General features: G+C 48.5%; 30 protein-coding genes across 30 annotated transcripts; 14 read left to right on the plus strand and 16 right to left on the minus strand.

The window, feature by feature from the left end:
- Positions 1-1,108: 1,108 nt before the first annotated feature.
- GYP5 (GTPase-activating protein) lies at positions 1,109-4,087 on the minus strand (the record flags this gene model as incomplete). Its single annotated transcript, XM_031151400.1, has 5 exons — positions 1,109-1,171; positions 1,230-2,171; positions 2,218-3,476; positions 3,538-3,883; positions 3,998-4,087. 5 exons carry the CDS (start codon positions 4,085-4,087, stop codon positions 1,109-1,111), a joined length of 2,700 nt encoding a protein of 899 aa, XP_031003931.1.
- Positions 4,088-6,813: 2,726 nt separating this feature from the next.
- Positions 6,814-19,648, plus strand: B11B22.010 (E3 ubiquitin-protein ligase TOM1-like; the record flags this gene model as incomplete). Its single annotated transcript, XM_031151401.1, has 8 exons — positions 6,814-6,861; positions 6,913-10,909; positions 10,956-14,213; positions 14,261-14,845; positions 14,912-14,977; positions 15,025-19,107; positions 19,157-19,501; positions 19,554-19,648. 8 exons carry the CDS (start codon positions 6,814-6,816, stop codon positions 19,646-19,648), a joined length of 12,477 nt encoding a protein of 4,158 aa, XP_031003932.1.
- A 753-nt stretch (positions 19,649-20,401) lies between these two features.
- LHYA1_G006464 (Ribose-phosphate pyrophosphokinase) lies at positions 20,402-21,767 on the plus strand (the record flags this gene model as incomplete). Its single annotated transcript, XM_031151402.1, has 4 exons — positions 20,402-20,472; positions 20,585-20,676; positions 20,819-21,191; positions 21,344-21,767. 4 exons carry the CDS (start codon positions 20,402-20,404, stop codon positions 21,765-21,767), a joined length of 960 nt encoding a protein of 319 aa, XP_031003927.1.
- A 635-nt stretch (positions 21,768-22,402) lies between these two features.
- On the minus strand, positions 22,403-23,470 carry rps602 (40S ribosomal protein; the record flags this gene model as incomplete). Its single annotated transcript, XM_031151403.1, has 5 exons — positions 22,403-22,498; positions 22,549-22,716; positions 22,806-23,169; positions 23,235-23,305; positions 23,462-23,470. 5 exons carry the CDS (start codon positions 23,468-23,470, stop codon positions 22,403-22,405), a joined length of 708 nt encoding a protein of 235 aa, XP_031003928.1.
- Positions 23,471-23,726: 256 nt separating this feature from the next.
- yjlB_0 (Uncharacterized protein) lies at positions 23,727-25,010 on the plus strand (the record flags this gene model as incomplete). The annotated part of the gene is made up of 3 exons (XM_031151404.1): positions 23,727-24,200; positions 24,292-24,771; positions 24,849-25,010. The coding sequence occupies 3 exons, from the start codon at positions 23,727-23,729 to the stop codon at positions 25,008-25,010; spliced, it is 1,116 nt and encodes a 371-aa protein (XP_031003929.1).
- Positions 25,011-28,392: 3,382 nt separating this feature from the next.
- LHYA1_G006467 (uncharacterized protein) lies at positions 28,393-29,634 on the minus strand (the record flags this gene model as incomplete). Its single annotated transcript, XM_031151405.1, has 2 exons — positions 28,393-29,030; positions 29,154-29,634. The coding sequence occupies 2 exons, from the start codon at positions 29,632-29,634 to the stop codon at positions 28,393-28,395; spliced, it is 1,119 nt and encodes a 372-aa protein (XP_031003930.1).
- Positions 29,635-30,017: 383 nt separating this feature from the next.
- Positions 30,018-31,815, minus strand: LHYA1_G006468 (uncharacterized protein; the record flags this gene model as incomplete). Its single annotated transcript, XM_031151406.1, has 2 exons — positions 30,018-30,023; positions 30,199-31,815. 2 exons carry the CDS (start codon positions 31,813-31,815, stop codon positions 30,018-30,020), a joined length of 1,623 nt encoding a protein of 540 aa, XP_031003918.1.
- Positions 31,816-33,675: 1,860 nt separating this feature from the next.
- Positions 33,676-34,351, plus strand: RPS8B (40S ribosomal protein; the record flags this gene model as incomplete). The annotated part of the gene is made up of 2 exons (XM_031151407.1): positions 33,676-33,739; positions 33,804-34,351. The coding sequence occupies 2 exons, from the start codon at positions 33,676-33,678 to the stop codon at positions 34,349-34,351; spliced, it is 612 nt and encodes a 203-aa protein (XP_031003919.1).
- A 401-nt stretch (positions 34,352-34,752) lies between these two features.
- Positions 34,753-35,566, plus strand: LHYA1_G006470 (uncharacterized protein; the record flags this gene model as incomplete). The annotated part of the gene is made up of 2 exons (XM_031151408.1): positions 34,753-35,338; positions 35,364-35,566. The coding sequence occupies 2 exons, from the start codon at positions 34,753-34,755 to the stop codon at positions 35,564-35,566; spliced, it is 789 nt and encodes a 262-aa protein (XP_031003923.1).
- A 3,150-nt stretch (positions 35,567-38,716) lies between these two features.
- On the minus strand, positions 38,717-40,747 carry mns1B_2 (putative mannosyl-oligosaccharide alpha-1,2-mannosidase; the record flags this gene model as incomplete). The annotated part of the gene is made up of 2 exons (XM_031151409.1): positions 38,717-40,621; positions 40,712-40,747. 2 exons carry the CDS (start codon positions 40,745-40,747, stop codon positions 38,717-38,719), a joined length of 1,941 nt encoding a protein of 646 aa, XP_031003937.1.
- Positions 40,748-42,096: 1,349 nt separating this feature from the next.
- On the plus strand, positions 42,097-44,494 carry sed1_1 (Tripeptidyl-peptidase sed1; the record flags this gene model as incomplete). The annotated part of the gene is made up of 8 exons (XM_031151410.1): positions 42,097-42,356; positions 42,409-42,565; positions 42,640-42,937; positions 42,998-43,118; positions 43,168-43,379; positions 43,431-44,236; positions 44,293-44,399; positions 44,449-44,494. 8 exons carry the CDS (start codon positions 42,097-42,099, stop codon positions 44,492-44,494), a joined length of 2,007 nt encoding a protein of 668 aa, XP_031003935.1.
- Positions 44,495-45,553: 1,059 nt separating this feature from the next.
- Positions 45,554-47,457, plus strand: LHYA1_G006473 (FAD-linked oxidoreductase; the record flags this gene model as incomplete). The annotated part of the gene is made up of 4 exons (XM_031151411.1): positions 45,554-45,823; positions 45,873-46,231; positions 46,282-46,534; positions 46,591-47,457. The coding sequence occupies 4 exons, from the start codon at positions 45,554-45,556 to the stop codon at positions 47,455-47,457; spliced, it is 1,749 nt and encodes a 582-aa protein (XP_031003922.1).
- A 3,298-nt stretch (positions 47,458-50,755) lies between these two features.
- Positions 50,756-52,568, plus strand: LHYA1_G006474 (uncharacterized protein; the record flags this gene model as incomplete). Its single annotated transcript, XM_031151412.1, has 2 exons — positions 50,756-51,149; positions 51,256-52,568. 2 exons carry the CDS (start codon positions 50,756-50,758, stop codon positions 52,566-52,568), a joined length of 1,707 nt encoding a protein of 568 aa, XP_031003926.1.
- Positions 52,569-56,588: 4,020 nt separating this feature from the next.
- On the plus strand, positions 56,589-57,368 carry resA (Thiol-disulfide oxidoreductase ResA; the record flags this gene model as incomplete). The annotated part of the gene is made up of 2 exons (XM_031151413.1): positions 56,589-57,226; positions 57,305-57,368. The coding sequence occupies 2 exons, from the start codon at positions 56,589-56,591 to the stop codon at positions 57,366-57,368; spliced, it is 702 nt and encodes a 233-aa protein (XP_031003936.1).
- Positions 57,369-57,424: 56 nt separating this feature from the next.
- apf7_1 (Cytochrome P450 monooxygenase) lies at positions 57,425-58,905 on the minus strand (the record flags this gene model as incomplete). The annotated part of the gene is given in 3 exon segments (XM_031151414.1): positions 57,425-58,369; positions 58,438-58,596; positions 58,609-58,905. 3 exon segments carry the CDS (start codon positions 58,903-58,905, stop codon positions 57,425-57,427), a joined length of 1,401 nt encoding a protein of 466 aa, XP_031003925.1.
- A 4,285-nt stretch (positions 58,906-63,190) lies between these two features.
- Positions 63,191-63,493, plus strand: LHYA1_G006477 (uncharacterized protein; the record flags this gene model as incomplete). The annotated part of the gene is made up of 1 exon (XM_031151415.1): positions 63,191-63,493. The coding sequence occupies one exon, from the start codon at positions 63,191-63,193 to the stop codon at positions 63,491-63,493; it is 303 nt and encodes a 100-aa protein (XP_031003924.1).
- A 136-nt stretch (positions 63,494-63,629) lies between these two features.
- Positions 63,630-66,911, minus strand: vam6 (Vacuolar morphogenesis protein; the record flags this gene model as incomplete). The annotated part of the gene is made up of 4 exons (XM_031151416.1): positions 63,630-64,209; positions 64,258-64,366; positions 64,417-66,753; positions 66,830-66,911. The coding sequence occupies 4 exons, from the start codon at positions 66,909-66,911 to the stop codon at positions 63,630-63,632; spliced, it is 3,108 nt and encodes a 1,035-aa protein (XP_031003921.1).
- A 5,150-nt stretch (positions 66,912-72,061) lies between these two features.
- Positions 72,062-74,490, plus strand: ptaB (Transcriptional activator; the record flags this gene model as incomplete). Its single annotated transcript, XM_031151417.1, has 5 exons — positions 72,062-72,380; positions 72,496-72,770; positions 72,847-73,620; positions 73,666-73,980; positions 74,029-74,490. The coding sequence occupies 5 exons, from the start codon at positions 72,062-72,064 to the stop codon at positions 74,488-74,490; spliced, it is 2,145 nt and encodes a 714-aa protein (XP_031003920.1).
- Positions 74,491-77,488: 2,998 nt separating this feature from the next.
- LHYA1_G006480 (uncharacterized protein) lies at positions 77,489-78,934 on the minus strand (the record flags this gene model as incomplete). Its single annotated transcript, XM_031151418.1, has 1 exon — positions 77,489-78,934. The coding sequence occupies one exon, from the start codon at positions 78,932-78,934 to the stop codon at positions 77,489-77,491; it is 1,446 nt and encodes a 481-aa protein (XP_031003917.1).
- A 7,360-nt stretch (positions 78,935-86,294) lies between these two features.
- LHYA1_G006481 (Protein SnodProt1) lies at positions 86,295-86,708 on the plus strand (the record flags this gene model as incomplete). Its single annotated transcript, XM_031151419.1, has 1 exon — positions 86,295-86,708. The coding sequence occupies one exon, from the start codon at positions 86,295-86,297 to the stop codon at positions 86,706-86,708; it is 414 nt and encodes a 137-aa protein (XP_031003942.1).
- Positions 86,709-87,733: 1,025 nt separating this feature from the next.
- gstB (Glutathione S-transferase) lies at positions 87,734-88,623 on the minus strand (the record flags this gene model as incomplete). The annotated part of the gene is made up of 2 exons (XM_031151420.1): positions 87,734-88,421; positions 88,574-88,623. The coding sequence occupies 2 exons, from the start codon at positions 88,621-88,623 to the stop codon at positions 87,734-87,736; spliced, it is 738 nt and encodes a 245-aa protein (XP_031003940.1).
- A 1,027-nt stretch (positions 88,624-89,650) lies between these two features.
- Positions 89,651-90,801, plus strand: LHYA1_G006483 (uncharacterized protein; the record flags this gene model as incomplete). The annotated part of the gene is made up of 2 exons (XM_031151421.1): positions 89,651-89,911; positions 90,097-90,801. The coding sequence occupies 2 exons, from the start codon at positions 89,651-89,653 to the stop codon at positions 90,799-90,801; spliced, it is 966 nt and encodes a 321-aa protein (XP_031003941.1).
- Positions 90,802-91,148: 347 nt separating this feature from the next.
- On the minus strand, positions 91,149-93,014 carry LHYA1_G006484 (uncharacterized protein; the record flags this gene model as incomplete). Its single annotated transcript, XM_031151422.1, has 1 exon — positions 91,149-93,014. The coding sequence occupies one exon, from the start codon at positions 93,012-93,014 to the stop codon at positions 91,149-91,151; it is 1,866 nt and encodes a 621-aa protein (XP_031003945.1).
- Positions 93,015-93,895: 881 nt separating this feature from the next.
- Positions 93,896-94,382, minus strand: LHYA1_G006485 (uncharacterized protein; the record flags this gene model as incomplete). Its single annotated transcript, XM_031151423.1, has 2 exons — positions 93,896-94,010; positions 94,123-94,382. 2 exons carry the CDS (start codon positions 94,380-94,382, stop codon positions 93,896-93,898), a joined length of 375 nt encoding a protein of 124 aa, XP_031003946.1.
- A 193-nt stretch (positions 94,383-94,575) lies between these two features.
- On the minus strand, positions 94,576-95,024 carry LHYA1_G006486 (uncharacterized protein; the record flags this gene model as incomplete). The annotated part of the gene is made up of 2 exons (XM_031151424.1): positions 94,576-94,827; positions 94,950-95,024. 2 exons carry the CDS (start codon positions 95,022-95,024, stop codon positions 94,576-94,578), a joined length of 327 nt encoding a protein of 108 aa, XP_031003943.1.
- Positions 95,025-96,291: 1,267 nt separating this feature from the next.
- On the minus strand, positions 96,292-97,665 carry LHYA1_G006487 (uncharacterized protein; the record flags this gene model as incomplete). Its single annotated transcript, XM_031151425.1, has 1 exon — positions 96,292-97,665. One exon carries the CDS (start codon positions 97,663-97,665, stop codon positions 96,292-96,294), a length of 1,374 nt encoding a protein of 457 aa, XP_031003944.1.
- A 690-nt stretch (positions 97,666-98,355) lies between these two features.
- Positions 98,356-99,702, minus strand: LHYA1_G006488 (uncharacterized protein; the record flags this gene model as incomplete). Its single annotated transcript, XM_031151426.1, has 3 exons — positions 98,356-99,036; positions 99,098-99,597; positions 99,663-99,702. 3 exons carry the CDS (start codon positions 99,700-99,702, stop codon positions 98,356-98,358), a joined length of 1,221 nt encoding a protein of 406 aa, XP_031003938.1.
- An 848-nt stretch (positions 99,703-100,550) lies between these two features.
- LHYA1_G006489 (uncharacterized protein) lies at positions 100,551-101,926 on the minus strand (the record flags this gene model as incomplete). The annotated part of the gene is made up of 2 exons (XM_031151427.1): positions 100,551-101,786; positions 101,846-101,926. 2 exons carry the CDS (start codon positions 101,924-101,926, stop codon positions 100,551-100,553), a joined length of 1,317 nt encoding a protein of 438 aa, XP_031003939.1.
- Positions 101,927-105,722: 3,796 nt separating this feature from the next.
- On the plus strand, positions 105,723-107,233 carry Znf569 (Zinc finger protein; the record flags this gene model as incomplete). The annotated part of the gene is made up of 3 exons (XM_031151428.1): positions 105,723-105,829; positions 105,887-106,153; positions 106,207-107,233. 3 exons carry the CDS (start codon positions 105,723-105,725, stop codon positions 107,231-107,233), a joined length of 1,401 nt encoding a protein of 466 aa, XP_031003934.1.
- Positions 107,234-107,666: 433 nt separating this feature from the next.
- On the minus strand, positions 107,667-108,320 carry LHYA1_G006491 (uncharacterized protein; the record flags this gene model as incomplete). The annotated part of the gene is made up of 1 exon (XM_031151429.1): positions 107,667-108,320. A coding segment is annotated over one exon (654 nt), but the record flags the coding sequence as incomplete, so codon positions are not given.

Raw genomic sequence — 108,320 nt, forward strand, 5'->3', positions numbered from 1 at the left:
CGTTACACACCCCCCCCTTCCTCGTACCCCCCACCCAGCAAATGATCCTCAATTGGATTCGAATACGAGATATACATGTAGTGACCCGCGCCCGCGCCCGTCCCTCAGCCGCATGCACGCATGCATGTACGAAGAACAGGAATAACCCAATACGACCTGACACGACATACATAGTAGGGTCACGTACCTCTGTACCACGTATGACGCAACGCAACGCATCATATAAACATGAGGGACTTTAAACATTTCTGAAGTTGAACCACTGAGAGGGATTTTGGATTGTGAGTTTGTGAGGGAGCTTGAAATGTAATGTAGTGTGATGTAAGGTGTTTGAGGTTGGGTAGGTGGATGGCTGGATGGCTGGATGGCTGGAGATTGTGGGTGAGATTGTGAGGAAGGGAGGGAGACTTTAGAAAGGAATATCAAATACTCCTGATGTAAATGCTACCTTAGATGTAAACTTATGCTTATATGCAAATGTAAATGCAAGGCAAGGCAAGATAAGACAGTCAAAGATAAAGGTCATAAACAGACCTATAACCATTCCATTGCATTGTATTCCTTTAATTACAATCCCAATGCCAATCAATGCCATTCCAAATCCATACTCCATTCATATTCATATTCTTCTTTTTCTTTCTCTCTTCTCTACCACTAAACACTATGTATATACAAATCTCCCTTTTATCCCCTTCCTTTCCACCCCTCCTTTCTTTCACCTCCCCCCCTTCCCCCCTTCACCTTCTTCTCTCTTCTCCCCTCGCATATCTTCCCATTGACAAGCCCCTGTCTAATCATACATAAAATACATTAACCCTTCTACCTTTCATCCCGCCCTGCCATGCCATGCATCAATATCAACGAAAGAGGGAAAAAAAGAGAGCACAAGGAAGGAAAGAAAGATAAAAGGAAATTTGGGATATCATAGGTGCAAGCAAGCAAGCAAGGAAGCGGGGCTTTAATCTCTGTCTCTGTGGGAATACGCTGCGTTTCTATTTATGCCAAAAGGAGTAATGGATTGATGGATCCGGTGGTGTTGTACAAATGGGAGGTGGCAGGTGCAAGTAGAGGACGTATGGATGGAGATGGTGTGCGAATGATGTATTTATTAATCAAGGGCTTTGCGGAGATCGGTCCATTTGCGCGTAAGCGCTTCGTGGGATTCTTGGATCTATTCGTTGTTAATATTTTGATTCCGAATTTGATTCTGGAAAGGGGATTGAACATACTTCAGCATACATCATCTTGGTCTCCACCAGCGTCTTCTCCATCTCACTCATATCCTCCTCCAACCTCGTATTCTCCTCATGCACCTCCTGATTCCGCTTCATCAACCTATCCATTTCGCTCTTCAGCCGCGCTTCAACCTCCTCTGGCTGTTTCTCTACCACGTCATGCAGCTCCGCCACCTGCCCTTTCAATCCTTCATTCTCGTCTTTCAGTTCTTCGTTTTCCACTTTCGTGCGCACGAGTTCCGTGGCGAGTGCAGCATGTTCGGTGTCATGTGACTCTACACGTTCTTCAAGTCGTCGGACTTTAAGGGATAGAGAGTGATTTGACGATTTTAGACCATCGAGTTCGGCCTCTCGGTCTTTCTCCGAACGCGTCTTTTCTTCCCATTCAAGTGTATAGGTTTTGATAGTTTCAGGTGTGATTTTTATGGCGCATGCGTCTTGGATCAGGTGATCTGCGCGATAGACTTCTTTGTCGATACTTGCGCCTGAATTTCCAAAGAAGCCAGATTCCAGGATGGAACCGGAAGAAGGATCCTTGTCGATATAGACGTCGAAGAGTTTGTCTTTTAAGAAAGTAGTTAGGGCGCCCATGTCGTTCATGCCGAGGAGGGTTGCGGCATTCTTTTGCATAAGGACAATGCCGAATTTAAGAATTGCTTCTAGGCCTTCGCTGAGGATGAGGTCGTAGATTCGTAGAACGAGTTGGAGGGGGAAGCGGTAGGCGAATAGGGTAAGAAACCATTGCGTGGCGTATAAGTGTGGTGTCACTTGACGACGGTGGAGATGACAATACAGAGCAGGTTCGAAATCCTCTAATAAACGCTCGAACTGATAAAGATGCATATGCAATCCAGGCATATCATTAATGAACAAGTCCCGTAGGTGATATTGGTTCATCATGCGAACTAGAAGGCAGAAAGCTTCTTCTTCGGGCATCTAAAAATCATTAGTGACTGCGTTTAAACCAATAAAACCTGCTTACGTTGAATAATAAGGGCATGACAAGAAAGTTCATTCCTTGTGCATACCCCACCCCCTCATCAAATAGTGCATATGCTTTACACACCCCAAAGAGACCCTCTTGCATGCCGGCACTGGCAGCGAATTTTGAATAACTCGTCCGTGCTCCCAGATCCCTTCGAATAGCTTTCTCGAGCTTATTCAACGAAACCGCATCCTCTTTCGCCTTTGCCTTCTTCTCAGCTAGCGCAGCAGCATGAGCTCTTGCCAATACTTCGGGATCTTTTGGTGGTGAGGGTGACCGCAGTCCATTTGTCGTTGGGGTAGATTGATCTGAGTGTATTGAAGAAGCTGAAGACCTGGCTTCTTCTTTCTCTTTCTCTTTGCTACTAAGGGATGTAGCTCCACTAGATCCGCTCATTCTGTCTTTATCCTTGTCTGTCCCACGTGTGACAAGGTCTCTGTAAACACTCTCTAGCTCCTCGTTCTTGCTTTGTGCTAGAACCTGCCATACCACCCCTCGAATAGCATTTGGAATACCAGTTGCAATAGCCCGATTGAGCTCTTCAGCACTCGTTCTTGCAACTGCTGCCGGACCCTCGTATACAACCGATTGCCACAAGTCCCAATCCACGGGAGCCGAGGGATCACCCATTGCAGAAGGCCCTGCAGAAACTCCAGATGCTGTACCAGGAGCCAATGCAGGGTTGACGGACGCTGGGTTCGGACTCGAGGGGTTTGGTGATACTGGCGGATATGATAATTCTTTATCTTCTGCTGTCGGACTAGCTATTCCAAATCCAAGGTTTGTACTTTGTCTTATCAGTCCCGTCAGTGCCCCTCCAGACTTGTCATCTTCGGGCAACTCGGCGATACCGGCTTCTTCTCGCATCCGCAGAAGTTTGAACCGGTCCTTTAAACTGTTTCTTATGGGCCTGCTGCCATTTGTGCTATCTGATTCGTTGCCCTCTTCTAACTTGCTCAGCATCAGCTCAGAGTTGCTTCCCATTGTATTAACCGTGGCTATCGAGGAAGCAGTATTTCTTCTTTCGTTCTTTGGTGAGGGAAGAGGTTGTGGGACATGTTCTTTCGACGTTGTATTTCGAGAGAGCCAGGAAAATGGGCTTGTTAATTTTCGTGGTGGAGCTGCTTGAGCTGCTGAATGTGGTGCGGTGGCAGGTGGGTGTGGAGGAGGTGACCATGGTACTGCTGGTAATTTCCCAGAGAGGCCTTGGAAGGATGACTTTTTGAGATTGAGAGCTGGCTTTGATTCTTCTACGGCTATATGGAAAGTCTTTAGTTGAGCTGCCTGACATGGATTGTTTATAGTTCGAATACGTACGCTTCGGCTCAGCTTCTTCTAAAGGCTTCTCTTGTTCTAAAATAGTCCCTTCTTCATCCAGATTGACATTATCGAGAGATGTAGTTGAGAGACGGTGGGAGGTCAAAAGGGGAGAATTGGGTGGGGGGACTTCGGGCTTGTGAGCATTTTCGTCATGATTCGTATCGCCGTTTGTTTTCACTTCTGGGGCGGAGGGACTAGAAGGGAGGTCGGTCTTTGTTTCTTGTGCGCTGTTCTCGCTCTTATCTGAAGACGATCTGCGTTTGGTGAGAGATCGGGTCCTGACGAGGGTGGCAGCTTGAGCAGATTCGATGGCTGCCGTGTCATTCGCATCCTCGAATTCGTCCTACCAAGAAGAATTTAGGATTAGTGAAGCTCTCGGTGGTACTGAAATGCAGGGCAGGTCGGGTTCCCTGGAGACAAACCACTCGAAGGATTGCATAGATAGAGAGAAACGTACATCTTCACGGTCCGAGACGTCGGCCAGGGCATTCTTGATATCCTTCGCAGAGACATGCTCTGCAGCCTCTTCATGCTCCTGGTCGGACATGGTGTGGGGTTTCCTCTTCTAATTTGGGGGTGGTGGAATGCAATGCGGCTGGGAAGAGAGGTGGTCGATATCTTCAAGATGCCATCAAAGGGGAGACGCGGGTACCCGCAGGAACAGATGCAGTGGTGAGGATGGGATGCTCTTGTTATGGAGTGCGGTGGGAGCTGTACTATATTACTATCGAAGAGTCGAAGATGGAATTGAGTGACGTTGTTTGGTTGGTGGTTGTACTGGTACCTGAAAAGCAGTAAATTGTTGGTGTACGGAGTAGGTAGGATTTATTTCGTTTGACCACCAGGGGTAGGGGTAACGCGTGCTGGGCTGAGACAAGGCAAAAGTAAGGCAAGACAAGGTGAGTGCAAGGAAGGCCTGGAGGGATTTAAAATTTGATATGAATGCAGATGCAAACATGACATTTATGTAGATGATTTTCGGCGCTGTTATTCATGGGGATTGTGAGTCGGTGACTGTTGTGGTAATCGAGATACAATAATCTATCTCACAGATTCCGAGTAACATCACCTTGGCTGACCTTACTGCAGTTATTGTTGCCAGATAGTCGTCAATCACATGCACGTAAATTCCTCCGCAGCAGCCAATGAGGATGGATCAATCTATTCGGTACAGCTCTAGTAGTGGCTAATAAGGATGCTCCGGTCAGAGATCCGAGTGAAGAGGAAAAAGGGGCAGGGGCAGGGGAAGGGGAATTACTTAGCTATTATTTAGTCGCTTCGAAGCTTCAAAGCTCGAGCGCGCCGTCGCCGTTGTGAAAAGGAAGGCGGAAGCCACACAAACGCATTGGACCAATCAAATGGATCGAGCCGGGTAGTCCGTTCTTGAAACGGAACCATCGCTGTTCCCAAAAAAGAAAAAAAAAAAAAACTAAAAAATGGCATGGAGAGATCCCGTGACCGTGTCCGAGGTGGAAAGTCGTGCACGTTCTTGGTAAAGGCTGAGGGTGTCGAATGTACAAATTACCGGTATGATTGATGGTAAGCTGGTAAGCTTAGGTTGAATGATTAATCTAGTGCTATCTATATCTGCTATGGGTATCAACCTAGAATGGTAAGTTGGGGTCACTTACGGGAAGTTGAGGAACTTGGAGTTCAAGTCATCAAGATCGCAGTCTTTATCATTTTATTAATATATTTTCTAATACCCAGATGACTTGCAGTAGGAAAGTTATTAAAGCCCTCTTCTTGATTAAATAGCATTCTTCTGTGGCTGTTACAGAGTATTTCTCTTGGAAGTTATAGACGATCTTCGTGGTGGAACCCGCCAAGGCTGATGCACGCAGCCTTCCCACGAGGCTGTGTCTTGCTTATCAAACGTACCAAAGGTAGAAAATGACGTTTATAGAGTCTGGACTAAATCAGTATTTATGGGTTATACATTTCGATAGAAAGAGGCATAGAAGAATATAGACATCCCTATAGGAAAGAACAAGCATTAATTAAGAAGTAAGAAACAGACATCTTCTTTCCAAATCCCCTGCAGTCATGTTTCTTCGAATGACGGAAATGTAATGCGAAGATCGTTCTTTAATGGTAACACACACGAACCGAGTCTGTATCCAATGCTCCCATGCCATGCTAAGTGACAATATTTTTGATTCCAAGGCAATATAGTTTGGCATACTTATCAAAGATACATCAGTCAATTAGTTGCTCAGTGGACGAGTGAGAAAAGCCGAAGCCGAACATGCAGACGCATGGAGCGACGGTATGCTGCAGATTTCATTTCAGTCAGAAGTAAGCAGAAAGAGCCTATATGATATGAAGAAAGAAAGAGACGGAATAGGAAGTGATATTCGCCTTTCTAGTACGTTCAAGCTTCGTTCCGTTTACCAAGCATAAGCTTCTGCGCATAAGACCTGGATTTGCGTAAAAAGAAACATTTTGGAGCAAAGAAAATCAATCCCCTCTATTGCAATGGAGAACTGCAGCTTGAGAATACACATGTAATGTTTACATTCTGATACAAAGTAAACTGCAACCATCAAAGCGGAACTTGTCTTTCCTACACGCATACCATTCATTATTAAATATCCCTATGCTCGATGAATATACTCGACGTTGCCAGCTCACATTCACGGTTTTGCCGTGACGTTGCGCAGAACTAGCGCGCAAGAGCTTCTCAAGCTCGGACGCCTTGCCAGTTCCACTTGGAAATAATTCGCGATTCCCTCAATTCTGTTTCTCCTCAACCAAACCCACCACATTCATCAACCTCACCTCACAAAAACACCCCATTTTTGTCTTTTCTTGACAGCTGGCACTGCACACCAGCTATCGCACGGAATCACAATATCCTCCCTTCCACTCTCTCCCCTTGGACCGAGATCACAGAGGCGCCTGCACCGTTCCTCCACACCCTCGCCCATTCACCAAACCATCCCGCCACATCTTCCCTCCAAACGGCGACCGCACGCGATATTTGCACTTCCCGACGCTCCTTCATCGACAGTACAACGTGCAGTATCACCTGCGAGCTGATAAGCAGCGCCTCGGACATCTTCCGATCTGCACATCCTGTAGCCCTATCTGCATTTGACCAGCCCTGCCCCGGCAACACCAACTTGGTTCATTCCACCATCGACCCGGACTGTCTCTTCGTGGACACTCCGTAATTGATTAGCCAAGCTGTCGCCAGCTACCTCCAGTGTGCTGGTAGTGGAGGGGGTTGAAACCTAGGATTCTGCGGGTTCGCCGCTTCCCGCCGTCACGATGGTTCGCATCACTAGACCTGTGCTTGAAAAGCACAAGGAGACAATGGTGAGTCATATATAAATCTGCCGCCGCGAATATGCTAACACATGTGTGCAGTCGCTATGGATCGATGAGTTCCGCAGCACGGCGTGTGCAACTTCTCTACCCCTCCTCCCCCAATTTCTCGCAACCTTCCCCACAAGATGGCCGTTCCCTCACGCTGATCTGTATCACTGGGTATCTCTATTGAATAGATTCGATGTCATCCTCGAGAGATTCTGCAAGACGTACAAGTTAGATGAAGGACCCCAGACAATGGATTTCACTTGCCAGATACTTGCAACTAATACCGATGGGTCGGAAGAAAGCAACGATGAGGATCTCAGGAATCTTGGCTATGGAAAAGATGGAGACAGACAGTTGGTAGAGTCGATTCTTGCTTTCTCACAAATTCTCCTGCAAAATTGTAGCAATCGCAGTATCTACGCAAGCAGCCCGCATCTAAACAGCCTTCTGAACTCCACGTCCCTTTCTATCCTCGAAAGCACCCTTCACGTCGCCTTAGAACTGGCGCTGAGATATAGTACTGCTTTGAAACGAGGGGCCGTTCGACATACTAGCAAGGATCTTCTGAAGAACCACTACAATATCGACATGGACAGAGTACTCCAACTAGCTCTCCCATTTACAAAGACGATCGTTGCTCCTGCCGAATCCACCCATGGCACCACACCTGTGACACCCAATGCCAAAGGCAAGGAAAAGGCACACTTCAGTACCCCTGCTCAGAAAGCTGTATCATGCACAGTATCTGCTACGGACTTAGTCTCCTTCGTCAAAGGAGGGAGCGGTGTTACCAGCAGCCCAAAAGGCCCTGGCAATGGAACATCCGCTGTCTCTATAGCTTCCGAAATTAGCTGGGAACAATGGGGAGACGTAAAGGTTACATATTATCCAAAGCCCGCTCCAGACTCAGATCTACCACCTGTCAAACCACGAAGTGATGCTACGAATCCAAGGCTCCCGAGTTTTGGCGTCGGTACACCTACACCAACCAGACGTTCCAATTTGGGTCCCAATTCTCGTAACAACAGACAAAGCAGCTCTGACGGATCTCCCACTCCTATAGCGCGCTCGTCTACCTTCCCCACGGATGATACTCCCCAGCCAAGTTGTAAAGCTGTCGAGATATCTTCTTCGATGCTTGCATCCACTAGCCTGCACAAGCTTCTAGGTGAAAACGTATCTGGCATGCCGCAAGATAAGCAGTATGAACTTTTGTCTAAGTTGCGAATAGCATCTGCCTTGACTACATCCTTAGAGACTCGAAGACAAATTCTATCCGTTCGCCTTTTAGCAATCACCAACCTCGCATATGTTCATTCTGAGACAACCTTTATTGACAGCGTCTTGAAGCAGGACAGTGACGAACCTCGTCGATTACAGCTTGTGTACCAGCTAGCAGAATTGGTCCACCCACCCCCAGAAGGCGATGTTGCAGTTCCACTGTCACTGCAAACTTTGGCGTTGTCTGCACTTACTTCGATATTAGAACATCCCAGCAAGTACAATGATGTCTGTGCTGCACTAAATACCAATGTTAACCATGGCGTCCTCCTCTACGTTGTCAGAAAGGCTGTTGCGGGAATGGGCTGCAACGATGATTCTGACAACAAGTTGACGGAGGAGGATCGATGGCGTAATGCCTTGTTTTACCTGCTGGGTACCGCTGGTCTCTCCAATAACCCACGCACCTCAGGCGACTTGGTTACAGCTGGCCTTATTCCAATCTTCGTTGAAGTCTTGACTTTGCGGACCAACACCGCTGAGCGTTATCAAATAGAGGTCTTGAAAATTCTCGATACCATCATGTACAGCGCTCGAGACGCATTTCAGACTCTGGTCAGTGCGGACGGCCTTGACGCTGTCTCTGATTTGATCGTCTTTGAGGTCAAGACCGCCGCGGAAAATGCAGCAACTGGCAAGGGAACACCGCCAGAGCTTCACTCGCTCGCTGTTGACTACGATATCCCATTCTACAAGCAGCAGACCCTACGAATCCTCTTTAAGTTCATTCATCATATGATGTCTACAGCGGGCGGCTATGGTGGAAATTTTGACCGTCTCCTGCGAAATTTGATTGACTCGTCTCAGCTCCTGGGAAGCCTTCGTCAGATTATTGGAAACTCCCATTGCTTTGGATCTATCGTTTGGACCAACGCAGTCAGCATTCTCAACGACTTTATCAATAATGAGCCAACGAGTTTTGCTGTCATCGCTGAGGCAGGTCTAAGTAAGGGCTTCCTCGAGGCTATTACAGGGACCGAGATAGTCATGCCATCAGAGACGAAGAAACATCAAGTGGAGGCCGAAGAGACGGTACAACCGTCTGCAGAGCAGAGTTCTCCAGCAGCCGGATCCGACGACGATGATGATGACGACGACGACGAGAGCAGTGACGATGAAGCTCCTACACCACAACGGCCCTCATCAGAAAAGCTCCAGGCTCCACGCCAAGGACCGCTTGCCAAGGGAGTTATGCCGACACCCGACACCATCAGTATTGTACCTCAAGCTTTCGGCGCTATATGTCTCAACAATGCCGGCATGAAGATGTTTCAGCATTCCCGTGCCCTCGAGACCTTCTTTGAGGTATTCGAAAGCCGAGACCATGTCAAGTGCATGATCACCAACCCCGAGTTACCCAATACTCTCGGTGCCACCTTTGATGAACTGGCTCGCCATCACCCCCCTCTAAAGACTGCTATCCTCAATGCCGTTATTGAAATGGTAGCAAGAGTTGGGTACCTCTGCAAGATGGATGCCGAGAACAAGAAGATCGGTACCAAGCTATTTGCCATAGATTCTTCTGGCAGGGTGGCCATTGCTGATGCTAATTTGGTCCCCGCTGTGAATTTGGGCAAGGGTAAAGGAAAGGTCATTGATGATGGCGGCGATGTAGAGATGCAGGATGCTGGCCAAGAACTAGTTGACGTCGCAACAGAGGAGTTGTCATCGGAAAATACCACCCCGAATGCTTCCAATACCCCCTACATTTCCGCAGTCTCGACCTTCCTAAACGCCATATTAGCGAATTCGTCGATACGCTCTGAATTCTGCTCGAGAGGAGGTATTGAGTATGTTCTTGATCTCGCAAATTCGCCATGCCTTTACACGGGGTTTGCCGATAGTCATGCAAGCAAGAATCTCCAGAGTGTGATCGGCGTATTGGCAGAGCACAAACCTCATCTCACGATTCCTTCCTTGCTGAGAAGAGTCCAATCAGCTGCAGATGTTCTTGCTCCTTTCGCCGGCCATACAGATTCTGAAGCGTTCTTCGCACCATTCGTAAATGCTGAATTGAGCCAGACTGCGGACGCTGAGTTTATCTCAAAGGGCACGACCTACGCTAAGGCTTTCGTCAATCTCCACTCTCTGCTTAGAATCCTGCACGCATGCTTCCAAACTGCATCGCATTTCAGTCATCATAGAACTACTAGCACTAGCTTCATCCAAATCAATGTTGGAGATTACTATGTGCACTTAGTTCGCAGCCTTGGGCCTTTACTGGGAGCTTGCATTCAGGAGGATATCATTCTTAAAAACATAGTACCTGCTCACTGGAAGAATCCCGAGGCTTTACTAATCAAGGATCCTGGCTTTGGCGAGCCTACTTCGGAGAACATCTTAGGCACCGAACTGCCATCACCTGCCCCCGAACCAGCAGAGCTTGATACATCCGAAACTTCTCTCTCCACCAATCCGATCAACGGAGACTCGTCAGAACTCGTCGTGAACGATGTTCCGAAGTCTGTTGATGAGGAAAAGGTGCCCGCGAAGTCGGAGCAGAAAAACCCATTCTTCCAGAACTATCGGACAATTAACAGCATGTTGAAGACTAGGAGTATTTCAACATTCTTCCAAACACTTGGCAAAGCTTTAGTCACCAAACGAAACCCCGATGCTTTCCAGAAGCAGAGCCATATGGCTATTGCGGATGCGCTGGCCGAGACCATGCTACTTCAGTTGAGCCGATCGGACAATTCGCCATCTATTGAGAATTTCAAGTATTGGATTAGAATCCTTGCTGTATTGAAAGAGATGCTGGTAGATAGTAAGTACAACGTTTACGGGTTCTGTGCATTGCTAACTATTGTTAGCATCTCGCCACGCCGAGCGACCAACTCAGACTATTACCCTTGTCCTTCAAGCTTTTAAAGAACGTGAAGGCTTTGAATCAGTCAATCAAATTCTTGAGACCTTTACTGCGGAGATTCAATCACGTCCACCTGTCAAGCCTAATAGCCAGGATAAGGAAAGCGTATTGGGGTTCTCCAGAATGGGAACAGGCGATATTCTCTCATTGTATAGCCAGCTTGTGACTGGCAAGAATGTCACCGAGGCTCAGCAAACTGTTGCCATAGCCACCCGAAATGAGCGAGACCGTACTCGTGTCGATAACTTCTCACCTCCCCAATTTCTAGTCGAGTTACGAATGGCGGTTTTACCAGTGACTCGCCGTCTTTGGCAGTCATCGGAGTTTATTGAGAGAGCTCCAGACTCGACATGCGAAAGACTCATTGAAGTGATTCGAATCATCGCTGGCGCGGACAGTGAAGCAAACGCATTGAGACGCTCTGACAAGATTGTCCCACCCTCTAAAGTCCCTCCTAAGACCTTCAAGAGCTCAGACGACCACTTATCTGCTTTGGTAGAGGGACACACTTATGACCGTGAACTCGCAATCGAGGCTCTGTACCGTTGTAATAATAACCTTACATCTGCATCGGAATATTGCCGCGAAATTGTTCAGGGCGAGGGCAGACGAAACCCCGTTCCCGAAGGCGACATTGCCCCTAACCCCGACCCCACCGAAGCATCCAGGCCTCGTACCGGAGGCTCTACTGGAACAAACACTCCAGATAGCCTATACCAAGCTTCGGCGGCTGATTCACGTGCCAATATCCCAACCATCGTCGACTCCTTGAATCAAATTGTCACACCGTCCGGCAATGATGAGCCAGCCGCGCCTCAAAACTTTGATAACTTGCTGAATCAATTTTCTCAAAATACAGAGGTCGCATCACGACCAGGCTCATCAGCGGCACCGGCTCCTAAGGAATCACTTCCAGCAGTCGAAGAATCCAAAACAAAACAAGTCACGGTAGATGACTTGAACGAGGAACGCGAGGCTCTCCGAGAGGACTTGATTGATAAATGTCTCGACGTTATTAATGCCCACGGCGAGGTGACCTTCGAGGTTGCTGACCTAATAAAGACTGTGATCAACAAGTCAGGTGATCCTCCTGGGCAACGAAGGAATGTTGGCACCACTCTTGTTATAGCACTGATGTCGTTTGCTGGCGAGGAAGATCTTCAAGCAGTTGGGAAAAAAATTGCCGCTTACGCCAATCTACTAGCTCTCATGCTTCAGGATAAATTATTTTATACCGAGACTCTTGGAGACCTGAAGGAAAACCTCTCGACATTGCTGAGCTTCATTAGGTTTTCGAATAATCACACATCGGAAGATGAGTCGCCTTGGATTCCCCAAATTTTGCTTGTTATTGAGATGCTGCTTTGCGAAGATGCTCGCCCTCGCAAGACGAGATGGATAACGCCAAGCAGTGAAGATGAAACCATTGAAGGGCCAGTGCTGGAGACAGCTGAACCTTCCGTGCCCGAAGCTGAACGTACAGAACTCTTTGACAAGATCTTGGATATCCTTCCAAGAATTGGCAAGGACGAGGGGCTTGCGCTTGCTGTGCTCCGAGTTCTGGTTATTCTAACCCGTTCGCGGCCCGTGGCTCAAGCTCTGAGTGACAAGAAGAATATTCAGCGTCTGTTTGTCATGGCAAAGCAGTTGGCGGGTGTTGGTTCCTCTCGTATCCAAGGCCCATTGATGCTCATTCTGCGGCACTGTATCGAAGACGATGAAACAATCAAGCAGATTATGCGAGCGGAAATCAAGGCTTGGTTTGAGGGTCCGCGTCAGCAGCGGACCGTCATTACTTCAGTATACCTACAAAACCTTTGCAATTCGGCAGTTCGGCAACCAGAACTATTCGTGGAGGTGACAAACGAGATGGTCAAGTACAATCGCTGGGCGTATACACCCCCAGGCGAAACTCCTAGTCGTCACATGTCTTTGGTCTTGAAGGAGACACCTGTCACAGAACTTTCGAATGGAGCTTCTGATGATCCAGTCTCGCCAACAGTTCACGCTACGGAAGATCTCACTATTCAAGATGTCAAAACATCTACAGAAGGAGATAGTGAGATGCCAGACGTCGCAAAGCCTGCTGCTACTGAGAGCAAACTCCCTGTTGTCGCTCACCCAGATGGAATCATTCATTACCTACTTTGTGAGCTCATTACTTATAAAGATGTCTCAGATGGTCCTGCAATTCCTGCGCCTACGATTCCAACCATCACAGCCGATAAGTCTAATGCTGGCCCAAGCAGTGTTGATACACCAATGATTGGATCTTCTACTCCAGAAGGAGTTTCCCAAGAAACCAAGGACGCCAAACAGACCCCCAAGCAAGAATTCAAGTCCGAAGAACATCCAATGTATATTCACAGATGTTTCATTCTCCAATGTTTGACCGAACTTCTTGCGTCTTACAATTCGACCAAGGTTGAATTCATCAATTGGCATAAACACAAACCAGTCAAGGCCATGACCCCATCCAAGCCTCGCTCAACGGCCGTCAACTACCTTTTATACGACCTCCTTCCGATTGGTACCTTGGAACATCCAGAGACAATCGATTTGCGCAAGCAGCTTGTGACATCAGGCTGGGCAGACTCGGTATTGTGTGCACTCGTTAGTAAAACTGGTGAGCGGCCTGTCGATATGAAGCGGGAACAGTATGACAGCGATGACGAGCCAGATCTGCTACATGTTCGTAAATATGTTCTTGAGAACATCTTGAGAGCATTCGGACAAGCAAGCGCCTCAACCGAACCTCTTGATGTCAAGTACGCTCGCATGCTTGCGCTATCCGACCTCATGTCTCATATAATGAGTGGCAAGGAGAACGCACCACCTGCGGAAGTCAATCTTGCCAATGTTTCTCAGAAGCAACTTCGGCGGATCATGTACGAAAAGGGGTTTATGACGGCATTGACACAATCAATCGCTGAGATCGATTTGAACTTCCCCGGCGCCAGACGTGCTGTCAAATACATCCTGCGACCTCTCAAGACCCTGTCTTCTACTGCTCTCAGCCTCAGTGAACTCGGTCTCATCTCTACCGCTCCTGACAATAATGACGCAGACGAGATCGAATCCGCTAGCTCGGCGTCTGAGATAGAGGATGACCGCGAGGAGACTCCAGATCTGTTTCGTAACTCTACCCTGGGCATGTTTGAGCCTGGTAGAGAAGGCGACTCGTCTGATGATTCCGAAGATGGTATGTTATGAAGTTTTTACTCCTTCCTTTTAGCTAACTTTACTTAGATGACGAAGAGATGTACGAGGGCGAATATGATGATGAAATGGAGTATGAGGAAGACATCGGCGGCGGTGAAGACAACATCAGCGACGAGGACGAGGAAGTCGAAGGCATGGGTCCGATGGAAGGCCTCTCCGGCGATCATGGCCTCGACGTCGAGGTCATTATGGAAGATGACGATGGCGAAGACGACGATGAAGGTGAATCAAATAGCGATGATGATTCTGGTGATTCCGGGTCTGATTTAGAAGATGACGATGCTCGCGTTGAAATCATTGATGAGGCTGGAAACGTCCAAGAGCTAGGCGAAGATGATATGGAGGACTGGGAGAGCGACGATCAGGATGATGATGGCGAAGAGGAAGACTATGAAGGTCAAGCTGCTGATGAAGAAGAACAGGAGCTCCATGAGATGAACGCAATGGACATGGCCAGCGGTCAACTCGGCCACCTTGTTCGTGCCCTTGGAGGCGAAGATGCCGAAGACATGATCGAGCAGATGGAGCAGCAGATGGAGGCCGATGGCATCGATCCAGGGGATGACGAGGATCGCATTGCCGGCGAATATATTGAAGAAGATGATAACGACGGTAAGTGTTAATTCCATAATCGTTCCTAGCCTAGCAGCTTGGCTCAGACAGACTAACTATTGCAAGTCGACGACGAGGATGACGATGATGAGGCGGATGAAGACGATATATTATTCCAGGGAAACTATCCTTGTAAGTTTGCAGTCCTTGCTCCCTGGTGCTCTCTGACAATATATCAGTGGATGGCCCAGGACGGGGTCCGTTTGGGTGGGAGGGTGAAGTTGAGCCTGCTATGGGTGGTCTTCGCCGACACCCTCGTCCTGGAGGCTTCCCCCCATTTCCATTCTTTCCTGGTGGCCGTGACCCGCTAGGTGGTGAGTTACCCGAACATTCGCGACCGCCAATTCTTGCCAGCCCTGCTATGCGGCTTGAACTAGCAAATGCGAACATCACAAGGCTCACATTGCGACTACGGGAATTGGCGGGAGAGATCAGTGCTAATGCTCTTTCAGTACCCTCATACGGCAGATCGCATAGACCAGGTGCTCCAGCTCGCTCTGGCAATGATGGTGTCAACCCTTTACTCCAACGAAACAGCTCTGCACCTATGAGAGGAGACATTGGCTCCAGTGGTCGCCACACATTAGGCAGTTTCATTCAAGGTATCGGAGGACCCAATGAAATATTGGATATCGGAATCAGCGGTCGTCCTTTTGGTGAGGCCGAACGAGCACTTTTTCAAGAAGCAATAAGATCCTTACCAGTCATTCCAGGTACTATCGCACGCAACGGGCAAGCCCTCCAATTTCATATCACGACCGGGCCTGGCCATGAACTACCACGAGACATACAGGCCATGTTCGGTATGCGACCTAGCCCACGATACGACGGTCGTCACGCTACGGACCCTGGAAATTCGGCTTTCTTCACACCTCTCTCTACGAAGGTTAGATGGGACGAGGAAGCCAAGCTGCTATTCGGTCCCACCGTTGCTGAGAAGGCTGCAGATCTCTACAATGCCATCCAAGCTGTCTTAGTTCCTCCTGCCATTGAAGCCGACAAGGCCATCAAGGCCGCGGAAGCTGAAGAAAAGCGTAAGTCAGAAGAGGAAGCTAAGAAGAAGGCTGAAGAGGAGAGGATTGTTCGTGAAGCAAAGGAGGCTGAGGAAAAGGCCGAGAGAGAAAAGAAGGAGGCCGAGGAACGGGAGACCGCCGAGAGAGCTGCTGCTGAAGCACTTGCTGCGCGAGGCCCCGAGTCAGAGCAGGAGGCTAATTCAGTTCAAGAGGCTGCTGAGGCAATGGAGGGCGTAGAGACCGAAAATGCCGAGACTACCCCAGAAGGTCAAGGCACACAGGGCGAGGAGACCCCAGCAGCAGATCGTCCGCGAGTTACGACTGTCATTCGCGGTAACCCTTACGACATCACAGATCTTGGGATTGATCCCGAATTCCTTGCCGAGCTACCAGAAGAGATTCGGGAGGAAGTCATCATGTCGGCTGTTAGCGAGCGACGTTCAGCAGCTGCAGCAACTGGCGCTCAACCATCGGATATCGAACAAGAGTTTTTAGATGCCTTGCCCGCTGATATCAGAGAGGAGATCATGGCACAAGAACGACAAGACCGCCGTCGCCGTGAGCGAGAGGAGCGTAATCGCCAAGCCACCGTTGCCAATGGTGGAGCTCCCAGTGCTGGTGAGATGGATGCTGCAAGCATTCTAGCTACGTTACCTCCGGCATTGCGTCAACAAGTTTTGATGGAGCAAGACGAGGACATGCTTGCCTTACTTCCTGCAGATATTGCTGATCAAGCACGTGCTGCCCAGAGAGATCATCCTGCTCATCAAGGAAGAGTTCCAGGTGGATTTGCTCGACGTGCAGCTCCTCCTGTTGCCGGTCAAGACGCCAATGCCGAACGACAACCTCGACGAGTGGTGGTGCAGATGCTTGACAAGCCAGGAATCGCTACCCTCTTACGTCTGATGTTCATTTTCCAACAAGGCAGTCTACGAAATACTCTGAACACGGTTCTCCAAAACATCTCACACAATCGACACAACCGGAATGAGGTACTCGGCACGATTCTTCATATCCTCCAGGATGGTAGCTTTGATATGTCTGCGGTTGAACGAAGCTTTACTCAGCTTTCATTGAGAGCAAAGCAACCGTCATTGAAGGAAAAGGACCCCAAGACCCCCACACCACTCAAGCGAACCCTCACTGGTCCCAGCACCACGAGTTCAGTCACTCCGACCAATTTTGAGGCATCTCCGCTGATGGTGGTTCAACAATGTCTGTTATCTCTGGTTTTCCTCACGAGTGCCAACCCTCATATTCCAGCATTCTTCCTTACCGAACACGAGCCTACTGGTGGTCTTAAGCGCAGCTTGAGCCGCAAGGGCAAGGGAAAGGAGAACAAGGCCTCGAGATATCCTCTTAATTCATTGTTGACATTACTCGATCGCGAGTTGATAATGGAGAGCTCTTCTGTTATGGAGTCATTGTCAACACTACTTAACATGACAACTACCCCACTTCAGGCTTTACAACGAAGACAGAAAGAGGCGGCTGGAGAGGGCAAGAAGGAGGAGACAGCAGAGGCAGTTCCCACAGCTGCTGATACGGCGGTGTCTGTCACTACACCGGAGCCTACGACAAGCGATGAGCAACATTATGATGCACAGTCAGATCCGACAATGGACAGACTTCTCGCTGAAGCCGAGTCATCTCCAACACTGCCTCCTGATGAAGGCGCTGAGCCATCGACTTCTACGGAAACCCCAGCTGCTCCGTCAGAATCAACTTCTAAGGAAGCCGCAAAGGAGCCCGAGAAGAAGCTACAACGCCAAATGGTCCCTCCAGTCGTCCCAGAACATAATCTGCAATTGGTGATCAACATCTTTGTTGCTCGTGAATGCAGTTCAAAAACATTCAGAGAGACTCTGTCAACAATCAAGAACCTTTCTGCCATTCCAGACGCTAAGGCCGTCTTTGGACGAGAACTCATCTCAAAGGCTCAAGGACTTGGAGAGATCATCCTTGTCGATCTTCAAGATCTTCTTCCACAAATCGAGAAGGCCACAACAGGCACTGAGATCCAGGGTGTAGCACTCGCCAAGTTTTCACCAGGTGGCTCAGATCAAAACAAGTTGCTTCGCGTCCTTACCGCACTTGACCATCTTTTCGACCCCAAGCGTGACAGGAAGGATGCATCTGAGGTTGATAGTGAAGGTGAATCATCTCAATTGAGTGAGAAGCAGGACCTCTTGTCTTCTCTCTACGAGAATTCTACCTTTGGACCGATGTGGGAGAAGCTCAGCGAGTGTTTACGTGCTATTCGACAACGTGAGCATATGCTCAATGTTGCCACTATCCTTCTTCCGCTCATTGAAGCATTAATGGTGGTTTGCAAAAACACCACACTTAAGGAGAAGAGCTCACAGACTAGCAAGGAGATGTTGTTGACCAGTCCCCCACCAGAATCGCGAATGGAGAGCTTGTTCTTTACTTTCACCGAGGAGCACCGGAAAATTCTCAACGACCTCGTACGGCATACACCGAAGCTCATGTCGGGTACTTTCTCTCTCTTAGTCAAGAACCCCAAGGTTCTCGAGTTTGACAACAAGCGCAACTACTTCACTCGTAGCATTCATGCCAAGGCCCCCAACGGTCGTCAATCACATCCTCCGCTTCAGCTGTCTGTTCGCCGAGACCAGGTCTTCCATGATTCCTTCAAGTCTCTCTACTTTCAAACCGGCGATCAGATGAAGTACGGCAAGTTAAGTATTCGATTCCACGGTGAAGAGGGTGTTGATGCAGGTGGTGTTACTCGCGAATGGTTCCAAGTGCTTTCGAGACAAATGTTTGACCCAGGATACGCTCTGTTCATTCCTGTGTCATCTGACCGAACCACATTTCACCCCAATCAGCTGAGTAGCATCAACGAGGAGCATCTCATGTTCTTCAAGTTCATCGGTCGCATCATTGGCAAGGCTCTTTACGAGGGTCGTGTCTTGGACTGCCATTTCAGTCGTGCTGTGTACAAGCGCATTTTGGGCAAACCTGTCTCAGTGAAGGATATGGAGTCTCTTGATCCTGAATACTACAAGTCTCTTGTCTGGATGCTTGAGAATGATATCACTGACATCATCACGGAGACCTTCTCTGTTGACAACGACAAGTTTGGTGTTGTTGAGACCATTGACTTTATAGAAAATGGCCGCAACATTCCTGTCACTGAGGAGAATAAGCACGAGTACATTCGCTTGATGGTGGAGTGGAAGCTCACTGGTTCTGTTAAAGAGCAGTTGGACGAGTTCTTGAAGGGTAAGTTGATTTTGCTATCATCCTGTATCCTCTACTAATTTCTTTCAAGGTTTCCATGATATCATCCCCGCTGAGCTCATCGCAATCTTCAACGAGCAAGAATTGGAGCTGTTGATCTCCGGATTACCCGAAATCGAAGTTGACGACTGGAAGAGTAACACTGAATACCACAACTACTCAGCATCCTCTCCGCAGATCCAATGGTTCTGGCGAGCCGTTCGTTCATATGATAAGGAAGAGCGTGCCAAGCTGCTGCAGTTCGTTACAGGAACTAGCAAGGTACCGCTGAACGGTTTCAGGGAGTTGGAGGGTATGAATGGCTTCAGTCGATTCAACATCCATCGTGATTATGGTAGTAAGGAAAGGCTGCCAAGTTCGCATACATGCTTTAACCGTAAGTTTCCCTCGCCGTCTCCTGTCATCACATACTAACATTCATTCTGCAGAACTTGATCTTCCTGAATATGAAAGCTACGAGTCACTCCGCTCGCATGTCCTCACGGCCATCACCGCGGGAAGCGAGTACTTTGGTTTCGCATAGACAAGTATCAGATTTCAACATTTCACAACACCCTTTTCATCATAACGAACATCATGCATTGGCAGGCCTTGATAAGCATTTTCGAACGGCGTCCTATTGATACAAAGTTTTTACTTCTCGACATGTATTTGCGATCAGATTAACTGGTTGGGTGTTCCTTCATTCATTCAATTCAGGTGTGCATAAGTGCGTTGCTTCTTGGGGGTTTCATCGAGGAAGTGCAGGTCCTTTGTTGATTCTTCTGAATGCTAATAGGCTGGGGAATGGAAGGAACGGGATGCGATGGAGGAATGGATGTTTGTAAAAAATAGATAATAATGCCATCATAAATTGATGCATTGGCAATATCGAGGAGATGGCAAGACTAATTGCTTCTAAATTAAAAGTATTTATTGTATGCTGGACTTTGGTGAAGGTGAGCGAGCGAGCGAGCGAAGTCAGACAATGTAACCTTACTCGATCGGACAGCTGACTAACCAAGCAACCCCACACCCGCTTTTGGCATAGCGTCTCAAAAACCGTAGTGCCACCCCGCTAAAACTTTTTATGGCAGCGGACTCGAGTATCATTTAAACCGACAGCCTACACTTTTCCCACCTCACCTCACACCACCATATCTCATAAGTGCTAGTTGTACCTATATTCTGCCTATTCCACGATATCTTCTTCTTCTGCCCGCCACAAAGGGAAAGAAAGTCGGGATAAAGGAAAAGAGAGGAGAGAAGGAAGGAAGGAAGGAATACAGACGGAGTAATGGCGACGAATTCGATCAAGTTGCTTACGGGCAATAGCCATCCGCAGTTGGCGAAGCAGGTTGCTGCGAGGTGGGTTCTTTTTTTCTTCTTTTTCTATGGTATTTTGGGGCGTGTGGATGTGGAGGGTTGGGAAAAGAGGGAAGGGGAATGGAAGGAAGCATAGCTGATACAAGAATTACAGGTTGGGCATTGATCTCGCGAAGACGATGAGTCTGAATTATTCGAATAAAGAGACTAGCGTTACGGTCGGAGAGAGTGTCAGGGATGAAGATGGTATGTTGGCATTCCCTTTCAATTGCTCTATATCCCATCCCATTCCACGCCCCAATTCCTCCACGTCACAAAAGGAAAGGAAAGGAAAGGAAGCAAGAAGAAAAGGAAGAAGAAAAAGAAAGAAGCTAACAGCTTCCCCCAGTATTCATCCTCCAATCCACGGCCCCGGGCGACATAAACGACGGGCTCATGGAACTCCTAATCATGATAAACGCCTGCAAAACCGCCTCGGCACGCCGCATCACAGCCGTACTCCCGAACTTCCCCTACGCGCGCCAGGACAAGAAAGACAAATCGCGTGCTCCGATTTCCGCGAAGCTGATTGCCAATATGCTGCAGATCGCGGGGACGAACCATGTTATCACGATGGATCTGCATGCGAGTCAGATCCAGGGCTTCTTTAATGTGCCGGTAGATAATCTGTATGCGGAACCTAGTACGCTGAGATGGATTAGGGAGAATCTGAATGTGGCGGACTGTGTGATTGTTAGTCCGGATGCTGGGGGTGCGAAACGGTTAGTCTTTTTGCTGTTTGTGGATCGGTTTCTTGGTTTTTATTATCACGCCTTTTCTTTTCGTTTTCTTCTGGTTGCATATGTTCATGTGGAAATGGAAGTGAAGGAGTAAGAATCCACCAACCAAGAAACTCACTAACACCCCCTCCCAGCGCAACATCAATAGCAGACCGCCTGGACCTCCCTTTCGCGCTCATCCACAAAGAGCGCGCGCGCCCCAACGAAGTATCGCGCATGGTGCTCGTCGGCTCCGTATCCTCGCGGGTCGCGATCCTCGTAGACGACATGGCCGACACATGCGGCACTTTGGTCAAAGCTGCCGAGACGTTGCTGTCGCACGGCGCGAAGGAAGTGGTTGCCATTGTCACGCACGGGATTTTGAGCGGGAATGCGATCGAGACGCTGAATAAGAGTGGACTGAGCAGGGTTGTGGTTACGAATACGGTGCCACTGGGCGAGAAAGCGGAGAGTTGTAAGTTGTTAAGGGTTATGGATATTAGTGCGACGTTGGCGGAGGCGATTAGGAGGACGCATAATGGGGAGAGTGTGAGTTTCCTTTTTACGAATGCGCCTTAGCTAGGTTGTAGGTGGGAGCTGAGGGGGTTGGTAAGAAAGGGGGGCGAGGTGGGGGGAAAGAAAAGGAGAGAGAGAAAGCGAGGGCGTTTGGTGTACATTGCGGGGCGGTAAATATTTCGCGGTTCAGCTATCGTACTTAGGTACACACATGCAAAAAAGCAGTATTTGATAGATAGCAATTAGTCTGGAAAGAAAATGCTCATATAGTAGCACTTGATTTTCACATCTGGATATAGCTCTGCTTAACGTACCAAGGTTGTATTGCGGAGGGAAATTACAATGCCGAATCATAGCGCAGATGAATAGAAGTCTTCACCTCACATCAAACCAGATCGTCACGCCAGGTTACCCGATAGATAGCATGAGACTTTCAATCCTAAAGTCACATACAACACAAAGGGCAATTCGAGTGAGGGCTTATAGGTTGGTCAATTCAATTTTACTTTTCTTTCTTCGTGGATAGACGCCTAGCTAGGTAACATGGGCATCAAAAAAGTGCAGACCTTGGGAGAAGCAGAAGCGAGATCTGGTTTATCCCATCCCATAACCCCTTTATTTCATGATGGTATGCTTATGCTTATGCCGGAAAAATCAAACCTACATCAGACCGAAAGCCAAAAGCCCAGGTCGAGTATCTACTTGCGCATGGATGAAGCACGACGCTTGCGGGCATCGGCCTTGTGGGCCTTGGTCTCGGAGACACGCTTGGCGAGGATGGCGGCGTATTCGTTCTGTAGAAATTTTAGAGTTGAATTAATATGGTAGGGAAGGTAGGACATACGGCAGCATCCTTGGTCTTCTCAGCGTTACGACGCTTGAGGGCGATACGGTGACGCTTGTGTTGCAGACGCTGGGGAGTAACCAGACGCTGAATCTTAGGGGCCTTGGTGTATGGCTTCTTGCCCTCACCCTTTGGCTGGACCTCGCGACGGATAACGAACTTGCGGACCTAAATTTTGACAGCACTTCGTCAGCAAAGTACTCATCTCACACTCTGCGCAAAGCGCAGGCGATGAGGATATACGGGTTGGTACGTACATCGTCATCCTTGGTGAGGCCGAAGAACTTTCGGATCTTGGTGGCCCGCTTGGGACCAAGACGCTTGGGGTGCACGACGTCTGTCAAGCCGGGAATGTCGGCGTCGCCTTGCTTGGCGATGCTGAGAGCCAGCACGGACAGATCCATGGCGACGATGCAGCCACGGACAGACTTGCGCTTGCGCTCACCAGTGCGGCGGGGGCGGTAGCAGGAGTGGCCGTCGGAGAGCAGGAGACGGACACGCGTAGGGTGCATGACTCCTTGCTTCATGGGGAAACCTTGCTTGTCGTTGCCGCCGGTGATTCTGAAGATGTAGCCCTTGAACTCGTCGCCAACGCTGTCTCCTGGGACTTCGGCGCCCATTCTGTAGAATATATCAGCCCTGCCTCATCGTATGGCTTTTGCGACGAAGCGCGTAGCGTAGCGTACCTCTTGTCCATGAAGATGCGCAATTTCTTCTCATCTTCGATCTCTACCAGCTTCTGGCTGCCATTGGCAGGCTGGGGATTGTTAGTTTATTATTCATTCGTGAGGTTCGGAATGGAGTCGAATCGAGTGGAGAAGGAGAGGGAGCTTACGAAGGAGATGTTCTATGCGAATATGTTAGCTATTATCTCGATTGTAATGGCAGGTTGTATTGTATTAGGAGTACTTACCAACTTCATGGTTGCGTTGTTGTCGTTGTCGTAGGTTGTTCAATCCGATTTCGTGTAAATTTCAAATGTGGGAATTTTTACCTGGTCGTGCACGCTAACGATTTAAGGTTACCGAGCACATGACCAGGACCAAGTATAATCTCGGTCATGTGATTAATTTACCTTCACATGGATCTGATTGAGAAATAATCTTCACAAAAGGCAGTTTTTCATCGTTTTAAATAAGTGTCCTTTAAATTTGCAAACTTGTAAAGATCCTTTCACGATGAGTTCAGTCCCTTTGCACGCGTCGCCTTTAGTCTCCCTTCTTCCCGAAAACTCATCTCGAAATACTCTCCCTCAACTGCTCCAAACCCCCTCCGGCCTGGCACTGCTGGAACTCCAAGGAACAATCAATCTTCCCGATCAACCTGAAGAATCTACGGAATCTCAATTGCCAGGATGCCAGCAAACGCCTATCGGGCGTCTCGTATTCCCAGATTACGATCCTAAAGACGCGTCGAACACAGCATGGATGAAGCGCGTCTATCTCTACGTGGGAAAGCATCAAAGGCTCACGGGAGAAGTCAAGAAGCTTCCGAAAGCCATTGCGGTTATCAGGAAGCGTATAGACGGGTCGGGCCAGCAGATGGATCTAGACATGGAGGAGGGACAGCAGAGCGATGAGTTAGAGATTGTGGAGATTATCAAGCACAAGATTCTGTTTTCCACTCGACCGGAACCAGTCGGGACTTGGGCTGTAGGAGATTCTATTTGAGCCTCCCACATTACAGTTGAGGCTCTTCCAATAGGTATGGTCGTGGTGATGGTGGTGGCGGTTAGATCGACAGTGGGGGTGTACCCCCTTACCCCTCCATGCCTTCTTCACACCTCACTTCTCCTCCCCAGCAAACACGATAAAGCCAAAGATGCCCATCTCACCACCCGAACAACACCATGTCCCCCATCCCACCCCCCACGTCCCCAACTCTCCCCTTCCCGTACTAATCTACCGCTCCGCCATCCCCCTCCCAGCCAGCCCCGCGCTAGTATGCTCAACGATCGAGCCGCACCACTGGCTTAAAGGCGGGATATTCAAGCACTACCCCACGCATCATTTCCATTCCGTCACGCATGAATGTTATGCTGTGTTTAAAGGGCATTCGAAACTATTGCTTGGGCAAGGACCGTTAGATGTAGATGGTGATAAGGGTGAGGATGGGCTGGTTGTGGAAGTAGCGGAAGGCGATGCTATTGTGCTACCGGCTGGAGTGGCGCACTGTTCTTTGGAGAGTTCGAAGGATTATGAGTATGTGGGATTGTATCCTGAGGTGTGTTACTTACTCACTTGCCTGTTGCCTTGTTGGGCCTGAATGGAGGGGATCTGATCTGATCCTGAAAATAATAGGGCAGTCCGCATTGGGACAACAACTTCTGTAGAGCGGGCAAAGAAGAAACGATGCAGAAGGCGCGGAACGCCAGGACTGTTCCGGTGCCGGATAGTGATCCTGTGTTTGGGGTTGGGGGGCCGTTGGTGGGGATTTGGGAGGGAGCTTTGGAAAGTAGGTAATGGGATGGTAGAATCTCGGATTCGGTTTCGAAGCAGCCTTTTTTAATACTTTGCGATGTATCGACACATACATCTCCCCTTGTTACCTCTCTACATCCCTCATTTACGTTCCTTACAATAATCATCTGCTGCACGAACAAACACATGGTACCTGTATGTCACAACCATCAATCACTCCACACTACTCAATGGGTCTCTCCTAATTTATTCATTGATGCATCGACGTATTATATCATTTCTTCATTTCATCCTCTGCCACCTGATTGAATCTACAGTCATAGTTTCTCCAGCACCAAATACTGCACCCCATCCCTCCGTCCATATCCTACCTCGCGCCAGGTCATCTACCTGCTGCTCTAGGATAGCCATCTCATGTCCATGCCTTGCCATATCACGACCCAGTCTTGCCGTGTTCTGTGCCATGTCCTGCTCTAGAGCTGCCAGCTGCTGCCAGATGAGGGCTATAGTATCGGGCTTGGAAGGAGAGTGTGGGGGTGAAGGGGTATGTAATGGGTCTTGGTCTTGGTTCTATAAATTAGCTAAGTGTTAGCAGATATATCTTCATATATAAAAGCTTAGAGCTTGGAGTTGGGGTGTTATGGTGTGGTGTAGAGTTCCCTTGATAGGAGCAGCAGTGGTTTGCGTTTTGGGGTCCATGCCTTTGGGATTTTCGATTGTTTGTAGGGTGCCTGACTCTGAGGTTAGAGATCTGAGTAGTCATGTGTTGTATTTGGATATGATTTTCGAGGTATCTGCAGTCTCCGAAACTAGAAGAGAACATAATAACGCCTTATCTACAATTCAATTGAATGAATTTTCTTCCATATGGTGTGTATTTCATCCTACCATTCACTGACCAGTCGCACGTGTCATGTGTCGTCGTTGTATGTGTCGCTGACTAACGCTAGAGACATTTGGAGTATTGTATATTGAATCCCAACCTACTTCTTTCCAAATTTCAACCTGCAATTTTGACATCAGCATCAGTGTCTCCCAAAGCTTCGAGTACGACGCCACTCCGTACTACCAATCGCAAACCCAGAACAATTCTGGTAGATACTCAAGGCTTTCCACCGTCTATTGCTATCGTTCTCATACATCTCGAGACGCTGCTCGTGGGTCCTGCACCACCACCTTCAATTCACCCCCGGCTTTGCCTTTGCTCTTCAGAGTCGTTTCTATTGCCCTCTTCATCATGAGTATGCCGGTTTCTCGTCGTTCTAGCCGCAGAAAAGCCCCAAAAGCAGAGCTGAAACCAGAGTTGGCGGTTCCACTGGTTCCAGAAAAGCCAAAATTTGGAGAGATGTTGAGCTCGGAGCTGTGGACTATCATATTTGAAAGCTTGGTAGGTCCTTTCTCTCCCTACTATCCTGTCTCGAATATCCCGCTTTCCGCCTTGGGTGTTTGAAGCTCGCCTCTTCGATTAATAACATGACGCACCTTTGTTATCTTGAAAGCTTCGCTAATCCCATATGCTTTGTATAGAAGAGCGACTTGTCGTTGGGTAAAGGTATACGCCTAGTATCTCAGCGATTTCATGCCCTTACTACGCCACTTCTTTATCGAGACTACCCTCAGCTTTCGAGTCAACTCATAACTAGTCGGCCAGGCCCTATCGCTTCACGGGTAGTTGCTCATATTAAAGCACACACGAGGGTTATCTCGATTATTCAGCCATTGAACTGGTATCGAGTTGTGAAATTCCTTTCTGAATGCAATCAACTTCAACGATTGAAATTGAAGTACGTAAAGCAGCGTTGTGTTGAGTCTGTCTTACTTCTCATTTCATGCTTCTGACATATCATTTTAGAATGGATCTGATATCTCCAGGCGACCCCCTACCTACTGCGGTACAAGTTGCCCTCCGTCAAACATGGCACAATGTTCGGCTACACTTTTCTACCCAATACGCTGATCTCCAAACCATGAAGAAAACCCTTGCAGTGTTGGAGTCAATACCGCCTATGAACCTCGCGTCGCTCGTATTCCATAAATACCCACTGGATTCGCGGATTACTGCTAAGCTCAATGCTCTATTGGTCTCATCAAAGAATCTCGAGGAGCTTTGTATGCGTCCTGGGTGGCATTTCTCCGCTATCCACGGACGAATGCCTCCGATAAAGCTTCTGATCCTACAGCAGGAGAAGTCATCGACACCTGACCATGAGTGGCCATACACATCCGAACAAGTTGTTGAGATTTGGGATTTCTCGCAATTACATGACCTACGATTGATGAGTTTTGAAGCTCGATCTTTTGCCAAAACTGTTCTACCAAAATCATTAGTTTCTCTTCGAAAGCTCTCTATCAGACTGAGAGTTCCAACCCAGGCAGCTGATATCCAAACGGCGAAGGACATCTCAAAGTTCATACAAGACATTCCTCACCTAGAAACACTCGAATTCACAGATATTCTCCAAACTTATATAGGAGATTCCCTGAAGCACCAGAAAAGCTTGCGACACCTGAAACTGTCTAGTGGAGGTAACTTTGATTCGTGGATTGGCCCCGAGGGACTTCGAAAGATTCAAAGCTCATGTCCTCTTCTGGAGAGCTTGTTTCTTTGTTTACATTTTCTACGTGAAGAAACAGCTAATGAGGTAAGCCCCGACGATATTGTATTAAAACAATGCAATTACTCATGCAACTTGGTTAGGATTATTTGCCCAACTTATGCGAAACGTTCTCCTCATTTAGGAACCTCCGGGGCCTCGTTCTCATGTGCACAGCAGATCACGCGGAAAGTCTTTGGGAACAGAAATTTGGAAGCAACCTCAAGGATGCGATGTGCTTGCGAAAAGAAGGGTGGCGATTTGAAGATATAAAAATCTCCGTGGGAACAGCAACTATGGTCATCTATTCTCTAGCTCTGTCACCTACCTCCGGACCAATTCTGGTTTATCAAGTCGCAGAGGCACTGGCCTGACCATATCCACGTAAACAGAGTACATCCTGGAACCATATATCTCACACCAATTCTACCTCCCTGCAATATTACCCATCCATTTAACAAATAAACACTTCCACACAAGACACATCCCGAACCCGAACTTCACTAACATTTCACTTCAATTTACTTTATTTCAACACCACGGATTTCCCTCCCTTGGGGTTAAAACATCGCCGCTCACCGACCACATAAACTTCCGGCAGCTATCATCCAGATATATCTCTTGTTGCATAAGAGCTCGACTTGACTTTACTTCCTCTGCTCTAACTGAAATGGAGTGTTTAGCTCACCAAGTAGATAGGTACCATAGTAGGATTGATATGGAATATAGTAATAGTAAAGTATGTTTAGTCATAAAATTCCTTCGCGTCTACTTTACAGACTACTCACCCATACATCACCAGATTCCATCCTTTCATCCAAACCCATAACCTACGGCATCAAAAGCACCTGTTTCCCCCACCCCCTCTCCCTCCTCGCCATCTCCATCCCCTCCTCCACACCCTCCAACCCAAACCGCCCCACCGTCCTCATCCCCGACTCCCGCTCCCCCAGCTTCAGGTTCCCCTTCTCCACCATCTTGATAAGCCTCCCCACCATCTCCCGACTATACATCAGCCATCCCTGGATCCTCAAGCTCCGCATCATCAACCCCAGATAATCAATCTCCACACTCCCATAAATGCCCCCCGCGAAACAAGCCCGCCCAAAGGGTCGCAGCGCGGCCATGACGGCGGCGATGTGTGTGGATTTGGCGGCGGCGGCGGGTGAGAAGTCGAGGAATGCGTCGGCGCCTTTGCCTTTGTTGCGGGACGCGGCGATCATGGCTCGGGTGTCGGTTTCTTTATCCCCTGCTAGGATTATTGTTTCAATGCGTCCGGTGTGAGCGAATGTTTTCTTTAGGGCTGAGAGTGTGGCTTCATTGCGACCGCATGCTACGACTGTAGCGCCCATTGCGAGGGCTGTCGTGACAGCACCGCCTCCGAAACGACCGGTGGCTGGGGCGATGATGATAGTTTCTCCTGGCAGGAGATTAATTTCCGCAAGGCCGCCAAACGGGGTTAGATAAGCTGGGTATTCTGATCAGTTTGCAATCCCTCCCATCATATTTCATTTACGTTTCCGTTTCTGTTTTTTCCTTTTCCTTTTCTTATCTTGAAGTGGTACTTGACGTGGTATCATAAAGTACATACCGGGAATTGCACATAAATCCTCAACACTATACCCCATCTCCCCACACAGCAGCCCCTCATCAAGCACAAAGCAATTCTCCAGCGGAAACCTCGCGTACTCGGCAAACGAGCCATTCCTCCACTCGCCCTGCATGAGTTTCATAGCCTGGGCATCCCCGCCATGCATGCCCATCAGGATGCCCACATCCGGATCATCGCGCGCGCGGACCGTGATGTCGCAGAACACCAACTGGCCCTCACTCAGCACCGTGGCGTCGCTGCCGACGGCGTGCACGCGACCGATGGTGTTGGCGCCGGGGACGAGCGGCAGGGAGTGTGCGTAGGGCGCTGTGCCGTCGAGGACGGAGGTGAGGTAGGAGAGGATGTAGGTGCTGAGGACTTTTACGACCACGGACCCCGGGACGGCGGCGGGGATGGGTATCGTGCGGAGGGAGAGGGGGGATGTTTTTGAGGTTAGGAGGAGGGCGCGTTGTGTGGACATTGTTGTGGGGTTGCTCGATCACTTACTTGTTGTCAATACTATAAGTGTTGGTATGGTGATAATTGCAACCCGGTGTTTAGAAAAAGGGGAATGCCATTTCTTTATGTATCTCAACAACGTACATAATTTGTAATACAAGTAATATTGATATGGGGACGGACTCCGACGGAGTGAAAGTCAGGCATTCCGATGAGCAAAAGTCGGAGACGGGAATTCCGTTCAAGAGTTAAAGGCTCGTACTACTGGAAAGTTGGTCATCAGGGGTACTAATGGCGATCTATTTTATCGTTCACTGGCTGCTTATACGACAGACGCATCGGAATTAATATCGTTCGGTGACAAACTTTCGAGGTACCACTAGTACTCCGTGCGAATCTTAGTGTCTAGCCCTAAAGGAGTGGCTGTTATAACCAACCCAGAGGATTTTGAAACAGGAAATTCAATAGAACGAGTTGCACTTGCAATCCAACAGGACGTATTTTGATGCATATCGAGGTAATTACAGATATTTTTAAAGACAAGATGATGCATGTATAACTTCTTGCTGATTGTATATCCCTATACCTCCTGACTCTTCGGAGTGACCAGTGAAGAAACATGCAGCTTCTCCCTCGACTTGCTGAACAATCTTTCAGAAGCAACCAACAGCCCACTAGGCTTCCCCTCCTGTTTCTCTCTCTCTGTTTCTCCCTCTGCGCTCTTCCTCTCCCCCCCCTTAACCTTCGCGCCCTTGAAAATCGCATCCCTCATCTTAATATTCGCCACGTGCACAACGCTTTGCATATGCCTCAGACTCGGGATCCCAGGCGGGAACACTAGATACAGCTTTGAACTCTGCGCCTCGTCGGGATGGAATTTATCATGGAAGTCTTTCTTCCCTGCTACATGCAGGCCCTGGAATATCATCTTGTGCACTTTCCGCGATATGCTCTTCAGGGACTTCGGCATGCCGTGGATCTCGCCCAAGTCGTTGAGAGGCTCGTAGCCGAGACTCAGGTAGGAGATCTTGGCGGTGTTGAGAAGGGCCATGGCGCCGTAGAGGAGGAGCTCGCTGATGCCTCTTGGGGCACCCGGGGAGGCCACATAGGGGTCGAGGTGGTAGCCTTTGTTGGAGCCGAGGATGCGCAGCGCGGCAAAGCCGTTGGGGACCCCGTTGCGGTCTTTGGTGTAGATGTATGTCATGAGTTCTGGCATGGCGAAGGGATTGTAGACGGTGATGTATGCTTGTGGGAGCTTGGAGTCATTGCGATGGTCGCGCCATTCTTCGTAAACGTTTACGAGCTGTTGTTGAAGCGCGGCGTTTTTGCCCAGGAGAGGCGTGTAGACTTTGAGGGTAAGGCCTTCTTTCTTGGGATCGAGGAGATTGCGGCTTGTTCGTGTTATGGACTTGCCAGCGTTGCCGTGGAGAACGGGATTGTTCATGGGGTTCAGGACTCGTTCCGTGGCGAAGCACATTGTAGTCCATTTCTGCGTTCTGATGTATTCGACAAATGTCTCGCCGGCTCCCATGAATGCAATTCCTAGACCTGCTTTCTTCCGGAACTTTTCAAACTCGGTGAGGATTTTGGGGAAGAGACTTGGTGGACAAAGTGGATCTCCTCCCACGACTGCAATCTTATTCTTCGCTTTGTAGTAGAGAGCGGCCGTTCGGTCTTTCGTGATGTAGAATGTGTAACTCGGGTCGAGGACCCCCATGTGTGAGACTCTTCCATAACGTCCAATGAGTTCTTGAAGGGAAGCAAGAGCGGTGAAGTCGTTTAGATCAAAGATCTCTCGAATTGTCGTTTTGGGGTGGTGCTGGACGACATCGGAAGAAGTTGACGTATCAGCCGAACCGCTGTCGTTGGTTAACAAAGATGGTATTCGAGAGAGAACAGTAAGTTCTTGTTCAATTGAGGCATCCGTTGAATCTGTAATGGGGTTGGTGATGTTGGGTGATGGCAATTTGACGAATGTAACTCTGTCAATCAAGTTCAACGACTCTTTCAGAGAGTATGGGTCTTGCACCAGGCCATTTGCAAGGTCACTGCCGAGTTGCTCCGAGAAGCTTAGCTTGATTTCTGCAGGCGGTTTGGGTGCGGACGAGCGAGAAGCTTTCTTGGTTGCATCCTTCTTTGCTTTCTTTGCTTTATTGTTGAGTTTGACCTGCGTAGGGTCTTGAATACATGGTGGATCCGCCATTATGACTGTTGCTTAAGAATGTGGATGTAGCGACGATACGAGGATATGGCTCGGTGAACTTGGGTGGGTGGTTGACCTTGCAAACGGATCGACGAGATTAGACTGGGGTGAACTATCAGATAGAAAACAAAAGGACAGTTCCCTTGAGTTCTCTGGTCTCTTTAAGAAATCCTCAGTCGAGAATGGATCGATGATTCAGAGCGACCCTAAGAACACCCTTCTGAATATGAATCTTACCCCTGTGAATCATGAATTAAAGGTCCCGCTTCATGAATCGTCCCTTATGCTCTGAATCCGAAGCCGAATAAAGTTGATCTATCTGTTCATCGAAGAGTGATGCTGAACGAGGTTCCGATCTGAGTGTGTTTAAGGAAAACGAGATATAGAGAAGAATGGGGACCCAAGGGAATGATTAACATTAGAGTATCTTGAATGAGATGAAGATTTAAAGGCTACCACAGACTTCTCATGAAACGAGAGTCATACAAGAAGAGGCTTGTAAATTTGCACTGCCGGATCTTGTGACAAGGTAATCGACAGCACTGCGGATTGTGGATTGACCTATCACATCGGCTTCTGCCTTTAGAAGACTACATTTACTCACCAGATACGGCACAACTACATGCCCGAATCACACCTTCGAGTACTTTAAGCTTCATTGCTAAGCTTTACCCGCAATCCATGAAGGGCCCTTACAGGTGCAGCTAATGTGGGGGGAGGAAGAATGGATAAGTGCTTACTCGCTTTTTCTGAAAGATGACAGTTGATGATTGAGTAACATAGAACAAGTATTACCCCCGTTATTGTCAGGCTTAAAAAGGACGAGAAGGACGGCTTGCGTGGTCGTGGCGGCTGAGTGCAGGCAGCAATACGAAGCTATACCGAAATTGCCGAAATCACCGGATTCTCTCCTGTAGAAATGTTGGATAGGCTAACCTAAACACACGAATCGAGCTTTGTTATGGCAAGAATCAATTGTTATCTTTAAAGCTTGCACCAGCTTCTGAGTAAGCCTTAATAATGCGGGGGAAAATAAGGTGGTGGTGGATACCCAAGCCTCAATGAGAATTACCCTTTTAGGCCGAAAATAAAGATTTCCTGTCATCTTCACATCCCCTTAATTGCAGAGTGCCTATGAAAAGGTCATGGCATGCATATCTAAGAGAGGGCTGAGGATTGTGCTGGGGTACAGGAAAGGCCTAGATAGGGAATAATTCGTAACTGTTGATCGATTGTAGGTTTCACTCCATGGCTTATTTTTTCCATGTCAATGCCCAAGGTGACAAGAGCTAAGGTGGTGAAGACGAAGTACAGAAATAATGGCGCATGCACGTGATGTACCGGTGGATCTATGCACGTGCACATGATCCAAAGCCTCGCCTCGCTTATTCAGAATTAGCGTGGGTCAACTTCCCACATACTAGAATTTCGATCTCGGAAACTTTTTCACGACGCCCAACGACAACTCTCAACGACAACCACAACGATTGCACTGGTGACCTTCTAAATCATCAGGTCAGTACGAACATTTCTACCTCGCCCTTGCATCCATCGTCATCATCGATCAATCGCATCGTCAATCGGCAACCAGAATAGAGAATTGGGGGTGTTAAATAGCAGACGTTGGAAACCTCGATTTGGGTCGCATGCAGCATCTCAGCAATCCCATTTTGCTGCAGGATCCGCGAATGCTCATCTATCGAATCCATCTTCTCTGCTACGATATACTCTGCTGTGCGCCTATATTCTGGTTGCTGGAAAGATCTTGCGGTTGTTCGAGGCTGACGGCTGGCCTACAATCCCTTCACCCACCTTTACAGTCCCTTGCTAACGTCTATTCATCAACCAGAAACCGCAATCATGGGTATCAGCCGTGATTCTAGACACAAGCGCTCCGCCTCTGGTGCCAAGCGAGCATATTACCGTGCGTAGTAAAAAGCCCATATGTCTCTGACATGTGTTCCAACCTGAAAACTAAAAATTTGCAGGGAAGAAGCGCGCTTTTGAAGCCGGACGACAAGAGTCCAACACCCGTATCGGAACCAAGAGAATCCATCTAGTCCGAACCCGTGGTGGCAACCGCAAATTCCGTGCCCTCCGTCTCGAGGCCGGTAACTTCTCATGGGCCTCTGAGGGTATCGCCCGCAAGGTCCGTGTGATCGTCGTCGCTTTCCATCCTTCCAACAACGAGTTGGTCCGAACCAACTCTCTCACCAAATCCGCCGTCGTTCAAGTCGATGCCGCTCCTTTCCGTCAATGGTACGAGGCACACTACGGCCAGAACCTCGGTCGCAGGCGCCAACAAAAAGCTGGACAAGAGCATGCCGAGCCCGAGAAGAAGAGCAAGGGTGTAGAGACCAAGCAGGAGCTCCGGTTCAAGGCCCAAGGAAAGGTTGAGCCCGCTTTGGAGAAGCAGTTCGAGGCTGGTCGTCTTTACGCTGTTATTTCATCCCGTCCAGGACAGAGCGGACGTGTTGACGGTTACATTTTGGAGGGAGAGGAGTTGGCTTTCTACCAGAGACAATTGCGCAAGTAGAGAAAACTCTTGCTGGGCTTTGGTATTGGCGTGTACTTCTGTGGATTTCATGGCATGGAGTTGGCATTTGCAATTACTTCCTAGAATGAACTCTGAAGAATGCATCTGAACAATTGAAAAGCAATACCAAAATACTTTGCATGACTTTATAAAGATTTATGATTCGTTGGTTGATCTGGGACCTTTTGATTGCCAAGCTTTCGACCAAAACCCCGCATCACATGCACCCCTCCAACACTGCTTCTATTCCCCGCAACCGCGCGAACCCATACTTTGATAAATCCTAACAATAAATCACGCAAAGACCATTTCCACTACATATAGAAACACAATCACTTGTTATTCAACAAAGCATCAACCATAACCCACATCTAAACCTCTCATCACAACCACAGCCCACCATGTCCGCCCCAGTATCCACAACCTCAGGGCCCTCCAACATCCCCCCTTTCCAACCACCCATACGCTCTCACCCCCCTCCCCCATCATCCAAATCCAATACAAAATCAAGTCAAAAATCCAACCCCCCATCCACCACATCCTCCTCCACCTCTGCGCTCCCCCACTCCCCCGAAACGCAACGCCAAATAGCAGAAGCGCGCATCGCGCTCGAAGCATCCATGACCAATATCGGCTCCAGCCTCGACACGTCCCTAAAGTCCCGCGCTCAAACTCTTCACTCCAACTCCGCAGCGCTAGCGAAGCAGGAAAAGGATCTGCTGAAGGAGACTGCGCGGTTGAAGAAGGAGACGGAGCGCTTGGGGAAGGTTGCGGGGGAGGGGGCGCGCAAGGTTAAGGAGTTAGGCAATGTGCAAAATTGGGCGGAGGTGTTGGAGAGGGATTTCTTGGTGTTGGGGGAGACGATTCGGTTGGCTAACGGGGGGAGAGATGAGTGGAGTGGAAGTGAGAGCGGGAGTGAGGGGAGTTGGGAGACGGAGAGTGAGGTGGGTGATATTTTGACGAAGGGGGTGGATGGGGAGGGGGGATGTGGATATGGATGGAGCGGCTGAAGCTACGACGAGGAAGCTTGATGATGACGCTGGGAAAGAGATGGATGATAAAGGCAAGGGGAAAGAGGGCGCTGCTCTTGAGACACAGGTTCAGAGGACGGAGCAGCAGCTTGAGTTTGGTGGCGGGTCTTCTACAGCTACCGTTGGGTCTGGGTCGGACCCTTCCTCCACTTCTGTGCATACGGAGAACTCGACGGCTAGTTGATTGGTATGTGGTTTGCCATAGCAGAGCAGACGTGCCAACTTCTACTTCGATTCAAAGGTGATTAAAAGACTTTGGTTAAGGTCCGTCGACTCGGCGGTCTACCATTATCCGAGTCCTCCGTTTTCTCCTCATCGTCGAAGGCACAGCCACCGGACTCAAACATTCAATCTCCATGTTCTTTATGGCTGTATTTCGACATTCATATATATGTTACAAGGTCGAGCAGCCCGACCGAGCATGGTCATGCTTAGGAATCACCACTAAGTTGGTTGTTACCTCTGGGGAAAACAACCATTTTCTCACTTTCGCACCTTTTGTTCAGCTGGGTCAAAAAGTAGTCCAAAACTTCAACCTCGACTTCTCTCATACGACTCATGAACTCAAAAGCCGTATTAATACCCGAGACCTCCGACAGCCCAGCCGCTTCACTAACAATCCCACATCTCCGGACGAGTATCAAGCAATATCTTGGTACCATAATTTATAGAACTTCAAAATTAGCTTGAGACAACAATCACAAGAAAAACATACTCAAACTTATCTTCAATATGTCACCACTAGACATCCAAGTTGGAAGTGTGGAGCAGCCTCATCCCACTTCATCTCTTACAAACACAACATGATCTGTACGTCCTTAATTGTCAAGACTTTTCCCCGCCAAAGGAAACATTTCAGTTCCAGACAACAATGCTAATGAATCAATCAGGAGCCAAACTAAAATTCACCCTCCGGCTTTCATCCCTCTAATTTCTCTTCTCGAATGCGCTATGTCGTCCTTCCGCCCCATTGGCGACAGCGGCCACGGTAACCGCAGCACCGTAATCTTCATTAAAGGAATCGATTTTCAGGCTAAAGAGTCAAACCAAACGAACCCCTAATTAGTAAATCTTGACATCAGAATTACAACCCTAAATCCAAATTACCAAACGGAACCCAAAAAACTAGCGTTATACCTTACGATATCCCACACTTCAAGAATTTTATTTCATTTCATTTCCTTATCCAAAGGACAAATTAAACACTCCAACAGACCCGGGCCAAAACCCAGCCGCAAATCATAAAACATGTCATATGTACTACTTGAAATCACCCGTATCTCAGGCTGGGATATCGGCACCCAGTTATTCGACATAATAAAGGAACCCCTCCATCCAGCCTCAACCACCACTGCACAAACCGTAGCCCAAAACATCCACACCTTATATTCCACGTATCAAAGCCTGAAAAAGAAGGCAGAGGAAGAGGTAACCAGATCCTTTCTGACCGAGTTCTGGGAACTAGTGTTTAAACTCGCATCGCACCTTCCGTCCACCGGCCCACAGCAAGAAACTCTCGTTGCGCTGGTGAAGGCCCTGCGAGATATATCGCCGGCGTGGAGGAACTGGGCTGGGTATAGTGGGATTGGGAATAGGAAGATAGAAGGTTAGTATATATATGACTCTCATATCACACACCGCTTTACAACTTGCGAGTACAAATCATGTCTGGAATTAATTAATCTAATAAGTAATCATAGAGCACGCGTGGGGAACTCGACAATGTATAAACACCTCAGCATTCATAGCCCGTTTAACGCGCGACGCATGCGTAGCGGACACCGATATGGACTGGTCGTACTGGGCGCTGATGGCCTTCCGGAGGGACCTCGAAGACACACAACGCAAGCTAGATAATCATACCATGAACCATTTCCGTTCCAGCCAGCACGTAGCACCGGTCTGGATCTCCATCGCAGGAAAACAGTTATACAAAAAAGTAGTGGAGGAAGACGGGGATTCTGTGCCTAGAGGAGATATGCGTGAGCCGCCACTGAGAGGTTTCACGGTGGAGAATTGGGGGTTTTGGAAAAGGGCGTTGGGGGAGGTTGGGGTGTGTGAGGGCGTGGGTTGGGAGATGAGGAGGAGTGCGAGGGAGGCGGGGGAGATGATGGAGGGGATTGAGGAGGAGTATCGGAGGGTTCTTGGGCGGTATTTGGTTGAACGGGCGTTTGATGGGTTGGGGGTTAGGTTTAAGTTTAATGGGCTGTAACGTAGGATAATCAGATCATCCCTTCTGGTACGCTAGCGCTCTTGAGTCAGAAGTAGGTACCGAGTGCTGGAAAGATTGGAAAACACAATTGAAGATGTATCAATGGATGACAAGTTATAGATTAGCTGTTTTGTTGGAAATGGTCGAGTGGCAGTGGGAATACAACAGAGTCATATATCAAATCTACTAACTAGAACGTCTGCATATCTTGCAAAGTCTAGTTTATCTACAAAACCCGTCCACCCAACCACTAATTCCTTCCGGCAGTGACTTCTTCCGGATATAGTGAATATTGATGAAAGAGGAGGTTGATGGTGGTTTTATTTGTTTGATGTCCAGTAGTGCGCGGTATAGATTGACCTAGGATTTCAAGACATCTTTGATGAGCTATAAAGAAAACCAGAATCTTCCCTATGGCTGTCTTTTATCTGAAACCTACTACCTCCAGCAAAATTTCTTTCCTACTATACCGCTGCTATAAAAATCAACGGTTGTAGTTCCGGTGGACTTCACTAGCAAATGATTAGGTTCTTAGCATCACGTATTAAATAAGTGTGCACTTAATCTATTAAGGTTCCTGGATCCTACTGTGTTGGACAGTCGAGAAGACTGTGAATAGCATAGTTAAAATCAATCTGGGTGCCTTATCCAGTATTGCCCTTATAACACATCGATTTTTGTTATTGGATCCAATGATTTGGACGGATCAAGGCGAGGTGAGAAGTAGACTCTAAGATTTAAACGACCGAGTAGCTTATCACAGCGCCTGCTTCCAGGGGACATTCCATAGAGCTTCTGAATGTCACGTGGTTAGTCTCGCTAAAGCCCCCTTTGCTTTGTCTTTCTAATTGAAAATTCGGAAGAGATACTACAAGTCCGATTGTCATCCCATCTCGGGCGCATGTAGCGAGGTCTAAGATACATCATAGGGTTAATTTAATTCAAACGTCAAGCCCATGGAGTCCTTTTCTCGATACTGTACCCATTCTATGATTAACAAAGTCGCATCTACGCCGCAGAACGAAATTCCAGAGACGGTCAGGGACACATGATGGGTTTCAGTAGGAACAAGGATTTTCAAGACTCATGTTTATTGGTGATTGATTATCCTGCTATCAGACCCTAAGGAGTGCACTGTACGCGTACCGGATGAGACTCGGTATTGAAGACCCATTGCCCCAGATCAATGGTGCTAGGGTCCGCAAACGTCAGATACTGATACTTCAGCACCTCGGCGAAAAAGAAGCTATCAAGACTGTCACTCTGACTTCCGCCAAAAGGCATGTCGACGTTGTTGACGGTTGCGAACGCCACGCTGTTCCGCGCCGTCTCGTTGATGGAGAGGAACATGTCCCACGCATATTCAGCCCATCGGGGATCTCCGGTAATACGGTAGGCGTACCACCAACTCTCCACTGATTCCGGGAATGACGCATATACCTCGTCTCCACTGACGATGAACTCGCCGTTTGCGGTTCCTTGCCGCCGGTAACCGCTATCGATGTCGACCGCTGCGTCAGGCGGGAAAGTATTGCTCGTGCTATCGAACCAACCCCAGTATAGTGGGCCGAGCCCTGTAACAGTTGTGTTGTACGTTTGGTGGCATCCATCGGCGGCGGCGATGCCCAGGTCGCAGAGAGAGTCTATGCCCAAGACTTTGCACCCCAGCAAGAAGTTACCACCGGCGAAACAGGCATAGTCGTCCATCGTATAAGTCAACGTGCCGTTGTCGTCCAACCCACTAATGAACGTCAGGTCTTCAAACCCATAGGGATGCAACGCAATATGTTCGACGGTACTATTGGTGGCGCTGAGCCAGAAATCGGCGTACCCTTGGGTAATATTGTCAGCCTTATAGTGGTATATCTTGATCAGATACTCGAGGAATGAGTCCACCTCGGAGTGCCAGCCGCCGGCAAAGTTAAGCATCCCGCCTCCGGTGGTATCGAATTGGGTGCCGACTAGACCGGGGTATACGGGCGCGGGAGAAGGATGGGTGAGGTATTGTTCTCCAGTGTCAACAAGCGAGCGATACGTTGTGTTACCCGTCAGCGCGGCCAGGCGGTACCATTCGATCAGAAACGAGCCGGCAGAGGCCGTGTTGGTCGAATTATAGGTTTTGCCATCGGGGGCTGTATAGCTACCTTCCACGGGGGTGTTGGTGCTAAAGTCAACGTTGACAGCTGACATACCACTGGGCGTCAAAAAAGCATATGCAAGTTTGTCCGCCAAGATCTTCGCTTGCGTTAGGAGAGCCTCGATCTGATCCGCGGGGTAATCGTTATAAACTTGCCCACTCTTAAGAAGGTCGTAAGCTGACAGCAGGCCGCCCAGGTAGCGGATAGTAGTGTCGAAGACTTCAACATTGCCGTCTGGAGTTGTAGTGAAGTCAATGGATTGGATCCATTCAAGCATCTTGGAGACGACATCCGTCAGCTCCATGATGATGGCCGTGTCGATTCCATCTACGATTGTGACACCCCAGCCATACCAGTCATTGGTTCCTTTTTTCGATAGTGGTTGCAGCTCATCGTAGCCCGAGGCATACTCGACATAGGCATTCCAGGCATATCGGTATGCATTCTTAACAGCACCGGCACGGGTCGCGTTGCCTCCTGTGCCTGACGGGAATGCATACTGTATCGATTTGCATGCCGGCAAAGTCGCATTGCTTGTGGGAGTGGCGGAGGTGGATGATGTCGTCGCGTTAGTTCCATTCAAATACCCTGATAACGACAACGATATCGAAGTGCTTGCGATGGTAACTGGTGCTGTAGTAATAAGTGTGCTCTGAGTGCTACTGAGAGTTGTATTGGTTTCCCCTTCGCCTACTGGAACGATAGTTGGCCGCGTTGCGAAGGCTTGCACTGAAAGAAGTGACAACAAGGATAGGAAACGGAAGAGAGACTTTGTAATCATAATTGCAATAGTTCTCAAAGTCGTTTGAAGAGTGGGTAGAAACACAAATGGGGGTTTGTGAAAGAAAGTCTTGGCATATTTATATGAGATGGAGGGTTTCTTACTATCCTAATCACACAGCAATCACTTGATTGCGAAGATTAGACTTTCGGTACTTTCAGGGCTACACATAGACCCTGGACCAAAGTGGCAATGTACCTTGCGCAACCCCTCTTTCGTGCTTCCGAAAGTCATTTTTGATCGAAAGACACCACCTGCTTTCTCGCTTGAGATGATCGCCCCTGTAGAGTGTACAGAAGAACACACGCGACGCGCGCACGCGTACTGCAGTCACATGCAGGAACTCTCAGGCTTGAGTGAAAAAGGAAGGAAGATAGTGATAAGATTTCCCCGCGTGGTCACGTGGCACATTGCAGTCAAATCACAGGCTTCGAAGGTATAACCAGGAACAAGTCCAAAGCATTGGTTTTCAGATTCAGTTCTGAAGTTTCTGACTCCAGGATGAAGGAGAAGGAAGGGGGAGGGGGTTGAAATAAAGATTTCGGCTTGAGCTTAAGTATAGTGCGCTAAGCCTATTTTGACAAGCGCGTTTCCCCCTTGGGGTATGAAGGTCTCGCGGGCCGCAGCCGCGTCTTCCTTTCCTCTCTCAATTCTCAAGAAACCTTTCTCGCCATCCTCCGTATATATAATGAATCATCGATAATGCATATGTTCCAGAACGATACTTCGTACCTGGTACGATGGAACAACGGATCGATGCTTCTGCGGAAGTACCCGCGTATGATTTTGCACTTGCCCGTAGGACTTGTGGAGCGAGCACAAGGACTCCTGACACCTCTTGAAAGCTTATGCCACCTGCAGTCCTTGATGGGCCCTTTCACAACAACAAGAACTTCCTGCCGTAACTACTACGAGTAGTACAGCCGTATGATGAGAAGAGTTGAGAAACCCTTGATCAAGCTAGCGGCCACGAAAGGGCTGCTGGTTGCCGAATCAAGTTCAGTCAGTCACAGCTCGGGCCCATTAGAAAGCCATTTCATTTGAGCCAGAGCCAGTCCGGAAGCACGGCATTATATGCCTATCTGACGACGGCTCGCCCCTCGCCTGGTGGTTGGTGGAGATGAGGGGTACTCAACAGCGCATAGTAAATTTACTGTACTACTTCGTGGTTGCACGACGCCAAAGGTACCCCGCTCCCGTGGAAATCTGGGAGATAAGCATACGATCAGGCATGTTGAGGATAGGACCTGGGAAGTGTCCACCAGGTCCCAAGAAACTCTTGAATTCACAAGGCGATCTTAGCTCAATGTGGCAGGTGTGCAAGGGTTACTTATATGCAAATATCCCTGACTGCTGCAGGTACAGATTACTAGTGCTATGATGGCCAACCCACTTTCCTAAACAAGCTTGTCTTCCTTCCTGTTCCTTGCGAGGGTCAAGAAACTCACTGCGAGAAGACGGATATCAACCTTTTCATTCGTAGTCTGTGCTGATGCTGATGCGGATCATATGTCTAGGCACAATATGTTAGCAAAGTACTTGTACAATGATGCCCCGCACTTCCTTTCAGTTCTTCAAGCATCATGTTGCTCAATACTCTCGTGGCAAGTTTGGCCAGTGGCCTCGTGCTCGGTGCCTTTGCCGGTCCTCTGTCCCATGATTATGCTGGAGCAAAGACAAAGCGTGTAGTTCCTTCTTCGCACAGCCTTCACGAGCGTCACTTGCCTCACTGGGAGTCGCAATGGACGAAGAGGTCCAAGGTGCCCGATACTCAGATCTTGCCTATGCGCATTGGCCTGAAGCAGTCCAACCTTGAAGAAGGTCATGACAAACTCATGGATCTGTAAGCATGAAAAGAGCTTCGACGCAGAATACGCTGCTAACTCTCAGTACAGCTCGACTCCGGGATCTTCCAATTACGGAAATCATATGACTGCGGAAGAAGTTGTTGACTTCTTCGCTCCACAACAGTCTACTACCGATGCCGTCACTGAATGGCTTGTTTCATCCGGAATCAGCCCTGACCGCTTTGCGCTATCTGTAAATAAACAGGTATTTCTCCTCTTCGAAGTTGCTATGATATTTATCTCATTTCATTCCATGATTGCTGACTTCTTGGGACTTAGTGGATCCAATTCGATGCAACAGCCGCCGAAGTCGAAGAGCTACTCTTTGCCGAGTACTACGTCTGGGATCACCTATCTGGGAGTCATGATATTTCAAGCGAAGGATATCATCTTCCTACCCATATCCGGGAGCACATTGACTATGTGACTCCCGGTACCAGACTCCGGCCCAGAAACGTCAAGAATAAACGGGCTGCGAATTTCAACAAACCGCAACCGATGATTACAAAGCTTCCTGGGTTTCCGTTCCCCAATTCCAGTACCTGTGATACATATGTTACGGCTGAATGCACGAGAGGTATGTTCTTCCTACCTTGTGCTCGAGTATTTATCTTGATCTAAATGTTGTGCACGTTAGTCCAGTACGGCATTCCAAATGCCACCACTGCTGCTCCTGGGAACGAGCTCGGGATTTATGAGAGTCTTGACGTTCACTATAGTAGGAAGGACCTCGACATTTTCTACAGCACTCTCTACCCGTAAGGAAATTCACATTATTTACTTGGGCTCTTTTTAACAGTTTTTAAGTAATATACCTAACGGCACCTATCCCGAGGAGCGTCTGATTGATGGGGCTATCGGAGCAACTGAAGACACAACCGAATATGTGCCCACTGATCTAGAGGCTCCCTTGGATTTTGACTCTTCATCGCCACTCATCTATCCCCAGGGACTTGTGCTATTTCAAGAAGACGATGAATATTATGAGTCAACAGGAGCCTTCAATGGTTTCTGGAACAGTGAGTATAATTTAGTAATTCATGACATTTAATCTGTGCTAACTGTCCTAGCGTTCCTTGATGCTATAGACGGAAGTTACTGCACCTATAGCGCATTCGGTGAGACCGGTGACTGTACCGCTGAGGAGTGTTTTGATCCTTCATATCCCGACCCCAACCCAGGTGGCTACACAGGTCAATTACAATGCGGCGTCTATAAGCCCACAAACGTTATTTCAATATCATACGGAGCAGGCGAGTACGGGTGGCCTGACTATTATATGAAACGACAATGCAACGAATGGATGAAGCTGGCTCTGCAAGGCACGACTATTGTTATGTCTTCCGGCGATGCTGGTGTCGGGGGCGCTACATGTCTCGGTGATTCTGGCAAGATCTTCGAAGTCGACTTCGCATCCTCGTGCCCATATGTCCTCTCTGTCGGCAGTACGGAGTGGGATAGTTTCGATAATACAACTACTCCAACACCAGGTAAAAAGCTGAATGAGGTTGCGACCAAGCGTTTCCCGAGCGGAGGTGGCTTCTCCAACGTTTTCGGTGTCCCAGACTACCAACGCGATGCCGTTTCTGCGTACTTTGATCAGGTTGAGTCTACCCTAGGTTTCGACGGATACCATCATTTTGTTACAGACGGAAATTTTAGCAGTGTTACGGGCGGTGTGTATCATCATGGAGGACGTGCCTACCCTGATGTAGGGGCTGTGGGTGATCGTCAGGTTGTGTATAACAATGGGTCATGGTGGCTCGTGGGTGGAACTTCGTTGTCTGCGCCTGTGTTCGGTGCGGTCTTGACTCTTGCCAACGAAGCTCGCATTGCGGCTGGCAAGAGCACTGTAGGATTCATACATCCTGTACTCGTAAAGTTCCTCGACTGCTCTAGTACTAGACTGAATGCTGACTTTGAGACCTGCAGTATCAACACCCCGAGGCTTTTAACGATATCACAGTCGGTAGTAACCCTGGATGCGGCTCGACTGGTTTCCCTGCTGCCAAGGGCTGGGATCCGGTTACAGGACTTGGGTAAGCGTTTCTCGATTTCCAGTGCTTGGAGTATGCTGACCTTTTGTAGTACCCCAAACTTTCCGGTTCTGCTGAAAGTTTTGATGGGATTGTAGCATTGAAAGATAGCCAATAGATGAGAAATCCTTCCACTGTGGTAGATGGACTATACGCTTTTCAGCGTAGTCTTCATATGCAGCCAAGTCTGGACCCCGAAAAGCCATGGTCCCATGTATTGTTCGTTTTCGGGAAACACATACAGTGACATACTGCTATGCATATTTCAAGGCGTGTTCTAGGTTGGTCACTGCCATGTTTGGAAGGTTGTACGCGTCTTTGGTATTCTATTGTCTCAATCAAACACCATTTAATATGTCAATCATCATTCATATCAGAAGCACTGAAGGAATCCAAACGTTTTCAATTTGGTACATATCAAGTACCTTGGTGTGACGTCGTCTAGTAACGATTCAGTAGGTTAATAATTCATTAGCCTGAAAATACCTCTTTCAGCTCCTCAACGACTCAAATTCTGTGGGCTTAGCTATCCGCGCCTTGCAGACTTCTTTCATATGCAAAAATACATGAGATCAACCTCTAGTGTCAATATTCTCCGTATTGCATGGATGCATGTCCAGATAAGAAATCAGCCAGTCACAAGCGGGCTACATATTACCTTGGCAGGATCCCGGATTAACCCCCGTTCCTTTCCGAAGAGAATTACATTATCCGGGCCTTCAATTTCTCAAATAGGTCAAAGACTTCAACACACCATTGGCCTGTCTCCTTTGCTGCCTTCCACAATAAACTTTTAGATCTATGGGATCGGCACTGTACATAATACCCGAGCTGCTTGCCTTCCACGATCGGAACTTTTGGGCAAACGAAAAACGCCGACTGCCGGTAGTTTGCAGAAGTGCTGAATATAAGCATTCGTTTTCAAGCATAGAGCGCACGATTTCCTTTATCCGCTCACTTATATGCATGCCGAGCTAGGCAAGTGCTTTCAATCCTGTGCGTTGCATACGCACTCTCTATAAGTTTAATATCGTGGCAGCCCACTAATCGTACTGTCTCGTTTTCTGAGTCTCGGGTGGCTAAGTATATATAAGTTGATAATTCTGTGTATAACTTCTCTTTGGTATGCCAGCATTATACATAACTCTCTTCTCAATATGATTTCCCATGGTCAGCTCTTTTCCGGTCTGCTCTTTGCTTTTTCTCTCGTCACTCGTTCCCAAGCTGCAACACCTACAGCAGCACAATGGGCTGCCTTGAACCAAACAGTTAGTGGGCGATTGTTCGCCGGTGTCCCTCTAGCGCAGTCATGCTACAGCTCGTACAATGGTACTGCAACAACACCTGATGCCGCGGCGTGCAGTGCGGTACAGTCGAATTACACAGCAAATGCCTATATTTCAGACCACTACGGCGGGTTCATGAATGTAATTACAGGCTTCGATATTACTCTTTCAACAGCACTAACATATACAGACTAACTGGGGCACATGTCAAAGGACAGGCGAAGGATGTCCCCTCGATTGGAACTCGCCGTCTGATCCTACGGTTTACGCTCCTGGACAGACGTGCTACCAAGGAAGCGTGTCGCCTTTCTATATCGAAGTCCAGGAGGTCTCGGATATCCAAGCCGGGCTCACGTTTGCCAACGAAACCGGTGTGCCTTTGAGTGTCAAGAACACTGGACATGATTATACGGGCCGAAGTTCCGCACCTGGTTCCCTTGCATTGTGGACCCATAACGTGCAGCCCGAGATGACTTACACTCAGGGCTTCATTCCTGATGGGTGCAGTGGGCCGGTTGGTGACGGGGTGACCATGGGTGCTGGACAGCAGTTTGCGGGCCTTTACCAATTCGCTGATGATAACAATATTACTGTTGTAGGCGGTGCCTCTGGATCTGTGGGCCAGCTGGGGGTTGGATTACGGGTGGTGGACACAGTGCTGTGACGAATGTGTTTGGATTGGGAGTTGACAATGTCCTGCAAATCCGGACAGTTCTGCCCAACGGAACCTATGTCACTGCGAACGAGTGCCAGAATCAGGATCTGTGGTTTGCGCTCAGAGGGGGTGGTGGAAGTACGTTCGGTGTCAACTTTGAGATGACAACACGTGCGCATCCCAAGATAACACTTCAGGTACGAGGTTCTCTCATGTTTTCAAAAGTCATGCTTGCTAACGGTTTCCCGCTCAGATTGCGTATATCAGCTACTACTCTCCCGACCCAAACTCCAGCGCAGATCTCTTGTCCCTAATGATTCAAAGCGCTACCCAATGGGCTGCAGAAGGCTGGGGCGGCTACCTCTCACCCGGCGCATATTCCAAACAATACCACAGTCTCATCCTCATGACACCCCTCCTCACCAACGCCCAAGCCGTCGCCGCCATGACGCCGCTCTTCGACTTAGCTTACACGAGCGGGAATACCGTCTACAGCTACGGTATCGACGAAGTCGAAGGCTACAACGAAATGTACAAAGTATACCTAGAGCCCGGCGGCGAGAAGCTAGGTCTGGGAACCGCGCTGGGCAGCCGTCTGATTCCCGAATCGCAGTTCGCAACGCCAGCGAACCAAACCGCACTGCTGGACGCGTTGCTGGAGGTGCAGAATATGGTTACGTATCCCACGCGCAGCAACGATACCCTGCTATTATCATACGGCGTGCCATTCCAGATCCTCGTCACAACACCGAGCAACTACCCGACGACGGCTGCCAACGACACCTCGGCCGTGCATCCAGCGTGGCGCGAGGCCGTCTGGCACATGGTGTTGAACGTGCCGTTCTCCAACAGCGCGAGCGCGGCCGACATCAAGACGGCGTTCCAGATCGCGACGGACACGACGGACGTACTGCGGGCCCTGATTCCGGACGGCGGCGCGTACTTGAACGAGGCGGATACGTTTGAGAAGGATCCGGTGGGTACGTTTTGGGGCGAGGCGAAGTATGAGAGGCTGCTCAGTATTAAGAAGGAGCTTGATCCGGGGAATCTGCTGACGTGCTTTGGGTGTATTGGGTGGGAGGCGACGGATGAGAGGTATGGGTGTTATCCTGATATGTGATGCGAGTAATGGTGTAGTGTTTGTGGGGGGGAAGGTGTGTGGATGAGTGCATAGTAATATATACTAAATGGCATGATGTAAACTAATTTGGTATTGAATATATTTATATTAGCCGCGTAACAGGCAGCAATTATAATATATCCATCTATGCAGAGCAAAGTGCCACATATCCAGGACATTCAAATCATCATCAACAAGCTAGGATCGCCACAACAAGTATCGGTGTCAAGCAATAAATCTCACTCCCCCGCATCCGGATCATCAAGCACCAACTCCAACGCCTCCATCTTCCTCTCCCACACCCTATGCTTCTCCCTAACCTCATCCCGTCCCTCCTTCGCCACCCTCTCCCTCCCAAGCACCTCCTTCAACTGCTCGATCTCCTTCTGCAACTGGCTCGTCCGATCCAAGAACCCCGCAATACGCTCGTATCCCAAATTCTGCGCCTGGTTCCCATCCACGAATTCCTTGGAAATGGCAGTCACTTCGTTGGTGTGGCTAAAGAGCAGCTGTCTGGCTGTGTCGGCGCGGGTGCGGGCGGCGTCGAGCACTCTCTGCGCGGTGGTGACAGATTTTTCAGATTCTTTGTGTTTGCGCAGGAGGTCGTTGATGCGAGTGCGGCAGGTGGCGATGGAGCTTTTATCGTTGGGTGTGGGTGGTGGGAGTGGGAGTGGTGTTTGGTCGATGGCGGAGAGGGGATCACCGAAGCGGATGGGCGTTTTTATACGTACCTGTCGCTGGGATTTGCGGGTATGGGGCGTGTTGTCGTTGAGGTTCAGGTGGGAGAGCATTGAGGTTGGGGTGTATGCTTCTCTGAACTTCTTTGATGGGCTTGGGGTCGTGGGGGTGGTATCTCGAGATCGCTTTGAAGAATATTGTTCTGTGGGATGTGAGAGATGGTAAATGGTCAATAACTGTGTCAAAGCTTACTAGATATTTCGGGCTCCCTCTGACCTCCGACCTCGCGATTTTCCCTGGATGAATAGACCATAGCTTGGCAAATGCTGTACCGCATATAGTTGAGGTGGTAGTCGTTCCAGTTGTCGAATCCCTTCTGGCTCTTGTAGATCTCCATGTAGGCCTTCAGCCGGGCCGGTGCGGAATCGGTGTTCATATCGTCCACCAGCAGCCTCGTCAATCCTCCAGCTTCCAGAGCGATCCAGTCGCGGACGGTATAGCTGAGTTCTTCTATAGTAAGAACATCTACCTCACCCATGTTAAAGAAAGTGGAGCATTTGCCAGCTGTCAACTTGTAAATATCCATTTCCGCGTGAACTCTTTTGAAGTCACAGTTATCTCGTGTGTATTTTTCGAAAACGGCTTTTTGGAGGTTGCCTCTGTGGCCTTTGGCTACCGGATCTGCGTATTTGGAAGCTATTGCAATCTGTTCATCGGTAGTGATCTTTCCAAAGAGGGCAGTCATACATTCCAATTCGGCATTGAAAGCCTCTAAAGTCCAGGTAGGAGAATCTACCACTGTTTGTAGCACATTCTCGTTAGGTACCTGAGCTGATATAGATAGTCGGTCCTCTTGGGGCCCTAAATCATTGTAAGTGAATGGAATATTGATCTGAGTTTTAGGTAGGTGCATACCTGGATTAAACACTGGTCTTCCCTTTGCCCGGAAAAACTCTTCATAGACTCTGACGACACGGAACCTAGCATTGTTGATGTGATACTCCGTCCATTCACCAAAACCTTCGGTCTCCCGATATGCCTCCAAATAAGCCTTCAATCGCTCGGCGAGAGAACCACCACTCTGCTTCACCTTCTGGCACCATTCATGAGATTCCAAGCGCCACAGCGCACCCTCTGCAGCCAAGAATACCCACCGTTCTCCTAGGAGACATAGCTCATCAAAACCTCTGTCGGTAGGATCCCATCCAGGAACGATGAAAGCGGTCGGTTCACCAATGATTCGGTAGAATGAAAGCTCATCCCAGATTCGAAAGAACCGCTTCTTGCTCTGGTTGATGTGCGACATCCATGCCTTGTCTTTCACCTCACTCGCGTCATCACATTGAATATGGTCGAGCCAATGGGAGGCTTTGATTATTTGATCGGGTGTCTCGACATCTCCAACCAGATCAATGAGCTCGCGCTTTCTGGTCTGCACTGCTGTGTCTTTGGGAGGCATTGTTGCGAAGACGGGCTTGTGAGGAAGATAGACTTTCACTTTCACAATAAGTGTGAAATACACGAGGTTGCGGTATAGATCGAAAATGTGTGAATGCGAAACAATTCAAAATTGACATTGCGTTGAAATTGAAGTAAATAAAACAATGTGACTCGACTTAAGGGGGCGGTAAGCGAGGTCAACTCAATTGGTGCGTGTTGGTACAAAGATCTCTTCTCTCCGCCTTTCACTCAAAGATAATATAGTGAGCAGTGAGAAACTACCACCTATCTTCCACCAATATGTATCCATCATTCCTACTCCCTAAAGAAGGTAGTTTCAAGATTGCTTGCGCAGAGCTGATATATTCCTACTTCAGATTAAGTTCTGCCAGATAACGAGAATGTATAAACTTACGACTTTGGTTTCTTAATTGCCGATCTTCCCCTTTTCCTTTTACAATCATCGCATAGATTCTCGTTAGCTGGTTTGTCCTCCTTGTTTTCTTCCTCAAATGTGTTGGGATATATGTCACGTGCATCACGTGACCATTAATCCGATGACTAAGCAGTGATGAAGCTTTTTACCTCATCGTTGCAACCTCAGCTAGAACCTCTTCTACACCTAGAAATGCAACCACGAACCGACATCTAGGCCAGCACCTGTGCACACCTTGTGATACCAACATGAAGTAAAGAAGCTTTTGTGATTTGAGTTTTGTGTACGAATAAAAGGAAAGAGCTTGTCACGCGAGCATACGAGTAGCACGTGGGGAGATACTTTGCCGAAGAGAGAATAACTTCCACAGCAGCGATGCATCAATACTCGTAGAGAACAGCACAGCGTTCTGGAATAGTGCTGAGTATTCGAGTAAGACAAAAGCAAGCTAGTTGAAGGGTAAATGCATGCAGTTGAGGAAAAGACTTATATTGATTGTTATAACCAGAGTGCTGACAGCGAGTCAAGCTCTTTGTTAAGCTTTAACGGGTAAGTAGCCGCAGCTTCCCCACCCCACTACTAAATCGTAAATCGGATCATGGTGGGTGGGTGCAGAAAGTCAAACTCATTTTTGATAACAAAACCGGCAACAACCCCCCTTTTACTCGAGTATATAAATTAAATCAAATCAAATCCCTACCCCCATGTCACGCCCGCAATATTGAACCTCCATGATCATGCGACATGCCTCAAGCTCTTCCCGCTGCCAAACCCGGCAACGCAGGCGGCTCTCCAATCGGCACAGCAAGTAGAGGATCATGCCATGAACTGATGCAGAACGCCCAAGCAGGCCACCCGCAAGATGCGGAGCCAATGTCAGTGATGAGTAACGGTGAAGGGCAGCCGGCCCTGGACGCACCTGCTCTCAATTTGGCATTGCCGGAGGAACATCATGCGCTGCAACATCAACAGCAACGGCAACAGCGCAGCGATTCTTCAACACTGTCTGCTAATATCATATCTCGAAATGCTGCATCCGACGACGATCGCGGGGTTCGTGCGACATTGACGGCAACTAAATCAGACCTTTTGGACGACGCCGCAGTGGTGGAACATAGTAGTTATAATCACGGTCAAGGTACGAGATCTACGCTGTGCTTGTGCTATCTGCGGGAACTTCACATTTCGTAGTTCCAACCTTTCGAGCTTGTTTAGACCACCACAGCTGATGAAGCTTGCTATAGCACCACCTCCACAAGGGGAATCCATCGTACCACGTACCTCTCGTGACGCTTCACCCCCAAACGTCTCGACAACATCCTTAAAAGAATATTCGATTCCTGCTCAAGATCATCCTCAGCCCATACCTTCCACTACCTCCCAAACAATACCCTCCCGCCGCAAAGTGAGCGGCAGAACGACAGCCGCGAAGAATATTTCGCATGAGGGCAAGATGCATTTCGGTGGCAATTCTGGGCCCGGGAGTGTCGCATATCGTCGCAGGGCCATGGCAAATACAAGCGCGATTACAATCTACGAGGCGGATCTAGCCAGTGAAGACCGAGCGAAGCAGAAGGAGGCAATAAGGAAATACTTGGGAGAGGTAGTCAAGGAGGACTGGGAATGGGAGTGGCCGCCACCAATCTCTGCGCAGAATAGCACAACAGAATCAGAATTACATCACTCAGAGCTCGAGAACCCAGTTGGACTAGAATGGAGGGAGAGGGACGAGTGGCTCAGCGGTGGGAGCGACAGCGAGCCAGAAGCTACCATGCCAGGTCTCAAGTCTTCCAAATCTCCCAAGAGTCCCAAATCCCCAGGAAGTCCAAAAAGCCCCTTCCGCTTCGACAACCCAGATGATGTAGGAGACTCGATCCGGAAAATGGGGCAAGAGCGCAAGCGCAGACGCAAGAAGCGCCTTAGAGAGGAAATGGAGGCGAACGATGGCATGCGATGCTTCACCGAGCGACGAGATGCATGGACTGGAGCTCGACATGTTCCTGCCATAACCCATACCCTACCGGTCCCGAAACGACAGTCTCAATCTAGTGGTGACGGCAGTTCGACAGCAGTGGATCTTGAAGAAACCGATGATGATTACGAGGACGACGATACGGAAATCCCCATCGCTCCACCAATACTACCACCTACGAACGACATGCGCAAGAGCATCACGCCCGACGCCTACAATACCATTTATGACAAAGTCATACTTCAATCGCTTACACCCAGCTGCCCTATGAACCTAAAAGATGTCACTCGAAGCTGTGTCCAAGGCTGGAAGCGGGACGGAGAGTGGCCCCCTAAGAGCGTGCCCGAATCCCCGGGAACCCGACGAAGACGTATGAGCGTCGCCGACCTATTCAGTTCCGGCAAGCGGCAAACCACGCCGAAGCAGCCAGCGAAAGAGAATGAGAATGAAGGGGATAAGAAAGAGGAAAAGACGCATACCGCTGGCCCATTCAAGAAGTTTAAACACAAGATCATGACGATGAGACGCGGTAGTACGGCGGATAAGGATGGTAATGGGGAAGGTGGAGCGGCGCCAGCGGCTTGAGAAAAAATCTGGTACGGATGGTTATTTTTTGAGTAATTGGATTTTGCATGGAGTTTAGTGGATAGTGGAAATGTTGAGTACGCTCATCATTGGCGTTGGTTTGGATGAGCGGAGCTGCTTTATATGCAGCCGGGAAGAGAATACAACAGACACTAATACGGAGTAATGAAAAGTCAATAACGAATTTGGCAACAGCGGCAGATCAGTAGCGAAAAGCCCATAGTTCAATACCACTCCCTTTCTGCATATTTATGTTTTTGCTCGGACCTGGACAGCGAAGTTCCCTATTCTATTCTCCCTCCTACTAAACCCCAGGCATAAAATACGATTCTATACGAACCCCCACTCCTCGCCCACCCTTTCAACCCTTCTTTATATGCCGCCCAAGACTTCCCCTTGCTAAAGAATTTTACTCTTCATTACTTTGTTGTTGTCCTCATCTTACTTCCCATTTCCCAACCAATAGTCTAGAATCTAAAATCCTTCTGAAAAGCTACCCAAGGTAAGCAGCCCTTTGGAGGGTGGATGTCACGTGTACTATACGAAACGAAAACGCTGTATGTGACTGAATGGAGACATGCGGGAAAGGAAAGACTAAGTAAGGAGTAGTACCGATCTAGGTAAGCATTTAGCACAACTGTAGTACTATGCTGTATATCTATAATCTACCTCGGGTAGTTACAAAATTATCATCATTAAGCAAAATTTGAGAGGCGTGAGTGATGTTTCTGTTTCAACTACTCGTATCTATAAATACCTATGTACAAGGAATAGCTAGCTAACTAACACCTCCTACCTATACGGAATATCCAAAAGCATCTGACGCTTCGTTCCAGTCATAACTCCTATCCACGTCGAAAACAGAAGTCCAATCAACGCCTAATTCCGTATCGGGGTAAAAGCACCCCGCCATTGTCTCCTGACCAAAAGGCATATACGTGTTCGCGCTAAACTCCACCATGTTTGAAAACTGCGGTTGCTGTGGGATGTTTTCGACGTCGAGGGTTGTTTGAAGATCACTGCCGCCGCTGCTGATGCTTGAAGGAATCAGTGGGTAGGGAATCGAATTCGGATTTGCAATTTCAACACCAATGTCAAGATTCATATTCATCTTCATCTTCCCAATAGTAACTTTCCCAAAATACGGAATCACAGCCTCGTAGCCCTCAGGACCGGCATACGTGCCACGGTGCGCCGTCGATAGATACTCGAGCAGCTGGGCCGCCTGTCCCGCAACCGTGCATTCCATCAGCGACGTCTTGTCCCGGAGACTACGCGTGACGGCCCCAACCAGCCCCCAGTCCTGCCCCTCTTGGTAGATGCACGAGGGCGACGACGGCGAGGGCACGTGTAGTAGTAGGTCTAGCACTATGACGGCTGCGCTTCCGAAGACTTGGAAGTCGAGGAGGTCGCACATGATTACGTCGGGGCTGGTCAGCGTGCGGAGTCGGTGGTACGCTCGCACTATTTCGCGGCTCGCTGAGAGTACGGAGAGGCGGCCTTGCTCGTACCGCGGATCCGGGTCCTGATTCAAATCCGGATTTAGAGAGGAGGGGGTCTTGAGCATGTATGGCAGGTGCAGGAACTTGAGGAGTTGGTAGTAGGTCGCTTTGACTACTTGGCGGGTGTAGAATTCATGGAAGGGCAGGTTGGGAGTACATGCGGCATCATCCCACCATTCCGACGGAATCGCCGCTTTGCACTGCGTCAACTCCTGCTCAATCTGCTCCGTAATGCTGTAGTCGACGACTGGCACATGGCTCTGGTTGCGGTCGCTGATATGGCCGGCTGCTATGGCGAGGTCGTGTGCTATTTTTGCAGGCAGCGTATGTGGACTCGGGGAAACGGATTCTCGCCGTGTGCGGATATTCGCGTCGGGGATACCGTTGGGGAAGCCTAGGATTAGCGATAGCTGGCGGTCATTCTGCCATATATGCTCCCATGCTCGCTGCTGCCGCTCGCTGGTGGGCTTGTCGAGACGGTGGAGGCCGAGTTGCATCGCGATGTTCATGGCGTGGCGGACGCACAACCATGCTTTTCGGGGCTTGCCCATGTTGATGTAGAGCTTTGCTCTTAATGCTAAACATTCTAGGCCTTCTACTGAGCCTCCAGATTCCTCGTCGAGGGAGAGGAGGGTGTCGGCGCCGCTCATGTAGGAGTCTATGAGACTGTTCTGTGATGTAGGGAGCGGTCGTTGGCGTAGGAAGTCTGTTGAAAGTTGCTGAATGCAAAGAGTGAGCCATAGTACTGCTTTGGTGGTTCTTGTGGGGACTCCTGATTTTAATGCATCGAAGATGAAGTTTTCTGCAGAAGCTACGTCTGTAATTGGTAGGAGTCCTCCTTTGCACGTTACCAGTTCGCTTGGTGGTATTGGCCAGATGTTCCAGTACTTTTGTGTAGTCTTCAAGATAGCTGTTAAATCTTCATTCCGAGGCAACAGTCCCGTTAAAACGTCTACGCAGGCCTTCATTCGCTGTTCAACATATCGCCCCAAGGGCCGTCCATTAGCTTGCGCCGTATCATTCGTCTGAATAAACATAGCATCTTTGAACAAGGCGATCAAAGGGGCGTCTTCAAAAGCCTCGTTCTGCTCCGACGAGTCCTCCATGATATCCGACTCTGATATTCTCAGCGAAGTTCTCCGATTAGTCGATCTAACCTCCTCCCTCGTTTCCGGGCTTGAAGTGTCCCGAAGGCGCTTGAGGGCTTCTCGGGTGCTCGTCCTAAAGTCGGCCATACTTGCAGACTCGATATCGAGATCAATGGCTTTGCAAATATGGCTGACCATACCCTCCAACTCGTCCAATCTCTGCTGAACATTAACAGCCCCCTCATTATCCGTGCTCTGATCCGAGCCTTGGGCGCGTCGGCCAGGCTGTTGAGGCGCACAGTGAGCATCATGAGTGATGCATTCTTTGCAAACACGTTGGTTTTCACCAAATATGCACCGGACTTTACGTCGTCTGCATTCAGCGCAGCTCTTGGTGCCTATTCTCATGCGCTTCGACGGGCGGCCGCAGCTCGTTTCACTCTTGTGCGTTTGCATTGCAACGGGTAACTTTTATACCCTAATTAGGTCAGCCAGTCCTATTAACCGCATTCTGTATTCAAAAGATGTCGTTTGGGTAATCAATCACTTGAGGGCGGTTAGCGGATATAGCGTGATGCGATGTGGAAAGGTGTTTTACGCAAACTGAGGTCGTTGGTTTTGAGGTGAGATCCATCATCCCACTTAGACGAGCGCCCCTGAATGGCTACTTCTGTAAGCGACAGGGGCACTTGACTCAAACACAAGGAAAGTCAGCTAGCTTATTTCTAACAAGCCCGTTTTCTTATAAATCAAGCTTATTACCAATAAAACCTGCAACACAATGCTTACTCTTTTCCACACAGGAGTGCTGTTTGTTGAAAGCTCCAATCAAACTCAGGAGAAACATTAGCGAGCAGCTTTATAAGCGAGAATAGAATAGATAGGCTATTGCGTGCAATGCTCCCCGACCACTCCCCCTCTAATATTCCCTATCTAGAAATTATAGCTTCACTCAGCACGTTGTACTGTTCCTTTGACAAGAATCAGACAGGGGAAAAACCATCATGACTCATCTCTTTGCATTGCATTCCCTCGGACGAGTTCGGACGAATCCGCTCCAGTTCAAGCGACTTGAAAATCCAACACGCTCCTGCCGTACGGGTACATCCCTACATCCCTACATCCCTTAGATCCCGTTACTGAACCTCAACCCCTTTTCAGAGTCCGACGATCTCACCTGGGTTAGGGAAGAAATGATTCCAAAGCAGTTCCTGTGATAATTCATATAAGTAGCCAAGATGTCTTCACAGGATATGATATCAGCAAACCTGAAGTGAGATTCCTTGCCTCCTATCCATCTCTGTTACTATCTCAAGTTACATATCCAACTCAGTCATCTCATCCTCTACTCCCAGCCTATATAGCTTAACAACCTCACCTCCAACCTTCAATCTCGCATTTAAATAACCACCCAAAACAACCCAGCAACCATGTCTCTCGCAGCCCAACTCGACGCCGTGACTGCCAACTTCAAAAATGCCCCCGCCTCAGTCACCGGCCCAATCATCAAAGCCAAATCCGACTTCGTCTCGACCTTCGACCCCTCCAAAGCCATCCGACCCGGCTCCACCCTCCCCCCCTTCACCCTGACCGACGCCTCAGGAACCGCCATCTCTAGCAGCACTCTCCTATCCAAAGGGCCCCTGCTCATCAGCTTCTACCGCGGATCCTGGTGTCCATACTGCAACCTGGCGCTGCGGGCCCTCCAAAAACACCTCCCGGCCCTCCAGGCCAAAGACTGCACGCTGGTGGCCATCTCGCCCGAGCTGCCGGACACGTCGCTGTCGACGGTCGAGAAGAACGAGCTGCAGTTCCCCGTGCTGAGCGATGTGGGGAACAGGCTTGCGAGGCAGCTGGGTATTGTGTTTGAGCAGCCGGATGAGCTGAGGGCTATTTTTGACGACTTTGGACATGATTTGAAGGGGAGGAATGGGGATGATTCGTTTGTGGTGCCTGTTCCGACTGTGCTGTTGGTGGGCAAGGATGGGGTGGTGAGGAATGTGCATGTGGAGGCTGATTATACGAAGAGGTTGGAGCCGGAGGTTGCAGCGGCTTGGATTGATGCTTTGTAGGTGGGTATTTGGTTCAGGGATTGGGGGTGTTGTGTGGTGTGGTGTGAATGTTGAACAGTGTCGTTGCTTGATAGTTTTGAATATATAGAGGAAGCTTTACATATGTATGCATCTGTTCTCCTGCAAAAGTTCGAGTGAAAGGGTATTACTGTCTTCCATAGAAATCGTAATGCAAGCTCTGCATCCTTTGCACATTAAATATCCCTCCGTTTAAACTGCAACATCGGGCCATCCTTCACAGCAACATACGCATCCCTAAGCTGAAAATTCCGTTTACTCCTCCTCCCCCATCCAAGCTCCTCCGACCCAGCACCTACAGAATCACCCGCAGGAATCCTGACATCCATACGATACAAAAGCCTCCCAACAGTAACGAGCAACTCCTGCATCGCCAGGTTCCGACCCACACAATTCCCAGCGCCAATAGAGAATGGATGAAACGCCGTCTGGGCTCTCGAGACATCCTCAGCTGTAACCCCGCTCTCCGCATCCACAATCCAGCGCTCGGGACGGTAGACCCACGGGTCTCCAAAGATCTCATCATGATGCATTAGTGACCAGCCGCTCGTCCCGACTTGCACGCCTGCTGGGATGAACGTGCCGTCGAGGTTAAGACCCCCGGGAAGTACTTCGCGGGACAGCTCGGGCAGGACTGGAGAAGCGACGCGTAGGGACTCATCGATACATGCGCGAAGATACTGGCACGATGCAAGCTTAGGCCCGCCTACGATCTCATCTGCATCACCAAATTCCTCCCGCACTTCACGTGTGAGTTTCTTGTAGACGCGGGGATTATGCGCAAGATAGAAGAAGATGGTACACATTGCAGTAGACGTCGTATCAGTACCGGCGATTATAAGGAGTGTGGCTTCGGAAAATAATTGCATGGGCGTATAAGCCGGCCCACCAGTCTCAGGGTCTCGAGCTTGGAAGAGATAGTGAAACATATCTTTCCGGGGTTCTTGTCCTTGGATTCTTTCCTTCTGAAACCTTTGTTCTTGCTCGGTTCGCTCTGCGACACTTGCTTGTACAAAGTCTGCGAATCTCCTGGTTTCGGGTGTCTTCATACGTTCGAGAAGACTGTCTAGGCCTCTGGGTTTCATCCACACCCAGAAGTTTACAATTGGCGACTTCGTTATCTTAATCAGAATTAGCACCGGTATATTCTAAATGATCATGGGTAATGAATGCAGTTGGGGCGGCGTACCGGGTACATGAACATAGCATAAGAGGCAATGCTGTGTGGAATCGCTTTCAAGGTGTTGGGTCCGGGCTCTTTGCTTTCAAAAGATCTTCCGAAAGCCAAGTCACCTAGTATGTCAAATACTAGGAAGTCGGTCAAGTGAGCTGCGTTCTTGGGCTCTGTCTATTCGCCGACTTTCACTTTGTCAAGCAGCAAGTCACACCAGCGGTCGACATGTTTGATGACAAACGTCTCGGCAGAGCGAACTGCACTGTCGGAGAAAACAGCATTAAGGACTTTTCGCTTCTTAGCATGGGCAGCTTTGTCGATAGTATTGAGCGTGCTTCTCGCCTCCTTGTTGTGGGGGATAACGTCGTAGAATTTTCCCTTCTTGACGTTAGACCTGGTGCCATATATGCTGTTGTGTCCAGATGGTGAGTTTATGATGAGTCCATTGGGGTGGAAGCGAAAAACATCACCTAGAGGAACCATAATCAGCTCGGTCAAACCTCACCTCAAAACTTGGAAGAGGAATTGGAATACGGACCATAGATTTGGTGGCATTGCCATATCCAGATGTGACGCGTCCCTTTCAGAGCATAGTAGAAAGACGGAAAAGCCGATATCTTCGCAAAGAAAGGACCTGGATACTTTGCGAGAGGGCTGAAGTGGAGACTATAGATTGCCGAACCGACGAACTTTCAAGCCAAGTCAGTTAAAGACCATCAGGTAGGTATGCAACAAAAGCTTAGATGGCGCGTACATAGAATATCACAATCGCCAGAAGGGAGAGGATCCAGTGGCTTGCGCTCTCCTGTGGTAGTACTCCTAATACTGCCATCGAGATCTTCTAATACTTCTGGCCCTTTTAGCCTTGGTTCTGATATGGGCAAGTGCGTTGGAGATTCTGCTTAAACGGTCTTGGTCTATATGAATATAGAGTTTGGGATGAAAGAAAGGAAACATTACCCCACCTTAAAGCGGAGGTCGAAGGTCAGTGTTTGTCGGTTGAAGGTCCGGATGAATGTGTATCCAGAATGTATGAATGGCTGGGTAAATAAGGGAGGTCACACCATCACATTATATGACTTGCAGATTCCTTCATGCAAGTATGGGGTCGTGCCTCCCTATGATAGCACTAATAATATAGAGAACATAAAGTCGTAGATAGACTTTTGGGAAGCTGGCTTGAACTTTACATTCCATTCTCTTCTCAATACTCTTTGCGGTGAAACTTCACTGCCTACATAGGTATTTATTGGCCTTGGCGAACATAGGCCCGTATAGTACGGTACGAGTGTAAAGGAGGAATGAAGTGAAACAAGACAACCATTAAGCAAGAGGAAAGATATGAGGGACCTCCTCGATCGTAAAGTCGTTTTGAATTTGTTATTGTTACATATCCATCCATCCATCCATCCATCCATCCATCCATCCATCCATCCATCCATCCATCCATCCGTGCAGCCAAATCATACACATATAGCTCAGCTCATCCAGACCCGACCCAACCCCAAATATCCAGTCATAGGTGTACGCCAATCATTCAACCCGCTAGCCTGCCTGTTTCATAACCACACCGCCTTGCTTTGCTAGATCCAAACGCCATGTAATGTAATGTTGAAAGAAAAAAAAAAAGATGACTCCAACCAAGGCGCTCAATGATCAAGCTACGATACCCTCTTTCAGCCCACCACCACCCAACGTGACCCTCGCCCCTACCAAGCCCCTCCTATCCCGTCCCATCCGTCCCCTCCCAAGCCAATTCAACTTCAAGCCCCTGGTCAACTCCTCCATTTTCCGCTGACTACTCTCATTACCACCTCCGCCAACCCCCACACTAGCAAGCACGCTCATGCACTGTAGCATGCGGCCCACCGTCTCCGTAAGCTGCTTGCTGCTATCCTCGACCTTCTGCTCGCGCTGCCCGCGGTTGAGCGGGTGCGTGGACGAAGGTGTGAATGGGCGTTGAGGCGGGGGGATGCCCATACCAGATGAGGGTTCGCTGTTATATGATACGTTTGAGATGGCACGACTGCGGTTTCCGCTGCCATCGCCGGAGGAGCCGCCGCCGAGGAGCGTGGTGGTTTGGGAGCCGTAAGAAGCGTGGGATGGATCGAGGGACATGGCTGTCGAGGGGCGGCCGCCAGAGAAGGAGTCGGGGGATGTGGAGAGGATGTCTGTGGGGGGTATGGCGAGGGAGATGGAGTCGAGGGAGAGGCGGGAGAATATGGTTTTGAGCGTGTCGAAGCGGGGAAGGATAACGGTATCGCGGTAGGCGGTTAGGACTATGCGCCGTACTTCTAGGGCTTGCGAGGCGGGAATGTTACCGTTTGAGGAGGATGGGAGAGCGCCCCAGAAATCTCGCGCTGTTTCGGGTGACATGAAGGGGCCGTGGCCGCTGAATTCAAGATCGAGGGGTAGAAACACTGCTTGCATGTATGGCAAAACGGATGTAAATGTGAAGAGCCACATTTCAACTAAATGTGGTATGAGGCGTTCATCAGGCGTCCTTTTTAGGGTTTGATCCAGTGAGCTGAATCCCGTAGCCAGTAAATCTCGTAGATCCTCAATAATTACAATCGGCGCTCGTTTTTGTATACACCTCTGAAGATGAATTCTAAACTGTTAGTACCATATATTCAACCCTAGAATCTCAACTTACGTGACAAGACGATTAAAATCCTCCACCGGCAACCTTAGATCTTCTCCCTCAAATATAATTAAAAGCTTAGCTTTCAAAAATGGCCACGCATCATCGGGTCCCATATTGTTGAGACCATAAGTTTTCAACTCTGCAGCTTCGCCGCCGTAGATGCTACTGGGATAACTAGCAGCGCTGAAAGGAGTAGCGCCAGCTGAACCCATACTTGACGGAGCGGGCCATTCACTGTTCTGATACGATAACTCGCTCTCTCTTAACGCATCGGATTTCTCCTCCTTTTTCTTCTCCCTTAAAGCTCTTCCACCATGCCTCAAATCCAACCCACTCATACTCTTCGCAAAACTCGTACTCGTTGGTCCAGGGCTCGGTGGTAGATTGAAATTATATAAACTACTCGGGGCACTTGGATCCGCTGGTCTCGAATTGCTGGCCGCCGAAGACAGAGGTAAATGGTGATCATCCTTACTACTCAACTTATGCTTCTGCCTCGAGAGAAAATGATGTTTATGTTTCTCCTTGTCTTTTGAAGATTCCTTTTCACTACCCTGACTCGAATCAACGCGCGGATGGTGGCTGAGGAGGAATTCGCCAGGCTATACATGCTCGCGGCGCTGGACATTGACATGCTATCTGCCAAACTGTTGGTACTGGGATTATTGCGCTGGAGCGACGCCATGGTATATTGGGCCATCTTGCTTGGACTCGGCAGGGCTCCCACGCGCGCCTCTCTATCCTTACTAACGTTTATCTTCCCTGGCCGAGAAAATAATTTGACTTTGCTCTTCTCCGTCTTTATGGGTTTTTCCGGTTGCATTCTTTGCTGCTCGAATTCTGGGGTGTGCCCGGGTGAGGGGCTCGGTGACTTTGGAAATACGACGTTTGCTGCGGCTTGCGCTGCGCTCTGGTTCCCTCCTGCCAATAACCCATTGCGATACACCTGCCCCCCTAAATTGCTCTCCCTTGGTACAGAAGCTTCTGTGAGACTCAGTAATGGGGGACTCGTAGGGCCGTTGCTCGGCCGTCTGTTCCCAGAACTATGCGACGCCGTCTCAACATTCGACGGCACAGTCTGTGACCTCTGCCTATTATGCGACTGATGCTGCATCGCCGCCTGCGCAGCAATCTGGCTCGCGCTTAATCCCGTATTCAAGTTCGCCATACTGCCCAGATTTGAAGTTGCAGCTGTGGGTAGGTAGGGTTCGAAAGAGCCTTGAGTGTGCGAATTGTTCCTCCTGTGTCCGCCACGGTGGTCGCTGGATAAAGGGAACTTGGGTGCAGTGGTAGTCAGCGGCGATCCATTCCGCAGTGGCAGATCACCGCGGGGTGTCGGGCGAGAGAAGTTCTGGAGACTGCCGGTGCTGGAGTTTGCTTGAGGGATGGCGTATAGAGGGCGTGGAGGTGCGGGCAAGTTTATATTCTGTTGTACACGCTGTTTCGAGACGGAGACAGCGGGGAGGTTTGAATCTTCCGATGATGAGGACGAGTGGTGGACTTTGCGGAGGGGAGGGCGTTGGCTGGGCGTGCTTGTGGTTGTGGTCGATACAGAGAGAGGTACGACAGACGAGAAACTCCCCGGAGCTCGATACCCTGTCGCTGGTAGTGGTGGTAATTGTGACATGATCGTCTGTGGGTGATTGTGAAATAAATGTGAACTGTATGGTATAGTATGCATAAAACCCTGATGTTTCACATACTCCGTAGCTCCCTCTAATTGCTGTCCACTGTACTGTATAGTGGTGGGTGGGGGTGGGTTTGATGTGTTTTGCGCAATACAATGCAAGGCAAGGCAATGCAAAAGTGAAGATATACTCAAAGCCAACTGCTCGACAGGCGTGCAATAAAACAGGGCATCCTAGAGTCAGGTATGCTCTTGGGGGGCGTTGATAGTGTATTTGTATCAGATGCTGCTGCGAACCAGGCCCTGACGTATTGTACCGCACCTACCATGTACCCTTTAGACTAGCCATCCAGCCAAGCCCCTCAAACTGAAATCCTTCCTCTCCTCCAAATAAATCCTTTACACCCCCACCACCGCAAACAATAACAAACCATTCATCCCACCAACAAATACAACCAACAAACCCCCAATTTATTCCAACACTACATCCCACAATGACCGAATCAACACCCACCTTAAAAACAACATACGCATCCCCCACCAACCCCCCCTTCACCCTCACGCAACCCCTCCCCCCACATCCACGCCTCTCCAACCGCTCCAACCCCTCCGCCAAAACCGCCTACCTATCCGCACTGCGCAAAGCAACCTCGCAGATGCAGGAGGATATTAACAAGGAGCTTACGATGCGGATGGAGGAAGATAACGCTGTGGATATGGCATCCAAGGCAAAGGGCGGGGTAGATGAGGCTAAGGAGGAGGATAATTATGGGGAGGAGGTTCCTGAGGAGGATTGAAATGGAATCAATTAAGATGGATTGGATTGGGTTGGGTTGAATATTGTTATGATATGCTATGTTATGCTGGTATATACAGTACAACTGCCCACGCCACGCCTCAGCTCTACTACTACGCGGTAAAATCACTCACTCATCAACGCCTCGGCGCCGACCGCAGCGCCTCCATCCCGCTACCCGCTGAGCGCCCAGTCACTCTATTCAAACACCCATAATGCACAACCTCGTTATCAGGCAACACAGCAACAACACTACCTCCTAGCCGTTTATGGCACACACCGCAGACCCGTTCTTCCTGCACCAAGACACGCCGGTTCCGACCCCCTTTCCCGCCTGGCACGCCGTCTCCGAGAAGAAGTGCAGCTTGTGAGCTCACCACTTCGCTCTTGCGCATGCCAGCTACGATTCGCGCTTCGTTGACAATGGAGTTTGCGGCTCGGATGCGGCCGCGGAAATAGGATTCGAGTTCTGCTACAGGGAGCGTGGTGGGAATGAGGTTTAGGGTTGAGGAAGCTGGGAGACGAGAACCGTGTTTTGAGAGGAGGTCGAGAGCTGGTGGCCAATTGGGAGTATGTGGTTTCGGTGGTGTGAGATAAAGGGCTAGTAGGGTGTGATATATTGAGGGTATGTCGTCGTCTATTCCTGAAGTTGATGGCCTGCGGGATTGGGCGACAAGGGGGTCTGTTGAGGACTGGACGTGGACATGGTTGCAGTATCTGGAAGAGATATTAGAATGGGGACAATACTAAGAGGGAATGACATACTCTTCTGCCTTCTCAAAATCCTGGATCTTGAAAACGTATATTTCCAATGCCTGTTTATGTTGTCCCATATTACTCAATACCACAGCTTGAGCTTCGTAAAATTTGGGGTCTGTATGCTAGTTAGCTTGTAACATTTCCAGAGTCATCCAGACTACTTACCATCCCTGGGTACACTTCCAAAAGCTCTCGAAAGAGAATATTCCTTGCTCGTTCGAAGAAAATCAAGCAGCCTCTGCATCAAATCTTTCCAGCTCTCCGAATCTGTATCCTGGCGAGCCTTGAGATCTTTCAAATATGCGCTAACCAACTGATTATGAAAGTCTGGCGTCGTATCATTGAGTTCGTTTATCACGTGTTCGAGATACTTCACGGCAAGATCAACATCTATGCCTTCGAGGAATTCCACAACCCTATCTCTTGGTAGAGTCTCGGCATTCTCGGTATCTGCTAGGAACACCTCCATGCCAAGGTCCGGATCGGCTCGCAATGGCCATTCTGCAAACTCAAGAACAAGGTCAATCATCTCCGGTGGCAAGTTTTGCAAATATCCAACCGTTCTTTGGGGACCATGTAGTGTCGGTGCGTTTTCGTCTTCCTCTTCAGCGGTTCCAAACTTTTTGAGTAATTCCAGTGCCTGACGATGGAGCTTCTTGCCGTGGAAGAAATCAACTAGATCGTTGTACCTCCCCTTTTCTAATAACTTCTCGTTGACCACATCAGGGTCGCAAAAGTTTGGAATTCGGAAGAATGGTCCTGCTAAGGAGGCCCGGGCAAGCATATATGATCGGAAGAGAGTGGTATCGATCAGCTTTGCTGTCTCTCGTAGCTTTTGCTCTCGATCCTGTTCGGCTCCCGATGCAGGCTTAACAAGCAGTGACTCGAAGGCGGCTTCAGATGATCCGTTCTGTCCGTTCTGTTTCAATGGGACCAATTTGCCTGTATCAGCATCCAAATATCTCTTCATTCTATTCCGAGCATCAACAAGAAACGAGATGAGTTCTAGAACAGCTGCATTGAGGTCTTTCCCTTCTAACTTCGCGTCCTCAGCATCGAGCTTTATGAATGAGCGGATAGATGACGCATCTGAAGTATCCTTGTTGTGGCCCTTGAGTAATTTGCTGACGCCAGCCGGCTTCGGAGACCCAACGATGTCTTGCTTCACATCTCCAGTCTTAGCATTGTCTCCATTGGTGGTTTCTTCTCCTTCCCCACTGTCGCTATCTGGGTCATTTGGTTTGTCTTCAATGGTAGTAAGATCTCCGGCAATGATTCGAGGGTATAATCTAATAACTCTCTCTGGTGGAGCTTGCACATCATCTGCAAGGAATATATCAATGGCGTCTCGGTACTTGCGCTGATCAAACAGTACCTGTGCTTTCTGTATTTTGATTTCTCGAAGTCTTTCCTCCTTGTTCCGCAATAATGCATCTTCTAGCATGTTGAGTAAGCTGATAGCTTCATCATAACGTTCCTTCTCAACCAACTCATCAACTTGCGAATCGTAGTTTGTAGCGCCCATTCGCCAGATGCACCGGTCACTGGCGACATGGAAGCCCTTCCCGGCATGCGCCAAGCTGACTGTTGGTGGAGGGAAGTGCAGCTGGCTAGCGTTTGGTAACAGAATGGTCTGTAAGAGGGACAATGTCTCTGGGTTCCTAACCTCCAATGCACCTTTCGAAGGTGACTGCAATGCCAGAATATATGGATACGAGTATCCTATCGCATCTGGCGCTAGCTGCCACGGAATCTGCCTCTTATTTTCTGGCTTGCCGTCAGAGGTAATGAATAGTGAGTTGATGTCCTTGGTAAGAAGCATTTCACCATCGGCCAGTTTTGTAGCCAAAGGTTTTGGCATATATCCTCCAAGACCCATGTATCCCATAGTAGCAGAACCCGCGCCACCAAATCGACCTGTTGGGGCACCCAATGCCCCTCCGATGGCTCCTGGTCCAACAATTTCCTGCACTTCTTGGCTCAGAACATCAACTATCACATATCCAGAGTTCATGCCACATATAATTTGGGTCGCAGATGCCCAGGTAAGCGTCCGTATAGGTTCCGCCAGGGAGATTTCCACCATATCCTGCGAGAGCTCCGATTCATGCCACGACCATAGTAGGAGCCTCCTCTTGACTGCTACTGCTAATCTCGATATGATTTCTGGAATTCCCGTCGCAGGATCCTTCACAATATTCGACGTGACAGCAAAAGTTGAAGCTCCTTTTGTCTTGCTCAGCTGCTCTTGCAATGTGTAGGACTGTAGGTCGTGTATTGAAACATAGTAGTTGGACAAAGATATCAAGATATTGGCTTCCTTAATAATCGCAAGCTGCTCGATAGTTCTCGTAGAGAACTTCTCGACTTCGCGAAGCAGGTCGACAGGCTTGGGGGCGTTTGGGGAGCTTGGTCGAGAGGGAGACTTGTCATCTGTTTTCGGGGCTCCATTTTGCCTCTCCTCCTCGGGGAGCTCGTTGACACGGTATACTCGCAGACTTCCTGTATTTAAGCCCACTAATATCCTGTCACCTGTAAATCATCAGCTTCGTTCCAACTCCTCTGAGGTGCAACCGACCATATGCAAGTATCGACTCAATTTTGGACTTGTCCCGCTGCCTGAGCTCAACAATGGGTCGAGCTGTAAAGGCGGAGAGCATGGCGATTATGTGCCAGCTTCGGCTGTAGCTACACCAGGTCTTCGGCGGGGTTTCATTGAAGCTATGCAGCCATTTTATGAAGAGTCGGGAGCCTGTGAGGCGTGTTTTGTGCCTCGGCGCATACTGTACTACTTACTGTTGTACTAAATAGAGTAGGTAGACAGGGAGAAGAAGCTCGGGCGTTCGCAAAGGATGACGATGGGCTTGGCGAGATTCCAACCGCAGTCGTGTGAGCCGCATGCTTCAACTCAACAACACCACACCTCACCCCCAGAACAAATTCTCCTCCTTCCTGACTCCTGTATCTCTATAGGAATCCTTGAGGTTCACAGCCAAGCAAAATATACGTCTTTACAAATGCTTACATTACACGTTGGCAATGTCAATGTCTCATAGTAGGCCAGGACTTGCGGATTTCCCATCTGACTTTTACGACTCTGAGCTGTTTAATATCATTGCAATGCAGCTAGAAGAATGTATATCCTCCGGATCCGACAGCTCGATTCCCGCCGTCGCTGCTCCCAAGCCTGCCCCAACGTTTGTAAGTTGTAGAGCATATATTATTATTTTGATACCTGTCGAGCATTCCATCAGTCATTTGAAAGCTCACATCACTTTTTTAGCTTGGCCCTTATCGCTTGCGCCCTGCCGGCGTAGTGGGTGCCTTTGCTGCTGCCAGCCCTGCTGCAAAGGGGGAAGAAGAAGAAAAGGGTCCTATTATTGCTGCTAGCCGTGCTGTTGAGGAAGAGGAAAAGCATATTGTTGCTCCGGGCTCTGCCCCCGAAGAGGAAGATGAGGAAGATGAACTTATTGCTGCTGTTACCCCTACTGCTAAGGGCGAAAAAGAGAAACCTGTTATTCCTCTGGGCCCCTGTGGTCCCCAACGCTTCGCTCGCCCTGTGGTGGAGGAGGATTACGATCATGATGATAGTAGAATCCCCGCCTCCTCCCGCAAGAGGAAGAAGCCCCCAGTCGGTTCCCCTGCTGTGCCTGACCCCTCTCACAGGAGGAAGAAGCTTTTGGACCGTCGCCGTGTTGTCCCCAACCCTTCCCCAAGGAAGAAAAAGCCTCTGGACCGTCGCCGTGTTGTCCCCTCCCCCTCCCACAAGAGGGAGAAACCTCTAGACCGTCGCCCTGCTGTCCCTGGCGCCCGCCGCAAGACCCCCTGTTTGGGCTGCATCCGCAGTCTTCTTGTCGGCAAGGCAACGGCGCCCTGCCGCGAAACCACCCGCCCAGATGGGAACCGGTGTTTCCTTTGCGACGCTGGTCACAAGTGTCAGGAACCCCCTCTAGCGTTGAGGATTCCTGGGCGTCGTCTTCAGACGGCGTTCTTCGCCAAGGATAAGAAGGTAAATTTTATCTATGCGGACATTCAAGTATAGCTAATAGAGCTTCTAGTGGATAAAGTTGTGGCGGGTGACGTGCCGGACTTTACTCTCCGAGTACGATTCGGGTCGACCGGACTCGGATCCTTGTGATGAAGATGAGTATAAGGAATCGGATTCGCGTCGACCAGATCCTTGTTATGAGGGTGGCAATGGGGAGTCGGATCGGCCAGAACCGGATCATTGCAATGAGGATATGAATGAGATATCGGAATCGGAGTCTCGGTTTTCTCTGGACGAGCTTGGTCTCTAGAGGTGAAGCGAATCGCATCTCCTAAATCACCACCACCTACAGGGACCTGCACTTATAACGAGAGCAGTTACACAACAGACTCACCCGCTTGCTACGCGAGTAGCAGTTGTACCCAACATTAAAAACACACCTGCATTTATAGGTAACGAAAATGACTGTACAAAAGGATCGCCAGTTTGTTGCGCAAACACGTCTTGTAAATAACACGGCCAGGCATTTATTAACTCTAATTATAAAAATTTCTAGACTTGGCTACCATATATTGCAAGGTTAACATAGCCCTAGTTGCTAAAAATATATCCTCTTCACATCTCACTCGCTCTAATTCTCTAAAATCCCATCTACAAATAGGTTCCTAAGTATTGTATAGGTGTAGCTGATCCAAGTTGTAGGAGTATCTCCATCGCGATACCCTGGGTACCTTGGGTAGTTTCCGCTCATTTCTACTACTACATCTTCTCTACCCCGCTTGGCACCCTCTTTACGATCGTTATCGGTGATTTTCCATGAGCGGATGAACCATGAGTACAGTGCTGCGGCGATGAACATAAAGCCCGTGAATACTTGGGCGTCGAGGTAGATGTTCCCGTGAGATCGCCGAAGCATGAGGCCGATGGGCTCGGCGACGGTTTGTAGGCAGATGATATTAGTACGATCCTATCTAGGGTAAGTCTTCCTAGGTTAGTCTTGCAATGCACAGAACACGCATACCCAGCCATAGCCTCCATTAGGAGGTACGTCTTCCACTCCAACAGCATTTGCAAGTCTAGTACTTTCGCTGTGTGGCAGATTCTTTTTCTGAGCTGGGACAACTTGATCGGGGTCGGGTTCCCGCCATATATGATCAGAGATACGATGTAGAAGTTCAATGGAGCTTCCTTGAGCCATTGCCTTGTGAAGAGAAGGGGAATGTTGGGAAGAGGAGATGGAAGATTGACTTATGGTAACAGGTATGAACTCCGTGTAGCATGGTTATATATACCTAGCTATAGAGTGATATGCCCGCATGCGGGAAATCGAAGTATGAACAGGGGTAGAGTGAGGTGTCGAAAGGCCGACTACCGGAGACAAATCATCGAAGCTCGTGAAAAATGAGACTGTAAAGTTTGTCGACAAGCCCAAATGCTGTAGAGATATTAGAGGTATAATAGAGATCGAGCTGTTATTGGAAATTGTACTGCGGAAAAGTTTCGGAAGATGCAGCAGATGGGTTCACAGGGTTGGATTCGAGGCAGATCAAAATATTCAAGTGAATTGCAAACTATATATCCTATCTCTAACCCACCTTGTTCCCATAGAGAATTGTCTTGGGGCCGGTACCCAGTAATTTTGATTGGAGTCTCTTCTGTACCTGCCTTTGAATCCATCGAGTTAGCAAAGAACAACTCGATATGATATGTAATTGAATTGAGAAATCAAAAAGCTTAAGTCAGACATCCAAGGAAGAACTTTGCCCCTCATCTGTCCCTGTTTAGGTTCTAAGTAAGGCGGGACTCGAGTGAAAACTGCGAATGTGGTATGTGTTTCATCATAAAAGCTAGGGGGAGAAACGAGAGAGAAAAAAGTGCTGACTGACCTTTGTGGGGTAGGTGCGAAGGATCCTGCATGTCAGCTTAGATCTCGGTGTGTAGTAGTGGTAGGAAGGTAGATCCTCCCCCGCTGATGCTGTACATCAGATGGGTTCCACCTTGCTAGCTGATAGATGCCGAGGGATAACTAGGATCGCGACCGTACGGTGGGTGGGGATGCTAAGAAAACTTTTTTCGAGTCAGCAACGCGTCGACACTGGGTGACAGATACGAATGTGATAAGAGATGATTCTCAGACAACGGTACTGGCAAGTAGCAGGCAGACCACGTATGGAAAGCCCGGACAGCATAAACTTCATCATTGGCGATTAAGTTGGGAAAAGAAGTATTTTGTGAAATTGTCATCATTGAAGATGGTGGGAGAAAAGAAGGAAAGGACAGAGCTGGGGACGTACCATAGTTAGTCGCAAACACATGGAGCTGACGAAGACAGCTCCTGACGGTATTGTTGTATTGGTTGGAAGAAAAAGATGTTGGTGGAAGTGGTTGAGAAGAGGGAGCTCCGAGAACAAAAATATTTCTTTTGAAGTGGGTTTGAAGCTAGCGGCCGTATTCTTTTAACCATCTTGGTACTAGCCTCTTTGAGGAGACGATGATCACATGACGCTGGCACAATCATCAGTATTGCGACTGTGAGTTCAATTAAAGCCTTCCAGAATTGCCTATGGAGTTGAATCTTATTATTAGATTATATGATATCAATAGATAATGCTTCTTGGTTGTTGTTTACCTTGCAACGGTTTTGAGGTTCCAGCTGGAACTAGAGAGACCGAGTGGTTCCTAAGATAGCTGGTACACGCACATAAGACATTTGGTAGCGATGCATATCAATCGAGATAGCAAATTCATCGGTAGTAATCTTGACTGTCATTTTCATTATATGTATATATATGTATATTAACCAGCAGCTGAAATCCCAAATCAGAAGGTGAACTGATTGCATGCTATAATCACCTGATATTGAAAGGCCACCGCTGCCTTAATTGATGCCTGAGAATAGCTTTCCCCATTTTTTCCGCCAAAAAGCTTTGGGCCCCAGCCTACCCAAGCAAGCCCATTCATCCCATCGCAGACTGCAGTAAGGAACGAGGGAGTGGATGTCTAGTCCAAAGGTTGTTCAAACAACAACGTCCACCACCACCACAACCTAATCACCGTTATGCTCCCAACATCTTTCTCCCTTTGAGCTCCCTCCTCATCACTCTCCTCGCCATCCTCTCTTTCTCACTCACTCGCTGCAGCATCCATTGCGTGCGAACTGCTCTCAACCCGGCTTCTGCGCTTGCTCCCCTTTCCCCTTCATGTTGCATCAGCGCCCGATATCGTGACCAGGGCTCACCTCGAATTCACTCTCCCGCGCCGCAAGGGTCAAAGTGCTTCGGACGAGAAAAGACAACGACCACGACATATCGCATTGAAACATTCGCATGCGGTACACCAGATCTTACTTCCAAATCACTCGTTGCCTAGCCTATTGATTACATATTTACCCGCTCCGTCCGGTCTTTGCGACAACGGCTTTCTACAGTATTTCGGCGGACCTGAACCTACTCGTACCACCCGCCTTCTCTCTTTCTGCGACAACTTCGACAAGGTGCACAAACGATTTCGCGAGGACCAAGTACAACAGCGCTCCAAGTCGAGACGAAGACCTCTACGGAAAGCTTGATTTAGCCTATTATTTGTCGCAAAAATATAACAAGTTCCAGCTCGGGATAGCTGTCTACCAGCCAGAAGAGCGGCAATAACAAATTTATTCCTTACAAACGCGATTATACAAAGAAGTAGAGACCACAACACACGGCATCTACTAGGTAGCGGGGCGGAGGAGGACTACGCGACCTTTGGTGATCCGAGGCACATGTGTGATATACGTTTGGATTGTGCTCGGTTTCCACTTGGTGGACACTCAATCTTAGCAACATGATGACAAGCTTAGGAGGCCAGGCCTATTCGCATCCAGGTGGAATTCCTCACCCAGGTGCTCAAGGCCACCCAATGCAGGCAGGCATGTCAGTACCGCACAGTCAAGGTCAGGGCCAACCAGGAATGCCGCAGCATATGCAAATGGGAGTATCTGGTCCAGGAGGTCCTCAGGTCAGTCAGGCTGGAGTTATGATGGGTGGTGGGATGCCGCCTGGAGCTGGTGGGCCGAGCCAACATGCCTTGCAACACCTCAACCCTCAGCAACAATTGATGCAACAGCAACAGCAGCAGCAGCAGCAGCAACAGGCAGCAATGTGTAAGTACAAGAGTTTTCATTTTCAGCCTCGGGGCCGAGACATGCGGCTTATTACAGCCCGACATACGTCCGACTTTTTGGGTGGCCCGCATGCTGACGGATTATCTAATTATAGTCGGAAACCCTCAATTCCAACTACAACAACAGCAACAACAACATATTATGCAACAACAGCGCGCGCGTCAGGCCATGATACAGCAGTCTTACAGTGGGGGTGGGATGCCGATGAACATGCAAAATGGCATGGGCCAGATGACTCCGGCGCAATTCCAAGCGATGCGATCTGGACCCATGGCGCGGCCTGTCAATTTGCCCCAACATCTTCAACAACAGCAGCAACAAGCTCAACTTGGCTTGGAACAGCAGCAAGCAGCGCAAGCTCAACAACAAGTGAGTCTCCTAATCCATCTGTTGCCCCTCCCAGCCTCTACTCAATTCTGATCTGGACTCTGGCTAATACGTACAGCACCAGCAGCAGCAACACATCCTCGCGCAACAAATGGCAATACAAAATGCTCAACAACACGGAGGAAATAATAATCCAGGGCAACAGAACCAGATGACCCAACAGCAGATGCATAATATGCAGCAAGCGCAAATAGCAGCAGCTCAGCAACAGCAGCAACAACAACAAGGGCAAGCTGCCAGTGCTAGTCAGCCAAGTCAGCCTATACAAGCACAATCCCAACCTCAAACGCAACAAGCACAACCCAATGCACAAGGCCAACCACAGCAGGGCCAGCCACAGCCTCAACCCCAAGGAATGAATCCTCAACAACAAGCAGCTGCAGCTGCTATGATGCAGCAAAGACAACAGCAAGGCGAGAAGCTAAGAGGGCAATGTCTTATGAGACTAATGCAATTTGCGGATCATCTAAGCAGCTTTGGCGCGTCCTCAAAACCTTTACAATCATATATGACCAACGGCACCCAGAAAATGGCAGCACAGGGAAATAAGCAAAGGGACGATTTGTTCTATTGGTCAGGTTTCGTGGATAGATTTTTCTCCCCAAAAGGGGTATTACGGCATTCTCTTTGGTTTACGGATGATGGTGCCAACAAGCAGTACGAGATTACTTACCCAGCCTTAGCGAGATACTTCTTTACCCATTTTGAGAGCGGGGTCAAGACCATGCAGTTGATTATGGAAAAGGGCACAGAAAAGGATTTACCTCATAGTGGACATTACATTGAAAGCCAAAAGTCAAGTTTTGTATACTGGTTTGACACTGGCGCACAAGTAAGCTTCAAAGTCCTCTCCCAGAAATATACTAATGTTGCCTAGTTGATTGCAAATGGAACGCTTCGCGCCCATTTTGATGCAGAACAGAAGATTGAACTTCTTGAATTTGTTACAAATAGTCATGAAGAATACTTGCCACGAAGTCGGCTGATCGAAGCGGCAAGGCCTGTGCATGATTGGGCCAAAGAGTGGCATAAAGTCAATGCCCCACCAGAAGGGAAGCAATCACCGGAAATGAACAAGAAAAAGGCCAAGGCTATGAAATCACCGCCTGCACCGCCCCCTGATATCGACCTTCCTCAATCTAAAGTCATTGCCAGATCGGGGATTCCACCTGCAGTATTTCGGTTCCTCGAGGTATGTTCTCCCTCCAAGAACCTTGTTTTACTGTCTAACGTGACATAGCTTGCCGAAGTAATAGTGCAAATGAATCCCCTTTTTAATTACTCCCATCAGCACCCTCAACTGGCACCGTACCCAGCTCTGGAACAGTACATGACGACAGTTTCTATCAACGGCAATAACCCTGGGGTTCAAGGACAGAATCCTTCCGGGCCAAGAACACCGGGTATGTCGAATTTCCCTATGGGGGCTTCACCTGCGGCAGCTCATCTCCAACTTCCAGGTTCTCCTCATGTTGGTGGAAGTCCTGCCCAGGCTCCTGGTATGCAGCTACAACACAGCCAGCACGGCACCAGCTCTAGTGGACCGAGTGCAAATACGAGCCCAAACGTTACCAATAAACGTAGGAGACCGAGTGCGGTCAAGGCAGAGGAGGAGAATCAGGTCAATGGAACCCAAGCAAAGCCAGGGGTGAAGCCGAGCCCGCGGATAACCAAGAGGCAGAAGCCAAACAATACGTCATGATTCTTTTGATCTAATGCCAGTTTCGTATATCTTGCATTCGGCCTTGATGAGGCCCAAACCTCGCTTCCGAATTGGACAGAATGGCTCTACATCTCAACTTGGATATCCATTCCATTCCAGCATCCGATGACTACTAGGCGATAATGATGTCCTATTACATCTCACGGCCTAGTACAAACTCATCTCAGGGTGGCGCGGCACATCGCATCGCATCACATACCACAACGGTCTCCGGCGCAATTATTTGGACCCACCCGACTAATTGATTGTTTTTAATCTTGTATCATATCTAACTTAACCTTCGGGCCTTGCATTTGGCTTTACTTGGAATACGGCGTTTTGGATGGTGGGGTTGTTACATCTGATTTTTACCTTATATAACGTCTGGTCTGCTATACCCGGTTTCGAGGGATGGTCGAATAACAGGAGTTGGGTTTTACGGTGGTGATGCAGGGAGGGGTTAGTGGTGGCGTGGTTGTAGTAGGAGTAGGGGGGTGGAGTAGGAGGTGGAGTGAATGAAAAGTTTTAAATCAGATGAATGATTATGTATCTTTGTATGTGCTGAGCTGAGGTGAGGTGTGTGGATATTGTAGATCGGAGGTAGTGCTCATAAGCATACATAAAACTCGTCAGCTACTATTCAAGTGTGGAGAGAGGTCTTGGATGTCTGGAGGTTGGAATACATTCGCTCCGTGGCTTCGTCGCTCGTCTGCTGCATGCAGATATCGAATTGCTCAAGACCATAGAGTAGGTGCTTTGCAATCTTGCCGAGTGGGCGGGACAGGTGCAAAAAGAAAAGATTGAGAAGCTTCTCAGTAACTGGACTTTCTTGACGTTACTGTAGTACAGTAATACCGAGGAAGGACTAATCCGGAAGTTGTACTGTACTGTACTGTGCTGTGCTGTTGTTGCATGTGATGGAGTAGATGATAGCTAGATAGAGGGGTTGATAAGAAAGGGGTAAGGAGTAAGAAGGAAGGGGGAAGGGATAAGTCTTGAGAGAAAAGGGGATTACCACAGTTCGGAAGTAGGAATCTCGATAAACTATGTCTGCCACAAGGCTGACTAGTTGACTGGTTGCGCTGTTCGGGTGTGCCTGATACTTGTAGTAATTGGAAACCAGCTGGCTGGCTGGGGGTGTTGTTGTAGATGCGGAAGGAAGCACAAGGACATATTGAAGGTGTGGTTTGCGTAGTGAGAATCTAAGGAGAGACTGCTCCTTTTATTATAAACCTTGGTGATATTGTGGCCTTGTCTTGTGTCTGTTAATAACCTGTGAATACATATTAAGAGCATGATCTCTTTCATTCGACTCGTGAACGGCAACGGCAACGGCAAATTTCGGTCACTTCTTTATGAATGGAGGTTCTGGTTGAATAGGAAAAAATATTTCTGAAGTCTTCGAGCCTTCTCGAGCCCCATCCACCGGACCAACCGTTGAGTTTTTCCAAGACGTTGGTTGATCCGAGACAAGTTTCGATAGGATGTGGTGTTACCTAAAGCTCAACGACGTGCTCCAAAGACACAACTCATACTGCTCGCCGACTTGGACCAAAACTGCACGCGCACAACTCTAGAAGCGCACACTGGCACTAGGAAGTATCTTGAAGTCCGTAACACGAGAATACTCGCACAAGCCTTGCGATGTGTATCCATTGTCTAATCTGATCTGTTAGGCAACCTTGCGAGAAACGAACGGGGCTGAAATAAGCGGTTGTGAAGCATTGTCCGAACGAACGGCTTGCAAGGCTGATGGAAAACTCGGGACTTGTGAGATACTTCAGCACTTGCCATGACGCTTCATAAATCAAATCCGAATTCGAAAACAAATTCAACTTTGGTTTGAGCGAGCACCTTTGGGGATTGTGGTAAACCGAAACCCAAGAAGTGGAGCATTTTTGCTCTGGCGGAGTTACTTATTCCTTGCAATTATATTAACCTCACCGTCTTCACGGGATTCCTTCTCATCTAGACTTGTCTACTTTGGGGGTTGATCTTGGGAAAGATCTCCGGCTTGGCTACTTCAAAGAATCATGCCAGGTACTCGGTTCCTCGATACGAAGAAGAGAGAGAAAGAGAAATACAGTAGTTGAAAGTCATCGGGAGAAAATTCTCGTCCGCAATCCCGGACATGTCTTGGCGTGAGGATCAACGAGTGGCTGTGACTGCTGCCGTTGAGTACTTAAAGGACCTCCTAGCGAAATAACCCTTTTCCAGCTCAAAATAGCATCTCACGTCTAGGTGGAGATTGTCCTTGGCTACCCTAAGGATTATGCACAGTCCCGGTGAGCCGCAAGACTCCAGACTATACATAGCCCAGGTGCCACTTATTGTATATCACATTGACAGACCAGAACTTTCACCGCTTGGTATCGAAAGTACAGTACAACTGGCATGATCGATTGCTGTCCAGCCCGAGAGACCTCCGTGATCAACATTGGCCCTATGTTTGAGGAGAACTTCGACTATTGTGGAGAAACCCTCCAAACTTGCAATGATAAGGGGAGTCCAGCTTTTGACAGCTTCATATCTATCGAGGAGAGGCTTGTAAGGCAAAAGAAGATTGACAAAGGATTCGTTGCCAGATCGAGCCGCGAGGTACAAGGGCGTATGCCCTAATGCGTCGCAGCAGTTGATATCAATCCGTACCCAAGAGAGGTAAGGGCTTCTATAGAATTTGACCTGACGGCGAACAACAACAGTTCACCGGCGGCTGTGCTGAAGCGTGAAAAGATAGTCTTATTATGATTGCCATAATCGTGGCCAAAGAATTTGATCAGTAGTCGTGTAACTTCCAGGTAACCTCCGAGGACGCTCAGTTGCAACGGCTTCGTGACTGCATGTCTTGTAGTAATATGACCGATCTGTTATCTCCTGCTCCAGACAAGTAGCACTATGGAAGGAGAACTAGTAGGTGCTTTTAAAGAAATAGGTACTATATCTTCTAAGTAAACTAAAGCAGATCTCCTTAGAAAATCACAAGAGTACGCCCATAGAGTCACCTATCCCAGTCAAGACCCCCAGAATACTCATACGCCTGCAAATGCACAACTACACCTTCTCTACTACCCTCCGCAACGATCTTGTTGCACTGTTGCTTGTAGACGTTATCCGCCTCCGGTTTACAGGCGATATGTACCTCTTGGAGATTAGGCAGCTGGGACCTACGTACCGCACAAAAATGACGGAACAAGGCATTAAGAGCTCCGTCATGAGGACCCATTCCCTCGGATTTCAACGACAGATGCGTGACTGAAGGGGGTATCAAGTCACGTACGAACGGATCTAGTGAGCCGTTGAAGAAATATTGCAACGAGGTAGCAATATTACCTGTGACACCCGCGGCATTGATGTTGCATTCAACAAGTTTCAGAGGAAACTCGAACTTCTTTAGCTTCTGGAAACCACGGGTCGATGCCTTGCCGGGAAGGATAGAGCCGCGCAATTCAAGGATGTTGATCGAAAGTTCGATAAGATGGCTCCCAGCTTCGCGCGCTACTGCGTTGATAAATTTGCAGATATCCCAGTCTGGAGGAAGATAGTCATGCTGTGTGCTATGCGAGTATCTTAATGTCTTCAAGCGTGGTGTATGCTTGAGGAAGTCGGTTATGCCTGCGTCGTCAATACAACAACCACCTAGATGAGCTGCTTCAAGTGTGTCTGCGATATGAGGCGAACCTCTAAATGCGAGACTTCTAGGGTTTTCTCCGACTGCTAAGCTGCCAGGACCGCTAAACGACTTCAAATGCGGTAGAGCGAGGAAGGGGCTCGCCCAACTCAAGCCCCAATTTTCAGTCTCGGATCTCGATAATGATCCAAGGAAACTTGTGACTGACCGAAGACCGGAAGACAGAAAGCAAGATTGCCGAGCCTCCTTGGCAAGGACATCGAGCAGCTGATTCGTCGCGGCATTCGGCTTCCATGACCTTGGTATGGTGAGGTTCTCGGTGTCACTGAGCAGCGTTAGGAGAAAGGCACTGCCGTGCTGCGAATAACGCATCTCTCTGACATCCTCTGCGAACGTAGAATAGTACACCCTCCAGTCTAGCCGGGCTCGCTGGAGATACGTAGAGTTGGCAAACAGTTGAACAATGACTCCTCCGTCCTCAATGCTTGGGACCGACTTTGGTGGTTCACCACGGACACGTAGATGCGAAAGGCACCTGCTGTCCCCCACAAGGTTTGCGATGCGAATGTACCGCGCAACGATGGGATCAGCGGCGATGAGGTTGATGAGGTCGGAAGCTGCAACCAGGCTGTCGCGCGCGTGGGCGTAGTAGGCAAAATCTCGGAAGCGGGAGCGCAGCTCGTTGTGGCGCTTGATGAATGGTGTACATCGCGCATAGATTCTCTTGCAGGTCGTTGCTAAGTTCTCGAAGCTCTGTGGTAGAGAGTATTCAACAATAATGTCAAGAAGCTCGTGTGGGAGGTTCGAGAGAGCCATAGTAAACTGGTTGGTCTCTAGTCAACGTTGTTGTTGATGGTGTTGTTTAGTTGTTTGACGAGTACTCGAGTAGCTGATGGACAGATCACATGACGCAAATTGTGCTGCTTTCTTCTTAATACTCGTACTTGTCCCTTTCTGGAATGTTGGAGGTAAGGCTCAACCTTATGCCAAGAACTCGCCCCCAGCTGACGTTATCTTCAGCTGTTTCGAAGGATCCGAGTGCTTCGCAGTCGTAGGGCGACCAGTAGGAAAAGCGCCTCGTATACTAAGCCACGAGGAATCTCACTTGTGTCAGATAGGAATTCATGCCTCGAAGATTTACGGCAGATTAAGACTTGAGCCGTTCAGCTCCCCATATATATTTTGCTAGGGATTTAGTTTCTAAAGTAGCGCAATAAAGAGATTTATCCCATACTATCCCCCTTAATAAATGTTAATGATCCTTCGCCCCATCGCGTAAATAGGGGAATTTAGTAAATGATATCACTACGTCTAGGGCCTAGTGGGATCTTACGAAGTACAAGGACTTTATAAGTACCCTTTACGGGCCACTGCAAGGGTTCTAGCCATTCAGTTCCATAGGCCTCTACGTATTATGGGGGACTTTACGTGATTTAACATTTATTAAGGGGGGGGGGGGATAGTCGACGCTTATATAAGCAGCTTACAACAATCTGGTGAATTACTATGTAGGCTCTAGCTCACGCGAGCACGATAGCTTCTATCAAGCTGACCTAACACTGCCTTCACAACTGTGCCTCTTCTCTGGGTTCGATGTTGTCTCAGTCCAACACTCTTTACATTCCTCTTAAGCAATCCTTCCTTCCTGTCTTACGTTTAAATATTACCAAATAAGTATCCCCTCCACCCTTTGTATGCCGCCAAGACTCTTTCTCACCATAAACACAGGGGTCTGGTGGGAGAGGAAAATTCTTGGCGGCATACAAAGAGTGGAAGAATAGCCAATGCAGCCTTCTACTTCTCGTGCCTCGTATTGAGTGCTGGTAGATCCCTATTCTCCATTTTACCTAGATGACACACTTTTTCCATGGCCACGCCTACATTCAGCAGACATCACAATGCAGAAGACTCTGATTCGTTGCAGCCAACATACTAATCTGATTCATTTTACTTACTTATACAGGAAAGGAAAGGAATAGGATTTGCGTAGGTCGTTGCCAACAACAACAAAACCTGACCGTGCTGACACTCGATATCAGTACATAAACACTCGATCGTGTGTCGTGCCGCACAGGTCAGGTCTAAAAAAAGGAACCAGGCTGTAATGTGCATTCCTTTTGGAATACTTTGGGAATACCCCAGCACCTTGCTGTCGAGTGTTAGCACATTAATACACTTGATCATTTGTCGTGCCACACAGGTCATGTCTAAAAAAAGCTACGAGGCTGTAATGTACAGCCCTTTAGACATCTATGGGGCATACTCCACCAAATTGCTGAGCCATGAGCAGCACGGTGGTTAATCCTAATCAACGCTCTCACGAAATTGCAAGATGGGAAGAGCTTCCCTGGTTAACCACCTTAAGGAGGGTATATATATCTACTGCATGTTCCGCTTCTTGTTTGATCAAAAACCAAATCAAGTCTATTCTCTCTTCTCCAACCGTAAACACTTTTTGCTATTCGATGAGCAGAGATGCCTAGCATGCATTCCGTACTTTTTCTTTCTCTTTTGCTTACCGCAAAGGCGGCTGTATTACCGTCGATAACTCCACGCGCATATCCCCCTAGTTGCGACGAAGCGTATGAGGACATTGCACTGGTAGAGTTCAACGATGGACCTACTACTTCTGGAGACGCGGGCATCGGAGCAGAGTTTGAAACTCTCGTCATCCAATTCTCAAACGATAAATGCAGCCTCGAAGATACCTTTTCAGCAAAACGCAAGGTGGTTCAGGGCCGTTCTGGGACGAACTTTGTGCTTTCAGTAGACACTTCTGTTGAACAGGGCGCTGGGAAACTCAGCGCGGAGTACGTCTTGGATGGCAGGAACATTAAAGTCGGCGATGGGAGTGCTGCAGCCGCTGGCAAAGCAGCTTTTGATGACTTGGTAAGTACTTCGCTGAATGGCCTCCAACCTTGACACAATTAACGTTTGCAGGCGAGTTGGACGCCTTGGAGTGAAAATCCGAGCAATCAGGTTATCATTAAGGACTACCAGGAATGCTCAGATCCTTGGACCGTCAGGGGCCTGGGTACAAACACGAACAAAGACAAAATTTGGTGGGCTCCTCAAATCACTGCATCGATGCCTCTAGAAGCGCTATACTCCTTGATGAAAGAGAATGTAAAAGACGTAACGGACGGCCGGAACATCCTCAATGGCGACACTGGTATCTCTAGAGGCCAAAACACCCAGCTAGTCACTAAAGATTATTTCCAGGATCTCTCACTAAAAGTCGATGTCGGGAAGATCAATGATGCAGTGCTTGGATTCTGTACTCTGGTCTTATCTTACGCAAAGGCTGCGAACAAGCCGATAAATCCGGACGATCCAAATTCTCAGGAGATGAGTCCTAAGTCGTGGATTCCGTTCATGCCACGAACGGAATTCGTCACAATTTACCGCGCAGTCAAGTCATTCTTTCCTGCTGACGACGAGCTGTTCGATATCTTTAACACACTCGCATGCTACAAAACAGCCTTCACAAATAATAACTTTCAAGTCAGGTACGTAGGTGGCATGACTTTGCAGCTCACTTGCCCAGCTAATAGCATACAGTATCGACGGGGATTACTGTACTGGGACAGTCAAGAACCCAGTAACTACTGACAAATTCGGAGATCTGCAATACAAGTATATCGGCGCATATCCCAAAGAAGGCATTCCTACCACCCTGAGTATCAAGGAATGGATTCAGGACATCGACAAAGGCAGTCCAAGCCCAGATTTATTAACCACTTTCGATAAACAGTACGATGGATCCATCGGTGGCCTTGGAACTCAGGTCGAGAAGATGTTCAATCTGGACCGCACAGCGCCTTTATTTGAATTTCGAGACCTCATACCTCAGAATACCGTGGACTTCGAAAAGTTCATGGGCGACGTAGACTCATCTATTCAGACACTGCACAAGAACTTCGCCGCTCGGATTATGAAGAAAGTGAAACGCGACGCCACCGCTTGCCCGGTCAGTATCACTGCCAGTCCAACTACGCCGCCCCAAACGACTTCAGCTCCAGCAATGCCGTCTTGCTCTTTGCAGAACGAAGATCCTGATCAAGGTATCAATGCACGAGGTTGCGTTTGCGGCTCTACAACTCTGCCGTTGTTGACGAACTCCCACGCGACCGACGAGTCCCAGTCCTGTTCATACACCGCAATGCCAACAAGTAATATAGCCAACCCTATTACCATCGAGTCACAGGTCTACACTGCCAATTGCTACAAATGTACCCTCGTCGGCGGCGTCGCTGACACCCCCTCATGCGCAACAACTCCAGTTAGCGGATGTACACCTACCACTCCCCCCACCCCGACTGCCACTATCTTTCTCTCTAACAACTCCGTCCCTATCGGCGATGAGAACAATAAGAATGGCGGTGCCGATCTCCGCTCAGACCTCTTTAAGAAGCTTAAGGCTCTCTGCCCGGACAGCTCAGATACATGCGACTCAAAAACGCCTGGAGAATTAGACAGTATTGAGACAGTCGTCGGCAGCGAGCCGTCCGAAGAGACTCTCAAGTTTACCATTCAGGACAGCCACTACGACAGCACGAAGGAGCGGGATCAGATGATCGCCGCGGCGGTCGCATCGTGGCAGCAAGCTGTCTCCAAGTCGTGCAAGGAGGTCGAGTACGAAGATACCGAAGATCCTACTGCATCTGGATGCGGGACGGGTATCGTGAAGCGTGGAATTGTCGAGCGTGCTTTGATGACTAGAGAGGAGCGGAAGTTGAATCCTAGATACGCGCTTCCGGAGCCACTTTGCGATGGTTGTAGTCCACCGGCGCGGCGGAGTGTCATTATAAGGCCACGGTTTGTGCAGGGCCTGATCATATTAGTGAGTTTGCACGTCCCCAGTCTTCATTTGACCATCTCTGACATAGCATTCAGATCCCATCTTGGGCAACAGCCGCAATGGTCCGTACGCCAACCACATGAACATCCAACTCTCATATGAGATTGGCCATGGTACCTCCGCATTTAATGAATTTATCTGCGAATTAATTGTCGACGGTCTCACTGCGTTGGCTATGGCAGTCGCGCCAGAACTTGCGGGTGCCGAGGTCTGGGAGGACGTTGAGCTGCAAGCGGTATGCGCAGACTTAGCGGAGCAGATTGGGTCGCGTGATTTAAACATCACGGAGAATGCTCTGCTAATTGGTTAATAGTGAGGATGTGTGCTGCATATTTTCTTCTGTCTTCTCTGTGGCATTAGTATATTTAGGACTTCAGTAGAGTTAACCTTCTTGTTTCTATTTCCTTTCTCATTTCCCTGAAAGCGTTTCAGATACTCCATATATGACCGCGGTGTTGATCCATTCTAATTCGCGAGGTACCTACTGTACATACTGTATATACTCCTCCCAAGGCAGTTAAGATACCAGCCTTGGGCATGACTAAATGAAAAAGCTCCGTACTATAACTCGAATCTCACTCGATAGATATCTGCTCGAAGCCAAGCAGAAAGAAGAATACAATCTCCCTATCACATTGAAATGAAATTGGCCATACTTGTAGGTCTGTTTGTATAGAGTAAGTAAGCACCTATGGTATAAGTAACAATAATATTATTCCCTCCCGTCAGTCCCACTGCAACACTTATCCCACTTTTAGCATCTGAATGCATGAGCCTAAATACCAAAGTTCTAACGAGTCCTAGTATTGTTAGGGCCGGAAGCCGATACTCTGGATCTGCATGCTCGCCTACTCACTCTGCTGATGACGGCACGGCGCTAATGAATCAGGGAGGCAGAAGAGAGTGGCCTCTGTGGAATTCCTAGTTATATGGAGGTGGAGGTGGAGGTGGAGGTGGAGGTATAAGCGTAGTGAGCGCTATTAGTATCGCGGCTGGATATATTGAATTGGGATCAAATACTCTACTAACTCCACTCCTGTACACATAATCAGGTTTTTCCGAAGAAGCTAAAAGGCTAAAACGAAATGTGAGTAGCAAGCAGAAGCAGAGGGTGCTCCCCACGAGATGTATAAGACTGGGAAAGGCGAATTACTGTATGCTTAAATCAAACTTTAGTTCTTTCTCTCTCTTTTTCTCAGGCTACTTTACGCATTACTGCTCGATTTTGCCTGCATAATTATGTACTACTATTGGAATATATCAAAGTCTTAAGTAGTCACTTGAAAATGCGGTGCAACTAAAACGAGGACGAGTAAAACTCGGGTTCGTTCTTTCCTTCTTCTTTCCTTGGAGTCTTTAACGTAGTAGTGAGTGAATCCACCTGAACACTCGTATAGTTGTACTTTCTGTTGAGATCAATATATATAACCAACCCTACCTTACAAATCGAACAAGCAAGCAAGAATGCTAACGCTTGGAACACTGATTAAAACAACTTTTCTAGATAGATGTACTACCTCATACTCCAAGAATGCAGCTCCTCTGCTATTCCGCTCTGGGCTGCTAGCCTTTGGGTCTAGTCACGATATGGACGCTATCTGTTCGCTCACTGCAGTTACCTTTATCGATGAGCTTAAGAACTTGAAGCTGCTAGCCTACGCTGGCTTCGTAGACTTCAAATCGTGTGGATGGCCTTCTTTGCAAATGCTGGGGAGACTCATTGTCCGAACCCATTGCGTGTTTGCACCAGGGTCTCTTCGTGAAGCAGCACATCGAGAGAAAATTTCGAAGAAGGCAGCCGGCTTGCCTTTCACTTCGTGGAGCTATGGCCAATCTCAGCGGATAAGTTGTCACTAGGTGACTGTGAGACACAGGCTGTTGACGTCTACTTAACGCTAGAAAAAGTAAAGACGGAGTGGGCACGTAGACGAGAAAACGAAGAGCTCGAGAGCTATATTAACCAGGTGCAAGCGGGCCTCAACTCACGCAATGGATCATCAGGCACCCTTAAGCTGTCGGAGTGGACAGATGAGAAGCCAGATTTTATTCGCGCGAAGCACCCGCAAATTACTCTCGGTCGCGATCTGGTGGGAAATGGACGCGAAGGAGTTCTCGGTCGAATTTATAGAACTTGGAAATATTCTCGACAAGTTTGCAAACTCTGCGGATATCTTGCCCCAGCAGTATGGCGGTGATACTCTCCAAAGCCTGTTCGCCCTGAAGGATATGGACCAGCTATCGCAAAAGGATCTATAACTTCCTGTCCCGGCCTTTGAAGATGTCACTCGCGCTACGGCGCCAGCTCGTACTCGTATCATGATAGCATATCACCTGGAATGAATTTGCGCCGCCCTTGTTGCCATTAATCGTCGGTTGGAATGGCTCCAGCTCGGTTTGGTATGGCCCGGTACAGCTCTAGCATCCATGGTTGGTCTTTTGAGGTCTACTTTATCCTCCAACTTGGAGACCGGGATGAGGGAAGCTCTCATAGCATATGGACTGGCGGTCACAGCCCTGCAGCGGCTGGAACCTTACTTCTGCCGGACAAGCGAGCACTCGGCGTGGAGTTGCGGAACCCCGGACACGAGGTTTGGTCACCGCTCGAGGTGTCTGCGTGGTTATTGCTAGAGATTAATCTAATAGCGACTGCCTGATCCGCGCCGAGCAAGTAGATGTTACGCAGGTAAGTCTTCACCTCAAGTCGGAAATCCCCTGTTTTTAGTAGTAACCTATCCAGAGACTGCCGGAACCTACCCCGGCTGCCGCTTTCGCTTTTTAGCCGAGCCGACTTTAATCAATTCTCTTTTCAAATAACAACTATTCTTACTTTTCGTAGTATCAAACAAATGCTTTCCTATTAGAATTTCTTTTCAGGGAGTTTACCAGCGTTATCACACTAAGACACGTATCTTCGAGAAACAGACAGCACAATTTAATATGCTATGCTATGCTTTTTTCGTCTATTTCTCGTACCCTTTCCCCAACATCGCGTTGCCAAGAGTCCAAGGCTGACTTAGCGTCACGTTGCCAACAAAGCGTCTCGTGTTTATGTTTCTATCATCCACAATGTGGGGAGATCTCGTACCTGCAAGTGCCCGTGACTGCCGTTGACGAAAATAGATGGCACGTTGGGGATACGAGCTCACGTGCCTTTGCAAAACAATGTATATATACTGACTTGAGGTTTCTCTTAATTTCTCTTCTCAGAACATCAATCAGAACATCAACAAGCTTCACATCAATCAAACCACCTTCAGAACTCCAACAATACTTTTGAAATCATCTCTTCAGTCAGATATCAATCTTCCCACCAGAATGCAATTCCCAACCTTCACCACCGTCTTCACCCTGCTTGCAACCGCCTCTGCAATCACCGTCTCCTACGACACAGGCTACGATGACGGTTCCCGATCCCTCACCGATGTCTCCTGCAGCGATGGTACCAACGGCCTGATCACCAAGGGCTACAGCACCCAATCCAGCCTTCCCACCTTTCCTCTCATCGGTGGTGCCTCGACCATCGCCGGCTGGAACGATGCCAACTGCGGCACCTGCTACACGCTGACTTACAACGGCGTCAGCATCAACGTCCTGGCTATCGATCACGCGGCCGAGGGTTTCAATATTGCGCAGGCGGCCTTGGATCAGCTGACTGGTGGACAGGCGGTGGCGCTTGGGCGCGTGGATGCGGACTGGACGCAAGTTGATGTGAGTGCTTGTGGGTTGTAGAGGGAGGAGGTGTTGCGTTGAATGGTGGTGGGATGGATGGCTTTGTGAGGGGATGAGGAGTGGAATGGCAGACTTGATATGCATTTTAGCGATGGCGGAAAGGGGTAATCAGCATGGTTGAACCGATTTGTAGCACTTTCCTTAATTTGCATAGGGCGAAAATATAATAGAGAGAACGTTCATTTGGATTCGAGAGTGCAAGGTTTTTGATATGGGAATTGAGTGTAAGGCTAAGAAGGAGTTCAACTACTGTGCTGTTTGTGGCCTCCAGCTAAACGGAAGCTTTGTTTCGGTTGGTGCCGTACTCGCTAAAGTTTTAGGGGGCTCGAGGAGGGCAGAGATATAAAGTCGCAGCCTATAACACACATTCCATGGACATGTTTTGAGGAAAGGGAAGTGAGAAGGAGGAAAGGGGAGGGTGAGTTCTTTGCTTGTTGCTTCGATTTTAAAATACTATCTTCCGTGCACTTCAATCAAACACATACTATACTACACGGCCATCTATCCGCTTCTTCAAACCTCCCAAGCAGTCATTGCATGAATGAAGCGTCTACCACGTCGGTCTAACTTTGCGCGCCTATTTCCTTTCTCTTCTTTACACATCATCGAGCTTTCTCTTTCTTGAACTGTTTGCGTTTATTTTGTTTCTGCGGTGTTGTGACCTGGCTTGCACAAGATTACGGTATTTTTAAACGTGAAGAGATACTACTAGAGCCTAGGCTTTTGGGCGAGTAGATATAAGAAAGTGAATAGTTGATTGTCGACCTTCGGTTCTCATCTCAAGATGAGGCTCTGGCGCATGTGTTTCTAAAGTCGTTTGGAAGAAGGCTGATCACTACTGATCTGGGGCTGTTGGATAAAGTGGTGAGGTATACTTCAAGCTCATCTCTTACATGGAACCTCAGAACCCACCCCCCCTTTCAGCTCGCTAAAGATCCCGCCATTCCCGGTCCCAACAATTCATACCTACCAGAACGGTATAAACATACCCCGCAAACAGGATCAACATATTTAAGATGTAGATTCTACAATTTATACACAATATCCTCAACCTTCAAAGTCTCCTTCACGGCGTCGAGTTCCAGCAGATTCTTCACCAAAGCAGCGTACTTGGGATACTTGCCCTTCATATCCAACCCCATCTCGTTCCCCCACCGATAGAAGACAAACAGATACGCATCCACCACCGTCAACCCCCCTCCCACCGCATACACACCAGCTAGCTTCCCCTCAATCATATCAAAACACTCCTTCACAACCACAAGCCCCTGCTCCCTAATCCCCTCCAACCCATCCCCCTGCACACTCCACCGCTGCGGGCGAAACACATGTCCAAAGCCCGCTCCATGCAGCGTGCCCGACAGCCAGTTCATCCACTCGTACACCCTCACGACCTCCATATCCGTCTTCCCCACGAAATAGCGTTCCGGGACTAGGTTAGAGATGGCGGTAGCGATGGCGGGGATCTCGGTGATGACTTCGGTGTCCAGACAGAGGACGGGGACTTTCATCTTCGGATTGATGAGCGAGAAGGAGGGGGGGAAGTCGGTGAGGATCGTACCGACGCGGAGGGGGATTGCGCGGAAGGGGAGGCCGGAGGTGTGGAGGAGGATGTGTGGTGCTAGGGAGCATGCGCCGGGTGCGTAGTAGAGTTTTATCTCTGGCATCTTGCTGAGATTATGGCAAGCTCTTTGTGTGCATAGAAGATGAAATCTAGATTGGGTAGAGGGTTTGTTGTGGAAGTTTTAATTTAAATGCGTGGTAAAGAAGAGAGATTGGAATAGATGGACATGAGATGCTTTTATAGGTCTCAGCAGCTGGTGCTTGAAAAGCGATCTAGCAGAGCTGGAATTGTTTAGACTTACGAGTTGTATGCAACCTCCCACCGGGTAATTGATATTCTTTTGTCAGCCATATATATTCATCTGTTTCTAGAGTAACTGGAATTTGGTAAGTCATCATCAGGTGGGAGGCCGTGGAAGCCAAGGCATCAATTGCCGAATCAGAGCTGCCTGCGAAAGCCCCGTATTTCGTGTCATACTAGGGCGTATCCACCAGGGGAACATATAATGCTGTTTCTCCGCGGATCGTGTACTTTGCCCTTACATGTCTGAGGTATGTAAGATTACCTGTATAACAAAGTTCTAGAGCTTACTTTGCATTTGCAATGAGTCATTCGCAATGATTATAGATTTCAAATCTAATGTGACCAGGCGGACTGCTCACCTAAGATACCTTAAACATGTGAAGCACGGCTCGAGATGAAAGCCAACTATATTCTCGGTTTCGAATGTTTTTGGATTCGAAAGTTATGGCGTAGACTTCACTGCGAGTACTGACGAGAGGCTTAGCTGCTTATGTAAGCACCCCCTACTGTAAATTATTCACTTAAGTTCGATCTTCACTCTATATACTTCGATATATATGCCATTACTCTCTTATAATATAGTCAATCTATAGCTCGAGTATCTTAGTAACCTACCTATTCTATTCCAATGGGCAAGAGTCTGAAGTCACGTGTTAATCATACTTAGGAAATCACTCATTGTTCATTTTACTACCTATAGTCAGAGAATCAGTTTTGTATCAACCATCCAATTACTCGTAAGTACCTGCGTCTTGAAAAATAACATCCCGATGCAAAGAAAGTACAACTTCAAAGAAAGGGGCCCCCCCACGTTCATTCTGCGGTATGAGCTAGGCTGGGCTGGGCTGGCTACCCCTCCATAGCCGAGGTGCTGCCCCGCCAGACCGGCATGTCTGTTCCTGCATATGCCATTCATACATATTCCTCCCTCCAACCGACACAAACCTCCACCCCTCACTCAGTACATACATTCGACACATCAAACTTCAATTAAAAACACCACCAAGCAACAGATCACAGATCACAAATCGAAACCAAGTCAACTCAAAACCCAACCAACCAACTACTAAACAAAATGGCACCTCTAACCCCCTTCTGGTCCCAACCCTCGCACCCCAATGTGCAAAAAGTCCAATTCTCCACCGAGAAAGACTTCACCACCAAATCCTTCTCGACCATCTCCCTCCCGCCCTTCGGCTTCTTTGCTAAGCTGGCTTTCCCGCCGTGCACGCTCGCCGATGAGGCAACGTACGCTACGGTGCAGATTGGACGCGAGCAGCATATGAATCTGAATAGCGATTTGGTGTATATAAACCATAGTTGTGTGCCTAGTGTTGTTAGTCCCTCCATTTCCTTCCCTCCCCTCCCCAAAACCCCCAAAAAGAAACCACGATATCCCAATTCCCCATCGGGAATTCGGAATCCCATTTCATCTCATTTCATCTCATCTCCATCCTCCCCACCCACAAACAGCAAAAGCCGTACCATATAAACTAATGCCCACCCCTTCCAAAGCACTAGATCTTCGACACAACATCCCTCAGCATCCTTGCCGGCCCATCCGGCCTCCGCGCAGGCCAAGAACTGACCTTCTTCTACCCGAGCACCGAGTGGGACATGGCGCAGGGCTTCAGCTGTTTCTGCGGCGCGGAAACGTGCCGTGGCTTTATCAAGGGCGCCAAGGGGATGGGGAAGGGCGCGTTGGAGGGCGTGTGGTTGAATGCGCATATCCGGGGGTTGCTCGAAGAGCGCGATGCTGTGGGAAACGGTGCTGTGGGAAACGGTGCTGTGGGAAACGGTGCTGTGGGAAACGGTGCTGTGGATGTATCATCCAGTGCTGTTGATATCCCTGCTCCGGCTCCGGCTCCGGCTCCAACGAATGGGAATAGCAACGGCAACGAGCACAAAACCGAAATTGCGAATGGAGATAGCAACGCAAAGAACGAAGTCGATTCTATGCAGTTCGCGCTCCACTCTTCCCTCCAGCAAGCCGAGCTCCTCGTCTCAGCCGCCAAACACGCCCTCGCTACATACATCAGCCATTACTCCAAGCCTGCCCCTCCATTCTCCCTGGCCCCGAATGGAGTGGGGAGTCGAGAGATGAGCGGCGAGATGGGTGGGGATACTTGTAATGAGAAGGGGGTAGATGGAAAGCGAAGAGGCGTTACTAGTAGGGAGATGAGTGGCGAGATGGGTGGTGATACTACTGCTGTTTCTTGCGAGTAGGGAGGGGCTTTGGAGTGGATGGGTGGATGGATGGAAGGATGGAAGGATGGTTTCTTTTTACACTTGATTGTTTTTTTTTTTCTCGTTATGAGGTATGAAGGAAAGGAAAGTAGAGTGGGATTCAACTTCCCAGGAACACAGTAGGTAGCTTGCCTTTGGTCTCAACACCGATGTTGAAGCGTTTGGAATTTTCTGGAATTGGTAGTAGTACATACAGTCTTTACATGCCCGAAGAATATTATTTATCGATTACCTAACCTCAAAACGCCCGCCAGCCAGTCTAGCCGATTGTACAATGGATGCAACCCAAAAGCAGAGACCCTTCAAACTCGCTCATTACCGGTATCTTAATCATCAAACCATCGTCCCCATCCTTCACTCTTGCCTCGCTCAGCTCCTGCTCCACCGGCATACTTCTTCTCCTCATCTTCCCACTTGAGACGTTCTACTCTACTCCTCGCCAAAAATGCCCTCGCAAATCTCCAGGCTTCGGTATCCGCCAGGTTCCACGCCTCAATTGCGCCTTTGATCGTTTCTTCCGGTGCGGTTCTTGATTTGATGAATTCTTTCGCTTTCTTCAATATCGTCGTCTCTTTAACCTTCTCATCTTTCGTTGCTACAGGCCCGTCTTGTATATCTTGCACCGGCTGAGGTCTGCGCTCTGGTCCAGGAACAGGAGTCTCTGACTTGCCAGTATCCGTTGTATTTTTTGGGATTGGAAAACCAAAGTGCCAGTCAAGATCGTGAGGAATATCCTTCTCTGCCGTAATCCAAAGGGAATGAGCCTTTCCATAATCGCTTGCCACGGCTTCCTTGAATTTGATCACGCGAGGCGCTCCAGATACTCCTGTTCCTAATGTGCGCTTGGTGAGACTAGAGACCCAGGTATCCCGCTCCATCTCTCGTCTTATCCACCGAACATCGATTGATTCTCGAAGAGAAGTCAATGCTGCGAAAGTGAACGGATGCGGAACTGTGCCAATCGTGTAGAGGCTTGAGGTGTTGAGATATGCTGGCGGCGTGCCAACCTTCATTGGAGTGGAAGATACACAAGGTTTGCATCTTGGAAGGTTTGGAGGACATGATGCTGGCAGAGGGGATTCCGCACACTGAGCAAGGAACTGTGCGAGAGTCCATGCCGGTTCTACCATTGCCGACATATGTGCAGGCTGAGGCTTTAGTACAGCAATGCCAGAAGAGAAAATATTCTGCCAAGTGCTATGCAGATGAGAGGTCATGAGCTTATTCAATTGACTTAAACCCAGCCCTTTGGCCGTACCAACACTTTTTGCGATCTTTGAGTACTTGTCGTCCAGAGTTTGGGCGTCGTAATAAGCCAGGGACTCGTGGTGAGGATCAACGAAAAAGGTATCTTCAGGAGCCGCACTTATGAAGTCCTTGGCGCTGTTCAATTCCTTGTTTGCCAAAATTGCCTTTAAAGCCGCGGTGATTTGCGGTTTATCTCCAAGAAATATACCACTGCCCAACTTCTCGAATCTTGTCAACTGATGCGTCGCACCGTACTGTCCACGCCGCAAGTACGAGAGCAAAGGATCCTCATATGTCCCCATTGGCAGTGTCAGATAATTGCAAAGTATTCCCGACCCCATGTTTTCCCATGCTAGCCATCTGAAGAATTCGGTTTTAAGAGGGGGCTCAAGCTCTTTCTGTTGAAGTTCCGCGTATAGAGGGTTATTCATGGCTTCGGCCGGGCTAAGAATAATTGGTTTGAACCCTTGCGCCCACCAAGCCCTCCTCCATGTAAGCAAAAGCTCATTCTCAGCATCTTTCAACTCTTCATCTTTGTCCAACGTGTGGTCGTAGTATGTGTATACTGGGTATCGTTTGCTGAGAGGTGGAAGGATTGATCGATTTTCGTCCAGGGTCACGGAAGACGAAAATGGACTGAGCCAATTCCAGTTCTCATACCACTTTGACTCTCCGCTGGTACTGTTCTGTGGATATTGGGGCGCGTGTGCTGCTGGTCGAAAGGGGTTGAGGATGCTCGGTGTAGACAATTGCTTCGGAAGCTTTGGGAGGGATATCTTGTGATCTGTAAATTTCCCTAGTGAAGGGCCTGCTGGTATCGAACTTGGCAGTGTGAAGACGAGTGTGATAACAGCAAATATGGAGATTGTCGCAAGAAGAACTACTATTTTTCGAGGAGATATCGCTGGCACGGGCCGACCAAATAAGGTGCGTTGAACCGGCATTTTGGGGGATAGGAAAGAGAATCGCTATAGCGCCCAGCCGTAAACAGATAGAGGCAGCTTATAACTGCATCGAAGAGTCGAAATTGTGGTTGTGAAGTGTGGTTGTACTCGTATGCGACAATGGTGAATAATGTTGAAGTGTCCCCTTTTCTTCAAGCTGATCAAGCTGACGCGGTATTCCTTTGCAGCCGTAAGTTCCCAATGCTGTCAAATAAAGAATGACAGGAAAGGAAGGGAAGTGAGAGGTGTATCATTAAAGGGAATAAAGTTCGTAAAGAGCAGAGGCGCTCGAAGGGGACTGGGAAGAAAGAGCTATGGAAATTGAAAGGTTTATGAGGATACGAGGATACGTCCTTCTAAATCAACGGAGCTATTTTGACGCTAAAAAAGGAGGAGTGGCGTGGCGCTAAGGTTTATTTCAGCCACTAGCACGTGAGTGTAAGGCAAAATCAAGACCGTATTTTTTCGAACTTTTATCAAGAATCTAGACCCAATCCCCTGCATTGTTAATATATATCATTTTGCTAACTGTCTTATATCTTCAAGTATCGGAAAGCGTTTGCCGGGCGGTGGTGTGGTCCTGTTGCCGTGCAATTCCAAGTCATGCGCATCTAGATCACGACATCTCAACCTGGGAACTTCCTCCATCTTGTGTTTCTGACCGTCAACTAGGAATTTACTGTGGGGTAGAGGCAACCAGTTATTCTCAGTCCACCACGGCGAACCTCTTTTTCTCCCTACTGCTCTTGCCATTGGTGACAGTACCGCTGCGTACAAGGAAACGTCCCACGAGGAACTAAGATCTCTCTGTTTGAGGCATCTAACATACCAAAGCTCCCGCTTCCATCCTGACGGTTCTTGATTGCAATTACCAACAGCTATCAACAAAGGTCTCGCTCCCATTGTGCGTAGTCCGGGAAATACCGACTGTGTATTCTCTCCGCATAATCCAAAAGCGCCGGGAAACTTTTCACGATCTTCCGAGATTCAGGGCCCCTAAAAAAACCCATTAGCATACCTAGCAAACCAGGAACCCTTCAGTGCATTCTCAGGGGGGAAAAAAAGAACTTACGCTCTACAAACAAGAGTCGAGCAAGTAAAAGCATACAAAACAGAATCCGCTTCCGATGGCCCAGTCCCTCCCAAGAGCCAAAATGGACTATCGTCGCGAACCGATCCCTTTCTCTTGGATCCCACAAGAAGCGCATCAAAACTCTCCCAGATCTGCGTCCTGAACGCTGATATCTCTTCGGCCGAGAAGCGGCTGATGCCCTGTCCGTACAACGTCGCGCTCATACTGCGGTATGCGAGCAAGCCAACGAGGACTTGCAGTGGGTACGGCATGAAGCCAAAAACGTTCGCGCGCATAATGTAATAGTTCTCATGCCACCTTTCGTAGACCTATTTAAGTACTCGTAAGTATCAACACCCAACTACTGGAAAGTTCCCCCCACGAAGAAAACGGGTCCAGAAGTCCAGTCTAGGTAATTATATTAGATCATCTACGAGTAGGGTACTGTACATACCTGATAGAAATACAATTTATCCTCTAACAACGCTTTCAACGCCATATCATGCGCTTTCTGCTGGGCGAGAGTCCAGCATTCAGATCATCCAGAAACCCATTCTCCTTGAGGTTTTCAATAATGATTCCGGAGTCTGCGAGACTCGCGGTCGGCGCGTTGGTATTGGGCTCCGAAATGGTCATGTAGGGAATCTTGCCTCTAGGAGCGGATTTTGGTGATCCTGCATCGGTGCGGTACGGAAGGCCAGCAAATCGCAGTCGGGTTTCGAGTTTGGTTACAAAAGGTGACTGGAATACACTTTAGATCAAAACTAGCATTACTATATCAGGGTGGCTTTTGGGAGGAGCGGGGGGAATTATGGTTTGGTTCTAGAATTCCCCCGTCATAGATGATTTTGAAAAGTACTTACCCAGACATAAGCTCCTGGATTCTTGGAGCCTCGGAAGATTGTGAAAGTAGGCAGGGTTTTGTGAGTAGAATCCATTACTGTTATTGTTGTCGTATACGTGTATTGGCAGAACGTGAATAATAAATTGATTAAAGGAGAAATATATACCCTACTCGATTCGGCCCTCGCGTTTATCACAACCCCCGAAGCGTTTCATGAAGGAAAATGTGGAGGGACAACATAACCGCAGACTCTAGGCTAGGATCTAACTTATAGTTTTATTATTATATAAATATATATGTATATTAAATAGTCTATATAAAAGAGTGTATCATAGAATGGATAATAATCCAAGTTTATTAAAGTGTCCGATTTTATAAGGTACGGTGCAGTACTAGCTGCATACCCCACTTCACGTGACAGCCCCTTTTGTCCCCACCACAATATAACCAATTGGAATCCGACTTCACTCTTCCTGCAAAGCACTATAAAAATATCTTCGATCCAAGCGTTCGTACCTCCCACTGCCTCCAGAATAAGAAACATTTATGAGTCGTACTATACTATCCCCCCCCCTAAATAAATGTTAATGATCCTTCGCCCCACCGCGTAAATAGGGGGAATTCAGCAAATGATATCACTACGTCTAGGGCCTAGTGGGACCTTACAAGGACTTTACAAGTACCCTTCACGGGCCACTGCAAGGGTTCTAGCTATTCAGTTCCATAGGATTCTATGTATTATGGGGACTTTACGTGATCTAATATTTATTAAGAGGGGGGGGATAGTATTAGGATTGCAGTGGATTACGCGTTGTTCGGTGCCCCATACCTCTCAAACGCAGCTTGCACTCTTCAGTACATTTTCTGTAGATAAAATATCGTCTCTTCATTTACATTCGCGGAAGCTCCATGAGCCGTCCGCCTATCACGCACAATCCCATTCTCCAGAGCAGACAAGAGGCTCGATACCAGCAGCTCGTGAGCTCCATCCTCACAATCCACCCCGTTTCTCTTCGTCACATCAGTGCACTGACATGTACATAGGCCATGATCCTCATCTCTATACAAGCGGCCGATGGCTTCGTCGCGACAAGCTGGAGCGTGACTCGCGCTACATTACCTTTGACTTTGACGCGCTATGCAGGAGGATTGTCGAACTATGTCCTGGAGCTGTTTCCATCACGACTTACGACAAGAAAGAAGGGGGGTTCAACAGGGTCTTTATTTTCACCGTGAGACTTTCTTTGTATCGACATATCGCAATGTACTTCGTACGCTCCCGAAAGAAGGAAATGCAAAAGGGAAGATTCGAGAAAACCTAGTGAGGACCAAAGAGTCCATCCCACCCTGCTCCTCCAAATCTACTCATTGAAGCGTGTATCACTCTGCTTCTCTGCCAGATACGCCTTGAACTGGGCCTCCTTTCGTTTAAGGAATTCCTCCTTCCCTTCAAGTGTGACTGTGTCTAACATCGCGTCACCTAGGCCCTCTCTATGCAGTATCTGCCAGTAGATTTGGTCGACGTCGACGCTATTTCGCGACATAAGGTTAAACCAGAACCGGCCGCTGTCCCACGAATCCCTCATTCGAGCCGAGAGGAGCGGCTCCCAAGCTGGTCGGGCTGACCTGGCCTCGACGCGTTCCATTGCGTGGATGAACTGCTCCTTTCGCGGTTCGAAGAGATTAAGAAATTCCTGCTTTGCAGCCTCCCCTTCGCTCAGCTCGATGCCCGGCTCCCGAAGGATAAGCCACCAGGGCAGATCGTAAGCGAATTGGGCCGGCATCACGTTCGTAAACTCGAAGTCGAGTAAGGCGGTGATTTCCATCGTCTTCGGGTTAATAAGCATATTCGAAGGCCGCATATCGTCGCAGAAGAGCCGATGCGGCCCGGCGTCGTCGATCATACCATACGTCGGGATCAGCTTGGCAAAGCAGTGTCGCGCAACGTACCGGCCCCAGGTAATGTCTTTGGTATCGTAAGCTACGGTGCGATGCGTCTCCAGATTTATTTGTAGGCACTGCGCACGCGCTGCGAAGTAATCACTCGAACGGTCGAACACCGGCATCGTCGTGAAGTGCTCGGCGGGAAAGCCAGCGAAGCTGACGACCTCGTTCATGTCGTATGTCAGTGGTGGTTCAGCAACAGTCCACTCCCCAGATACAGCGTCCTTAGAAATGGCGCCAATACGCGGGAATTCCAGGCGTGAAAGCTGCAGAATAAAGCTAGCGAGCTGTTCGAAGATGCCGTTGAGCTTGGTCTCATTGATATCTGGATCCAGAATCGCAAGATCCGCCTCGTTAGGGGTCGGTTTCTTTAGGATATCGCCAAGGTTCTCGCCTTCCATATATTCCATAATTATAAACGGTCCCAGCTGCTGTGGACTCTCTTTAGTGAGACCCCAATGATACACACGTGGAACGGGGATGCTCGTATGCTCGTGAAGATAGTTTATAACCATAACCTCATGCTTAACCTTTTTTACTCGCCATAGATCGTATACCTTTCCCGGAATCGGGAAGCGAATGACAGCACGCTCGTTAGTCACACAATTTCGAGCGGCAATACTGAGGTTAAATGAGCCCTTGAAAAATCGAAGGAACTCTCCAGCCTTATTCCACCCAAGGCAAGTATCAACAAAGGATACAATTTTGGGTTTTGCCTCAACGAACTTGCGGATGAATTCCTGTTGCACGTCCTCAACGTTTCTCTCAGCGATATAGTTGGCGGGCATCATCTTGCGGGAAGTGTAGAACACAAAGCTGGGTGGTAGTGGTAGTAATTAGTAGGCGAAGATATTAAAAAAAGGCAAACGAAAGAGTTGGCGGAGGACGATTATTTTAAGCTATGCCAAGGTACTTGGCAAGGATTACTACACGCATATATAACCACTAAATTTCAGTTAAGCCAACGCGACCATGCCCTACTTGCTTCAGGGATACTTTAAGGATTCGGTAATCACGTGGTGCGTAGCAGTCAATAAGGCTTTGGAATAATAAACAGGTGGTTCCTTTAACTTCCTTGTCTAATCTTATGTTACAGTAGAATTTGGAACACTCATGCGACTACTAAACATCAATTATTGGTATATCTATGAAAATGACTTAGATATTATGAGGGGAAGATATGATATCAGAATAAGCAAGCAACCAGGCCCATTGATGATAAAACTAAAAGCTAAAGAGAGAAAGAGAGGCGGGAGCCTCTCCATTTGCAATAACTCCCCTAGCGCCATGCACAGCTAGCCTCCACGGGATCCCGATACTCTGACAAATATTGTGGATTTGTGATCCAGACTCGTATGAGCCAGTTTGGGCGTCTTGAATCACAATAGTATCATAATTTCATCCGCGAATCATATCATGTAATCGATGATGAAGGCTCTTCAATCGTAGTTTATCATGATGAACAGCTATCTGAGGCTATTTTAGGTAGAAAATTGATCGATCAGCTTAGAGTACCATCCGACCTTTCCGTCTTGATACAATCTCATCGCAGTTATCAACTGCTGCCTTTTGAAGTTCCCTATTATCTCCGACAGCAGTACATGAGCCCCGAGGCTTTCCGGCTCATCTCGTATAACCCTCACATATTCTTTCTGGTCGGTGAATTTTTGTTTCAAGCTGTCATCCTCAGGAATGCCATCCTCTCCATAATTAGATGGTAAATCCATGGCAGGTGGGATCACTTGGAGTGTTAAGGGGAAGTCGCCAAATAGCTCCCACGGTCCAGCGAATGCTCCTTCCCAGTCAATTACTCCGAGGATGCGATACTCATCATCAACAATGATATTGTTATGGCCGAAGTCTCCGTGGCAGAGGGGAAATGGGCCCTTGTCTCGAACGGACAGTCTTTCGGCTATCTTAGTGATGGACTTGGTAAACAACGAGACAGAGGGTAAAATCTCCTCTGCGTATGGGCCCGATGCTGCTCGTAATTTCTCTTCAGGCATACCGAATTCAGTGTTAGCTGCCCATGCTTTGAAAAATTCAGTGGCAGTATCGAATGGGCCCCCGATCCCTGGTATTGGGCCTTGCTGGTAAGTACCATCTTCATTGATAGAGACAATAGTGCCGATCTTAGGAAGTTGTACTGCCGAAAGCTGGACCTGAGGTAGAGAGCACGTCAGCGTTTAGACATATAGTGGTCATTTATGGATTGTCACTTACATGTATCTTTGCTAGACTCTTGAAAAGGGGTTTCTGATGCTTTACTGGTACCTGCATACCTAAATCCATCCCTACATTGCCATCCAAGCAATCCATCAATGTAAATGGCGCCTTTACGGCGTTGTGGCTTGTTGTCTCGAAAGCGTGGATCTGGGGAACAGGGACGTCGGTTTTCTGGCGCACAAGAAACATTGCGTTCATTTCGCAATTTATTATTGTTGCCACAATGTCATCGCTGACAATTTTGTCATGAAGAGGAGGCATGCGTAGTCGGGCCACCAATCGCTTCCCATCTCCAAATTCAAGGATTCGAACCATATGATTGTAACCGAGACCAATATCAGAAAGGAGGACGGCAGCAATTTCATTCCGACTCTCGGCTGCGTAAGCTAGAAGCGCAGGCCAGTCTACTGTTGTGAGAAACCGCTCAGCTCGTGAGCGAAGTGGGCCATCCAGAGATGTGAAGTAAGTCCACTTATACCCAGAATAAGGGTTTGGGGCTTTATGGTCAACGTCAGCCTTGTACGACAATGGACAGATCAAAAGGAGGGAGATAGTCGCGTACTAGGAAGGCTGTTAGAAGCCTCAGACGATGGGTTGGCCATGGGTCCTAAAGTTCTGTCTTGCCGCTTCTGACGAGTTTCCGAATCACACATAAAACTTATTGAGGGATATTTTTTCTATGCCACCTGCTGAATAGACTTGAAGTTGGAGAATTTTGGCAGTCGGAGAAGTCTGGCGGTTGGAACGGAATGATGTGCAGCTGACCGCTATATCTTGCTTTCAGCTCTGGTTATGTAAATAAAAATTCGTCCTGGACTTTTTGTAAGGTTGTGCGTGATATGAAAGAAGATGGTCAACTTTAACATTTTGTAAGATACCTACTACCTATAGGTAGATAAGTGAAAATCTTATTCAAACCAGAAATGTATCCCTTACTATAACAATACAATCTGATTAAACATTCTTATCTACCTAATAAATACGCATAAAATAACCGGAGACATATCGATAGAGCACCGACTCAGTAGACGTAGGTTTTAAAGCGCGCTGTAAGGCCTGGTTATATAGTGGTCAAACAGCTGGATTTTAGCGACCGGGTCCCTGTAACCACAGCGACACTTGACGGGATTTGTAGGGCGTGCTGGGGGAGCGATAATTCATTTCTGGGTAATTTTGCAATCTTATACTAAGAGCCCTCATTTCCAAGGGAGGTAAAAGTTCGGGGGGGTGGTTACTTTTTAACCGCCACAGAAGTAGATTGGTAATTTGGCAAAATGAATGTTTTCTATTCCACTATAGGCCGCCCTTTCCCCTAATCCCGTTCTGGATGTCAAGCTGCCGCAGAGAGACATAGAGCACCTGCAGCGAGAGCTACGAAATGGTTATATTTGAGATTTCTGGGAGCCGCTATAGGTTCTGCGCATCTCAAAGCGTGATACATCGCCAGGCCTCAGAAACCCCATCTTTCCAGGTACTTTCCAAGATTTTCTTCGATACTTGTCTTCATTTCGTCAACTTTCTCAGGTTCCATGTGTGCCAGCCAACGCGACATGAAGAAATATGGAGGCGAGACGTCTTCAAGAAACCATTTCAATGCAGCAAGCTCTCCTGCACCCTTAATATCCGCGGGTCTGAGCACACCAGCGCGAACAAACTCCTTGTCCATCATCTGAGCGATCTCAAAATTCACTTCTCTACCGTTCTGATCAGGAACATTCCCATCGAACCCATCGAGGAGGCACCGGCGAAGTTGCCCTTCATCGCCCTCTTCGAAAGGACCAGCTAGCAAAGCGCCGACGGTTCGGAATGAATAGAAATACTCGTCTGCTGGTGTAGCGATATGAGATAAATCAAAATCAAGGAGCGCCGTCAAACGATTCGATGTCGGATCAAATAACATATTGAATGTATCTAATGCTTGGTCAACCTGGGTGGATTTCCCATTATATAATTTTGACATAGACTGACTAAAATCACCGTGAACCAATGTCTGACGAGCGATGGAATTTTCCCTGACTTGCTTTGCAATCCCATTTGTTGCAAAACGCTCCAAACGGTCCCTGAGATCGTTCCGGCGCCATCCTGCGATCCGCTCCGAAGTGTCAGACTCGATCAGCTGCCGGCGTAGCATCTGCATGTACATCTCGTGAAATTCAGAAAATGGTCCACCACACGGGATTGTCGTCGGTCCCGTGACAATTTCGCCAGATTCGTTGAAAGCAAGCCCTCCGTAACCTTTAACTGACTCTGGAAGAGAGTAGCTCTGGATCAGCTTGAATACGTCGGCGATCTGATGAAGGATATCCTGCTTATGATCTCTGTCTAAGCCGTGAAATACTTTGTCGGGTTGGACGCCTGTCATATACTCCTGAAGGATCCATCCGTAGCTCTCTTTTGATGAACGCCAGGCATACGTGTTGGGAATCAGTCTGTCTTTGTAGGTGGAGAGGGCTTGTCTCATCAGGCACATTGCAGCTACCTCGTTCTGTACTCGGACATCCTCGTTTAGCATTGCCTGGGGATTTGATATTCGAATGACCACCTTGGTAGTACCTGCCAGCAGACTGGATGTTTCTGGCTTGAACACTGTCGGCGACGACGTTGCGGGCTGGTAGACTGATTCGGCGAGCTCGACAAGGTGGACGAAGTTGTTCGAGTCCCGGCCAAGCCTGCTAGTGCCTATCACCTACAAGAGTACAAGAGTCAAGTTCAAGACCGGGAATGGTAAGGAAGCTTGTGATGTACCTGACGTCCGAATTCTTGTCGCATCAGATTAACGATGAAGCGCTCTCTGTGCTCGATAGCGTAGTCCGTGCTTTGAGCCATGCTGAAATTGAGTGTAATGATTCTTGCAGTAGCCTACAAGGACGACCAACCGCGAATGCAGATGAAAGATGAATCTTATAAGAGCAGAAATGGGTGCGCACCAGGACTGTTTCTTCTTCGCAGAGGTGTTGAGAGTTGGAGGGAGCGAAAATAGAAGTGAAGTGAATGGGGAGGTGAGAGGGGTAGGTCTGGACTGGGATTGACTTTGATTTAGATTTCTATATTCGATTTGGGTGTGGTTTGGTTTGGTTTGGTTGTTTGGTTGATTGGTTGGTTGGTTGGTTGGTTGGTTGGTTCTTTGTTTGTTTATCTTGTCTTTTTACTTTTAGAGCTGTTGATCACTCACTCCACACCGGCTTTTGCAAGCCACATCACCCTTCAACGGGTTACTCTAAGTCGACTTGAAGAATGGCTAGGTCGACTTGACGCTACTCCTATTCGGGACGCATTACTAGCATGCGAGCATGGACAGGCCTACTTGCTAAGTACTTCCACCACCACTAAAAAACAGAGGCACCCGAGGTACCCGGCGAGACAGCCTGTAACTGTATAGGCATTAGCATGCTTATAGATTTATAACAGGTTACTATAATAAGGGGATATAATATAAGTTAAGGATATAATAATAAGTATTAGGATAATTAGGATTTATAGACCTAGCTAAGAGCTTTTATAGTTATATGACTAAGCGCGTCTCTTATATAGTAATAGCTGTGCAGCGCGTTCTCTATAAGTGACTTTATTTTACTAATAATTTAGGTGGGGCTGCAAGTCACTTTTCGCGTTCATTTATACATTTTATGCACTATAATTCTTTTATTCGATTTACCCGATTAATGCATATAATCCTATATAGGCCGGGTTACTAGGTACCTCAGGTGCCTCTATTTTTCGGTAGTGGTGGAAGTACTCGGCAAGTGGACCTATGCGCGTATCGTCGACTTGGCCATTCTTCAGGTCGACTTGGAGTAACCCCCTTCGACTACATCCGGCAGCCTAACTTCTCGTGGGAATAAAGCAGATCATCAATGAACCACACTAACTTTAAACAACGGCTCGACTTCATTCGAACTACAATTCGACAGCAGTATGGATTGAGTATTGCTGCCATTGACCCTATTGAATATGATCCGCAATGCATGTTCCCCTACAACAATTTCGTCTACCGCGTGGAACTCTCTCGTTCTCGTTCTCCCTCACCCCAACGCCGAAAAGTGCTTGATGCGCCAGCTGCCCAGCCCGGTACTGTTGCGATTCCAGATTCTGCGCAGCATGTCGTCATGCGTCTCAGTAATGCTGCCGCGGGACTCAACAATCAAAATCGAGTACAAAATGAGGTTGCGGCAATGTCCCTCGCCCGCAAAGCCCTCGTTCCTCGACAGATCGTCCCCGCCGTCTATGGCTGGGCAAGTGCTGCGAAAGATCAGGGCTGGATTCTGATGGAACACATGAGAGGCACTCCGCTCGATGCAGAATTCGAAGAAATGAGCTCGGATGACAAAAACAAAACTCTGAAGGAAGTTGCGAGTATTGTTTGGGCCATGCAGCAGTATGGGTTGCCAGAGAGCATCCAAGGATTCGGCGGTCTGGATTTTGACTGTGACGGCAATATTGTCAGTGCCCCACTTACTGTGTTTTCCTGCGGACCTTTCACGACATATTCAATGCTGGTCAAGGGCGTCCTGTATGAACAACTTGCCGCTACTGACAAGAGTCCTATTCTTCGTGGCTGGACAGCCAAAGACACTCGTGCCAAGCTGGAGAGGTTCATCACCGAAGATGTTGATCGAATGCTGCGAAATATCAACATTGAGAAGAGACTTGTTCATGGAGATTTCAGTACGTTCAGTTGCTATATTTAAACATCTGCTCTAGTTTCGTGCAGATCCAATAGACTAATTTGAGCACATTGAATTCACAGCTATGAATAATTTTTTGTTTGACAGGAAAGCTGGTCAAATAACCGCCATCCTTGACTTTGATTGGGCCCAGATTGGCTTGGCAGCAGATGAGGTATTGCGGTCTTTTCATAAAAGCTACGCTCGGCTTCCTGGTCCATATGAGCAGGACCCAGACCGCGTTTCGTTACGGCACGCCCTCCTACACGGTTTCCCCTCTCCCCTACCTGCTTCATCTCGAAGCGTTAGATGGGACATAGCAGAGATGTGGGACAGTCAACTTGCAGAGGTTGGTGCAAAAAGGCCGAGCACGCTCGAAGGAATCGAGACCTTGTCTCGCTTGTACATGCTCCTGGATATGATTTGCCCTGATATGCTATGCAATGAGGTTATTATTAAGCAACGGAGCAGAGAGACGATGGAACAGGAAAAGGAAGCTGCGGAAGAGCTTCTAGAACGATTTTTACAAGAGAATCAAGCCTAAGTCGGTGTTGTTCTTTTTGTGTATTTAAAAATATAATTATATACCTATAATGGATTTTAAGCTAAATTAGTATATTACATTTAAACTAATATTAATTAATAGTTATTTTTATATCAACTATAAAGTAATTAACAGAAGAGCACATCGCGGCCTCGGACCTAGCACGGATCGTAAATTGACCTGGGGCACTGCTGTGGTTGTGCAATGGCTTGCTCGAGGAACAGGAAGAGGAATAAGTATAATGGCGCATGAAATCGAACGTCGAAGGCTTGGTTTATAGTGCTGCAAGTCCTGTGCCGACTCGAGGAAGTCGTTAATATCGTGACGTTCATAGGGATTGGAAAGAGCGGCTAGAGTTGTCGGGTCGGTGGCAGTCTCTAGGCTATCGGGAAGACCCTCGTCTGCTACTAACTACTCTTTCGGCACGAGGACTACCGTCATCGTTATCGGCATCGACTTCGGCTTCAGAGGCACTCGAGCCGTCACCAACTAGCAGCACAATTGGAACTTCTGTGCTATGTTAGAGAAACTGGTCGACTATTTCAACGATAGAGGGTAGTAGGAGTGAGTGCTCACCTAAACTGCCGCCTAAGTTATCGCCTAGTGTTAACCTATTATCATTATCGAAAGAGCCGCCGCTACCTAGACGTCGCTTTCAAATGCATTTCTAATGCGTGAGAAGTCTCTTCCTCCTAGTAGTCAACGAAGCATGTCTTGATATCTGATAATAGTGTAGTACCTACCTAGATACCTACCTACTAAAGAGATTTCAGAGGTCAAGCGAAAGTTGGGACTGGGAATAGATAAGACATGGAAGAATATAAAGGGGCAAGAGCACGTGCCGATGTTATATACCCAAGTTACTAACAGAACTTGGAACATGAATTATAGTCTAAATATGGTATATCTTATTATGATGCTGAAGGTATATGAAGGTGATGCCCCGAATGGACAAAACTTGAGGACGACCACGTGCCCTTGTCCAAGCGCTTAATCGATCTCATCAACTCCACCTTCCTTCCTTTATTATTCTGTGTTGCCTCATATCCCCCAACAGCCTTGCAACCTTAACGCCTAACGTTCCGCCCTGACTTCTTCGTTGTGTGTCTTGATTTCTGCAGACACCCTTTTCTGTACGACGCACCTCATGTGAACCAACCACATCGCCAACCTGCCTCGCCAGAACGCCTCACTACTTGATACTCACCGCAAAACAGGGCGATGTTCAACCACCCTCTCACCACTCTGCCGTCAGGGATCTGGATAAAACCAGTGTTCAAACAGCGAGTGGTTTCTCTAGCATGCGAATAAGGATGAGAATCCCCTCGGACGAATTCTCATCGCTATCACCACCAAATTTACGCCATTGCACTACACTCCCAGCCTCAAATCTCACGCCGCTTTCTCGAGCGCCATGTCGGAACCACACCACCAGGTCTCTTATGATCTCGATTATTGGATGAACGTCAATCTGTTGGATGCCTGTTTTGACCCGATGCATAACGGCATGGGTCTAGACAGGTAAGCATTTTTTTTTTTACTGATCGCTAACAAAGAGGGTGCAAGTCAACGCCGAAGGTGTCAAGGCATGGATGGATATTTCGGTGCACCCATCAAGGATACCACAAATCCCGACCAGTGGGCAGATTGGTCCGCAAGACCCACATTTACCGACCTAGACCTCCCCCCAATCACCTCTCAAGAATGCCAGAATCCCGCCCTGGATTTTGAGATCGAGAATTCGAGCTCCGTTCAAGATGCCGGCCTGAGTAATGATTGCGACGGCGCTGTCTCCATGACTACCTTGGAGAGTGTGAGAGAGATGAGAACCGAGGGCGCGGACAAGTAAGTTTAACTAGCCTCGTACTGTGAGATTGCAACACTGACATACTACGAAGATTTGAATCTACTTGCCATACTTGTGGAGAGAAATTCTCCAACTTATTTCAATATTGGAGTGAGCGCGATTTAGATGCCCACGCAAGGAAGGAAAAACACATTGCTTGGACTTGTTCGTTCACAGGATGCAATCAGGAGTTTCTTACTTCCTGGGAACGAGATGCGCATCAGCAGACGCCCCATACTAATGGTCACGGCCGTCTCGCTACTCCTACCCCGTTTGACTGTGTTGAATGTGGGGCATCACTCGCGTCGCAATCAGATCTTCTCCGCCATGCCAAGCAAATGCAACATCAACCTTACTCCTGCGAGTGCGGTGCACTCTTCTCAAGACTGGATGTACTGAATCGACATCTCAACTCACTAAGCACAAATGACCCCAAATATCCTTGCAAATATTGCAGGCGTCACCGCGGTGCCAATGGGTTTAGACGTCGAGATCACCTAACTCAGCACATACGGAACTATCACCACCTAGAAATGAACGATGAGTCGACAGAGGACTCTACATCTAGGCTAGAGTACTTCTTTCCCGTGTGCACCCATCCAGAGTGCCCTCAGTACCGCGACGAGGTTTTCAAGACACTACCTCGTAGCATCCAGAAGACAAACAAGCCATTCCCAACTCAAAGCGCGTACACGAAGCATATGCGCGAGGAGCATAATGAATGCCCTTTCCCGTGCGACGTTCATGGGTGTGATCGTGTGGGAAGGCGGGGCTACTTCAGGGAGAAGGACATGATCAAGCATCGCAGACAATCGCACTTAGACGCACCTACCTATCAGCCAGTAGAGCGGGATTTGAAGTATCAATGTACTGAACCTGGATGCGGTGCTCTTTTGGATCTATCCTCCGTCTCGTACCACCATGCCATCCATAGGTGGAGTCAACATCGACTTGAGAAGAAAGCTGCGCTGAATAAGCCTCTGAGCTCTATACCACAAGAGGCTATGGAATCGGTTGGAGGCTCGAACGATATGAACATGGAGTTGAGTTTTGGAAACCAGGAATGGTTCAGATCTTAAATCTTCAGATCTTGAATCTCTTCTTGGTCCTTGCTTGTCTTCCCTGACGAATCGTTTACATTTCATTATTATTCCCAAAACCATTCAAAACATGTTTATTTGCTTGGAACCACAGTGTTTCTATTCACGGCCGTCTCCTTGTGTCCTGGGTTTCCTTACTCTCACCAACAAAACTCACCCTTCAAGTAACGCTTCATGATCTTCTCATCTTGTTTAGTTTAGCTCATCAATGGAAAAGCGAGGCATTTTGATTTAACACTCCACAAGACAAGTGACATACCGTGCAAGACCCTTCTCGTCGGCGACGATCGGTTCTTTCACCAATCTCAAGGCAAATCTAGTCTTCTCGGATACACGACCAATATGTTCCAGTCATATCAGCGAAGGTATAACTCATATTTCGGCAGGAATCAACCTCATCATTTATCGGCTACTATCTACCCCTCACACCCCCTGGAAAACTCCTCGCACTAAGCAACACCCCCTTGACCCCCCTAATCCCCGCCTTCACCCTCCCAATCTCATCATCCTCATCTTTCCCCCCAGCCCCAGCTGCACCCATAAACCCATAATTCCCCACATAGCTCGGCGCCGCATACGCAAACCCGTCTAAATACTCCCGCAGCAGCCCCATCGTCGTCTCCAACTCCCCCGTATTATCCCCCTCCTTCGTACTATCCGTCTGTATTTCCTGCAGATGCGTCTTCAACATCTGTAACCTCTCCACGTGCGAACTAATCAGACTAGGAGCAGGAGCAGGAGACACGGAGCTAGAACGGGAACGTGGGGGCGAGGTTTGTACGCCGATGTCGCGGTGGAATAGTTCACTGGGATCCTCGTCCTCTTCTTCAGCTTCTGCGTCTGTTTTGTGTACGGGTGATTGGTGGGTTTCCGGGATGATTGATACGGCGGCTTCGAGTTTCGCGATTAGTTTGGAGAGGTTTTGCGATGCGGTTGAGGCGAGCGAGAGGCGGGATGTGGTGAGCGAGGCTAGCATGGGCGTGACGAGGTACGTGGATGTGCCGTAGAGGAGGGCGGTAAGAGAGGCGAAGGCGTAGAGGGTTGTGAGGAGGCGGGGGCGGGTTAT

This window comes from Lachnellula hyalina (genome assembly GCF_007821495.1).
Source record: "Lachnellula hyalina strain CBS 185.66 chromosome Unknown contig00105, whole genome shotgun sequence".
In the NCBI taxonomy this organism is placed as follows: domain Eukaryota; kingdom Fungi; phylum Ascomycota; class Leotiomycetes; order Helotiales; family Lachnaceae; genus Lachnellula; species Lachnellula hyalina.